At 38.7% G+C, this 144179-nt stretch overlaps 1 protein-coding gene across 1 annotated transcript; it reads right to left on the bottom strand.

Moving 5' to 3' along the window:
• Positions 1-68716: 68716 nt before the first annotated feature.
• Positions 68717-129351, bottom strand: CCDC186 (coiled-coil domain containing 186). Its single transcript, XM_043985547.1, is given in 21 exon segments — positions 68717-72617; positions 73512-73731; positions 75508-75718; positions 82163-82243; positions 88639-88711; positions 88713-88829; positions 89568-89662; positions 89665-89716; positions 89718-89756; positions 89758-89825; positions 90011-90140; positions 90979-91080; positions 91261-91359; positions 92292-92396; positions 94855-94974; positions 96660-96872; positions 98548-98676; positions 100072-100119; positions 100121-100199; positions 106285-106950; positions 129144-129351. Coding segments are annotated over 20 exon segments (2697 nt in total). The 5' UTR covers positions 106917-106950; positions 129144-129351; the 3' UTR covers positions 68717-72533.
• Between the last annotated feature and the right edge of the window lie 14828 nt (positions 129352-144179).

Here is a 144179-nt window from a genome sequence, read left to right as displayed (position 1 = left end):
GAAAGCTGGCAACTGCTGGTGCAGCTGGTGGCAAAGTGAAGGTTTATGTCCCTGTTATGCTCCCCCACCATTAAAAAAAAAAAAAAGATTAGCTCTGCAAATTACTGCAAGTGCAAAAAAGACTTTTCTTCCCCCAGTTAAACATTTGAAGGTCTTACAAATTACATCAGTTTCTAATTTGTAGGTACAGGATACATATTGTACAACAGCCAGAGGTCACCTGGGGTAGATTTACATGTGCATTACATGTGTTCGAGCAAACCCTATGCACACATGTTCACTGGTTTCCCCTTCCCCTCAGGGAAGTAAGTAGTGCACAGTGTGTGTCACTACAGTCAGTATACATATGTATAGTCATGTGTTGTGTAACATCTGTGGGTTAACTACTAAGGTTGCATACAGTCAGCCTTGGCTACATTCTGTTATCCTTGTGCTGCTGCCCAAACGCAGCATTGCTGTTTTGAATCAGCAAATGCCTTCAGGGTAGTTCAGTGAAATTCTCATGACAATCCATTGATCAAGCCCTTAAATCAACAGTGCCTGGTGATGGATGGATTTATACCTATCTTTGTATACCAAAAGGTAATTCATGACAATCATCACTGTTGAAAAGCAATTTTTGACTCATATGTGGACCCATATTCAACTTTGCTTACATCTCAGTAACTTGCGCTCTCTGTAGCTTATGGTTGCTGTCTTCCAGAAGTTTTTCTATAAACATAAGAAGAATCTGGGTAATTCTCACTTCTCTCTTGGGTTATTCAGACTGCCTAGATCTACCTCCTGCATGTAATCTTCTAATATACATTTGAGCATAAATAGAAAATACTTAATATACATTACATGACAGACAGAAGCAAAACTCGCCCCCGAGTCCAGTTGGCAAGAGAATTGTGCCAGTTTCCCTAGGCTGATCAAAGGGTTTAATTCCTACCTATACCTTAAAAACTCATGACATCCAGAGGGGAGGTCCCCAAAGCACGAGTAGAATTGAGAGCATCTGTGAATGCTTTCTTCCTCTTAGGGTTATGGATATGTATTTGTTATGGAACCATAGGCTTGGGCTACAGCCAGATGAGATCATGGTAGAGCAACTCCTACACTCTACCCAGAAAAACCAGATTGTCCCAGCTCCCACCTTCTGCTTGGCCCAAGGATTCTTTGTCACTTGAGCTGTTCACTTTACCCAGCTGCTTCCAGATGGATTCCATGGAATCCATTCTAAATAGATTCACTGTCATCACTACACATCACTGACTTTCTTACCAGTGATCCCTATACGTTAGGCCCATGGCATTATGGAAAAATAAACCCTTTCCTATCAATCCATGCCTGCTACAGTCAATTGTGTATCCATGAAGATGTGGTCTGCTATTGTCATTGTTAATTGTTAGTGGACACTTCCTCTTCCTTTGTAATATCTTTATAATAATTAAGATTACAGTAATACCAATGTAGATCATTCTTCCAAGTATTTTAGAGAGGAGAGGGGAGGGATATGAGTCAGTTGTTGTTGTTGTTGCTTGCCCTTTGTTCTTGAAGAGGACCATGACATCAGGGTGATGTCATGACTTGCAGTGAATTGGATTTAAGTGAGGGAGGGCTGTCCAAAGTCGCCAACCTCACTCTGTCCTCCAGAACTGTCTGGGTCCAGTGGCAAGATATATATCAGGATGACTAGAGATGGCCCTGTATGTTTTAAGGCAGTTGGGGTCAAATGACTTGCCCAGGGTCACACAGCTATTATGTAAGTTCACATTTCAACCCAGGTCCTCCCAACTTCAGGGCCAGTGCTTATCCACTGTGTCACCTAGCTGCCCCAATGGGTTGGTAAATATCCTCTCAGTCCTCTTTTGGAGGTAAATGGTAGTATTGTCCTTGAATTTTTACAGTTACTCAGTATCTTTACCTCTTTCAGATATCTTGAAAAAGAGTCCCTTGGTGCTTTCAAAACTGTGTCACTGCCTTCAGCAAGGATTTCTCCTGTGTGTATTTTGTCTGACTCATCTGCTCTTCCAATCATTATCTCCTAGCGTGCTATTTCCATCTCCTCATACCGTAAAGGGCTAATGTGCTGGAGTCTAAGGAAGATACCTCATCCATCATTTAAACCACCTGTGGCTCCTCTGAGATTTTTCCCTTTCCTTTGGATACTCCATTTTACAGTGTCCAGGTGACCAAAGCTTTAAAGACATTTTTTTAAAGTGGTGATTCCAACTTTTAGGAGATGTTCTTGATAATGAAAGATTAAGTTGGTGGTTTTTGTGGGCAAAAGAAAGACATTAAACTTGCTCGGTTGTACTTCACAGGATGTTATAAGAGTTTCTTAACCATCAAGTTCAGAACCATAACATTTTAAAACTGCTATGGATGCTAATCAACTCAGATAATTCTTTTTATTTAACTGGGCTATTTCTCTTCAAATTAATTCACTTTGAAGATGAAAAGCACATTTTCCTCCTCTAGAATTTAATTATTCTATCCCTCACCCCACAGAGGTCATTAAAAGAGGAAAAAATAAATATTCATGCTCTTCCCTTTTACAGTTTCAATTTTCTTATGTAAGTACTCTCCTCCGTTTTGTATCTTTCCTCTTTACTGTTAGTAATTATCCTGCATTGAGTAATCGTCTTTTTTTCCACCCTCTAAAAATAAGCATAGTGGTGGTCTGGAGGGAAAGGTTCATTAACCTTATTTGTCTTGTGGTTTCATTATTTCATAGCCCAGTAATATTTTTCTTAAGGTCTCATGCTGGTGTATGGAAGTTGATATAACAGTGCATGACAACTTTTTGGAGTCTTGGGGTCTGCGATGTAAATATCTAAGTTTGTTTTCAAAAGGTTTTCATAATCCATTGTATAAATATACATATTTACATAATTTCCAAAACAAAAGCTTTGAAACCACAGACTTTCTAGCTTTTTTCTCTATTACTAACGAGTCATCTGTAAATATAGGCCCTGCAAGCTGAATTCATACACCACACCCTGACAATTCCAGATTTTGTGAGCTCCTACTAGAGCCAGAAGACCTACCCAATCCTTCTTCAAGTAAGAATCTTAGGCATGTCATCCCTCTGCAAGGAGGAGGGCTATAATTTTGATAAACTTGGCCTCCATGTGATCACACCAGAGGGAAATGAAGGGCGGGTTAACTCATTTGCCTATCTAAACCCTAACTTGTTCTTTGAGGAAGTATTCCACATTCTCTTCCCTCACAGGCTTTTCATTTTTCCCCAGAGTTCTGACCAGATCCATGGTATTTCAATGGAAGTCAATGAGGATGACCCGTTCAACCCTTTGAAGAAAGGAGTGCCTTCAGTGTTTCCCTTTGTTGAATTCATTTCAGGGTGGGCTTGAAGGAGAAGCTCTGGGAGCAGCTGTTCAAAGTCAAGCATTTAGAGATCCTTATACAGAACCCCTAGCTTATTAAAGGACTTCATAGACTCACAGATTTTAGACTTGGAAGATACTTTGGAGGTTAGCTAGTTCAATATACATTGCCCAAAATGATTTCTACTACAACATACTCAACAAGAAACCATCCAGCTTCTACTTGAAGAGCTCCCTTAAGGAGAGCTCACCACCTCCCAAGACAATCTGTTATTCTTTGTTGTGTCATTGTCAGTCATATCTGACTCTCCATGACCCTGTTTGAGGTTCTCATGGCAGATACTGGAGTGGTCTGCCATTTCCTTCTTCAGCTCATTTTACAGATGAGGAAACTGAGGCAAACAGGGTTAGGCGACTTGCTCAGAGTCACACAGATAGTAAGTTTCTGAGGCCAGGTTTGAACTCAGTTCTTCCTGTCTCCAGAACCTGAGTTCTATCTACTGCACCACATAGCTGCCCTTGTTCTTCCTTGGGACATCTCTAACCCTTAAGAAGTTCTTCCTCTGCAAATTTCATCTTTTTTTTTTTTCTGGTTCTACATTTTAAGACCAAGAAGACTGAGTCCAGTCCTTCTTCCTAATGTCAGTTCTCCAAATAACTGAACATAGCTCCCTGACATTCACCTTGAGTCTTCTATCCGGGCCAAACATTCTGGTTCCTTCCATTAATCCTCACACAGCATAGACTGAAGGCCCCTTCTCTGGATCCTCTCCAGTTTGTCAAGGTCCTTCTTAACAACCTAGTGCCCTGAGGTGAATACAACACTCCAGGTGGGATCTACCCAGAGTGTGCTAAGATTTTCCCAGCCTTATCCCTGGAAGTCATCCTCCTCTTAATGCAGCCCAAGATCTGAGGAGCTTTGGAGGCAGCTACAAGGTGCAGTGAATAGAGCACTGGGCCTGCTCACTCAGGAAGACCTGAGCTCAAATCTGGTCTCAGACACTGAAGCACTGATCCAGAGGCAGTTACTTGTCCTTGTCTGCCTCAGTTTCTGCAGCTATAAAATGCAGATAATAATAATAGCACCAACCTCCCAGGGTTGTTATAAAGTCCAAACAAGGTAATATCTGTAAAGCACCTGGGATGTAGTAGGTGCTTAATGGATGCTTGTTTCCTTCCATGGCTGCTAAAAAATCCTGAGATCTTTTGCAGGTAACTTGCTGCCTAATTACACCTCTTCTGTCTTGTATTTGTGAAATTAATTTTAAAAATCAAAGTGTAGGGGCAGCTAGGTGGCACAGTGGATAGAGCACCAGCCATGGAGTCAAGAGGACCTGAGTTCAAATCTGGCCTCAGACACTTGACACTTACTAGCTGTGTGACCCTGGGCAAGTCACTTAACCCCAATTGCCTCACCTGAAAACCAAATAAATAAATAAATAAATAAAAGTGTAACATATTTCTTTTCATTAAATTAAATCACATTTTATTGGATCCATTCCAATGTTGTAGTCTATTTGGATACCTTTTGCATCCTGCTGTTGTCCAGTATATTAGCTATTCTTCCCAAATTCATGTAATCTGCAAATTTGACAAGTGTGTCATTTATGCTTTTATCTGTGTCATTGATAGAAAATGATAAAGGGCACATGGCCAAGCAAAGATCCCTAGGGCACTCCACTGGAGACCTTCCAAGTTTACAGTGACTCATTAAATGACTCTCCTTTAAGTTCAGCCATTCAATGTTAATCCTTTTAATTATGCCATCACCTATCTAGTCCAAACCTTTTCCACAAGAAAAACATGAAATACTTTGTCAAAGACTTTGCAAAAGTCTAGGTAAACTTTATCTTCAGGATTCCCTTGATCTAACAGTTAGTAACCCTTTCAAAAAAGGAAGTAAGGTTAGTCTGGCCAGAGCTGCCTTTTAAATATCACTACTTCCTGTTTAAACTTGCTCTTTAATAATCCATTTTAGAATTTTGCCAGGGATCAAAGTCAAGCTCACTGGCCTATAGTTTGCAAACAGCATTCTCCTCTGTTTGGGGACATTGTTGCTTCTCCAGTCCTGTGATACCACTTCTATTCTCCATATACTTTCTGCTGTCACTAAAGTATATGTGACTGTCACTTAGCAGTCACATCCACTAATGGATACTATCCCAGAGAAGGTCATTTTTTTCTACAGTTTTTCTTGTGACAAAACTTTGTAAAAGGATTATAATGGAATGACCAAAAATGGGGAGACCTTCGTGCTCATCCCTGTCCCACCTAGAAGAACACTGATCTCTCATCTCTGTGGATGGGGGGGCAGCGTCACTAATTTTGACTTACAGTGTACCCTCAACTTCTGAGGTAGAAAGTATTATTGCTAAGTATCCGCAGGCTGAGGCAGTGAAGAAGGACCAACTCCAATTTCCACCAGAGCAAAGGATACTTCAAAAAGAACATGGCCCCACCAAATAATGGCTGTGATGATGGAGCCTTTGTATTTCAGTTAACTTCAAGCACTCGGCCCTGGCTCAGTCATTCACGGCACACAGCAGACATGCCTAAGCTTTATCATCAGATCTATTAGTAGTTGGGTTACTCTGTATGGGCCTTGCATCCCAGGCTCCCACCCCATGTGAAAACTGGAGGACGGTCTCTTACCTTCTTTCTTTTTCAAACACCTACTGCTTTTTCTCCCTGGACATGATGCATCTTCCATACTCCTATTGGCTTTTCATGCTTAAATGTTTTCCTTGGTTTCTGGGATTGCTTTTTTGAAAAGAAAAAAATTAAGTATTCAGTAACATAACGCATCAATCTGGATCAAATGATTTTAACTCATTCAGGACATTTGTTGAGTTGTTTCAGTCATGTCTGACTCTTCATGACTCTATTTGGGGTTTTCTTGGTAAACATATGAAGTGGCTTGCCATTTTCTTCTCCAGCTCATTTTATAGATGAGGAACTGAGGCAAACAAGGTCAATTGACTTGCCCAGGGTCACACAGCTGGTAGGTATCTGAGGCCTGGTTAGAACTCAGGTCCTCCTCACTCCAGGCCCAGCCCTCTATCCACTGTACCACCTAGCTGCCCACCAGGGTACAGAGATCCTTTTAAATTATTTCCTTATTTAGCTTGAGTATGAAATCCCTGTTAGCCATTTTGCTTCTACCACTTCCAGTACAAAATTTGTTCTCCTTGCCAAAGAAAACAGAAGGATAATAAGAGCTACCTCAGGAGCTCTGCCTTCCCTCAGTTGTCACTTCTCCATCACTGTCCCGTTCACTCCAAACAGCAGACACGGCCTCATCTTTTCCCCAGTATAGCTTTTGTTAGCCTTAGTTCTTTTCATGAGCCTTAATTCTCTTCACTCTGGTCACTGGACTATGTCTTGCTTTTGTATTCTTCCTCTATTACTTGATCTTGCTCCCATCTTCTTCATGTATCTCTTTTTTCTTAAAAGGCTAACTTGGTTGATGAGTTCTCTCTTCATCCACACTGGTTTCTTCATAGAGCTCCCGTTTTCTCTCCTTTGATGAAGCCATATTCACATGGATGGAAGCACTCTTTTAACCCCTGCAAGCTTCAACTCCCCCTTCAGCTCCTCATCCTCTACAATTCTAGTCCATGTTCTTCCATAAATCCCTCAAGGAGGTCAAAAAGCTGGAGGCCTTCCTCCAGTTCTTTAAACATTTTATGGAAAACTGGATACCACTTGGGTTACATACCTATTATTGTTCACTCTCACTTTATAATCTACCCACTTCTTTTTCTTTTTTTCCCCATACGTGTCATTGATGACATTTTAAAATGCTACTTACTTCTCACATATCATCATTGGCAATTCACTGCTCTTTATTTATATCTACCATGTATCTTTCCAATATTTTTTTTGGTGCATATAGTTTATGGTTAATTTAGACATTTTCTGAATTACAGATAGTGCCGAATATACTGTTCTCCTTTATAGTCACCTCACTATAACTTCATGGTTTCTATTTATATCTTTCATCAACTCTTTGGTTAGTGTACTCATTCTACTGAAATATTTTTTCAGTTACTTTCAATGGTCCCTTGGGAGGAATAATTCTGGATTTAGTCATAAGGCCTCCCATTGTATTCTATTCACAGCATGTTAATATCAATAATCCAGACTCCCTGCATGAGATGAGTTCTCTCAGGGTTTGGTGTTCTAACATAGTTGTCTATGTTGTATGATTTCATCCAAATATAGACTTAACACAAATCAACTTAAGGATATCTATAATCGCAAATGTGGGAGTGATAGCTGTGGCAGCAGCTTCTGATCAGAAATACTTTGGAGTTGTTCCTCCCCGCATAATGAAGTATCAGATTACCATAACTGCCCAGGTAGCACCTGTTAAATAGAAAAGATTATAAAACTCAGAAACAGAGAGCCAACCTAAATTAGTCGATACAGTGCTGGATTTCAACTTGGGAAAGTCGGTATTCCAATCCCAGATACTTCCCAGCTGTGTGACCCTGGACAAACAAATCACTTCACTTCTCTTTGCCTCAGTTTCCTTGTCTGTCAAAAGAGGGTAATAGTTGTAGATGTATCAAGGGGTCAAATGAGATCATGTGTGCAAAACATTTTGCAAACAGCACTGTACAAATGCCAGCTGTTCTTTCTTGTGAGAACCATCTTATTGGTATGCATCGTAATCACGATTGCCATCGCCATCATCAAACATTTAGGGAACATGTACTGTTTGCAGATCACTTTGTTCCATGCTGATGATACAAAACCATGATCCTTGTACTCAAGAAACTAAGGTTTATCTGGGGAGGCAGAACAGAGAAAAGAAGAACAATCAATAAAAGGATAAGTGCCAGATGAGCAGAACAGACAGAGGGTTGGGAGTCATAAAAGGGGATATAGAGTTATAGAAGAGTAATAGAAGGAGAGATCCTTCCTCATGAACTGGAGCAGTCTCAGAAGGCTTCACACAAGAGATAGGAGTTGACCAGTTCTCACATCCCAGGAATCATGGATATCTCAAGTTACACTTGCCTGAAGCGGGGAAGAGGAAGAGATGGAAGCAAAATGAAATTCTTCTGATTCTAAGGTCTGTTCATTCCAGCACACCAAAATGCTTTGGTCACAGGTTGGTCAACAAGTATTCAACTTAGTGTCTACGTGATATCAGGCCACTGTGCTAAGGCCTCAGATACAAAGAAAGGCAAAACCACAGTTTTTGTCCCCAAAGAACTCATGTTCTAATGGAGCAGGAGGGAACGAGCAATTTATATAGCACCTATAATGCACTAGGCAGTGGGCTAAATGTTTTTTTACAAATATTCAGTCATTCAGTCCTCATGACAAACCCTGGGAGGTAGGTGCTATTATTATTATTATATTATTCCCATTTTTACAATCAAGGAAATGAAGCAAACAACAAAACAGGGTTAAGTGACTTGCCCAGGATCACTGAGCCGGTAACTGTCTGGGACCAAACTCAGATCTTCCTGATTCCAGGACCAACTCTTTCCGCTGTACTACCTAGCTGCCAGTAGAGACTTTCTAATGGAGAATCAGGGAGCAGGCAACTATGTACATATAAGGGATATACAGTGTAAATGGAAGTAGTCTCAGAGGGAATGCCCCTAGCAGCTGGGGGGAGGTGGAGAGAGAAGGGGGGAAAGGTCTCTTGCAGAAGTAGTATTTAAGTTCTAAGTTCTAAAGGCAGCCTAGGAAGCTGGGGGAAAGGGGGGGAAGGGGAGGAGAGGAAGGAGAATGAGGCTGATGACTAAAATCTGCTCTGAGTGGGAAATGACTAAATGATTAAATGTCAAAATGAATAAGACATTAAGTGCTGTAGGGGTTTCAAACACGGCAATGGTAGATGCAATTGAAGTGATAGAAGGCATGTTGAACCACACAATGATTTCATGTATTAAGTTGAGGCTTTGATTTCAGACAAGGAAATGAAAAGGAATTGGAATGATTCTCCCTATTCTCCCCACCCCAATTTAGACCTAGCCTCCCTAATCCTGTTTTATCTATACACTGCTGCTGGTAGGGAAAGAGATTAAGGAGGAAACAATGAAGGAGGGAGGGGGAAAAGGCAGGCATGACACTTGGAATAGTTTATGCTCTTATCAGAAGGGAAGAATTGAAGCCACCAAATTAAGCCAATTTGATTTAGGTGATGCAGTGATTAGAGAAGTGGGCCTGAAATCAAGCAAGACTCCAGTTCAAAGCCAGCCCCAGACTAGCGGCATGACCCTGTATGAGGCAATCAGTTTTCCTCATCTGTAAAGTAGGGGCGCACCTATTTCCCCGGGGTTCTTGTGAAGATTAAATGCAATAATATTTGTCAAGCTTTTAGCACAGTGCCTGGCACATAGTAGGTATTTATAAATGTTTGTTTTCTTCCTTCCTCTACCCTGCTACCCCTATATTACATCCACATTGCATCCATTTGGATTATCTGGAATTCATCCATTCTGTAAACAGTCCCTGCTCAGAATCATGAAGAAGAAGAGTTTTTGTTGAAGTGTGTTGCCAGCTAACTCCAAGGCAGGTCATTCAATAGCACAAGCCATCAGATTTAAATCACTGATATACCACTGAATGGTTCTCTGACTTAGATTTTCCACTTCATTTAAGTACCCATATCCCTGAGGTCAGGGCTGCTCTCCCGTCTGTCCCACACAGATGGTCCGTCATAGCTTTCATTCACCTCCAATTTGTGGCCAGTTGAAAGCCAGTGAACTAGAGAGAAAAGACTTTACTTCCCATTACTAGCCCCAGGCATAGAGGAAACCAGGATTTTATTTTAAGAGACAGAACAAATTTGCCATTGCTCTAATTGAAACTACACCATACGATGCAGGGCCTACAGCAAACGGACAAGAATTGGGGGTCACTGTTCCTGACTGCTTTATGTATTTGGTCTTATTCATTCTTGCTGATTGTAGATGAGATTTCTCTGTCGAACTTGAGAATAATAATAATTATTATAATTACGTATAAAATGTATAAAATGTCTTTCATACCTTTTAGTGTCCTTTGGATGATGGACACTTTGTAGGACACAATAACACAGTAACACTGTATTAAAGGAGCTTATTATTATCTGAAGTATTCTCTTCACAGGATGAGAAAAGAGGAAAAGGTCTATTTTACCAGCCTGGGTGGTAGCTATGGGGTGCCTTGTGCAAGCAAACCAGTGACACATTTTTTGAATTACTGTATAAAACACAAAATTCATCTCAGTTAAAAGCACAGTTATTCTGAAGATCTGACATACTTCCATAAAGCTTTTGGGAGATATAATATTGAGATTTTTGAGATCCCAGGATAATTTTTTTTAGAGCTAGAAAAGACCTAAGAGATCATCTAGTTCAGAAGTGGCAAATACACTGCCCAACAGTCCTGAATCCAGATTAAAATTTTATTGGGAAATATTTAATAAAATAAATAAAAATAAAATAGAACACAGATAATGTTAATATGTGGTTTTCTTTAAGTCAATAGGTGGTCAGTAGGGATCCTCATACATGGTCTAGTGCCCTCCCCACCTTTTCTATTTGAGTTTGACATCATCGATCTAGTATAATCCCTGAATTTGACAGATGAGGAAACTGAGGCTCAGAAAGTATAAGGCCTGGGGCAGCTAGAGGGCGCAGTGGATAAAGCACCAGCCCTAGAGTCAGGAGGACCTGAGTTCAAATCTGGCCTCAGACACTTAACACTTACTAGCTGTGTGACCCTGGGCAAGTCACTTAACCCCCAATTTGCCCAGCAAAAAAAAAAAAAAAAAAAGAAAGTATAAGGCAGTTTGACTCTTAATCCAGTCCCTTGCAAACCATTTCACATATGCATTTAAGAAAAAAAATTAATCTGACCTATGATTTCTTCATTGTAAGAAGCTACCAGCAAGAAACTTTTTCTTTTTAGCAATGTAGATCAGTACCTTCCCTGAAACTTAGAGTTTAAGAGAGTTTGCCTGGGTCTCTGAGAGGTTAAGGGACTTGCCCCAGGATCACTCAGTCAGGCATATTTAAGTGGCAGGTCTTAAACTCTGTCCTTCTGCTTCCTCTTCCAATCTATCATGAAGCATTCTATTATCAAATTAATCTTCATAAAACACTACTTCATCACTTCCCTATTCAAAAATATTCAATGCTCCTCTATTGCCTACTCATTATGCCAGAAAATGATTTCTTCACCTCTGTGAAATCTTCTCTAATTACAACCTAAACTAATTTTCCCTTCTTTATCTCCTTTTGCAGCTGTCATATAGACCATGCAATTAGAATAAAATTTGTATGTTATATAGTATATTAATAATATTTCATTTGTATATATACATGTATGTGTGTATGTATGCATGTGTGTATATGTATATATATGTGTGTGTGTATGTATATATATTAAACAATTCTATCTCTGATTACCTGGAATGCACAGAAAGCACCCTAATTATTTGTAGTGTTTATTCATTTATTTATGTGCAATTTGTGGTGTCACTAAAAAATAGTCCCTATTTATTCATTCTAAGATCTATAAGGCTCCACTTGTGACACATTTCTTCTACTCTAGACATACCCCTACTTCTGTTTAACACCCATTTTCCAGAATTTTCTTTGTCTAGAATTTTCCATGCTAGAAACTTTCTATACCCCTGCTTCCAGAGTGGGGCGCCCCTCTCAGGCCAATTCCAGGATCTCCCTCCCTGTGACATCAGAGATGGCTATCGAATCCACTGAGCTTCAGCAAGACTTCCTGTTCCCTAGATAACACATAGCTGTCATTTGCCCCAGTAGGTAGGCTGCAGCTGTCTGTCCTTGAGTGTGTACTATATCTAATAATTATGGTGCTGCCCAACTGTGTGGTATTGGCTCACAGTCTTAATTTTAAGAATATTATTAAGTGTTGTTGTTATATCGTTAGTGTTTTCTTAGTCCTCAAATGACCCTTGTCTTCACTTAGTTTTACATCTTGTAAATGTAAACCCTCCCGCACCCCAGAAGAATTCCCTGGTGTGGAGGAGAACTAGGACCCATCCATTCCCACTTTAGTGAGGAAGAATGAATTAAGAGAGCTGGCAGGGGCAGCTAGGTGGCGTAGTGGATAGAGCGGCAGGCCCTGGATTCAGGAGGACCTGAGGTCAAATTGGGCCTCAGACACTTGAATTGACACTCACTAGCTGTGTGACCCCTGGGCAAGTCACTTAACCCTCCAATTGCCTCACCAAAAAAAAAGGAAAAAAAAGAAAAAAAGAATAATAGGGTGACAAGAGAGCTGGCAAATCTGGAACAACGAAGCTGAGCAGGCAACCTCTCCACAGGACTATAGACAGCTGAATCCTCTCCTCCTGAGACATAAAGACCATCACACCAAGGTCTCTGACTGTATCTTTTCTTTTTTGCTGCCTTTGCTTGTTCCCCACACTTCAGCATCTTTCTTTTTTTTTTTTTTTTTTTTTTTTTTTTTGGTGAGGCAATTGGGATTAAGTGACTTGCACCAGGGTCACACAGCTAGTACGTGTCAAGTGTCTGAGGCTGGATTTGAACTCAGGTCCTCCTGAATCCCAGGGCCAGTGCTCTATCCACTGCGCCCCTAGCTGCCCCAGCATGTTTCTTTTAATGTAATAAACATTTTATTCATAGTTTTAGGTGCTCCAATTTTTATCCCTCCTTCCCTCTCTCCCCTCCCCCTTCCCTGAGGCGGCAAGCAATCAGATATGGGTTATACATGTATGATTATGTAAAACATGGACCATATTTGTCATTTTGTACAAGAAAACTTGATTAAAAGGAAAAACCCAAAAGTTTTAAAAATAGCATGCATTAGTCTGCTTTCCATCAATATCAGTTCTTTCTTTGGAGGTGGATAGTATGTTTCATCAATAGTTCTTTGGGATTGTCTTGGATCATTGCATTGTTGATGAATACATTCCTCAGCATCTTAAGCCACAAGTCTCTCCATTTATATAACTTACAATCCCTTGGACAGTGACTGAAGTGAAATCTCCTACATCTCAAAACTATTGCAATGTCTTTTTGGTGGGGCAATGAGGGTTAAGTGACTTGCACAGGGTCACTAGCTAGTACACCAAGTGTCTGAGGCCATATTTGAACTCAGGTCCTCCTGAATCCAGGGCCAGTGCTCTATCTATTGAACCACCTTACTGCCCCCACCTTATATGTCTAAGTCCTAGCCTAGTACCTGTTCTTTTCAATATATAATGATCATTTATCTGCCAAATCCAATAGAGTTTTCACTAGTTTCATCCTTGATTTCTCTGCAAACTTTTGGCACCGTCAACCACTCTTATCTCCCTGATAATCTTTCCTTTCGGGTTTTGTGACATGATTGGATCCAAAATTTAGATGACATTTCACTATCAAACTTGAGAATAAGAATTATTATTAAAATATAATAATGTGTTAAAATGTTCAGATGCTTCCTCCTATTATCTGACTTCTCAGTCTTCTTTTCTAGATCATCATATCATACCCACCAGCTGAGAGTATATAGCAAAGCTCTGTCCTGGGTTCTCTTCTCCTCTCTCTCTATAATCTCTTTCTAAGAGATCATATCTAAGCAGATGACCCCCAGATCTATATATCCCAACCCTAACCTCTTTCCTGAGCAGCAGTTCCACATCTCCCACCTCTTTAGTGGACTTTGAAACTAGGTACTCAAAATGTCTAAAACAGAACTGTCATCCTTCCCCCCAATCCTTCACATCTCTTCCAAACTTCTATTTCTATTGAAGGTACCAGCATCATTCCAGGCACTCTAAGGCTCACTAAGCATGTGGTCAGCATGCACTTCTCCATCTAATACCTCGAGCCAGTCAATAGCCAAGTTCTGTTGATTCTCCTTCCATAAACATCTCTCACATCCATCTCTTCCTTTCTATTCATACAGCCATCTATCTGGTTAAGGCCCTTACCTCCTACTACCTGGAGGATTGCAACAGCCTCCTAAATGGTCTCTGTGCCTCCAGTTTCTCAGTTTCTCCCCTCTCATCATCTAACACAATTACTTAGAGTAATTTTCTTTTCTTTTTTTTTTTTTTTAGTGAGGCAATTGGGGTTAAGTGACTTGCCCAGGGTCACACAGCTAGTAAGTGTTTAAGTGTCTGAGCCGGATTTTGAACTCCAGGGCCGGTGCTCTATCCACTGCGCCACCTAGCTGCCCCTTAGAGTAATTTTTCTTAAAGCCTGATTTTCTCAAAACCATGTTGCTTCCCTATTCAGTAAATTCCAATGGCTCCCTCTTACCTCTAGGATCAAATTACAAATGTTTTCTGTTTTGGGATTAAAGCTCTTAATATTTGCTTCCAATCTGCCTTTCCAGCTATATTATATAAATACTATCATTGTCTGACCCAAGTAAACCATCTTTCTGATTCTTGCTCATTTATGATCCAATCTTTGTTCCTGCATTAGCTATCCCCCAATGCTCACAAAAAACTTAGTTTCCTCATTGCTGATTCTTAGAATTGCTAGTTTCCTTCAAAGCTCAGCTTGAATACTACCTTCTATCTGTTTCTCCCAGGTGCTAATGCCTCCTTAACCCTTCCCCTTCCAAAAATGGTCCCTGTAATTTCATATACCCATACCTATACCTATACTAATACTGTTACCGATACCTATACCTATACCAATACTTTATACCTATATCTATATGCTATATCTATATCTATATCTATATCTATATCTATATCTATGCTTATACCCAATACCAATACCGATATCTCTATATTGATATCAATATATCGATATATCTGTTGATATAAGTATATAGAGATATATCAATATATAGATATGTAGAGGTTAGGAGTATTTTTTTGCCTTTGTATTGTAACGATTGGAATGACGCCACCTGCTGGAGACTTACTGTAGCAAAACTCCACCATGAGGATGAAGGCCTCTGAGGGCAAGCCATGCGGTCAAGGTCCTTGGCGTCAAGAAGTGACGTTTGCTCATGGGTACTGTCTATCAAGGCTACCAGCAATCAACTTGAGGAACCTCCCATTTCTGGGAGGGGGACACGAAGTAGGAAGCAGACGCTGGTGGAGGGGTTCTCTCTCTTTGGTTCCTGACCTCACCATGGTGGGTCAGATGATGGGGTCTCTTAGAAATAGTTAGATTTTACCCTTCTCTCTGATCCTAATGCTTCTTTAATAAATACTTAAACACTTAAATACTCTTGCTAAAGCTTATAATTTATTGGTGACCAGTCATTAGAATTTTAGATAGTATAGCTATGAATTTTAGCCCTTACAGTATCATCAACACCTAGCATGGTGCCTAACATGTAGTAGTGTCACTTAAATGCTGGTTCACTGATGGCTCTATCCTAGCTTTGACTGATGACTTCTTGACTGGTCTATTGTAATAGATTCCTAATTGACTTCCCTTTTTATGCTCTTCTCTTCTCCAATCCACCTTGTGTACAGTGTCTGGTACATAGCAGGCACTTGCTTATTTGAATTTAATGTTATTTTTCTAACCTAGTTCTACCAGAATTTAATTGACCTTTCTTCATAGTTGCCAAAAAAGAATGTTTCTAAGACCTAGATCTGACTATGTCCCTCTACTGCTAAAAAGTTTCAATGATTCCCTATTGCCCCTAGGATAAAATTCATACTTCTCTATCTCTATTTAAATTCTTCCACAATCTAGTCCAACCTGCCTCCCCGGACATTTTCTATTACTCACTCTTCACAAACTCTTCACTGCCAGTAAAACTGGATTTAACTAACTATCCTTGACTCCAATGTTCTGCCCTCCATCTTCATGGAATTTACATAGGTTATTCCCCTTTACCTGAAATACTCTCCCTCCTCATCACTGTCTCTCAGAATCTCCTGTGTCTTCATTTAACCTCTATACAGTAACCCTCTTTTTTCATCCACTACAATAGCGATAAGAATAGCATCTACTTCATAGACTTATTGTGAGGATCAAATTGTCAGGATAAGTAAAGCGCTTCCCAAACCATAAAGTGCTAGCAGTTGTCATTATTATGTCGTCACTCTCTCTGTCCTCAAATGATCTTGTATCTACTTATTTTTGCTCTGCTTACATATTATTTTACTCGTTGGATTTTCCCCTCTCATCCCCATGTTACCCCCAAACCTCCAAGAATGCAAGGTCCTCTAGGTCATGGACTGTTTCTACTTTCATCTTTGTATTCCTAACAGCATCTCTTTCTTTTCTTTTTTAAATAGTATTTTTTCCAATTCTATGTAAAGACAATTTTAACATTCTTTTTTAAATAAATTTTGAGTTCCAATTTGATATAGGTTATATAAGCAATTTGATATAGGTTATTATATGTGTAATATGCAAAACACATTTCCATATTAGTCATGTTGTGAAGGAAGAAATAGACCAAAAGGAAAAAAAACACATGAAAAAATGAAGTGAAAATAGTATGCTTCAATCTGTATGCAGATTCCATCAGTTCTTTCTCTGGATGTGGAGAGCATTTTCCATCCTTTGGAATTGTCTTGATGATTGTATTGTTGAGAATAGCTAAATCATTCATAGTTGATCACTGCACAATGTTGTTCTTACTGTGTACAATGCCTAATAGAATCTCTTGCACATAGTAGGTACTTCATATATATATAATATAATTTTTCAATAAACTATTCATAAATGTTTGATTCATTTCAACTTAATATATTCAGTAAAATTGGATTGTTAACTACCAAAATCGTCATTTAAAAATACATATGGGGCAGTTAGATGGCACGGTCGATAAAAGCACCGGCCCTGGAATCAGGAGGACCTGAGGTTCAAATTTGGTCTCCGATACTTTGACACTTGCTAGTTGTGTGACCCTGGGCAAGTCACTTGACCTCAATTTGCCCCGCAAAAAAAAAAAAAAAAAACAAAAAAAACCATATGAAATTACTACATAGATAGCATCATATCCCTTTGGTTTTTCTCTTGTCATGTAACATAAGGAATAAAGCACTATATAAAATAAAACATCATGAGGTTAGGAACTTGATATGACCAAGTTTTGCAAAATTAATAAAAAGTTTCCTGCCCCCAAGTGGTAGTACCTCTTGGTTATGCCAGCTGGGAGTGGCATTGCCCGCCCACAAAGAGAACAAAACCCATCTGAGACTCAATGAGATCTTAGTAAAGCCTTTCCATTGGCAAGATGCCTGACAGGGGAGTGAATATTGAAAGGTTTTTAGAAGTACAAGTACACAGTCAACCACTTCAGATAGAGAATTTCTTCCACTGTGATCAAAGCTACAAAGGGGGAAATGACCTTTCTTTGAGGTTAAGTTATAGTTGTGCATCCCAGTGCATTTTTAAAAAACAAATAAACAACTTAAGTGGAGCGCTCATTTTGGAGAGACCTGGGGACTGAAATGCAGCCAAGCTGTTCTCTCAAAGGAAAGATAAGCAGAGTATAGCGTTCATTAAACAAAGTCATAAAGGACACTAGTAAATAAAGAGCTTATTTTTCTCCCAATTTTCCATTGATGTTAATAAATTCTCTACTGACATTCTAATCTGATGCTTCATCGTGGCATGGGGGTTGACCCTAGGTTCGCTGAGACTGGAGCAATGGAGGGACAGTCATGGGTAGGTCCAATGAAGCTGGAAAATTTTCAAATACAGGCTGGAGACAAGCTTTCTGTATCTATTTTCCAGGGACTGACATTTTGAAGAGTCTCACCAAAATGATGAATTCTGTTATGGTTATGACAACTCAGATGCCAAGTAATAAGATGTGGAAAAGATTATGATCTGTCTCAGTGGAGAAAGTACTCACATCAATGAAATCATGTTTTCTGAAATTAAACTTGAGATATCTAACTGCTAGCAAATTGGAAGAATTATGAGTTGTGCCTAAATACAAAGCAATACAAATAGAAAACTTGTTTATTACAATTTCAGCTTTCCATAGATTTTTTTCTTCCTAGAAACTCAGACCCATATATGTATGTATTTATGTACATGTGTGTATGTATGTATGTTTATATGTACATGTATGTATGTATTCAGGCATATTTTTGATCCTTTCCCCCAGGAGGAGTAAGTGGCCCTCTCACCCCCCCCCAAAGGACCTATATTTTGTATTTCTTTACAGAAAGAGCTTTGGTGGTCATTTAAATTCTTCCCCTCTCCCCAAGATTTAATTTTTTTTAACACTCTAACAATATTTAACTTTTTTCTCCCGTTACACATAAAAACTATTTTTAATTTTTGTTGAGTTTTTAAAAGATAATCTTTTAAAGTCTTTATGGGCTCAGAGATTCCATAGTAATAATAATTATTATTATCATTATTATAAATGACATTTACATAATACTTTATGATTTATAAAACACTTTCCTTGCAACAACCATGTGAGATCTGCATATACACACCTTTGTATTTGCCATCAAAGAATAAGTAGACCCCTTTGGCTGGAATGAAGTATTTTGTATATGAGAAGGGTGGGAGATAAGGTTAAAGAGGCAGGTAGGGGGTCAGGCTGTAGAAGGCTTTGAACATTAGACTAGAACAGGCAGTCTTAGCCTGTATTGTGTCATTGACTCCTTAGAATGTTTTTAAATGCCTAAAACGAAACACATAATACATAGGATTATAAGGGAAACCAATTGTATTGACATAGTTATCCAAATTTTAAAAAAATAATAAATTCGCAGAGCCCAGGTTAAGAACCCATGGACTAGAAAGAGTTTGGACTTGACCCTCTAAGTGGCAGGGCACCATTAAAGATTTTTCTACATGGAAGTGAAATTTGCCAAGTAGTATCTCAGGATGATTTATCTGCTAGCATATCGTGGTCTTGATCTCTACAGGTATATCAACAACAGAAGGCATTGGTGTTTAATGGGTAATAATAATAATAATAGCATTAATATCGAAGTGTACCTGACATTTATTACCTCATTTTGTCCTCACAACAACCCTATGTGATATTATGACCATTTTATTGTTGAGATGGTTAAATGATTTTCCCAGCAGCACATAACTAGTAAATCTGAGGCACTATTTAAACCCAGGTCTTCCTGACCTCGTCCAGCATGCTGTCATCTAAACCAGGGCTTCTTAAACTTTTTCCACTAGTGACCCCTTTTCCCCCTGAGCAATTTTTACACAACCCCAGGTATATAGGTATTTAAAATAAGCATACATAACCTTTTGCTATCGCCAGATGTTTCACCACCCCCCATATTCACTTATGAGACCCCATATGGAGTCACTACCCACAGTTTAAGAATCTTTGGTAAACCATGATGCCTCTCAGGTGCTCAATATTTGTCAACCTTGAATGAAGAGGATCAACAGAGACTCCTGCATGGTTACACCTATAACCAGAGCCTGGAGTGGAATAGCTGCCTGATCACAGGCAGAAAGGACACCCAGTGGGCAGGCGTGGGGAAGCCCAAATCCCTATCTCCCCCAGGCTACCTTTCCAGAGGATTAGACCCAGAGCACGTCACACTCCCAGAAGAGGGAGAGCATCAGAAACTTATAGCTTCTGCCACTAAATTGTCTCATTACCATCAGAGTCTTACTTGCCTCTGTGTATGGGGCTAATTTCAATATACCAGCAATATTAGTATTCCTGTCGCTTCCTTAAATGCCATGGACAAATGCAGCTTTGGGCATGGGCAGAGATTGTTACAGACACTTTCCTTCCTGGGCTAACATAATCGGGTACATGATGGATAGGAGGAGGCAGAAAATGGAAATAGGAAAATGAGTTAGGGTTTACTGCAATGTTGTCCAGGAATATATGATAAAAGTTTGGGCTAGGATGGTGGGGAGTGTTAAGGAAGAAAAAGATGAGAGATCTTATGATGGGAAAATGGACAGAACTTGTTGAATAACAGGATGTATTAGGAGAGAAAAAAGGAAGAAGTCATGGATGCTTTGGGCTGAGATGATGGGAGGTTGCTTATATTTATACATAGGAGCGTGTTTCACAAAAAGATGTCTACAACTTAGGCCATGCTATCCTCTCTGTCATAAAAATGTAGTGCACTTTTCTGAATTACACAGCTGTTCATGGGAGCACCTGGGGGAAGGAATGGATTAGAAAAGGAGTGTTGTTCAATGATTGAATCAGACTGATCATGATATCTGTGCCTTGGCATCATGAGAGTCAGCCACCCCAGGTAGAGTTAAGTACTCCGAGCATTGACTTCCATTCCTTAGCCTCCTGAGTCTTTGGGTGATGATTTAATTAAGATATTGATTTCTCTTCTTTCCTGGAAATGGAACAGCAACTAACTACTTTAAGTGGAGGCTAAATAACAGCTTTTGTGAAACTCTTGGTCTCTGCAAGTGAAAGATGCTCCTATTTGTAATATGCAGATTTTTACTTTGAGAGTCCAACACTGCCAGTTAGTGCCCTTGGCAGCTGTGAAACATTGAGCTGTGCCAGTTGGGGGTCCACACTAAATTCAACAATTATGGTGAGGCTTTTGGGGGGATGGGGCACCAGATTGCCTAAAGAGGAAAAAAACCAGTCCAGGCTAGAAACAGAATTGGTCAAAGCCCGCACACCCATGAGGAGCCCCTGAACTTCCAGCCTGGATGAGACCTACTCTTTTTTTTTTTTTAAGTCAGAAACACAACCAACCACCTTTATGATGTTCTCTTAACTAAAATCTGATTGTCAGTTCAGCTATTGTGAATAAATTATAGTCTGCCAAACCAAGTAACAAAAATACTTCCCTTCCTATTGTCCCCCCTCGGCCAGCCCCTACACAAAAGGAATTAAAGCCACATTTTCACAGCTGCCAAGGGCACTAACTGGCATTAGGGGGAAAGAGAGTTTCTGAAATGACCCTTGTGAGAAACCCCATTTAAAAATTTCTGGGACTCAGTGTTGGAGAAGTATCAAAGGTCTTTATATTTGCTATAGAATGGGCCAGCTCCCTAATGGAAATGGCAGCGAGCATCGGACTCCGGAGCCCTTTTATCTCAACCTGGCTGGCCCCTCCCTTCTTCCTCAATTACAATCTGCTCCACAAGACACTGGCGCTAAATGCTAGCCAATCAGAATGCAGTATAGTCAAAGGGGCAGCCCTTTAAACTCCTCCCTTCTTCCTCAGAGGTGAGGCAGGAACAGCTCTCTAAACTCCTCCCCCATGGGACCAGCCTTGTGTCTTTCTCATCCTGATTGCTGGGGAGGGGCGGCGGAGGAAAGGAGCCATTAGTAGCACCCTTCTCCCAGCTGAAATTCACCTCCCAGACATTAATTGTTCCCCAGACAACTTCAACCAGCTTTTGAGGGAGGCCCAAATTTTCCCACAACTGTACAGAGCTTATAGATGGTCGTGATACCTTTTTATTTGATATGCATGGAATTAAGCTGTTGGAATCAAATAGCTCCTCTCTTTTTGCTTCGAAGTGCTCTCCATTTTCAATTTGAAATTGGGTGACTGCCTCCTCACAGGAACTTGAAACAGATAAAGAGGAATATAGATGTAAAGCCATTCCACCCTTCCTTTCCCTCCCTCTCCTTCTTAATTCTTTATTTGTCCTCTACAAATTCAACCCAAAAGTCAGAATTGAACCACCATCGTTTTGAGCCTGGAACCCATAGACTGTGTCAGAAAACTAAGTGTGAGAAGGCAAGTGAAGAGGTTATGAACAGACCATTTACCAGATCTAGCCATAATAATGAGATGTCTAGGGGAGTCCGTATGGTAATAACAACAATGACAATAATAATTACTAATATTCATATTGCAGTTTGAGATTTACAACATATGCTAAATATATTATCTCACTTAAGCCTCATAATAACTCTTTGAAGTAGGGATTATTGGAATACTAATTCCCATACTAAGGAAGATAAGGAAACTGAGGATTCAGATAAAGGAAAGTGACCCTTATCAAGGGTCACTCAGCTAGTAAATGTCTGAAGCAGGATTTGAATGCAAGTCTTGCTAATTCCAAATCCACCACTTTAGCAACTGTGTTCTCTGGCTTCCTAAACTGGTATAATAGAAAGAACATTAACTCTGGAATCACAGAACCTAGACCCAAATCCCCCTTCTGACACCTGTGTGACCTTGGATAAGTCACTTAACCGCTTTATGCCTCAGTTTCCTCATTCATAAAGTGTGTGTATGTTGGGGGGGGGGGTGGATGGACCCTGAAGTCCTTTCCAGCTTTGGCTGTGATCTTAAGTGTCAGGATTGGAAGTGTGTTAAAAGAGCCTACTTATACAACTTGATCTTCTCAGCATCTGCGTTGGAGCCTGATTCCCATCCCCAGAGTCATTCATTTGAGCTGAGGCATGATTTCTCCAGAAGGCCCCAGTTAAAATAAAAACATAGCAGGGGTAAAACAGGAGCCCATTAGCTCCCACTTACATATTGACATATTAGCAAGGGTTTATCAGATTAGCAAACCATTACCTAGTACAGAACAAAGCCTTGAGGGAATGAGATGTAGATTAAATAAATTTTGTCTGGTAGGAAGGGAAGGAGAAGGTCTGGAGAGTTCTGGGTGGTGAAGACAGACTCAAATGGAGTCTTAAGGAGAGGTCTCCAGGTAGCCAAGGCTCTGGGCTGAGCTGGGGGAAGGAAAGAAGAAAGGGAGCTACACAAAAGATAGAACTTCAGGAGTTGATCATCCTATCTTGGAAATAGATGAGACGTGTTTACAGGTAACCACATGAATACTAAGAGTTCACATTTATATAGCGTTCCATGGTTTACAGAACATTTTGATCGCAACAGTCCATCAAGATAGGTAGCACAGATATTCTTATTCCTGTTTTACAGATGAGAAAACTAAGGCAAACAAGTTAAGAGACTTGCCCAGGGTCACACAGCCAGTAAGTATCTGACACTGGATTTGAACTCTGGTCTCAGATTTCTGACCCAGAACTCTATACACTGAACTACCGAGCTGAATTCTTGACATGGGCCAAGACACTAAAATCTTGGAAAAGGAGTAAAACACTTTATTTGGAGCATTGAGGTAAGTTAAGGGGATCAGTGTAAGCTAAAGAGATAGATTGGAGGGGCTCTGAATTCTAGGCATGGGAACAGAACCGTACCTCCAATTTGGCACCTGGCGCCCCTGTCTGGGGAAGGGAGCATGTCTAATATGTACTTGCTTAATGATTCATAGTTATCCCAAGGTGACCATGAATGATCCAGGAAGACTGGAACCTTTGACCACGGGAAGCTATTTAGGAACTGGGAGACCAGGCTGTTTGAGCTAGGGAGAGATTAGGATGTGAGTCAAGCATGAACTTATTGGGCAGGAGGGAGGGGGACCTGGAAGTACATAGATAACAAGGATCTGGACAAACTACTGTGAACTTTAAAGAAGACAGAGTTGCTGAGTAATGGTGGCAGGAAGTAGGGTCTGAAGGTGGTGAGCAAGGACCAGGCTAACTCCCTCTCATGTCCCTGTCAGGCCCAGAAAGTGACAAAAGGAGCAGCCAGCCTTGGACAGGGCAGCAAGGGATGCAGCAGCGTCAGGAGAAAGCCAGGTTTCAGTAGCCTCAGAAAAAAGATGGAATGTGAAATAAAAAGATCCAGGATAAAGGAACATAGAGGAAGGTTCCACAGGGACATGATGGGGGGAAGGGGGAGTAGGGGATGATGGGAACTCTGAAGTCCTTGGGCTGAATTTACTTTTGGAGTCTGGCTGTGGGGGGCAGGAGGAAGGGGGTGATGGATGGCAGCCAGTTACACCTTTGAATCCCCTCCCTGCCCCCAATCCTGGGTATCCCATGCTATTCTAGCTCTTCCAATGTGTTTGACCTAGTACCCAATGCTTAGCATAGTGCCTCACACATAGTAGGTGTTTAATATTTATTGACTGACATTCAGTAGGCAAAGGTGAGCTATTGATGAGTTTTGAGTGACAGAGTTTACTGGTAGCCGTGCACAGAACGGATTGGAAAGGGGACAGCTTTGGAGTCTGGGAGATTCACAAAGTAGGTCCACAGATGATATAGAGCAGTACTTGAGGGTTGTGGTTGCTTCAGCCCAGAAGGCCAGGCTAATTCTTGTGATGCCTCATCCCTGGGTGGGACCTCTAGGAGGATGGGATTGGCAATAACTTTCACTGTGCAATGATTATCTGGGAGCCAGTTCCCACTTCTCAGAAAGTTGTCCAGGGGACAAATGTCTTAATGTTGTCTGGATTAGTCTGACTGTACTTAACAATATAGTTTGATCCTGGATATGATATATATTCTTTATCTTTCAAAAGAAAATAAGGGCTTCTTCCATTCTCTGCTCAGTTAGACAAAAACATTAATTAATGGACTTTCAGCAAATACCACATTAACTCATCTCATTCCAAATACATGTGGTCAGGTTTCCCAGGTGGACCAACCCCACTGGCCTGCGAGGACAGCAAATCCAAAGGTATACTGGAACTCTGCCGCTGTTAAGCAACAAGAAACTAAGTTTTTCTTTCCATAACAACCACTACATAAAACAGTCTTACATTACCTCTAAGTCACAGGAACCTAAAAACCCACTAGTAAGTGCTCGAAGGGTTGGGAGTTAATTATAACAGACTCTGCTAGCTTCAGCTTGTGGTTTTCCTCTTATTGTGAAATGTCAAGAACAGAGGAGGTAAAATTAGTATTGTGTTGCTACCAAAGCATTTGACCCAGTATCTAAGGTTGGATTTAGATCATGCCCTGCACTCCCAATATGGTTTGGGGGAATGTGACAGTATCAAGCCACAACTTGGAGCAGAGGATTGTCAAAATTAAAGAATGATCTTCCTTGTCCAAAGGAAAAACTTGGGGCAGCTAGGTGGCACAGTGGATAGAGCACTGGCCCTGGATTCAGGAGGACCTGAGTTCAAATCTGGCCTCAGACCCATGACACTTACTAGCTGTATGACCCTGGGCAAGTCACTTAACCCCAATTGCCTCACCAAAAAAAACAAAAACAAAAACAAAACAAAGGAAAAAGTTAACTTTGCTGAGATCCATCCTACTTGTAAATTTGCCTCATTTGTTGTCTTCAGGAGACTGAGTTTTTCATTATTGTTCTCTTCCCCAGTTATCTATCACATGCTGGTTTCTGTCTCATTTCACTGTAATGTTAAGCAGTCCTATTTCCTCAGATACTACACCTTTAATTCACAAAGTTCATTTAATCAGTGAATATTATTAAGTGCTACTGTGTGCACATGAAATTCCAAGAGGGTGAGGGATGAGAGATGTAAAAGCTAAGTCCTACAGTGGTATCCACAAAATAGTAAAAGACAAGAGGAAGGCCTCTAGTCTCTATGGAAATTTTACAGAAATACATGAACCAAAATTACACAGGCTGAAAAGGTACAGAAGGATTTTGATTGGCTTCAGTGAAAGGTGTCCTTCCATTGATGAGGTCAGGGATCTATAGGATACACTGGAGCATGACTGAGGCCCCAATAGGGAACCAGTGAAGGGTTTTGAAGAGTGATATAACATGATCAAGTCTGCATAGAAGTTATTCTGGTGGTGAATGTGAAGGATGGATTGGAAACAGGTGAGACTAGAGACGGGAAACTTTTTAGGAAGCTACTAGGTAAGAAGTAATAAGGACTGGATGAGGAAGGAAGGGACGGAGGGAGGGAGGGAGGAAGAAGGAAGGAAGGAAGGGAGGAAGGGAGGAAGGAAGGGAGGGAGGAAAGGAGGAAAAAGGGAAGGAGGAAGGAAGCATTTATTAAACATCTACTATGTTCCAAGAGCTGTGCTAAGCTCTTTACAATTATTACATCGTTATTGATCCTCACAACAACCCTGGGAAGTTAGATACTATTGTTATCCCCATTTTAAAATGAGAAAACTGAGGCAGACAGAGGTGAAATGTCTGACTCAGGATCTTATAGCTAGTCAGTGCCTGAAGCAAGATATATAAACTCAGGTCTTCCTGACTCTAGGTCCTACACTCTATCTACTGTATCACCTAGCTGTCTCTAAAGCAGTGCCAGTGAATGGATGGATGGATGAAGCATTTATTAGTACTAAGTGCTAGGAATACAAATAGAAAAATAGGTCAGTGGAAATGGAAAGCACAAAATGGATGATGAAGATATCAGGATGACAATTAAATAGGAAATGGTAATCAGATTGGCTGTGGGAAGCTGAAAAGTAAGGGAAGAGGAGTCTAAGATGATGTCGAAGTCTGTGCCACTGATGGAAGAAGTGACTCCAAACTGAGGACCAGGAGAGAAGGCATTTTCAGAAGCTCTGGCACCACTCTGTTTCCCATATATCCTCTATTCTAAAATATTTACAAAGGCAGAGGCGATGGAGCAGGGATGTTTGTCATACGATTATAGTAGCATATCTGGATTTTAGTAGGAAAACCTCTGCTGTATCTAGCCTTAGATGCTCTAAAGAGACAGTAGAAAGGTACAGAATGGCATTAATTAGCTCTCCATTAATTTAGTGCTGTCATCTTTATCTAGGCTTTGGAATTGTTGGCATTGAAGGCTTTCAGCGCTGTGTCCTATACAGTGAAAGAGTGGTCAGAGGTGTGTGTATGTGTCTGTGAGTGAGTGGGTGAATATGTATTTTCTTGAATAACTTGCCCTAGTTTTACTCAGAGGCTCAGGGTTTATCTCAAACAAGCAGAACACCACCTAGAAGGAACTGCCTTAGACTATACCTCGTATCTCTCTACACAAACGTCCCCCAGCAGTGTTAGCGGTTCTTACTCTAAAAGTAATTTTCAAATTCAATCCAATCAGAGGCCAGTTTGAGGCACTTGTCCTCCTTGGTTAAAGTTCGGCTCCAAGCAGCCCTGGGGTCTCCCTTACACCTTAGAGCCCCAAGGTGAATTTCTAGTTCTAGACTTCTGGACACTGACCTTCCAAAGGAATGGAGAGGGAACAAAGCAGCTATTTATAGAACTCTCCTTTAGCCTCCCAGTAACACAGACTTGAACTATAATCTCTTCCATTTCCTATCTCATAGTCATTCACAGTCCCCTCCCCTCCCCTCCCCTTCCCCTGTAAGGTTCCAAGTAAGGCTCGCACAGAAATTTCCTACTAAACTGGCCAGACCTCATTGCATTTTGCAGTCAGTCAATAAACAACAGGTCAGGAACCATTTGTAAAATCCCTTTAGGGTCTAGTCACCAAGAAGACCTCATACATAGCAACACTTTGGCAAATCCATCACTCAGCCATACACTTGGCCTCTAAACTCAGAGATGAGATTTGTTACTCAAAAACCCCAGTGTTGGCACAAGGCCCACACAACACAGCTTCATAAACACATAATATAAGCAGCCTCACTGCATCCAATTTGTAACTCCTCTACCAAGTAAAACAGAGGGGGGAAAGAGATACCAGGACTGACTTAAGGGCTCATGGATCTGGGACTAAGCCATTTTCATACTATTTCTATAGCCTTTAAATCTTCCACCAAAAAAAAAAAATCACCTCAACCCCATCCTTTTAATCAGAGAAGTGTCTGGATGTGATATCAATTGGGACCAATATCAGCAACAAAGTTCTAAGTGACTAACAGTATTGAAAGTACTTTCAAAGTCATGTACCCAGAAAAAGGAGGTGCATGATAGAGCACTGGCCCTGAAGTTGGGAGGACCTAAGTTCAAATCTCACCTCAGACACTAGCTGTGTGAGTGACCGTGGGCAAGTCACAACCTCAGTTGCTTCAAACATCCAGGGCCATCTCCAATCGTCCTGATATATATCTTTCCACTGGACTCAGATGACTCTGGAGGAGTCCTCTCTCACTTTATTTATTTATTTATTTTTTAGTGAGACAATTGGGGTTAAGTGACTTGCCCAGGGTCACACAACTAGTAAGTGTTAAGTGTCTGAGGCTGGATTTGAACTCAGGTACTCCTGACTCCAGGGCAGGAACTCCTGACTCCAGGGCAGGAACTCTATCCACTGCGCCACCTTGCTGCCCCGCTCTCTCACTGTAACCCAATTCACTGCAAGTCAAGATTTGACCCCGATGTCCTGGACCTCTTCGAGAAATCAAGAACAAACAAGAGAACCCAGAAAAAGAAGGACAATCCTTCCCCTCTCTTCTGCCCTGCATATTCGCTATTTGTGTGCACTCTCTGAGTAAACAGACCATGACACTAATTCTGAGAAAAACCAGCTTTCTCTAGGTAGACCTAAGTCATTCAAAAAGGTTGTGTGACCCTGGAAGTCCCTGGGCATAAACCAGAGTAACTTCCTGGAGCTGTACAAAGTATGTTAATACAAGCCAACCTTACTTCTGCTTTTGTTCCTGCTGCCCCCTCCCTCTTTCCTTCCCTGTCTCTCATACCTACTTGTAGCCCATGGGAGGTCTGAACTTGTCTCATCTGCTTTGTCTTCTGAAAAGGAAGTAAAACTTGGGTGTGAGCATTATTTTGCATTAGGGCAACATTTCCCCCCCTTCTTCTTGTTCTTGGGTGTACTTAAAGGGGAGGGCAATTTCATGGTGTCTGAATTGGGTCATAACTCTTTAGGAAAGGGGGGAGGGAGTGGTAGAAAAACAAATTCTAACCTAAAAGTAAAATAAAATTGAATAAAACAAAATAACAGATGAAAAATTATGCTCAAAAGAAAAAAACTCTTTAGGAAGTTCACATGTGGAGAAAAGGTGTCCTATATTCATTAAGATGCATATAAGCAAATTAGATGGATATTTCTACTCTGGATTAAATACCCCATGTGTCAAAATAGAAACCTATCTGTCATTTAGTGAACAGTTAGGTGGCACAGGGGATAGAGCATTAGGTCAGGAGTCAGAAGGACCTAGGTTCAAATCCAACCTTAGACATGCTATGTGACCTCGCGCAACTCATTTAACCCTGTTTGTTTCAGTTTCCTCATCTGACAAAAGAACTGGAGAAGGAAATGGCAAACCACTCCAGTATCTCTGCCAAGAAAACCCCAAATAGGGTCATGAAGAGTCAGAAACAACAAAATCTGTCATTTAATGCTTTGCTCAATGGCTAAGTGACACTGCTAAGTTTCCCAAGTAACTGATATCATGGGACTACCTGATATAGTGCCTAGTACATACTCAGTACTCAATAACTCCTCATTGAACGAATAATATTTTACCAGTAATTAGCAAAAGCTACAACATAATGTGGAAGTGGTAATTAATACCAGCACCAAGATAATCCCATTATAGTTCTGAGAGCATGTACTTTGTCTAAAGAGCTTCTTTAGCTAATGATTAACTTCACACTCCCCATTTGGCAGATTATAAACACTGGAATATATTTAGAAGTAAAATTACTGCTCACTCACTTAAGAAAGATCCCACCTTCTGTTGATTCATGACCATCTTTTTCACTTTCAAGTAGTAAGACCAGACAGGTTAATGATTCAATGGATAGACAGCTGGCCTCAGAACCAAGAAGTCTTTTTTTTTTTTTTTAGTGAGGCAATTGGGGTTAAATGACTTGCCCAGGGTCACACAGCTAGTAAGTGTCAAGTGTGTGAGGCCGCATTTGAACTCAGGTCCTCCTGAATCCAGGGCCAGTGCTCTATCCACTAGCTGCCCCCAAAACCAAGAAGTCTTGAATTTATCTCCTGCCCCATCCATACTGGCTGTGTGACCCAAGGCAAGTCATTTAACTTTTCATTGTTCTGAGCAACTCTCTAGGGCTATAACTTGTAGAGAAGATGCTGATTTATATTGGTAGAAAGAGTTTCCTCACCTGGAAATTCCCCACAACAATGAAATGACAGGCCTTGTCCCTGTTCCCTATTACTTAAAACTACCAATGACGCCCAACAGATCAAAATTCTATATTGGACTTCCATGTTTCCTTCATAGTTGGGGACTGAGGTCCATGGATTTAAAATTCTTTCTGAAGACACTGATAAATTGGATTTATGGGGCAGTCATTTAGCCCTTGGCCCCCTATTGCCTGCTTTAAGTAAATAAATAAATGCATGTGGGTCTTCTTTTACCTAAGCATTCTAAAAGTTCTGAACTGCCTGAGGAGAAAGCATCAAAGAAGAAAAATAGACCAAAATGAATGAAATTTTGTATAATAGCAAGCTTGTAATTTTCTGGGCCTCTCCCATATAGCCCCATATAAAGAGAATGTTGTCACTGATATGCAGTGTAGCACAACAGATTCCTTAATAGGAGAGGCTGGATTTGTCAATTGCCATAAAAAGAAAGTCTGCTAATTTCCAGATGTGCACAAATATGATTCTTAAAGCTCTAGAAATGTACCTTGCTACAAAAACAATATACCATCCCATGCTAAATAAAAATGTCCCAGGAATGGAAAAGTTCAGACTATAAAGAAAAGGAATCATCAAGAATGGCCGAGACAGAATGAGCAATGGTTTCCCTCTCTAGCTGGAAATCCGTCGAGGAGGCAGATTTTCTCGAGGACCTGAATTAAGGAAGCCTTGTTTTGCCACAGAATCATTAGAAAGGGGAACCGTACCTGGTGGTCAAAGGAAGCAAATGAGTCAGGAAGAGAGAAGCAGGTGCCACACAATGGGAGGAAGAGTAAGGTGTGGAAGTCAGGAATCTGGGTGAAGGCTGTGGAGCCCGAGAGGAATTTGAAAAAGAAGCAATGTGAGTTTTATACGAAAGAAGACAGACAAGGCAGCTGTGCCTTTGAGAGCATTGAGATATGAGCCAAGTAAGACTCTGGGCAGCTTTCAGAATGAGGTTATCTAACTATCTCCATCTCTGTCTCCCAGTGATTCTGTGGCGCCTATCAAAGCAGGACCTGGCAGAGACACTCAGACAAAAAAAACACACCACACAAACCCTGAAATTCAGGGGGTGGGTCCTTCCCAAGGACCTTTCCTTCCATCAGCTGCCTCTCACTCTCACCTCCACGGCCTGCCTCTCTTAGAGAGAAAGCAGGAATTGGATGCTGTTTCCTGGGACACACAATAATATCCCATAGTCATGAAAGCAAATAATGCCAAAATTACTCAGCATCAGGGTGGTAGGATCGGAGTGTTTCTTTAAAGAAGCAAGTTATTTGTTTTGGTTAATTTTTAAAAGTCTAGAACAGGTGAAAGATTGTCTCCCACCTCTTAAGTTTCCCTTTCTCTTTGGCTTCAAAGATTTATCAATGTTGGAAATTACCAGTTTCGAGGCAGAGCAAGGCTGACATCACAGTTATTGTTTACACAATGTCTAGGTGTCTAGGTAATGCTTTACAAACATTACTGAACAATGTCCTCGTCCTCTGTACTGGAAAAAACAGAGAATCACCCCTATGTCATAGTTAGAAATTGCCTGGGGCAGTGATGACCAAAGACAATTAGTTAACAGCAGTTCAGTAACAAAGGCAACCAGGTGGAACGGATAGAATGAAGTTACAGCAGGGTAGAATGGATGGAATGTTGGTGTGTTTGAATCTTGCCTCACTAGCTGTGTGACCCTGTGCAAGTCACTTAACAGCCCTGAGCCAAAATTTCCTCACCTGTAAAATGGGGGAAATAATAGCACTGCCCCAGGGGTATGCTAAAAGCCAGATTTAATCCAAATTGATTGCTAAATTTTTGGTCTAATCATGTATACTTTAGACATCTGCAATCACTGCAAATCAAAGCTTGATTTATTGTTTTATTGATTGTCTAGACTTAAGAAAGTGTTAATAATTCAGATTAAACTTAAAAGTATGTGTGCATATATTTTCCCATTCCTTACCCCTGCCCCTACCAGCCTGATTGTTAAATATTTACCCAGTACACCCCTTTACCTACTTCATACGCTTGTTTTAGGAGCAAAAAGATAACATCTGTAAAGTGTTTTGCAAACCGTAAAGCATTATATAAATGCTAGGTGTTCCTATTATTAACCGAGCTAAGAGAAGGGCCCACTGCAGGGAAATACTTCCTTCCTCAGCTACAACCTCCAGGCCACGTTGCCACAGTCATTTAGATAATGTGTCCTTTCAGATGATAGGACCTCCCATCATATCTTCTTAGGTTAATCCCCATCCAGAGGCATGTGAGCTGCTATCATCTCATTTGGCTTTCTTCCAATATTAAATTAGCATCTGCAATCTGGGAATGGAAGGGAGAAGAGCATTTGATTCGTAAGGCAAGGGGCTGAGTTATCTTTGCTTCCAGGCCTGTAATTAATAAAAATGAATTTTCTAGGAAATATGACAAATATTCTGTCAACTGTAGCAGCTTATATTAATAGCAACATGATAACTTGGTGTAGTAGAAAGACCACTGGATGAGGAGTCCAAAGGCCTGGGTTTAGACCCAGTTGTACCATTAACCAATTTTGAAACCTTACACAAATCTGTTCCCTTTTCTATCCCTTAATTTCCTCATGTGTAAGATAAGGGGGGTTGAACTAGACCAGAGCTTCTAAACCCATTTGTGTCATCAGCCCCTTTGGCATTCTGGTGAAGCCTACAGTCCCTTTATCAGAAAGAAATGGGTTTAAATGCACAAAATAAAATATATAGGATTACAAAGAAAACCGATTATATTGTTATCAAAATATTTTTTAAAAGCAAGTTCACAGGGTCAGCTAGATGGCGCAGTGGATAGAGCACCGGCCCTGGATTTAGGAGGACCTGAGTTCAAATCTGGCCTCAGACACTTAACATTTACTAGCTGTGTGGTCCTGGACAAGTCACTTAACCCCAATTGCCTCACCAAAAAAAAGAAAAAAAGCAAGTTCACAGACCCCAGGTTAAGGAACCCCTGAACCAGGTGATCTCTAAGATCCCTTTCTATGATTCCATATTTTCAAATTTGAAAACAGAATTATGAGGAGGTTTGAGTCATCTGGCAGGTATGTCAAGTGACATCTTCCTTGAGCTGAGCATGGAGAAAATTTCCTTTAGGCACATGATGTTGCATTATCTGTAGAAGCATGTTTCCCTATCTCCTGGCAGAGAAGAGAAGTATGTCTTCCACCTCAAAGAAGTCCTTCTTCCAAAGACAACAAGAATGAGGACAAGGACGAGGATGATAATGACAACAACAATGACAATGATGATGCACTCGTCTGGTCATTCAAGTCATGTCAAAGAGAAAAACCAAAAGTACAAAAAAGGGAACATCTGTCTCCTCAGCAAGATGGATACTGGTAGCCATCAAAAGAGAACTGGATTAGAGTGAAGGGATCTACATTTGGATCCCAGCCCTGCTCATTCAATTCCACAAGCAAACAGACACTGTTCTAGGACCTGGGGGTACAAAGAAAAGAAATTAAATAGTCCCTGTCTTCAAGGAGATCACTTTTGACTGGAGGGAACAACATGTGCTGTTTGCAAAATACATACAAAGAAAATTCTAAGTAATTGGGTAGGGTGCAAGAAGCATTAACAACTGAGAGTTCAAATATGTCTTTATATAGGAGGGGACCCTGGAGCTGAGTCTTGAAGAGAGAGAAGGATTCTAGGAGGCAGAAGTGAGGAAGGAGGACTTTATAAGGCTGGGGAAGAACCTGTGCAAAGGCATGGGGACAAGTAGATTTATACTTTTTCTATCCAATTTTTTTTCCCGGGGCAATGAGGGTTAAGTGACTTGCCCAAGGTCACACAGCTAGTAAGTGTCAAGTGTCTGAGGTCGCATTTGAACTCAGGTCCTCCTGAATCCAGGGCTGGTGCTTTATCCACTGCACCACCTAGCTGCCCCCCAAAGTAGATTTATACTTAAGTGACCCTGAGTCCATTTAATTAAACATACATTGGTTAAGCACCTACTGTGTGTAAAGTACCATGCTAGGCTCTAGTGATATAAAGACAAGATGAAAAATATTCCCCATGCTCAAGAAACTTACATTCTTTTGGCTCAGGAAGATGTAAGCAATGCCCAGGATGAAGCCTGAAGAAAGATAATTAACATGTGCAAATGAGTCATAAATTCATGACATATTAATTAAGATCTTTAGCTCTATGACCCTGGGCAAGTCACTTAACCTTCATTGCCCTGGGGGGAAAAAGATCTTAAGCAAATTACAGACTCTCTGGACCTTCATATCTAAAGCCTTTAGGGTTAAATTCCAAAACGAACTCATTTTGTGGTGGAGTAGATAGATAGATCTACATAGATCGATAGAGATAAAATATAGATATATAAACATATGATGAAGAGAGATGTCACAGAGGATTGAGTACTGAGATGAGTCAGAAAGACTCATCTTCCCAAGTTCAAATCTGGCCCTAGACGCTTACTATCTATGTGACCCTGGGCAAATCACTTCATTCTGTTTGCCTCAGTTTCCTCATCTGTAAAATAAGCTGGAAAAAGAAATGGCAAACCACTGCAGTATCTTTGCCAAGAAAACCCCAAATGGGGTCACAAGAGTTGGACACAACTGAAATGACTGAAAAACTGATGCACACATATATTTATATATGTAGATGTAGATACAGAAGCAGATACAGGAATTTTGCTGCCTTGTATTAAGCCAGACAGAAAAATTTGAAAATAATGTGTAAAACAATTCACTCTTCTAATTTTTTTGGGGGGAATATAGTCTTTTTTTAAAAAATGCTATACGTGTGTGTATATATATATGTATGTATGTACATATGTGTATATATATCTATATAGATATATATACACACACACACAATTATATAAAAATATCCTATGTATTTTTTAAGCACTTGAAGAAAGAAAAGAAAACTTTTTTTGGGTCTGCTCCTCCCTTTTGTGGTTAGGGTGGGAAACTGAACTAACCCAATAAAGGCGGAAAAACAATTATCAGTGGTTTTTGACTCATCTGCTATAAGGAAGGACAATATACAAAAGACCTGGAAAGAATGTTGATTCTCCTGTTAATTTGTACTTATTTTTCAGCCCTAGGAGACTTGAAGATAAAATTCAAAGGTTGGAATGCTTTTGATTTTCTGTGTTTATGGGCTTGCCTGACAGTAACAGCAGAACAGTACCCTTGTAGATTCTGTGAAGATAGAAGGAGTATGCCCCGCTGTTCAGTATAGCTGAGCCTTCTCCTGCTATTCACATTAAGTGCTTTTCCTCCCCACCAGCTAAAAGGACAAGTAGTAACAGCTGAAACTACAAGGAGAGAATTTTTTTATTTTTATTTTTTTAGGTTACTGAGGCTGAAAAAAACATGGGGGAGAATGGAAGGAGAGGCATAAATATTAAAAAAAGTTTTATGGTCTGAATAACATTTTAGTATAGTTTAATAACATCACTGTGCCATCTAGTGGCAAATAAATCCTCGAATATTTTTAGTATGATTTTGGAGACCAGTAGAACGTTAGACCCATATGGAAATGACCTTAGAGACCATCATTCCAGCCCCCAATCTCTTCCAATTCCCCATATTTAACAGGTGAGGAAATTAAGGCCTAAAGAGATATGTCTAGGATCCCACAGCAAGTTAGTGTCAGGAAATATACATCAAGAGGGCTGGTCTTCAAGTTTTGTTTGGATTCTACTTCTTAGTTACTAGAGGAAGAAGAGAAATACATCGCAAACATTTTCCAGTGACCACAGGTGGAAGTTCAGTTACTTATAGAATCATTCTCCCATAGCCCCCAAACCCACTGAAGAGAGAATTCTCCATTTCCAGGGTCTATAGGGAAAGAAGGCTTGATATGAATAGAATTCTATTAAGTATCTTTTGATATGGAATATTTGGTATCATCTTCAAGACTTAAAGTCCTAAAAATTCCTTACTTTAATTCTTCAATACTTCCAAGATCTTTTATTTTTAGTGTATATACTTCCTCCATCAAAGTAGATACCATCCCATCCATACCTTAGTACAGGGGTTACCAAAGGTTTTGGTCTTAGGATCCCTTTTTACAATTAAAAATTCTTGAAGAGTGCCCCCCCAAAGAACTTTTATGTGGACTATATCTATTGATATTTGACATATTAGAAACTAAAGCTGATATATAATTTTTTTAAATTATTAATATTTAAACATAACAAACCCATTACATATTAAAATAAATAACATATTTTGGGGGAATAACTATATTTTTAATTAGAAGAGTGAATTGTTTTACACATTATTTTCAAATCTATTTTATGTCTGGCTTAATAAAAGATAGCAAGATTCTCATACCTTGCTTCTGCATTCAATCTGTTGTGATAAGAAGATGTTTTGGTCGAAATAGATAGCAACAATCTGGCCTCAGATATATAGTTGGAAAAGGGAAGAGTATTTTAATAGTCAAATTATGTCTTGGTATTATTATGAAAATGGTTTTGAGTTCCTGAACCCCCTGAAAATATCTAAGGGATGCTCAGGATTCCACAAATCACATTCTGAGAATCACTTAATAGATAGTTTTATGAGTTGATATGGCTGAAAAACTCATCAGTAGGTGGTCAATATGGTGATATACACAGCAAGAAACATAACTAAAAAAAAAAAAAAAGAAACATAACTAGATCATTCCTTGGACAACAGACATACAGTCTCTTCATCCAGCCTGTACTAGAAATCCTTTCGGTTGGTTAGCATATGATGGAGTCAAACTCACACAAAATTATCGAGCTTAGAGTTGTAAGGGGCCCAGGTGGCCATTTAGCTCAACCCATACAAGAAAGAAATCCTCAGGGGGGCACAGTGGATAGAAAATTGGCCCTGGATTCAGAAGGACATGAGTTCAAATCCAGCCTCAGACACTAGAAATGTACTTAACTGTGTGACCCTGGGCAAGTCACTTAACCCTCATTGCCCTGTTTTTAAAAAAAAAAATCCAGGGGGCAGCTAGGTGGCAGAGTAGATAATGCACCGGTCCTGGATTCAGGAGGTCCTGAGTTCAAATCTGACATCAGACACTTGACACTTACTAGCTGTGTGACCCTGGGCAAGTCACTTAACCCCAATTGCCTCAACACACATGCAAAAAAAATCCTCATTATAACATCCCTGACAAGTCTCCAGTATCTGCTTGAAGACTTCCAAGAAGAGGGAAGCCACGTCCTCTCAAGGCAGCCCATTCCATTTTTGGATGGTTCTAATGTTTCGATATTTCCCCCCCGACATCAAAACTAAATTTATTAGTCTCTTTGCAGTTTCCACCCATTATTCCTGGTTCTTCACTCTTGACTCAAACAGAAGAAGTCAATCCCTTTTCTTTTACAATGACTCTTCAAATGTTTGAACACAGCAAATCAAGGAAGTCCCCAGAAAAACACTGGCTCCTTCCCCAACTTCATCTCCTACTGCCTTTCCTTCTAGAGACACTAAGCTAAAATGTGCAGATTTGTTACCCAAACATTTCCTAGAAAATGAATTTTGCCTGAAGCACAGATAGGCCTTGTTGTTGTTTGTAATTGGACTAGGGCATTGGGAGGTGATGTCATGACTTGCAGTGAATTGGATTTAAGGGAGGCAGGACTATGCAAGGTCACCAAGATCCATCTGAGTCCAGAGATGGTCCTGGATGTCTGAGACAAATCAGGGTTAAGTGCCTAGAGTTAACTGGAGATAGAATATAAAGTTAGGCAGAGAGCCCAAACCCTACCTAAATGTTAAGAATTTTCTTAACTGAAGGCACAGTTATATTGTGACTAAATATTTATATACACACACACACACACACACACACACACACACACACACACATATATATATATATATATATATATATATATATATATATACATACACACACACAATATGTGTGTGTGTGTGTGTGTGTGTGTGTGTGTGTGTGTGTGTGTGTAAGATAAACTCCCTAAAACTGAAGAGGAAGGAATTATGTCAAACTTAGGGGCCAATATACTGCCTCCTAGGCTTTATAACAGTTATTGTAAGAGAGTGTTACATAAATAGTGGCTGAATGACTCTGGGAGTCAGCCTCTCAGTGCTAGAGGAAACTCTTTAAGATTTTAAGTATTATGAACAAAATTATAAGCATATTATAAGCAAACATTCCCACCTGCATTGGTTGAGGGAGTTTTGTCTCCTCAGTTTCCTAATACCAGTTAAATCATAGTTATAATCCCTATCCTATGTCATCTTATTTGAACCTCAAAAGAACCCCATGAGGTAGGTGCTATTACTCTCTCCCATTTTACAGATAAGGATAGAAGTTGGGTCACACAGCTAGTGAGTGTCTGAAATAAAATCTGACCGAGTTGTCCTGACTCCAAGTCTACAACTGCTTTTAAACAGGGCTAGTCTGGCATGACCTATTCTTCCTGAAGCCACTGTTGGCTCTTTTAAACCACCACTCCCTTTCCCCCTATTCATTAGCCATCCTTTTGGTGATTTGTTCTAGAATTTTTCCCAGAAATCAAATTCAGGCTTCCTGGCCTAAGTTAATACATAGGATTCCTCCATTTTTAAAAAAATGAGGACATTTGCTCTTCTCTAATTTTGTGGCACCTCTCCTGTTTCCCAAGATATTCTGCATATTGTTGACAATCCCATCAGCCAGTTTTTTCAATATGTGAGGATGCCATTTATTTGGTCTATGAGACTTTGAATTCATGGAGGGCAATTAAAGGGTCTCTTACTAAGTCTTTAATAATCTCTGCCAAGGAGAATGATTTTTTGCACCAGAAATGATGAAACAAAAATGGCTAACAAAATCCCATTAGCCATTTTTGTTTCATCATTTCTCATTCTCCTTGGCAGAGAAAACAAAAATAAGATTTCAGATTTCTTTTTCTAGGCTGTCAGTTCCTTCCCACTGTCCTCCCATCCATCCCAAGGAGAGATTCCTTCCCTTCTCTAATCCGCATTTTTCTCCTAATAGAGCCAAAAATAAACAAATACATGAACCCAAACTTTTTGTTGTTGTCCTCAACTTTCCTCATAAACTTTCCCTCATCCTGAACTTTAGCACTCCCGAAATTATTTTTATAACACTTTGTCACACTCTTAAATGCATCCTATGTTACCTGGCTTAACTTCTACCTTTTATATCTGTAGCTTTTATATTATCAAATGAGTTAATAATATATGTAAGATGTTTTACAACCCTTTAGGTATTATATTAACTATTATCATTACCTTGCTGTTAAAAAAAATATAAATTGATGAGTTTGGTATGTCTCTATATTGTTCTCTTTAGCCAACTCCTAACTATCTTCCTCATTGGAATTGTTTCTCTTGGTGATTTCAGAATTTCATTCTTGAGTTTTTCATACTTTCTAGGTTGACTTTCCCTGTAGAACTTTAGTTCCTGGGATTCTTCATCTGTCTTTCCATGAAGAAAATGGCTGGATGTTCTGAGGAGGAAGGAATTGCTTGTCCTACAAAGAATGATATAGAAGAGCCATAGAAGTTATTAGGTGAAAGATTACCCATTAAGGGTCAGAGAAACAATTGAAAAGCAGTGGTGGTTAATGGTTCCCTGCTCAGGGACACACCTATTTGTTGACTAGTTAACAATAATAGGGAGGCCTGTTCTCTTTCTAGGTCATATATCCAAGACATAATGGAAAATCTCACAAAATTTATTGTGAAATCTGCTTGGAAAAATCATAAATGTGTATATGATTATTCCTGGCTTTCCTCTCCTTCCTTACAACAAATTCTAGGGTAGAATTATCATTTCCCCTTAAGGGTACTATAATTTCCACCCCAGCAACCAGTTCTTCCCTGTTAATGAGAATCAGATGCAGAGCATAATTTCCCCTTGTTGTTACCTCTACTTTCTGGAGGATGAAATTATAATTAAGGTGAGTCAAGAAGTTTTTAACTGCTGTGACTTGGTAGAAAGCATCAGTAGATGTATGGCTAACCAAAATCTTCCATCATTACTATATCATGCCTATAGATCAGGTATGTGTTCTCTTCCCCAAACTCCTAATCTATTTCCCTTTTCAATCCCAATGGTTATTAGTGTGCTTGGGTGACAAAATGATTTGTTTTCTCCCTCCATTAACCTTTACCCAAATGTTATCCATCATATTCTTCCCTACTTTTTGGATTTCTGAATTTCATCACATAAATGTGCTTTCTTAATAGGTCATACCACCCTACCACCATTTTGATCTCTACTGGTTCTTCTGAATAAGGTATACCCACCATCCAGAAACATTCCAGTGTGAGAATTAGAATGATACCCCCTGGTGGGAGGAACATTGTGAGCTCTGGCCTGAAAAGAAACCATATGACTTTAGCATCCAGAAGTTACTGCCTGTTAGTTGTGTCAATCAAGGTTACCAGCCAATTAACTTAGAGCTGTGTGTGTGGATAGCCCTGTTTCCTGTTTCATAAGGGATTCTGGGAGAAGCCCCTGAGGAGGGGTCTTTTGGGTTTCTGACCTCAGCTTGGTGGGTCAGATGCTGGGGTCTATTAGATTGTTAGAGGAAGTTTGCCTTTTACCTCTCTCTCTCTCTCTCTCTCTCTCTCTCTCTCTCTCTCTCTCTCTCCTCACCAACTTCTGATGCACTTTAATAAATACTTAAAAGTCTAAACTCTTGCTAAAGCTTCTAATTTAAGGCAACCACTCATTAGATTTTAGACATCATAGCTAGAATTTTTTTTAATTAATAAAGTATTTTATTTTTTTCCATTACATGTAAAGATAGTTCTCAACTTTTGTTTATACAAGCTTTACAATTTTAGATTTTTCTCCCTCCCTCCCCTCCCTCCCCCCTCCCCTAGACAGCAGGTAATCTGATATAAGTTATATAGTTATATATATATATATATATATATATATACATAATAACATTAATCCAATTTCTGCATTAGTCATGTTATAAGAGAAAAAAATCAGAGCAATGATGAAAAACCTCAGAATAGAAAAAAACACAACAGCATCAAAAACAAAAGAAATAGTATGGTTCATTCAGCATCTATACTCTGCAGTTCTTTTTTTTTTCCTGGATTTGGAGATCCTCTTCCATCACGAGTTCCCTGGAACTCTTCTGTGCCATTGCATTGGTGAGAAGAATATAGTGCATCAGAGTAGATCAACACTCAATGTTGATGTTACTGTGTACAATGTTCTTCTAGTTCTGCTCATCTCACTCATCATCAGCCCACGCAAGACCCTCCAGGTTTCTCTGAACTCCTCCTGCTCATCGTTTCTTATATTCATATACCACAACTTGTCCAGCCATTCCCCAATTGATGGGCACCCCCTCAACTTCCAATTCCTTGCCACCACATAAAGAGCAGCTATAAATATTTTTGTACATGTGGGTCCCTTTCCCCCTTCCATGATCTCTTTGGGAAAAAGACCCAAAAGTGGTATTGCTGGGTCAAAGGGTATGCACAGCATAGCTAGAATTTTAGGCCCTTACACCAGTCATATGTTTCATACCATCAGGTCTCAGGGATAGCCTTGTGGGAAATTTGACTCCTTGTGTTAGGATCTCCAATTGCTCTTGCTTCCTGTCAAGATTTTTTTTTTGGGTGAGGCAGTTGGGGTTAAGTGACTTGCCCAGGGTCACACAGCTAGTAAGTGTCAAGTGTATGAGGCTAGATTTGAACTCAGGTCCTCCTGAATCCAGGGCTGATGTTTTATCCACTGTGCCACCTAGCTGCCCCCTCCTGTCTAGATTTTGAGCGTTTATTTATAAACATTTCAATTTTTACTGCTGAGCCCTTTCTTGGATTTTGCCCCCTGTAAACCTCTGTGTGTCTAAATCATTATTTGTGTATCTTCCTTATAGGGATTCTTTATGACATCTAGCTTGGTGAATATACATAGGTAATCTTTACCCTTCCCCATTCTTTTTAACTTAAAACCTCTTAAATTAAAATTTTAAGATACCTAAAAAATACATTATTGCTAGCCTATGTCATATATACTTCATACCAGTCAGAAATCTGTCATCCCTACATTTTAAACCATGGTTGAGAAATCTGACTCCCATTTTCAGACACTACCTTCTTAACCAGATGTTTAAATCCCAATTTGGGGGCAGCTAGGTGGCGTAGTGGATAAAGCACTGCCCCTGGGATTCAGGAGGACCTGAGTTCAAATCCAGACTCAGACACTTGACACTTACTAGCTCTGTGACCTTGGGCAAGTCACTTAACCCTCATTGCCCAGAAAAAAAAAATCCCAAATCAAATTTTCTCTCCTATAAGCCTTAACTATAGTGGACAACAGTGAAGGAAAATCCAACCCATATTCCCATAGCTCTTCAGTTTCTTGCCTGAGACTTTATAAGCATTGGCAACACTTTTTAGGTTGTTTTTTACAGTAACATTTGTGCCCAAATGAATAACCAGAAACGAGTAGTAAGTTATCCATATCAGTAAGTTTTATGAAATTTTCTATTATGTCTTGGATATATGACTTCGAAAGGTGACAGGCTTCCTTGTTATTGTTAACATGTCAGCAAACGTGTACCCCTGTGAGCAGAGAATCATTAGCCACCCTCACTCTGAGATTCTTTCTCTGATCCTTAATTGGTGATCTTTCAGCTACTAGCCTCTGCGGCTCTTCAGCTTTCATTCTTGGGAGGACAAGTAGCTGCTTCCTTCTCAGAACATCCAGCTCCCTCTTCTTCCTGGAGAGCCTCAAATCTGTTTTATGGTAAGTTGGTTTTTTTTTCCTAGTTCTAAATGTACAGCTATCCTTTTCCTTCCTCCTCTGTATGTCCTCTTCTACTCTCCAAGCTGCTGACGAGTGTCAGATCTTCCCTCCTCCACCTCAAATTTCATCCCCCCCCACCCCCCCATTGAAGCCTTGCTTCTATTTTCTTTAGCTCTTGTTCCTAACAGCCTGAGGTTTTGAACAGGCTCCTCGGGGATTTTCTCCAAGAACCACCACACAGATGAGACATCAGAAAAGGACTTTAATGGAGGAAAAAGTATTTTTTAGATAATGAAATTGTTGCTGTGGGTTTACAAAAAAAAGCCCAAGAATAGAGGTTTTCTCAATGTGCCTTAACCCAAACTTGTTCTTGTCCACCAGAGGGATAGAAACAGCACTTTTGATAATGAAGTATAGGGGCTAGCAATGTGTAACAGGAAGAGAGCCATACTGAGAGTCAAGAAACTTAGAACTCCAGTACCAGCAAATCCCATGACCTCGGACACGTGACTTCCCCTCAGTTTCCTCATTTACATACAGCACTCTGGAGCCCTTCCCTACTTTATAGTTTGGTTCCCCCCAGAGAAGCCTAGGCTCAAGGGACCCTGTGAGTCTCCATCCATTAAAACCATAGCTTATGCCTGCCCCCTCCCCCATATGTTTACCTTTAATCATCAACCAGAAGGCACAATTAGTTCAAAGCAAACACATTCAGTAAAATGACATAAAAAAAATAGCAATAAAGCATCCTCACCATCACCCTGCCCCCTGGCCCAACTCTGAGGCCTATACTGTTCCACAAATCCAGTCCTTGTTAGTGAGGGAGAACATGCATGTACAAGTACACTCACCAGAGCACGTGGCAAAGCAAGTCAGCCCACCCATACTACAGTCACTGATGTCTTCAGAAGACGCCGGTGGCCCATTCACACCAGATCTGCTGCCCACTGGCCTCTTCCAAAGCACCCGGCCTTTGGGGGACACTATTCTGTCAGATGTTCTTCTGTTACACACATGTCCTTTGCCATAATCCTTTGGTTTTCTTCAGTTTGTAGGGCCCCACTAGCCATTCAGCTATAGAACCTCCATCTTCTGGCTTCCATAGAAGTCTGTGGCTATAATTCTAGCTCTTCTTCATGAGAAGAGTAGCTTCTGTGATGCTTTTAAAAAATTTTATTTTATTTTATTTTTTATTTTTTGCAGGGCAATGAGGGTTAAGTGACTTGCCCAGGATCACACAGCTAGTAAGTGTCAAGTGTCTGAGGCTGGATTTGAACCCATGTACTCCTGAATCCAGGGCCGGTGCTTTATCTGTGATGCTTTTTAAATTCAAAACTAGAAGTGTTGTTTTTTTTAAAAAGCTCTTTTAGAAAAGCAGTTGCCCTTGTGCTAGCCAGGGAATCATCAAAAACCCACCCCAGAACCAAGAACCCTCTCCCCTATTTGTCTTTTTTTTTTTTTTAACAGAATAGGCTACCTTTTTCTTTCCAGACTCTTAGCTAAAAAGTGTTTCTTGTCCCAGGAGAGGATTTGGTGTTCCCTGGACCAAGTTCATTAAGACACAGAATAGACAAGTTTATATCCTCAGGCTTAATCTTTTTTCTTCGGATTAAACTTCCTTACTCAAGCCCCAAGTCAACAAATGACACTTCTAATAAGTAGAAGCTTCCACGTCGTGCATTTATTAATCAGTCATCTCTTCACACTACTGAAAATGCATAGCCTTCAAATGAGATTCAAGACTGGCCAGCCTTGAAGTCAGGAAACCCTGCCATTGACACATAGCAACTGGGTGACGACGGCAAATCACGGAACCTCCCAGTTTACCTAAGCAATTATCTAAGTGGTTGTTCAATTGCGTTTCACTTTGTGATCCCATTTGGGGTTTTCTTGGCAAAGATATTGGAGTGCTTTGCCATTTCCTTCTCCAGCTCATTTTACAGATGAGGAAATGGAGGCAAACAGGGTGAGGTGACTTGCCCAGGGTCACACAGCTAGTGTCTGAGGCCAGATTTGAACTGAGGAAGATGAGTCTTCCTGACTATAGGCCCATTTATCTACTGCGCCACCTAGCTGCAGTTAACAACGAGTTGATGGGCATCAGAGAAGTGGGTTTTTGTAGCAGGTGTTCCCAACCATCAATAAAACTACCGTCCAAGTGAAAAGGAAACAAAATTGAAGACCAATGGGAGCTTTGCCATATGTCCTTTCAGCGCACCTCTATTTAGGATTTCTGAACTCTCCATGTGACCAGTAGCTTGACTATTTTTTTTTAATGGGTCATCTTCCCCTAGTGAGAGCCTGAGCTCCTTGAGAAGAGAATTCATTTTTTCCCTATTTATTTCCCCATCACTTAACTGTCCTTGGCAATAGCAAAAGCTTAACAAATGCTTTTTTATTCATTTATTCATTCTTCTGGGGGTGATCTTGATGTAGTCTTGGATGAACTAGATATTTGTTCAGGGTCTCTTTCATTGTGCATGTCAAACTTATGTATCCTTAGGAGAACAACAACACCAAAACATTTATGTAGAACTAAAGGCTTACAAAGGGCTTTCCTTCTGTGAGGCATCAAGTTGGGTTATTATTATCCCCATTTTTCAGATAAGAAAACTGAGGCTCAGGGATGTTGTCCAAGGAGGTACAATTAATTATTAACATAGCAGAGCAAGATCAGACACCCAATTCTTCTGCCTCCAAACCGAATACTCCTTTAAAGGCCATGAGTTGGAATAGTATAAGAAAGGCTATGTACTCTCTTTTCCCCTTTTTGAAATTAGTTTTTGAATGCTAAGGAACTGCCAGTCAGCTTCATTGTGTTCTAACAAAACACTGTGTACCGCACTTCATTCTCCTCTCCATGCTCCTTGTCAATACCTATGGCTCTTATTGTTCTCCAAGTACTTATTTCAGTTACTGGCAAGTGACTAATCCATAGAGAATGTGTGGTTGGAAGGTCTTTTTTTTAAAAATAATAAACATTTTTATTTAAAGTTTTGAGTTCCAAATTCTATCCCTCTTTCTCTTCCTCCCTTCTCCCTTTCTGAGGCGGTAATCAATCAGATACAGGTTATCTGTGTACAATTATGTAAGACATTAGGTTGGAAGGTCTTGCAGAAGCCCAGGCTTCTTCCTTTGCTTTAAGAGACCTGAATTTGCATCTGGGATAAAGGTGAGTCAGGAACTGGGAAACATGGCCGGGGGAATGAAAGTTCCGAGGCATTTAAAGGCCACGGAAGCCTCTGGACACCGACTGCTCGGCATATTATGAAGCAGCTGAAAGCATGGGTGGGGGGGAAGGGGACACCCAGGAAGGTACCATGAAATAGACTATTGCTTATTCCCCACTGTTTGCTGAAACAGCAGGCCTTTGTGATACCGGGGATGCTTCTATTCAAATGTGCCAGCCTGGGGGCAGCTAGGTGGCCCAGTGGACAAAGCACCGGCCCTGGATTCAGGAAGACCTGAGTTCAAATCCGACCTCAGACACTTGACACTTACTAGCTATGTGACCTTGGGCAAGTCACTTAACCCCCCCCCAAAAAAAACAAAAACAAAAACAAAAAAGCAAATGTGCCAGCCTATTAAGAGTCCTGAGCCTGGAATCAGGAAGACTCAATCTCCCTGAGTTCAAATCTGGTCTCAGACATTTACTAGCTGTGTGACCTTGGAAAAGTCATTTAACCCTTTTTGCCTCAGTTTCCTCTTCTATTAAATGAGCCGGAGAAGGAAATGGCAAACCACATCAGTATCTCTGACAAGAAATCCCAAATGGGGTCATGAAGAGGCAGACACGAATGAAACAACACCATGCCTTAGTTGTGTTTAGTTCCCTTTGAGCACTACAATCCGTCAACAATATTTCAAGATGATAACAAAATAGCCGTGTGATAGGATGGAAACTTGGAGTGAGAAGCTGTGAGTGTGAGTTTCAGTTTTGCTACTTAGACATGTATGACATTGGACAAATCAGTTCATTCATTCCTAGCCTCAGTTGCCTCATCTGTAAAATGAGAATTCAAAATTAAATTCAAATTCAAAAGGTATATGTTAGGCAGGTACTATGTGAGAAGCAAGAAGCAACGTGGTAGAGATGAGAGAGAGAGGCCCCATATTCTTGGAATAAGAAAGATCTAGGTAAATTCTGCCTCTGGCACATGGTACTGAAGGTAAATACTTCATTGGAGGCTTGTAAGCTAGGATTTTATTAAACGTGTATCCACAGAGTTCCTCTAACTATGGGTAGCCTTCCCTGGTGGGGGACTCAATATGTGAATTTTTGGGGGGTGTATGAATGGGCTTGCCCTGAGAATTAGGGGTCCTCCCCGGCACCACTTAGAAATGAGGTTTGACTAGATGACCCAGAATCTGATACATAATGATTGTCATTTAACCCTAGGAAACTCTCTCCAAAGTTGTGTTACAAAGGAGTTGTCAAGATTGGTGGGAGGGTGTTCTGTACTTGGAGTTCCCACACAGTATAAGTGGAAAGAACACAGTGCCTAGCACATAGTGGGCACTTAATGTTTATTGACAGGCTGAAAGAACACTGGGGTTGGAGTCAGAGAACTTACATTTAAATCCCATCTCCGATACTTCCTTCTAGTGTGACCTTGAGCAAGGTACTGAACTTTCCTGAGTCTGTTTCCTTATCTGTAAAGTTAGGCCAGATGGCTACTGAAGTCCCTTCCAACTGGGGATGTATGCTCCTAGATCCATCACCCTATGCTTCCTTTAGCTTTGCACACAGTAGGCATTTAACATGAAGGTGTGTGATTGGAAACACAGCTCAATAGTAAACCAAAATGAATTAGTGATTTCATTAATGTGGTCAGTCCTTTCAACAAGACAGACCATACACAATTCATTTATGCCTTCTCCCACTGTGCCATGATTATGTAATCCCACTCCTTCTCCTCCAGGTGGGGGATGGGGGTGGAGTGTATCTACTATGACAGGAGTCTTCCCCTAAATCAGAGGTTCTTAACTTTTTTGTGTGTCATGGACCCCTTGGGCAGTCTGATGAAGTCTGTGGATTCCTCAGAAGAATGTTTTTTAATGCATAAAATAAAATACATAAGATTTTAAAGGAGACAAATTATATTAAAATTGTTATGAAAATTATTTTGAAAAGTTCATTGCAGCCCAGATTAAGAGGACTTGCTGTAGCCTGCTTGCCAATACATGATATTAAAGAAGCATATAAGGGACAGCTAGGTGGCACAGTGGCTAAAGCGTGGGCCCTGGATTCAGGAGGATCTGAGTTCAAATTCAGTATCAGACACTTGACACTTAATAGCTGTGTGACCTTGGGCAAGTCACTTAACCCTCATTGCCCTGAAAAACAAAACAAAAACAAAAAACAAGTAAAAGAAGCATACAGGCTAGCCATCAATTTTCTTGCATTCATGCTGTCATTAGCCCACCTCCCATGATCACATTCTTCACTCTGCTTCTCCAGGGCATTTTTCTGTTGATTTTGTTATAGATTAATCATGCTAATCATCCCACTACTCAATATCCCTTTGGTTGAGCCACAATTCTTTCTTCTTCTTCTTCTTCTTCTTCTTCTTCTTCTTCTTCTTCTTCTTCTTCTTCTTCTTCTTCTTCTTCTTCTTCTTCTGCAGGGCAATGAGGGTTAAGTGACTTGCCCAGGGTCACACAGCTAGGTAAGTGTCAAGCGTCTGAGGCTGGATTTGAACTCAGGTCCTCCTGAATCCAAGGCCAGTGCTTTATCCACTGCGCCACCTAGCTGTACCCACAATTTTACTTCTTAAGAGACTATGCTGTTCCATGACTTGTGCCCAATAAAGCATCACTGGGAGAATTTTAATATTAAAAAGATGGGATGTTATATTAGGGAGAAGCTTTGGGTAATTAAAAGGAGCATTCAGTTTCCCAAATACCATCCAGCCCATTCTTTTCCTCATGTTCAATACCAGGACCAGTTCACAGTCTAGCTGTATGTTCAAGATAAAATGTAAAATAATAGTGATGACGAAGATAATGATGGTGGTGGTGGTAAAGACATTTATATATAAAACGTCTGAAGGTTTGCAAAGCACTTTATACACTTTGTCTCATTTGGTCCTGATAACAAACCAACAAGGTGGTGTCCCAGTCCATTTGCAGTAGTTTGGGGTCATGGATGACTTTCATAAAAGTCAGACTGGCCAGTGAGGAACGAAGCAATAGTCTTCTATCATGTCCATATTTTAACATACCATGAAAGATTTAAGACTTAAGTAGATGGTTCACAGAGGATGAGGCAGAAAGCAAGGGTTAGAACATGACCAAGGAAGTTGATAGTCCTTGGGTGTAATGATGGCCCTGAGGAAAAGCTACTCAGCCTTAATGAACCTGGCTTTACCAGTCATTCCTCCCAATGGTTGTGGGGAAAGTCCATCCCCTTCCCTCTACCTCAAGGATGATCTCTGACCCTGCCCTCCCCCACAACTAGCCCATACCTCAAAAATTGCCCATCCCTCACAGGGCAGCTCAGTCACCAGGGCTGCCCACACACTGGAACAACCTAAAGGCAACCTCTTTTCTGGGGCACCCTGAAGGTGAGGGGAAAGGGGTGGGGTCTTACGCAGGAAGGTCTGATTGATTTTTCACCTCTGATGTCACAGGCATAGAGATGCCATGGATTGTCCAACAGAGATCTCTAGGAGCAAAGACAATGAAGTCCCTAGCATGGGAGTTTCTAGCAGCTAGGGATTACAGAAAGTAGGCAAGGGAAAAGGAAGGGGTCTGTCTAGAGCAGAAGCATCCTATTGCAAGTGATCTGATGGATCTCAGAGACACTCCCCACCTCCCAAAACAGAGGTTTGTTTGGACTACCACAGTAGTACATAGGTATTATTAGGGTCCCACAGCTAATAATCCTGATCCCAAGCCCAGTAGTCTGTTCACTTGACCATCTTGCTGCTTGTCACATAGCTTGTATCAATGGTAGGATTTGAACTCTGGTCTCTGCTGACTCCCAATCCAGCACTCTCTTCACTATGGCATGCTACCTCCCACAGCAGATAGCTACATAATCTCTATATCTATCTAGTCTGTCTGTATATCTGTCTGTCTGTCTTTCTGTCTGTCATAGGATCATATCTGCAGAGACATGATAACTGAAATCATGGGAGCCAAGGAGATCACCAAATGAGAGTATAGACAGAAGAGTAGGGGACTGACCCTTGGGGGATATCCGTAATAATAATATTTGCCCTACCTCAGAGGGTTGTTATATGCAAAATGATTTTGCAAATTGTCAAGTGCTCTATAAATATGAGCTACCATTATCAGGCTCAGATGTATGACTTCATTAGTATGGGCAATCCCTCTACTCATACAGATCACATGTCCAAGTCAACAATTACACAAGCTGTTCTAACTAAAGAAATTAATCAGGGATTAATTAATCACCTTTACCTGGTGATAAGCCTTTATGAACTTAGTTCACTGCCAGGCCCAGAGTCAAAGTCATTCTTGCTTGGCAAAACCTATCAGAACTTGGACTTCATTGGCATATTCAAGATAACTCAAGGCCACCTCCCTCCATGCCAAAATGAGGTAAGACAGGAAGATTTTAGGGGAGCTCCATTGCAATAGCCACAACTCATGACTATTTATTTAGTAATTTGTAATTACAAAGTACTTTTTATATTATTGAATTATTACTTACTCAATAGTGTCAAACTCAAATAGAAAGGACCACTAAATCATACATAAGGATCCCTGGAGCTACACACTGACCTAGAAAACCACAAATTAACATTATCTATGTTCTTTTGCATTTTTATTTACTTTGTTGAATATTTCCTAATTATATTTCTATTTGGTTCTTCAGAACCCTGAGAATTAGGAAGGCCAAGTATTACAGACCCCATTTTACAAATAAGAAAACCAAGACTCAGAGAAGATAAATATGGAGGAGAGCCAGGACTCAATCCAAAGTTTCTTTACTCTCCCTTCAGCAGTTCTCCTTCCATGACAGTATGCTGCCTTTAAATCAACCTTTATTTGTAGAGCGCTGGACTTTTGCATTATTCTTACATTATCATCTCATCTGATCCTTACAAATTGTACATGGTTAAGATGTTGACTTGGCCAAGAGGTCTATCACTTAATGTGCAGACTTCTTGGAGACTAGAAGCAGGGACATCTTGTATGTAAAGGACTTATCTAAAGATCAGGATTTTATCAATAGCCTCTTATCTTCCGACCTTAAAGGGGTGTTACAAACTTATGGTGCTTTCATGTTAATGTCAGGCCTTTGGTAGTTGGGTCACAAAAACGGTGAAATTTCTGGAAAACAGTACTGCCTTGCAAATCATGTACCCAGTCACACAATTTGGGGGTCGGAGTCTTACCTCTCCTAATTGAGAAGATCGCTACTGTGAGTTTGCTACAAGGGTGTCAAGTGATGAGAATCTAGACTAGAATCTAGACTAGTCAGTTAATAAACATTTATTAAGCACCTACTATGTGCCAGGCCCTGTGCTAAATGTTGGGGATACAAAGAAAGGCCAAAGATAGTGCTTGCCCTCCAGGTGCTTACCAACCCAGGAATACAGAGAAAGGCATAAATCCAAGAGATGTGTTATCACAAAGAATTGATAGGCCTCCTTCACAGAATTTCTGATGTGATGGAATGAGCAATGGCCTAGAAGGGATCGCAGAAACTAAGTAATTCCACCTCTTCAGGTAATAATGAAGAATCTGAAACCCAGAGGGTCAAGCAACTTGCCCAAAGTCACATATTCAGGGATAGAGCTCAAATCAGAACTCGTCTTTTGCTTTTCTTTGCTCTACTCTAACATACCTAATGATGGATGAGACTTTAGAAGTCATCGATCCATGCAGGGATCCTCTCTCCAACACTTAAAAGGCGATCATTTGAAAAGTAATTCGCAGAACTGGAAACAAAAGTATATGCCTACTGATAGAGTTAATAGCTAAATAAACTGCAGTGTGTGCATGTGATGGAATATTACCTGGCTATACAAAACAAACATGAAGAATACAGAGAAGCTGGGGAAGGAAGACATATGAGATGATGCAAAGTGAAGAATCAGGAAAACAAAACATACATTGAATGTAAATGGATAGAACATAAACAGAAAAGGAAATAGAATGTTGTGTAATTACAAGGACCAAGTACAGCACCAACAAAAGAGAGATGATAATGCACCTCTAGCCTTTTTTTTTTTTTTGGCAGAGTATGGGTGTAGAACACAGAGTATTCTGTCAGATTTGGTTGATGTACCATTTAGTTTTGCTGAACTGCTTCCCCCCTTTCCTTTTTTTTTTTGATCTTTGTATAAAGAATGGTTCTCTAGGAGGTAGGTAAGAAAGGAGGGGTATGTTGGGAAATGAAGGTCATGTAAAAACAAAAGATACCAATTTATTTTTTAAAAAGAAAAGTAATTCACAGGGTTTATGATGAAGTGGTACTTGGTTTGGTAAAATACCTTGCAATTTCTAAGGACATAAAGTAACTTTTTAAAAGACATATAATGTGACATCTTTCTTTTTCATGTTAGGTTGAAATAAATATCTTTTATTAAATTTCTATATCCTTTAAAGTTCTAATTTATTAGAACTTTATGCAAACTAGCATGTTGCACTTTGTCTCAACATAAATCTTTCTTTGTACCAGAAATAAGCCCTCTTCAATGATGTCAACTGCTTCATTTTAACATCAAAATGAATGTTTGACTGTTCTCCCTTAAGAAAAGAACTCCCACACGAACTTCAATGTTCACACACAGGTAGAGATTTTATAAGCTTCCATTACCTTGAATTTCAAGGTTATGGTCTTGGAGCAGCTATAAAATTTAGCTACAGGGGACATTAATCTCTAACCTATTCTCTAGCTATTCTAGGGTACAGGGAGAATTCAACATTAGGACTTTTTAAAACAACTAAAGTTATATCTCTTCTGTCCCATGGCACAAGAGTTTTGTTGTATTTTGATTCTAGACCTCTTCAAAGAGTTTAAAAGATCCGGCCAAATGCCTCAGTTGTTCTCTGGTCTCCTGCCTCTCACTTAAAAGGAAATTGGTTTAACAAAGGCAGTTATGGTCAATTTAATTATCAAGGAAAATTAACCATAGAAAGCCCCCATACTTTATCAAGTATTTGTGGATTATACTAGAAGTCCAGAATTGTGGGAGATTAAAAAAAAAAGTTAAAAAATGGTCTTAGCCCTCAAGGATTTAACAATAGCAATAACTACTGGTGGCACAATGGATAGAGAACTGAACTGGGCTTGGAGTCAGTAGGACCTGAGTTCAAATTTGACCCTCAGACATTTACTATCTATGCAATTCTCAGCAACTCACTTAACCTCTGTTTGACTCAGTTTCCTCAACTGTAAAATGGGGATAATAACAATGTCTATCTTGCAGAATTCTTTGTGACGATCAAATAAGATAATATTTGTAAAAGTGCTTTATGTCTGGCACATAGTGCTATGTAAATACTTACTCTATCTTCCCATCTACCCATTTTATTTCCATCAAATCTCAACAACAACTGTTCTATAATTGGGAAAGGCCCTATAAATAGTAAGAAGAAGGTAGATTTGAGTCTCCTCTTTCTGTCTTTTCCTTTTTCCAGTCTCTCCAAAGAGAATTTATTGAAAGAACTGATGGTATTTAGCTTACGGCAGAGAAGACCATCTTCGAGTATTTATTTACAGGGCTGTCATATGGAGATCAGACTAGTTTTGGTCTGCCCAGTCCCATAAGCCAGAATTGAGAGCACTGGGCAGAAACTGCAGAGAAAGATTTAGGGTTGATGTAAGGAAAAGCCAAAGTGATGAATGGGCTGCCTTGGAAAGTGGTGAGTTCCCCCTCACCAGAGGTCTTTAAGCAAAGACTCACGACCACTTGTCTGAGGGTTTCTTATTCAGGTATGGATGTACCAGAAAGCTCAACTGGGGTCTACCTGACTCTTACCATTCCATGTTTCATGAAGATCCTCTGGGGCTAAGACCATGTAGATTTTCACGCTTTATTGCTCAAGCTCACCTCAAGTCAAATTATTACTTGCCTCTTTTGTACTGAGTATAGCCAAATGCACTCAGCCACTTTCCTTTTTAAATACTAACACTACCCACCTCACCACCCCACTCCCATGACTATGATGCATTTCTCTCTCTCCCTCTCTCTCTCTCTCTCTCTCTCTCTCTCTCTCTGTTAAGTGACTTGCCCAGGGTCGCACAGCTAGTAAGTGTTGTGTCTGAGGCCTAATTTGAACTCAGATCCTCCTGAATCCAGGGCCAGTGCTCTATCCACTGTGCCACTTAGCTGCCCCATGAATTTCTGATAAGATAGAAGTCGATAACAATAAAATTAATAATAATTTCTAAACTAGAATCCAGTGACTGCACCTTCATTAAAGTGTTTCAATTACTTACTAAATCATGAAATCGTTTTCTTTGAATGTTTTCCCATCATGAGCCTGCTTACCAAAGGAATTTCTATTAACACCCATCAAGAATCTTTTTTGGCTCTTTGTTAAGCCCTTTTTTACCTTGAGATCATTCTCAGCCTCCATCTCAGCTTTCATTTTCTTGAAAGTCAATATAGTACAAATTTACCTCTGTTCCTTTGGTACTTCTTTCACACCCATTTAGGTCTATCAACCAGCTACTTCCTCTTGCTACTAGTGGTTCTATTGTGGGATTATAGCCCCCAACAAACTCTCTCTATGGCACATCCCAAATCTGGACTTCTCACTCAGGTCCATGACTTTAATTCAAATTAAGCAAATAGCAAGGAGCCTCACTCAGACTTTTCCCTGCTCAAAGAAAGAGTTCTCTAAGAAGTCATGATTTTATAAAGGCAGTAACTCAGACAAAATAAAAACGGGCAGGCATTGAGGCAGGATTGTAGATTTAAAGCTACAGAAGATCTGAGTTGAGTCCAACCCACTCTTTGTACACATGAGGAAATTAAGGCACTTAAAGAAATTAGAGAGTTGAAATGCTATCTCCTAAATCTCTCAGGAAAATAGCAGCCCTGGAATTCAAATCTGCATCCTTCAACTTCAAAGGCAGTACTATTTTTTACTCCATCATGCTGCTTCCCATAATTGTTAGGTTTGTGGCAAAGAAGTATGTCACATTTCTCTTATGCTTTGTATCAAAGTTGTTAATGAAATAGGAATTGCATTCAAGCACCAAAGAGCAGATTTTGTGACAAAAGAAATTGCAGAGAAATGCAAAGTTGGAAGAGACCTCAATGACCATCTATCTGTATTATCTAATCTACATTCCATTGGGTTAGATGACCTCTAAAATGTTGTGTTCTGAGCTTACAAATAGGTGCCTTTCCAAAATTTCTTTGGTAATTTGTTTACATTTCAGGACACATTTTCCCATAGAAAAACAATACCATAGAGCACCGGCCCTGGAGTCAGGAGGACCTGAATTCAAATATGGCCTCAGACACGTGACACTTACTAGCTGTGTGACCCTGGGCAAGTCACTTAACCCCAATTGCCTCACTAAACAAAACAAAACAAAAAAACAATACCATAAAAAATAGGTTTCAGAATGGCTTGGGAAAAGTCTGTTTAACCCATAAATGATGGTTCTAATAGTTATGCAAAAGCTAATTGAGTATAACCTTCTATTGGAAAATGCATTTCACTAATGCATACCAGGAAGACATCTCCTCCTATTGAAGCCCCCAGAACACTCACCACTCTACCAAACCAGTCCTGTTAATAAAGAAGTTCTGGCAATGGACACTTCCCTGAAGGAGAAGGAGAATAAGAAAGCCAAGTGGTTTCTGGGATTACTGGTTGCAGCCGGGGCTCTGATGAAGAGTCATTTGAATTCAATTCAACAAGCATTAAGTCCCCACCATGTGCCAGGCACAGTGCTAGGCAATGAGAACAGAACAGACAGAAATGAGGGAACCCTTGCTCCAAGGAACTTCCATTCCACTGAAGAAGAAAAACCACATACATAAATAAGTTTTTTTTTTCAAAAAGTAAATGGTCGGGGGAGGGGTTTCAGGAAGGGCCCTGTACAGGGAATAAGCAAGTTTTAAGGCAGAGATGGGGGAGTTAATGCATTGGAGGGAAGAGATGGATTTTTGAACACCAGGAACGAGCAAGCCAGTTTGGTTGGAATGTAGGGTGCATAAAAAAATAATGTAAGGGGGCAGTGGGGTGGCAAAGTGGATAAAGCACTGGCCCTGGATTCAGGAGGACCTGAGTTCAAATCTTGCCTCAGATACTTGACACTTACTAGCTATGTGACCCTGGGCAAGTCACTTAACCCTCATTACCCTGCCAAAAAAAAAAAAAGTAAGATCTGTCTGGAAAGCCAGGTTGGAGCTAGACTGTAAAGGGTTTGAGGTGCCAGAGGCATTTTTGTTTTACTCCTATAGGTAACCGGGAGCCAGTCAAGCTTCTTGAACACAAAAATGAAATGGTCAGATCTATCCTTTAAGGACATCATTTTGGTAGCTATGTGGGAAATGGATCAGAGAGAGGAAAGACTATAGGTAAGGAGACCAATTAGGATGAGAAATGATGAGGAACTGAAGTCCAATGAAACTAGAGAGTAGATGAAAGATATGTTGTGTAGGTAGGCACAACAGGCCTCCACCACAGTGAATATGGGAGCAAGTGAAGATGGTGAGTTTGAAGCTGTAAACCTGGGTAACTAGAAGGATGATGGTGTCCTTGACAGCAAATAGAGAAGTTATTATGAGAAGAGGGTGAGGAGGATGAGCTTTGTTTAAGACATGATGAATTTGAATACCTTTGGGATATCTGAGTGGAGATGTTAGCAGGCAATTAATGACGTGGGACGAGAGTTCACAAGATAAATGAGGGTTTATATTTGTAGATCTAGGAGTTATCAGCGTAGGGAAGATAATTAAACCCAAGAGAGCTGAAGAAGCCACCAGGAGAGATTATATATTTAGAAGGGAAATTTTGTCATCTTTTTCGATTGATATTGTATTCAGGCTAATCAGGAATGTGTGTTAGCTGACAGGGCTAGTCAGTACGGAACATTTTGCCAAAGACAAACTCCACTCTTGATCCACATAGAGTTAATTGAAAATTAATCAATTTCCCCTTTAAGAAACTTAAAAAAAATTGTTTTTATGTATGCTCCAATATTCACGAGGACTCTTTTGACATCTGTGGCCACCACAGTGGAAGAACTGCCCCTCTGAAATTTAAAAACAAATTTCCAGCCTTAACTTAAAAAAAAAAATAGGATTACATACAGGCAGCCTGGTAAAAACAAAACCAAAACCAAAAAAAGCACATTTTTCTTTGAATATTGTTTCAAAATCTCTCATAAGTATCTAGTAAATATATATGCCTGGTGTTCACTCTTAATATAAAAACAAAAGCTCTTATTGCTAATTTAGGAAATAGCAAATCATATCTCCCTGGAGACCGATGAAGTCTGGCCAACTTGTTCCCAGAAAGACTCTATAAAATGCTTTGTTCCCAATAAAGTGTTTTTTTCAAATACAGTATTAATTCTAGTTTAGAGCAAAGGAATAATTATGATTCAATTTTTATGGAATCACAAACATTAAGTGCCTACTATGTGCAGGACACTGTTCTAGGGAATGATAAAAAGACAAAAATTGAAACAGACCTTGCTCTTGTGCAGCTTACCTTCTGTGAAGAAAGGGAATATGTACACATATAATTAAACAATTTGAGGAATGAGGAAAAAAAGCACATTGTTATTTAGGAGGTGGCACTTGAGTGCAGACAAAATAAGATTCTGAAAAGTGAATGTTTGGGAACTGGGGAAAAGGATGCATAGAGCACCTTCCCATGCAGAGAGCCAGAGGATAGAATGTTGTGTGCAAGTAATAGCTGCGAATCCAGTTTAAATGTAGTGCAGACTGTGAAGAGGAGCTGGACAGGGAAGTTGGAACCAGATTATAAAGGTCCTCGGATGCTAGGTTAAGGAGTTCAAATTTTATACTAAAGAAAAAGCCGAGCCACTACACATGGTTTTTTGTTTTTGTTTTTGGTGAGGCAATTGGGGTTAAGTGACTTGCCCAGGGTCACAGAGCTAGTGTCAAGTGTCTGAGGCTGGATTTGAACTCAGGTCCTCCTGAATCCAAGGCTGGTGCTCTATCCACTGCGCCACCTAGCTGCCCCAACTACATGTGTTTTTGCTTGTTGCTGTCTTGTTTTGTTGAGAAGGGGGTGACATGGTCAGACCTATGCCTTAGGAAGATTATTTTGGTAGTTGTATGGACAGCTAGTAAGGGAATAGACTGGAGGCAAAGGAAATGGGCTGGGGTGGGGATATTAACATACCCTTGGCAAAAGCAACAAGGAGTCCCAAACTACAGTGGTGGCTGTATGAGAGAAGCGGAGGTGGATATAAGAGATGTGGAGGTAGAATTAGCAGGAGTTGGCAAGTAACTCGATGGGGACAGGGATGGTACTGACAGAGAGAAGTCAAGGATAGTCAATAATAGCTAATAAACATTCAGTACCTGCTGTATACCAGGAACTGTGTGCTAAGTACTAGGGATACACTCCCTGTCCTCAAGGAGCTTACAATTCAGCGGGGGAGACAATATACAAACAAGTATGTACAAACACGCTCCATACAGGAAAAATAGGAAATAACTAAGGAAGGCACTAAGATTTAGAGGGGAAGCCTTGGCTTCCTGCAGAAGATGGGATTTTAGCTGGGGAAGCCATTGAATGGAGTTGAGGAGGGAGAACATTCTAGGTATGGGGAAACATAGAAAACACCTAGAGCCCAGAGATCGATCGTGTGCTTTGTTTGTGGAACAGCAAAGAGGATTCTGTATTTGATCCTGGAAGCAATAGGTAGCCACTGGACCTGGTTGAGTAGAGAAGTAACATGGTTAGATCTGGGCTTTAGAAAAATCACTTTGATGGTTGAACAGAGGATGGATTGGAGGAGGGAGATTGGAGGCCAAAAGACCCACCAGGTGTCTATTGAAATAATCTGGGTGTGATGTGATGAAGGCCTACAACAAAGTGGTGGTGACAATGTGAAAGGAGAGAAGGGGGTGTATTTGAGAGATGTTGCAAAAGTGAAATGGAGGGCTGCTAGGTGGCACAGTGGATAAAGCACTGGCCTTGAATTCAGGAGAACCTGAGCTTGACTAGCTGTGTGACCCTGGGAAAGTCACTTAACCTTCATTGCCCAGCCCCCCCCCCAAAAAAAAAAGTGAAATCTATAGGTGTTGGGAACAGGTTGGATACATGCAAAGTAAGAGAGAGTGAAGGGTTGAGAATGACCTCTTGGTTGCTGATGGAATCACTAAGTGACATACTATTGAGGAATAAGAAGCTCTAGGATAGAGCCCCATGGACACCTATGGTCAGAAGGTATGATCCAGCAAAGGAAAGGGAGGAGCAGTCAGAAAGGGAGGTGGAGAACCAGGAGAGAGTGGTGTGTGCCCCAAAAACCTAAAGAGAAGACAATATTAAGGAAGAGAGGGTGATCGACAGTGTCAAAGGCTGCAGAGAGGTCTAGGAGAATGAGAATTAAGAAATGACAACCAGGGGCAGCTAGGTGGCACAGTGGATAGAGCACCGGCCCTGGAGTCAGGAGTACCTGAGTTCAAATCTGACCTCAGACACTTAACACTTACTAGCTGTGTGACCCTGGGCAAGTCACTTAACCCCAATTGCCTCACTTCAAAAAAAAATTATAAAAAGAAATGACAACCAAAGAATGAGTGATAACTTTGGAGAAACCAGTTTGGGTGGAATGATGAGGTCAGAAGCTAGATTATAAAGGGTTAAGAAGAGAGTGAGAGGAGAGAAAGTAGAGGCACCTATTGTAGGTAGATGACCCATTTAAGGAGTTTAACCACAAAGGGCAGAAGAGGTACGGGTTGATAGATATTGGGGATACATTACCTGAGGACTTTTTTGAGGATAAGAGGAAGACAGGTATATTTCTAGGCAATAGAGAAAAAGCCAGTAGACAAGGAGATTGAAAATAAGTGATAGAGTGGGGACAACAGAAGTCTTCTTTTGGAGAAGACAGGATGGAATGGGATCACTTGAGTGGGAATTGGGGTTGCCCTTGGTAAGGAACAAGACCACCTCATAGTGTGAGACAGGGGTGAAGGAGAGAGTTGCAGAAGACATCTGATTGATAGAGATGAGGGAGAGGGGAAAAGACAAAGCTTATAGGAAGCGGTCTCAATTTTTCTGTATAATATGAGGCAAAGTTCTCAGCTGAAAGGGGGTGGGGAAGACATAGGAGATTTGAGGAGGGATGAAAAGGTGGGGGGGGGGCAGCTAGGTGGCACAGTGGATAGAGCACCAACCCTGGATTCAGGAGGACCTGAATTCAAATCCAGCCTCAGACACTTGACACTAGCTCTGTGACCCTGGGCAAGTCACTTAACCCCAATTGCCTCACCAAAAAAAAAAAAAAGTTTGGAAGAATTGCTGTGGGGAGTGGGATAGTGGGTTGATGGGGAGGAGATTCCTCTTCACACACAGTATATGTAGTACTCTACCTCTTATCTGTGGCCTGGATGTTCCTCATGCCTGGAGTACATTTGCCATGCTCACCTCTGCCTCTTACCACCCCTGGTTTCCTTCACAACTCATATTAAGTACCACCTTCTACATGGAGCCTTTTTTGATACCCTAAGCTAACGCCCCCCCCCCACCCAATCTTGTTTTTATTGTGCATATATCTACATATGTGCATCTGTCGTACTAGACTGTAAGCTCAAGGACAGGGACTCTCATTTTTTTTTCCCCCAGTTACATGTAGAGATAGTTTGCAACATTTATTTTTATATGATTTCTAGTTTGTTTTTGTATCCCCAGCAACTATGACAACTTCTGGTATAGTAGACACTTAATAAATGCTTGTTGACTGAAATAATTCATCACTGGAGGGGAAGGGACCACATATTTAAGTGCCTACTCTGTGATAGGCACTCTGCTAAGTGCATTAGATATCTCATTTGAGCCTCACAAGAACTCTGAGAAGTAGATGTTATAATAATCTCCATTTTTCAGTTCAGGAAACTCAGATAGAGGTTAAATGATTTACCTAAGTCATTTATCTGAGTTCAGATGAATAGAAGTGGAATGACTTCCTGTTTGTTTTTCCTATGCAACATTCCTTTTCAGTGAAAACTTCTTGGGGGCCGGAGCCAAGATGGCGGAGGAAAGCCATTAAGCTCAAAGGGCTCCTGATACAATAACCCCCAAAATAGCAATAAAAGAACCCTTGGGGCAGAAAAACACACAAAAATACGGGCTGAGAGTTTTCTCCACTATAGATAGATTTCGGGGGGCCGTGCTGGGTCACGAATAAAGCCTAACCCCACAATCAGGCAGACACACCAGACCACGCCAGAGGCAGAGGTGAGCAAGGCAAATGCACTCCAGGCATGAGGAACATCCAGGCCACAGATAAGAGGTAGAGTACTACATATACTGTGTGTGAAGAGGAATCCCCTCCCCATCAACCCACTATCCCACTCTCCACAGCAATGGAAAAGGAAATGAGAGCGATGCAGGAGAGTCATGAGAAAAAAGTCAACACTTTGAAAAGCCAAATGGAAAAGGAGATTAAAAAACTGTCTGATGAAAATAACTGCCTAAGAATTAGGATTGAACAAATGGAAGCTAGTGACTTTATGAGAAACCAAGACACAGTAAAGCAAATCCAATTGAATGAAAAAATAGAGGGTAATGTGAAATATCTTCTTGGAAAAACAGCTGACCTAGAAAATAAATCTAGGAGAGATCATTTGAAAATCACTGGACTACCTGAAAACCATGACCAAACAAAAGCTTAGAGACCATCCTCCAAGAGATTGTGAGGGAAAATTGCCCTGATATTCTAGAAGCAGAAGCTAAAATAGAAATGGAAAGAATCCACTGATCACCTCCTGAAAGAGCTCCCAAAAGGAAAACCTCCAGGAATATTATAGTCAAATTCCAGAACTCCCAGGTCAAGGAGAAAATACTGCAAGCAGCTAGAAAAAAGGAATTCAAATACTGTGGAGCTCCAATAAGGATAAAGCAAGATCTAGCAGCTTCTACATTAAAGGACCAAAAGGCATGGAATATGATATTCCAGAGGGCAAAGGAACTGGGACTTCAGCCAAAAATCACGTACCCAGCAAAACTGGGTATAATTTTTCAGAGGCAAAAATAGGATTTCAATGAGAAAGAGGTCTTTCAAGCATTTGTGATGAAAAGACCTGAACTGAATAGAAAATTTGACTTTCAAATACAAGATCCTGGAGAAGCATAAAAAGGTAAACAGGAAAAAGACTTCATGAGGGATATTAAAAGATCAAACTGTTTACATTCCTACATGGGAAGATAATACTTTGAAATCATAAGAACTATCTTAATAAGAAATTCAGGGGCTGCTGGGTGGTGCAGTGGATGGAGCACCGGCCCTGGACTCAGGAGAACCTGAGTTCAGGTGTGACCTCAGACACTTGACAATTAATAGCTGTGTGACCCTGGGCAAGTCGCTTGGCCCCGGTTGCCTCACCAAAAAAACCAAAACAAAACAAAAATTCTTCACAAGAAATTCACAGAAGACAGGGCTGAACTGCATATGAAGGGATGATATCTGTAAAGCATTTATGTTTTGTTCTTTGTAGGGCAGACGGGGAGGGGTGTCTTATGTCTGGGGCTGGATTTGAGCTTGGGGGGGCCTCCTGGGTCCAGGGCTTGTGCTTTGTCCACTGTGCCACCTAGCTAATCCATGATGACATCATTAAAATAGGGCTGAGGTGTAGGAGGAATAAACTGGGGGGAGGGGAAGGGGAGAGATGGTTTGGGGAGAGGTATTTCACATGGAAAAAACAAGAAGAAAGCTTATGGAGGAGAGTAGAAGAGAGGAAAGGAGTTGGGGAGTGAGTGAACCTTAATATCATCAGAATTGGCTCAAAGAAGGACTAACATACATACTCAAGTAGGTATAGAAATATACTTTTGCCCGGGGGGTGGGGGGGAGGGAGAAAAGGGCTGGGGGAGAAGGGAAGGAGGGAAGGACAGATTGGGGGAGAGAGCAGTAAAAAGCAAAACACTTTCAAGGAAGATGAAGATGTTCTTCATTACTGCACCAGTATGACATATGGAATTGCTTGATCTCATAGAGAGGGTTGAGGAGGGAGGGAGGAAGAAAAATTTAGAACACAGAATTAGCTCAGGGACCCTGATCTCATTGGAGTGGGCTCATGGAGGGAATAGCTTTCATAACCAATTGGGAGGAGCAATCTATTTAACCCTGCAGGAAAATAGGAGGGGAAGTGGACAAGGAAGGAAGGGTGAAAAAAGGGAGTGCAGATCGAGGGAGAGGATAGTCAGAAGTAAGGCACCTCTGAGGAGGAATAGGTAAAAAGAAGATAGAGTAAATGTCATGCGAAGGGAGTGGGATGGAGGGAAATAGTTATGATGATTGATTATAATGGCAAAATGTATGGTACCTACTTTGCTGGGCTTTTAGCAAGAGAATTCTCTGTCAAGCTTAAGGTACTATATGCAGGTTATGATGAACAGGATACTATCAGAAAAACTTGGAAAGACCTATATGAATTGAAGCAGAGTGAAATGTACTGTATACAAAATAACAGCAATAGTGGGGGATGATCTGCTGGGAAGCATGTGGTTATTTTCAGCAAGGCAATAATCCAATATAACCCTGAAAGACTTAGAAAGATTGCAGCCCATCTGCAGAGAAAGAACTGATAGTATCTGAAAACAGATGGAAACACATTTAAAAAAATTTTTTTTTCATTTCCTCTTTGACAATTCCTTAATCTGAAGTTTTGGGTTTTTTGACTGTTTTCTCTCACAACTAGCTAATATGGAAATTTTTCCATGACTACTCATGTATAACTTATTTTGAATTAACTGAGTTCTTGTGGGTGGGGGACGGGAATGGAGCAGGGAAGAGAAGTTGGAACACAAAGTTTTTAAAAAATTGATGTTAAAATTTTGTTTTTACATATATTTTGGAAAATAAAATTCTATTCAGAATAAAAAAAAAGGAAGTGTTAAAAAAAAAAACTTTTTTTTTTTGTGAGGCAATTGGGGTTAAGTGACTTGCCCAGGGTCACACAGCTAGTAAGTGTGTAAAGTGTCTGAGGCCAGATTTGAACTCAGGTCCTCCTGAATCCAGGGCAGTGCTCTATCCATTGCACCACCTAGCTGCCCCTCAATGAAAACTTCTTGATGTCCATGTGTCAATGAAGTGAAACTCAGGCAGACAGAGGTTAAATGACTTGCCTAAGGTTTCACAACTAGTGTCTCAGATTGTGATTTGAACTCAGATGTTCCAGACTCCAAGTCCAGCCAGCACCACCTAATTGCCTCAAGTTTTAATATGAGATCATGCAGTGTATAAAGACAGGAGAAAAAAGGGTCCATGACAGTGTTGAGGATCATCTGTTCCTACAGAGCAACCTGACATAGGAAAAAGAAGACTGGACTCAAGTCACATGACTGGTTCAGATTCTCACTCTACCATGGACTAGCTATGACCCCCATAGCAAGCATCTGCTCTCTCAGAGCCATTTTACTTATCTTTAGGGTATGAATATGAATATTGACATTTGTACGGAGTACTTTACAGATCACTGTGAGGAAAGGGTGAAAATAGGTGTAAAAGTATAAACCACAGGGGAACATATTCAATTCTCATTTATACATCTGGAATGATTTTATTAGGATGTAACCAGGATTATAAGCAGTTCTTTGCATGGCCTTTCCATTCAAAGATGTGAGTCACCATGTCTACTGTAACACTGATATGAATTACTTAATAGAATTTAATGACACTATGAAAGCTTGGCATCCTATTTGTTGTCATAATCATTACCTTTAGATTTTATTGCTGAGTTCAAACGAATAGAAGTGGAATGACTTCCTGTGTTTGTTTTTCCTATGCAACATTCCTTTTCAATGAAAACTTCTTGATATCCATGTATCAATGAAGTAAAGAAGATAGGCATTTATTAAGTGCCTTCTATGAGCACGATGCTGGAAGATACAAAGAAAACCAAAAACCAAAAATAGTCTTTGCCCTTGAGGAGTTTTCATTCGAATGGGAAACACCATTTTCACAGATGAGTAGTAATTGAGTAGAAAGCACTAATGACACTGGTGGTTGGGTAGTCACGAATGACTTCCTAGTAGGATGTGAACCCTGAAATAAGCTAAGGATTCTGTGAGGTGGAGGTGAGAAAGGGCAGCATCTCAGATGTGGAAGGCAGCTTTACAAAGGTCCAATGGTGGAACGTGTGTGTATGAAAAATAATGAGAAATAAATTTGGGCAAATGATCTGGAGAAAGACTCCAAAGGATGTTAAATGTCAAGCTGAGGAGGGCAAATGATCTCCAAGGTATCTTCCAGTTTGTTATCTAGAGATAGTAGGGAGCCAAGTAAAGATTCTTGAATATGGGAGGGATACGATCATATCTGTACTTATTTTGAGAGCTGTGTGGAGATTGGAGAAGGAAAACTGGAAGCACTGTTCAATTATGAAGCTACTGTTAGGCAAGAGTGATGAGGGTCTGAAATGGAGTGGCATCTGTGTGAGGGGAGAGAAGAGGATAGAAACCAGTTATATCCCTGAGACAGGACAAAAAAAGAAAGCACAGAGGACTGGAAAATTGGTCACGCATCTGATCCAGTCAAGACTCATAAAAAAGGATTAGAAAGGAAGGAAAGAAAACAAAGAGAGAACCCTGTCATGAGAGCAAGGGAGAAAGTGTCCAGGAGGAGGAAAGGGAGGTCAACAATGTCAAAGAAAGAAAAATCAAGAAAGATGAAAACTGAGAAAAAGGTCATCCTATTTAACAATTAAATCATTGGTAACCTTGGTGAGGGCAATTTCAGTGAGAGGTGGGTTCAGAAGCCAGACTACAAGAGGATGAGGAGTAAGAAGTGAGGAATTGAAGACAGAGGGCATAGAGGGCTTTTTTCTAGCAGTCTAACTGCTAGAAAGGGAGGAAAGCCGTGACAATAGCGTGAGAGGATAGCCAGGTCAAATGAAGGGTTTTTTAAAAGATAGGGAGATCTGGGAATCTTTGTAGACAGCAGGGAAGGAGACAGTACATAAAAGGCTGAGGATGACAGAGAGGAAATGATCAAAGAAGCAAGAGGATGGGACCAAAAGTACAAATAGAGAGGGGTTGGCCTTATCAAGAAAAGTTACCTCTTCATCAGATACTAGGGCAAAAGAAGAAAGAATAGAGGATGTTAAAGGGTTTTGAGGTGTAAAATAGGGGACAAAAGGGAGTTCATGATGGATGGCCTCTATTTACTTCGTAAGGTAGAGGGGGTATGCTGCTGAGAAAGAGCGAGAGGTGCAGTTTGGGGATCTTAAGGAGAGAAAAATCTGAAAGTCACTGTGGGTACTGTAACGGGTGAGGGCAGCATAGCTGTGTGGCTTGAGCTATTGCATTGAGCCACACTTGAAAAGGAAATGAAGCAAACAAGCTATCTTATTAATCTTACCTATTTCTTGAACATGGTTGTTTAGGAAAGGATTCTCCTTCTATAATAAACACACTGATTTAAGAGTACTCTGTAGGGGATAACATACATGCTTCAATTGGGTATAGAAATCTATCCTAAGCTTGCAGGAAAGTGGGAGGGAAAAGATAAGAAAAGGGGGTGGGGGGAGTGCAATAGAAGGGAGGGAAAATTAGAGGAGGGGCAGTCAGAAGCAAAACACTTTTGAGGAGTGACAGGGTGAAAGTAGAGAGAGAATAGAATAAAGGGAGGGGGGATAGAATAGAGGGAAACAGTTATCAATACCATGAAAAAAATTTTGAAGCAAATTTCTCTGATAAAGGTCTCATTTCTCAAGTGTATAGAGAATTGAGTCAATGTTATAAAAATATGCACCATTTCCCCATTGATAAATGATCAAAAGATATGAACAGTTTATAGTCATATGAAAGAATGCTCTAACTCACTACTGATTGAAAAAATGCAAACTGAAACAATTCTTAAGTACTACCTTATACCTATTAGATTGGCTAATAGGACAGAAAAGGAAAATGACAAATGTTGGAGGGAATGTGGGAAAAATGAAACATTAATGCATTGTTGGTAGAGTTGTGAACTGATTCAACCATTCCGTAGAGCAATTTGGAACTATGCCCAAAAGGGCTATAAAACCATGCATACTCTTTGATTTACCAATACCACTACTAGGAGTGTATCCAGAAAGATTTTTTTTAAAAAAGGAAAAGGACCTATATATACAAAAATATTGATAGCAACTCTTCTTTTCTGGTGGCAAAAAATTGGGAACTGAGGAAATGCTCATTAACCAGGGAATGGCTGGACAAATTGTGGTATGTGATTATGATGGAATACTATTGTGCTATAAGAAATGATGAGCAGAATGCACTCAGAAAAACCTGGACTTATGCGAGCTTTTGCAGTGAAATATACCATATACAAAGTAACAGTAATATTGTGGGATGATCAGCTGTAAAAGACTTAGCTATTCTCAGAAATGCAATGATCCAAGACAACTGAAGGACTTATGATGACAAATGTTATCCATCCCCAAAGAAGGAACTGATGGTGTCTGATAAAAAACTTTGGTTTTCTCGCGGGTTTATTTTGGGGGGGGGGAGGAGGTCTATGTTTTCTTTCACAACATGAAAATAGAAATGTTTTGCATCACTTTGAGCTACATCAAATTACTTGACTTCTGGGGGTGGGGAGGGAGGTTGGAATAGAATTTGGAACTCAGAGTGTTTAAAATGAATATCAAAAGTTGTTTTTACATGTAATTGGGGAAAAATAAATACCAAACAAACAAGGAAAAGATTACTCTATTTTAGACTGTTAAAAAGTAGTTGGAGGGGCAGCTAGGTGGCGTAGTGGATAGAGCACCGGCCCTGGAATCAGGAGTACCTGAGTTCAAATCCGGCCTCAGACACTTAACACTTACTAGCTGTGTGACCTTGGGCAAGTCACTTAACCCCAATTGCCTCACTAAAAAAAAAAAAAAAGTAGTTGGAAAGCAAAACTTTGTGTAAAATATCTATTACATATACCAACTAGGGAGAAATATTCCACATAATATTTTCTTACTATCAAGTATATTAGTTCCTTTTACTTAGAGCTAGATAAATTTACAAAAATAATTCTTCATTAATTATATATCATTAGCTCCAAAAAGAAATATGCATGTTTACAACAGTTCTAAAAAGCCTTTTGGAAATCAGCTACTGACACTTTTATTAATTTTGAAGTAGAGCTTGGCAGTATAGAACTGTATTTATTGATTGCTCATTGATACTGGCAAGTATATCAAGTGAACAGAAAAGGGCACCAGACTAGGAGCCCTTGAAGAGACCAATTCTGACCTTGGGCAAGTTATTTAGCTTCTCTTAGTATGTTTTCTCATCTGTAAATAAAGGGATTGGAATATCTAGATGGTCTCTGTGGCTCCTATTGGTTGTTTCAAAACAGGCATTTCTAAGTAAGGGAGGGAGAATATTTCAAGCCTGGTTAAAAAAAAATCATTTTTAGGAAGTGTGAGTTGGCCTTGAAGATAGATTCTAAAGAGCCATCAAATAGGAGTGTGTGTAAAGGAGTCGAAATACCATTAAATTACAGGATGGTAGCAGATGTTTTCTTTTTAATAGTACAATATATACAGTGTGAACTTATGATGACTTCTTGAAAAACTTCATTTATACAGAAACATATCTACAAAATTAACATTTTAATGAAATCAAAGAGACTATGCACATATTCAGAAATATAAACAAATTTCACCAGTGAAGACAATGGACACACAGAAATTTTTTAAAAACTTTCCATTCTGGAATAAAAAATACATCTTTACTGTACAGCTATAACCATCATTTAATTATTTTGTTCGAAAATCTTCATATTTGGAAAATTTTTCAATTAATTACCTCTTTTGAAATTCTAGTTAATAGTGCCACCAACTGGCAACAAAGTTTTTAAAAGATCAGTGTCAAAAGAGTTTTGTTCTTAAAGTTACTGATGAAAAAAAAACCAAAACCTCTAATACGCACAGAGACAATATGCAAGAACAGTAAATCACAGTGAATGAAAAGATGACCTATAAAAGATTTTCACCAGGGTGCTATGAAGTATTTAAAATATTAACACAGTCTAAAGGTTTTGTTTTGTTAAATCTAGCTTTACATTTACATGTAAAACTTTGTACTAAGGAAGAATTTAAACATACTGTAAAAGGAAAAAAATATTTTTGCTTAAGAAACTGACATGATATCTCAACATAATTAGATGCACTTGTCAGCAACACCAGTTGGCATTAGTAATCTAAAAACATTACTAGAAAGCTAATGCCATATGTTTCAAGTTTTTTAAAGGAAAAAATAAGTAAGTATTAAATTCTGGGTAATGCTGAAAAATTTGTAGAACCACAGCAATCTATTTTGATAACACCAAGCATTCCTCAAAAAAAAAAAAAGAGAGAGAGAGAGAGAGAGAGAGAGAGAGAATAATTTCCCCAAAGCATCACTGGGCCAGCCAACTATACACATGGACTAACATTTCCCTAACATGTTACAAAGGGCCATGTTATTTATAACAGTGTCCTTTAGAACTGAATTTCTGAAAATATAAGACTAAATTAGTATCTTTGGTTATTCTTTATCAATCCCTTGGCTTGATCAGCTTGACAAAATTGAGTTGTACAGCAATTACCCTTAAAATAACTTCTAAAAATAGAACATCCTGAAGCTGTTTGCATGAACTGTATTCATTAGTCAATGAAACACCCATGGTTTAAAAAAAAATCACCAGATATTTAAATAATTATATTTGTGCATATGTGTCCCTATAAACAAACCTATGTATATAAATACACACACCAAAAAAAATCCCAAACTGCACAAGATTATCTAATTAGGAAATAGAAACTTATTCCTCATATTTGTGCAGTACAGAAAACAGGACACATGAAAAAGACATTGCTTAATTAGAAGTCATTCAAAAACTAACCCATTCTTTTACCCTGATGCTAAAATCTTCCATTTTTAAATTCTCAAAACTTAACTGGCTGAATGATTAAGAACTGAATTACTATGGGAAAATTGTTGTTAATAATTTAATACTTTGTGCTCACTTTTAAAGACATGATGACTTGTACATATGTACACTATTCCCTACTACCCAAAGAACCTAAAATACTGACACCTAGCTGAAGATACCAATGTACTGGGTCTTTAATGAATATTATTTTTTTTTAAAAGCATACATATTATTTTTCCAGATCTCTGGACTGTCTTTTCCTCCTGGAGTCTATAAAAATCCTACTGCACTTGTTTACACAGGGAATAAGGTATAAATCCACTGTGTTCTATACAGCCAGATATCTAGCTGGAGTATCTGGATGTTTTGTTTGTCCTGGTTTTGCTCAGTCCTGAACCCAGATATATATAAGGCTGTAGTGTATATCATTTTAAAAAAGAAAAAGTAAAATATTTTCTTCAAAGGATTTCTACTTGCACTTATATTAGAAATAAGAATATGGTCAACATATACTTTCTAATGGCTTTCTTCCAAAAACAAACTTCCTAGTAAAGATTTCTCCAAATGGGACATATACAGACATAAATACGGGAATAACTCATTTCTATCTCTGATAAATGTAGAAATTTAAAACTTATCTACATAATACATAATGGACATATAATTTTATGGCCTCCTGAATATTGATTCTTATGGAGAAAAACTAAAACTGTATTCTCATAAATATATCTATATGACAAGCCAAGCATGGTTTGGTTGCACAGGAGTAAAAATCTGGCTACATTAAGTAGTCATTAGGAGTGTCAGTGGTCTAAAAGAATGAAAAAAAAATATATGATTGCACTTACCCTATATGTTATTCATTTTTTACTTTGATAAATTACACATATGAAAAATAAGACACATTATGGTATACCAATACTAATTCTCAGCTAATGTAAAATAAACAATCTTCATTGAATTTAATTTTATGAATTTATGAATGGGAGTTGGGTATGATTTAGTACATGAACTAAATGTACAGAAAATATAAACCACACCATAGAGATTTAACATTTAAATAGTACCCCTATTTAGCACATTTATTTTTGCAACATTATCAAACTAATACTCGAATTTTAAAACAAATTAGAGGGATGTGACTATAATGGACCCAACTTTTAGAGTTCAATTTCCTTAATATAAAAAAATTTCCAGTGGCAATAAATATAACCAGACCCTATAGGGATCCATTTCCCTTTTTAAAAAACTAAAATTAAAAACTAATCATTTTGACAGTTACAAGCACTGAACATTAGCCAAGGTATTGTATTACAACAATGATCTAAATGTAATGAAATATATGTACACAAATGCACACATAAAAATTCTAAGAGATGAGGGCAAATTTAAGTAGCATCTTGACAAGTGAAAATATTAAACAAACACTGAACATTAAACGCCTATTACGTGCAGAGCACTGTGCTAGGCACTGGGAAAAGTACAGAGATAAATAAAAAATGGTCCCTGCCCTAATGGAATTTATATAAGAATTACTATTGATACTGCTCATAAAAATTAAGTGCACATTTTAAATAAATATAGTAAAATCTCTCATTAGGTATATGCATTTGGCTCTAAAAATCCTTTGGTTACACATAGGTGATTTGTGAGTTTTAAATAAAAATATAATAATTTTTGAGAAGTGATGCTATAATCTACATTACAAACTGGATTTAGCAATGCAAAGGAATAGTATTCAAATAAAACAGTCTTGACAAAACATATCAATGCTATTTTTTCCCTTGGAATTTGAACCTAAACACTATTACATTTTTTTCTTATATTAGTGATGCATATGTATGTATATCAGAGCTTCTAAAAAAGTCTACTGTTCTAATGACTCATTCAATTTTAAAATTTGGATTTAAGTCAATGAAAAAATTTCTCAAGATACACTATGGGAAATCAGTTTTATGGAAATTAATTCTAAGAAACCATTTAGCTATCAATCAGAAGAAATGTGTGGAAATGAGAAGCATTTAAATACAAGGAACCATGCATGTGTGCTATAAAGAAGGTATCTAATTGTGGGAAAAGCTTAAGGACCAAACTAGACACAGAAGAATCAATGTCTGAACTTTTTTCTTGAGATATTACATACATTATCACTAGCTAACTTTTCCATTCCACTTAAAATATTAATTTTAAAATCAAGTCACAGAACCAAATACATATCCTACTATACATAGCTAAACGTAATGAAAATTTCAAAGTTAATGTGTTATAGTTATTTGTGTTCAGCTTATTTTAGAGTAAGAAAGTGCATATTAATGAATGGTTTTTAATGCCTGTCTTTTCATGCATATTTTTAAAAGGCTGAATCACCTTTCATATATAAGGCATGTTAATGGGAAGAGAGATGGAAAAATAGTGTTTGAAAGCCCTTGTAGTATTCGTCAGCATCTGATATGACTATTAGCAAATTAAATAATCTTTTTTTTTCAATTCATCATTAATAGGATGTTATTTTTCCACAGTGCAAACAATCAAAATCTTGAAGTTTACGCTACTTACAGTACACGCAATTCATTCAAATGGTCAGAGAATAGCAAGGATGGGTCATATCAAAAGTTCAGTTATGACTTAAATTTGTATCGAACAGGTAAAACACACTTTCACTGACTGACACACAGATCATAAGAAAAACTTCAAAACGCCACCGAGGTCTGTAGCACCTTCTCTGTCTGCAGCTTTTGTCTCTTTACTATGCAAGAGTTTTCTGTTATGTTTGCTTCGTCCTCTGTTCTACTTCATGCTGGTGTTTAATAAGACGTTCTATTTCTGTTCCTAGTGTTTGTAGATTTTCCTTTTATTTTTAGTTTATAAAATGGGAAGAAAAAAAAACAAGAAATATTAACTCACACAAATAAAGGATTCACTTTGAAATTTTCTCCCTACTAAGCATGTTTATTTCCCTCTAAACCCTAAGCTTAGTTTTGTTAAAAGAACCAGAGAAATATTTTGTGCTTAGTAAAGGCCTCTCAGTTATAAACAAATCCATGGCAATCTGACTGAGGGATGTTGTGGTAATTGATAATGCCCAAGAGATTATTTAATGGCTTTAAAAAATTCATTAAAGAATGTTAAAGTTCTAGAAGATGATCTGCTGCAGTAGTTAAATAATAGCAACAATAATTCAAAACAAAATTTGCAGTATATAATATTTTGCTTATAGTCATTAACATTTACTTTAGCAATTAATCATAATTGCAGACCAAACTGAGATAAAAATTTGCCCACAACGCATTAAATAATAAAAGTTCCAAATAAGGTAAAAAATTTCAGCTATAATCCATTTTATAGTAACTAAACTGATTACCTCTCCTCTAAATCATCCTGTAGTGTTATTTTTCACTTTGCTTGAAAATAAAATAGGTTTTAAAGCATGAGGGAAGGGGCAGCTAGGTGGTATGGATAAAACACCAGCCCTGGATTCAGGAGGACCTGAGTTCAAATTTGGGCTCAGACACTTGACACTTACTAGCTGGGTGACCCTGGGCAAGTCACTTAACCCCCATTGCCCCAAAAAGAAAAGAAAAAAAGAAAGCATGAGGGAGAAAAATAAACCTTAAAATGAATTTCCACCCTCTGGTATAAACAGCTGGGTTATATTACAGAAGTAATCTACTATTAGGTAAGTTTTTGGGGTAACACATTTCATAAGATTTATTGGATGAAAATTTATGAAAAATGTCAATACCTTCAAAGTAATATTTTTAAGTAATGTATCCTCCAAAACAGCCTGTAATTTTCGGTTGATCTCCAAGGAGAGTTCTAATGTCAGTCCACTGTCAGCAGGATGGGAAGTATACAAGGATGCCATGATGCCTCCTCGTCTACTTAAATGGACCTTGTTAAAATCAGATGCCTCTGATGACAGCGTGCCTGCTTCTTCTCGTAAGATATAACTCTGAATTATTCTAAGAAAAAAAAAAAACGATTATAGATGCATCCTTGATGGCTTAAAAATGTCTGGATTTGTAGTCAATATTCATATAGCACTTTAAGGTTTGCCAAGCATGTTATATAGGTTATTTCATTTACTCTTCACAACAATCCTGGGAAGTAGATACTATTATTATCCCCACTTTTACAGATGAGGAAACTGAGGCTGAGAGGTTAAGTGACTTGCCCAGGGTCCCACAGCTAGTTAAGTATATAAGCCAGGATTCAAACCCAAGTCTTCCCATGTCTAAGACCAGTACTCTGCACTGTATTACTGTCAAAAATGAAACTCTTTTAAAGGTTTAACTGAAATTAGAGGCTTACACATTTATTTCCTTTCACACATTCTATAATCCAGCCAAACTGGTTTGCTTGATGTTCTTCACATATGACATACCATACTATCTCCCAGGTCTTTGCCCAGTCACTTTCTATGCTTGAAATACCCTCTTTCCTGATCTTGGCCTCTTAGAATCCCTAATTTAATTGAAAGTTCAGTTCAAATGCAGCCTCCTATAAGAGGCCTTTCCTTATCCTCCTGTTAAGGGCTAAAATTCTAGCTAAACTGTCTAAAATATCTAATGAGTGGTCGCCAATAAATTATAAGCTTTAGCAAGAGTTAGACTTTTAAGTATTTATTAAGGAGAATAAGAATTTGGTAAAGAGAGAGAAAGGCCTACATTCATCTATCTATTAAAGGGAGAGCACATTTCTAGCCCCACTCTCCACCAGCGTCCTCAGGAAAGAGAGCAAGACCGAGCGCCAGTCTCTTCCTTCCTCCTCCTACTAGCCCCCGTCACTTCCTGACGCCAAAGAAAAGACTCCTGGTCTTGCCCTCAAAGACCTTCATTTCATGGGCGGAACTCTTCTACAGTAAGTCTCCAGCAGGTGGCATCATTCCAATCGTTACACTCCTCAGCTGTTAATGCCTCTCCCCAAATTACTTAGCATTTTTTTTTTAAACAACTGAAGAGATCTTCCCAAGAGAATGTAAGTTCTTTGGGGGCAGAGATTGTTACATTTTTTTCCTTTAAATACCTGGAGCAGAGTGTAGAGTTTTATATATGTATGTTTCCTCATCTGCAGAACTGGGAAAATATGCTGTTTCAAAACATTGTTGTAGGAAAGAATGAGATTTATGCAAGACAATTTTGTAATTATATCATATATAAAGGAAAACTATTATTTTTGTCTGATATAATTTTTACTGTGACAATGCATTTGGCCAACTTAGAATACAAATAAGAATATAAACACTTCAATTTCCTTCAACCATTATTTGTCCAAAATGATTTAATAATTCCTGTTCCCCAGTCAGCTGAATATCTTCATTTATATAGAAATTATTAGTATAAACATTGTATAATGCTAGCCCTAAAGAGAATGACAAATCAAGGTTCTAATTTTCCTGACCTTTACATCTAGAACTATATTTTACTATATTCCTTTCAGAAAGAGTCGGGTGTCATGTTTGTGAAAGAAAATTATGTTACTCCAGTTCTGACTTAGAATGAAAAAAATCTACATTCACTTATCTAGCTATATTACAGGAATAAGTGAATTTGTTCTAGAAATTGTTCATAAATCTAAAATTAATATTATTAACATTTTTAAATGCAGAACTAGGGCCCAAGAATTGTTTGAGCACAGAGCTGTTGATGATTACTTAATTTTATCAAATTTCACTTACAAAATGTCACCTTTGCCCTATTAGTTGACACTTTTAAAGAATAAAAAACCATCATACTTACTTGGTTTTTTTCCTAATTTCTTCTACCAATTGCTTTATATGATCCTCCATAAATTCAATCTTCTCATTTTTCCGGGCATGAGCTTTCTGCAGCCTTACTATCCTCTCAATCAGCATAGTCTTGTCCACTTCTGGAAAGTTATCCACAGCCACAGAGGAGCCAGTATTTTCTGGTGATCGATCTTCTGTACTGCTTCGAGCATTGAGGGACCCTGAGTCGAAATTGGATTCAGAAATGGGTCTAGTTTAGCATCATCTTTTACTCCATTATTTCTTTTCTCCATTCCATTTATATAGTCATTTAATATGCCTAAACCTTGCTAGAAGAGTTCTAATTGATAATGACTAATCATGGTTGAATGATCAGTCCCTTAGTTCAAGGATCAAAAACTTTCTAGGCCTACAAAATGGAATATGGAAACAATTACAAACTTGGTGGAGGGAAGCAACTTCCAAGTTATATAAAAAATGAACCACTTTCTAATAATATGAATTTAATTCAACAAACATTTACCAAACATCTACTGTGTGCAACTGTGCTAAGCGTAGAGTATCAAAATATAAAACTAATACCTAGCAGAATCAAGAAGTGCCCCCTGCAGGATATGGAATCTAAGTTGTACTCAAAATTCTATGAGGCAGAAGTGAAGAGTCTGTGCATTCTAGACATGAGAGACAAATTGTACTAAGGCACAGAGGAAAGAGATACAACGTCAAGTAGAAAGAACAGCTAGAGCAACATGGCAGAGTAGAGAAATCACCTGTGCCCTCCCAAATTCCCTTCCAAATAACTTTAAAAGAACACCTAAATGGAATTCTGGAGCGAAAACCAACAAAAGATCAGGATGAAGCAATTTCCCAGCTTAAGACGATTTAGGAGGTAGGTCAGGAGGAAAGGTCTGTCTCACTTGGTTGGTGGTTAGGGCACAATGCAGAACAGGACCTGACTTGGAGGCAGCTGCATCAGTGGCAGGAGCAGCTTCTGGAGCTTTCACCGCAGACAGTAAAGAGGTCAGAAAGAGATTATATGGGACCCTTTGCTGGCACTGGGTGCAGAACCCTGTTGCATTACCCATACATAGCTCTGGGTTGGGATCCCACAGAGAGAAGGAGCACAAGAGCCCTGGTCAGTTGCAAGGTGGTGGAGAGCACTTGAGGTGGTTCAATAGGGAAAAGGGTCACTGGTCTTAGAAAACAGTAGCACTTGCAGCTACCAAAGTACACGGCCGAAGTCACAATTCCAGGGTGAAAAGAAGTGACAGCACTTGCACATCCTGAGAACCTAACCCTAACAAGTTACTATGGTGACAGGGAAGATCAAGACATAAGCTGGGAAAACAACACGTCAAAGCAGCTCCAAGCAAAGCCTCATAAAAACATATGAATTCAACACAAGCAAATTCCTGAAAGAGCTTAAAAGGAATTTTAAAAATCAAATAATAACGGTACAAGAAAAACTGGGAAAAGAAATGAGATCGATGCAAGAAAATTATGAAAAGAGAGTCAACAGCTTAGTAAAAGGGGCACAAAAATACACTGAAGAACTTCAAAAAAAGCAGAATAGGTACAACTGCAGGGTTGGTTAAATAATAGGAAAACTATCAGCATAAATGACTATATCAATAATAAAAACATCAAAAATCATCTAATTATCTCAAAAAATGCAAAAAAGGCTTTTGTCAAACCACAACATGCATTTCTATTTAAAAAAAAAAAACAAAACAAACCAGCAAGGGGGCAGCTAGGTGGTACACTGGATAAAGCACCAGCCCTAGATTCAGGAGGACCTGAGTTCAAATTCGACCTCAGATACTTGACACTTACTAGCAGTGTGACCTTGGGCAAGTCACTTAACTCTCATTGCTCCCCCCCCCAAAACCAAACCAAACCAAAACCCAGCAAGCAGAAGAATAAATGGAGCTTTCCTTAAAATAACTAGTATCGATCTAAAACTATCATCTGTAAAAGCAAGGATGCCCATTATCACCACTATCATTCAATACTATACTAGAAATGTTAGTTATAACAATTAAAAAAAAATAGAAGGAATTAGAATAGGCAACAAGGAAACAAAACCATCTCTCTTTGCAGATGATATGATGGCATACTTAGAGAATCCTAGAGAATCAACTAAAAAAACTAGTTGAAATAATTAACAACTTCAACTTCAGTAAAGATATAAATCCATATAAATCACTGGCATTTCTATATATTGCCAACAAATTCCAGCAGGAAAGAGAAATTCCATTTAAAATAACTGCAGACAATATAAAATACTTGGGAATCTAGATGCCAAGACAAACCTAGGAAGTATATGAACACAATTACAAAACTTTTCACACAAATAATCAGATTTAAACATGGGTAGGCCCAACCAATATTATAAAAACAATAATTCTACCTAAATTAATGCACATATTCAATACCATACATAGAGATAGAAAAAAAGAACATAATTCATCTGGAAGGACAAAAGGTAAAGAATCTCAAGGGAATCAATGAAAAAATGTAAGGGAATGGGGCGCCTAGCAGTATTAGATCTCAAATTGTGTTACAAAGTGGTAAACATCAAAATAATCTGGTACTAGCTAAGAAAAAGAGTGGTAGATCAATTCAATAGATTAAGTACATAACAAAGAGTAATAAATGACCATAATAATCTAGCGTTTGATAAATGCAAAGATCCAAGCTTTTGGGACAAGAACTCACTATATGAAGAAAGCTGTTGGGAAAACTGAAACGCAATTTGGCAGAAACTAGGTATAGAACAACAATCATGCTGTATAACAAGATAAGGCTAAAATGGACACATGGTTTAGACATAAACAAATTAGGGGTACAGATCTATGGGTAAGATAAGAATTTATGACCAAACGAGAGGGAGCCAGTATTGTATATAAAAATGGGTAATTCTGACTAAATTAAAAAGGCTTTGTACAAACAAAACCAATGCTGCCAAGATTAGAAGGAAATTGTAAGAAAAATGGGAAAAAAATTTTTACAGCAAGTTTCTCTGATAAAAGCACCTTTTCTCAAATATATAGAGAACTGAGTCTAATTTATAAGAATGAGTCATTCCCAAATTGATAAATAAATCAAAGCTAGCTATAGTCTTATGAAAAAATGCTCTAAATCAAATGCAAATTAAAACAACTCTGGGGTACCACCTCACATCTATCAGATTAGCAAATATGACAGAAAAGGAAAAGAGCAAATGCTGGAGGGGATGTGGAAAAATAGGTATACTAATGTACGGTTGGTGGAGTTGTGAATTCAATTAACCATTTGAGAACAATTTGCATACCCTTTGACCCAGAAATACCACGAATAGAACCGTACCCCAAAGAGATCAAAGGAAAAGGATTTACAATGTACAAAAATATTTATAACATTTCTTTTTGTGGTGGCAAAGAATTGGAAAGTGAGGGGATATCCATCAATTGTGGAATGGCTAAACAAAATGTGTTATATAATTGCAACAGAATAATATTGTGCTAAAAGAAACGATCAGCAGGATGCTTTCAGAAAAACTTGGGAGGACTTATATAAACTGTTGCAGAGTAAAGTGAGTAGAACCAGGAAAACACTGTATACAGTATATCAACTGTGAATGGCTTAACTATTCTCAGCAATATAATGATCCAAGACAATTCTGAAGGACTTATGATAAAAAATGCTATCCATCTCCAAAAAGAGAACCTCTGAATGAAGACTGAAACATACTTTTAAAATTTTATTTTTGTTGTTTTGGGGTTTTTTGGGCAACATGGCTATTATGCAAACATGTTTTTTGCATGACTGCACATGTATAATCTATATCAAATTGTTTGCCTTCTCAAGGAGGGTGTAGGGAAGGAGAGATGGAGAGAATTTGGAACTCAAAATATTTTTAAAATGTTAAATGTTTTACATGTAATTGAGGGAGGGAGGGAGGGGAGAGAGAGAGAGAGAGAGAGAGAGAGAGAGAGAGAGAGAGAGAGAGAGAGAGAGAGAGAGAGAGAAACCCAGCAAGAGGTCAATTTGCCACTCATGGACAGAAGTGCTGGACCTGAAGTCAGGAAGATCTGAGTTCTAACCAAGCCCCAGACACTTATTAGCTGTATGACCCTGGGCAAATCACTTATCCTGTTTGCCTAAGTTTCTAGAACAGAAACTTACACCTACATCCAGAGTTCTTACGAGGTGAGAAAAATGGAAACGTCTGTAAGTGCTATATAAATGCTAGCAAACTGAACAGAGTACATCAAAGAGTTATAATATAAAATGAGACTAAAATGCAGTTGGGAGGCATAGTGGGGAAGACTAAATGCTAAGTTGAGGAGTCTGTATTTTTCCTTGAATAAGCTCAGATGGTGCAGTGGATAGAGTGTCTGGCTTGGAGTCAGGAAGACTCATTTTCCCGAATTCAAATCTGGCCTCAGACTTTTACTACCTATGTGACCTTGGGCAAATCATTTATCCCCATTTGCCTCAATTTCCTCATCTGTAAAATGAGCTGGAGAAGGAAATGACAAACCACTCTAATATCTTTGCCAAGAAATCATCAAATGGGGCCACAAAAAGTCAGACATGACTGAAATGACTCAAAAACAACCACCTTAGACCTACCTTTCAGGAATTTCAACTAAGTAGTTTCATGTGGAATACTTTGGAAAGAGATTGGAAACAGATAAACTAAAAAGAATGCTATTTTAATAGTCCAGGTGAGAAAGGATGAAAAGCCTGAACTAGGGTGGTGGCTGTGAGCAGAGAGATGGAATGAATGCAAGACAAGTAGTGGAGGTAGAACAGACAAGATTTGGCAACTGATTAGATATGGCAGGTAAGGGAGAGGGAAGAGCCAAGGGTGACTCTAAGATTCTGAAACTGAGTAACTGGAATGGTAGTTATGCCACCAATAGAAATGGGGAAGTTGTACAAGGAATGATTTTAGGAGAAAATTAGTTGTAATTTGAACATTTGAGTTTCAGAGGCCTACAGAAAGATCTCAAGGCTGCAATTGGTAATATAAGACTAGAACTTGGAATAAAGATTATGACTCTATATGATTTAGAGATTCGGGTACATAGAGCTAATTAAACCGGTGTAAGCTGATGAGATCTAAAGGAAGAGTAGAGAGAGGGAAGAGAAAAGTGCCCCTCTTGGGGGACTGCCATATTTAGTGGACAAGGGGGAGAAGACAGGAAAGAAGAATAAGAAAATGCAATCAGAAACAAAAGACAGCAGTGTCACAAAAACCAAGGAAAGAGATAGGGTTCAGGAGAAGGTACCAAAATCTGCAAAAAATGAATGAAATATCCTCAGTTTGTGTTATGCCTAAATACTTGGGGATACAGTCTAACAGTAGTGGCCAGGGAGGGCTATTTTGGACAGTGACGAGTTATAGGGCAAGTGAATGACACATTCTTTTCAGGATAAATGAGATTATACTTCTCATGGCTAGGGTGGGGGGAGGTATAAATAGCACAACAAGAAAAAAGGATGAGGCAGGAAATCTCTAAGCAAGCTTAAAACTCAGAGTAATGAGAACTCAAGAAACACTGCGAACAGACACTGCATGCTATATTGAAGCCCTGTACTAAAGCTGGCCAGAGGAGGAGGAAATTTAGGTAGTCAAGTGAAATATGGTCCTGAAAGGTCAGACTGGATGATGATGGTGTCTAATTTGTGCTGCAATGACAAACAGGACCTGGCCACATGTTCAATGTGAAGATGAAATTGAAAGATTTCTCTAAACCCCATGCCAGCGACTTTAGGGAGATAAAGAGGTCGTCATTTACAGACAATTAAGTTGTTGTTGTTCAATCGTTTTTAAGTTGTGTCCAATTCTTCATGACCCCATTTGGGATTTTCTTGGTGAAGATACTGCTTCTTCAGCTCATTTTATAGATGAGGAACTGAGGCAAACAGGGTCAAATGACTTGCCCAGAGACACACAGCTAGTGTCTGAGGCCAGATTTGAAATTGAAAATGAGTCTTCACCAACTTCCAGGCTTGGGCAATGCTAAGTGACGCTACAGTGCCACCTAGCTGCCCAGAGACAATAAGTTGTTAGCAATGGAGGAAAATTAGGAAGTTATGTAAACAACAACAATAAACACCTCTGGATCCAGTTTTAGTCATGTTTGTACTGAAGTGATTACAAACTAAAAACCTAGGACTAAGCCCGGAGGAAGAAGGATGGAAGGAACTGGACATAAACATATTACCATAAAATGATAAAAAAGAAAGTACCTATGGGGAATAAAAGAAGGAAGAAGATAAAGACAAATTTGTTCCTTTATATCCAACATTTAGAAAATTGTCCTGAAAATTAAGCTACAGAAAATGATCCATTATCTATATATGAGTGAGTGCTAAGTCAAAGAGGTACTATTTGCAGTAATATTTTATCTTCCTCTTTTAGAAGGTGAACTTTAAAGGCCTACTGAACAGGCTTTGATTGAGAGAAGAAAAGAGTTCCTCTATATTAACATCTGTAATTCAGATAGATCAAAGAACATTTAGCAAAATGCTTTTATGAACATAATTTTAAGTTGTACTAATGACAAAGATTCATTTCAAAATGGACCAACAAAAGCCCAAATTTTCCAATTTAATGCGTTGTTTCTCTTTATAATCAAGAAATGATGATTACGATTAAAAAAAAAAATTACCTGATGAACTAGAGCGACTTCCCATACTACTGACTTCTTTATCATAGCTACCATTCTCAATTTGGTCTAATTTTCTTCGTGCTACAGGGAGAAAGAAGAACAATATCTGTAATAAATTTCAGTATTGCAACTATTGAGTCTTATCTCAGATTTGAGCTATTTACACAACAACTGTTAAATCACATTCAACCAAGAATCCTAGTACCAACAAACAGAAAATTATTTATTTTGGATAATTAAGATAAGAGTAACTAATGCTAACCATTTACTTATAAATGAAAATACATCCCTAAAATGTATTATACAGAATAATCACATAACAGATAAATTGATACTATGTTTATATACTGAACAAATAATTTAGTATTTAAGATGGGAAATTCATTACATTGATGGGAATTCCTTTTCAAAATTCCCTTCAAACATTTTCAGTATTTCAATACATTCATATTTCATTGGTATGAGTACTCCTTTCTCCTTAAATAAATCCATTCATATTTATAAGCCATTTATACTTTCTCATCCTATGCAATTATTTACTATATCTTTGCAGAAATCACCCATAAAGGGCCTATCCTACATGCCAGAGGCCATGGAGTAGTACAAAAGCTCTGTGAAGGCAGAGACTGTTTTTCATTTTGTTTTGGTAACCCCAGTACCTAGATGAGTGCATTACAGTTTAAAAAATGCATATTGGACCGGAAAGCGCCCCCTTTGGGTCTTAAACTTCTGTTAATACCAGTACAACACCTGGGTTGTCCACGTGTTATCCCTTGCTCTTAATGATGGGCTATCCCACTCCCCTTTTTTCTTAATTCATATCTTTAATGTCAATTGTTTGTGCCACTTATTGCATATGCCAGTTACTATAATATGATGCTGCCCACTTAGACATAACTTATACCTTTCTCTTCCATTCTGCACAGCACCTATTTAAAACCTTCATTTTTCTCAAGCCCCTTCACACATTACTCCCATTTCACCTCCTTCCACTCTGCTTAGTTATCAGACCTCGTTTGTTTATACTTTATTGGGAAAATAGGGGCTATTTGCAGTGTGGTCCTGTTTCTTTCAAAACCTCAGAACATTACTATTGCTCATGCTCTCCTTTATTCCTGTCTGATTTAAAAAAAAAAAAAATGGCCCTTCTTGCCAAAGATCTTTTTTTATACCCATGATTTTGGGGCAGCTAGGTGGCGCAATGGATAGAGCACCAGTCCTGGAGTAAGGAGGACCTGAGTTCAAATCCGGCCTCAGACACTTAACACTTACTAGCTGTGTGACCCTGGGCAAGTCACTTAACCCCAATTGCCTCACCCCCCCACCCCCCCCACCCCCGCCAAAAAAAAATATATATAGGGAGAGAGAATATACCCATAATTTTATAACTTGTGACAGGTTGCCCCAATAATCATCTTTTCTCTCTAACCTTCAATTTCTCCTTATCTACTGCTTACACCCTCAATCCTCAAGAAAACTTTCATTTGATCTTACCATCCTCTCAAAACTAGAGTACAAAGTAGAGAATTATAGCTGAAACAAGAAGACATGGGTTTGCTCTAGGCAACTCTCTTAAGCCTATAACCAATAAACTATTATCTATTCTCGCTCCTCCCTTTCATATCCAAATTCTTAGAAAAAGCTGTGCAGACACTAGGACTCCACTTCTCTATTCGTTTACTTCTTAGTCCTTTGCAAATACAATGTCTTAATTCCCAAATACAAAGGCTTTTTGTTAATCCTCTACAAAAGTTATGTTGATTACCCTCTACCTTACACTCTCTCCTCTGGGATTTCACAACATTACTAACTGATTTTTTTTTTTGGCAGGGCAATGGTGGTTAAGTGACTTGCCCAGGGTCACACAGCCAGTAAGTGTCTGAGGCCGGATTTGAACTCAGGAACTCCTGAATCCAGGGCCGGTGCTTTATCCACTGAGCCACCTAGCCGCCCCCACTGATTTTTATCCTACCTATATAGTGGCATCTCAGTTTCCTTTGTTGGATCATCGTCCAAGTTGCATCCCTCAGCATCCACTAAATTCAATGGCAGATCCCAATGCTCTGTCCTGGTTATTCTTTTCTTCCTTCTCTGCATCCTCACTCTCAGCAGTATTTCAATAGCTCCCCAGAATTCAATTATCTTTAAGTACATCCAACAGCAGTCTTTCTCTAGACCTATATTGTTAAATGCCTCTACTGAACATGCTCCACAAGACTGTACCATATGACCCTCAAGCCAAGTTAAAAAACAAAAATTGTTTCAATCCGAACCCATCCCCTCTTCCTAATTTCCCTATTTATGCTATGGCTCTGTACCAAACTGCCATCTTTCTAGTTATCCAGGTTTCAAACTACCTTGGAGTTATTCTTGACTCCTCACTCTCTCTTACAAACTATTCCCCTTCACACAATTTACATTCCATCCAAACTGGATGCTTGCATATCTATTGTGTGCACAATTTTGCACAGGTTATCCCCCATACCTGGACCATACTCCTTTTATAATCTTAAACTTCTTTCAAAGCTCAACTCAAGTCACCGCCTATCCCTCTCTGCTTTGGGAGGGATCCTTTCCTGTTACCTAACAAGGGTAAGTCCTCCAAACCTTTTCAAACTACTTGTATACATTTCATGTTTACTTATAAGTGCATAGTCATTTCCCCTGATGGAATTTGAGTTCTCTGAGGGCAGGACCATTTCATTTTTTGTCTATGTGCCACAATGACTAGAGCACAGTGCACATGGCACACCATTGTTCACTTAATACATTCTTGCTGATCAACTGATTGATTTCTGTTGCATTTTGGGTCTCCTGTGATGTCCATTCTACTGAGACTGTGATATAAATATTGGCTACCAATTATTTTTGTTGCAGGGAACAGCTCGGGATCATTAAACGTACAATGTGATTTCCAAAATATGATCTAACCCATTCTTTCATATTATTGTCCATCTGCTGTTCCTGTCCAAAATGTAAGTACTGGTGGACTGACTCAATACGTTGTTTATCTAAGCACACATAATAATCTGAATAATAGGCATTCTTCATTATAATTGGTTCTTCTCATGTAATTTTGTTTAGGCCAATTTCTCTGGAATGCCCATGAATGGATTTCACTGAGGTGTCTCTGTAGTGTTTGACACAATCAACATAACTTTAGGAGAGTGCCTGGCACTTGTTGCTTAGTTGTCTGTGTCATGTCTGACTGTGACTTCATTTGGGGTTTTCTTGGCAAAGATTCTGGAGTGGTTGGCCATTTCCTTCTCCAGCTCATTTTACAGTTGATGAAACTGAGGCAAATGGGGTTAAGTGATTTGCTCAGAGGTCACACAGCTAATAAGTGTCTGAGGCCAGATCTCAATCAGGAAGATGAGTTTTCCTGGTGTTCTGTGCCACTATGGCACCACCTAGCTGCCCTACCTAGGCACCTAATAACATTTTATTGATTGATTATGCCTTGCCTAAAGATAATAACAAGAGGACAAATGAACAGTTATCATGGTGGTTATACTTATCAAGGAAATTTTGTAGTATCTCCACATGTACATGCAAAAGCAACTTACTAGAGGAAAGCTTTTGGGCCTCTCTATTTTCAAAAACTGTTTTGTAATCAGCAGACCATTTTCACAAAAAATTTCTAGAGAAGATGAAGACCAAAGGTCAAAAAGTTCCTGACTGTCTGCTCAGCTCGTTTTGTTAAGTTCATTCTTTCATCTTGTCTAGTCTTTTTCCCCTCTTTCTAAAATACTTTGAAAATACGAAAACTATGTCACCACCAGAACCTATTTCCTCTTTCATATTTGGAAGGTCCAGTGTTTCTTCTCAATCTGTGTGTGCCATTTTACCTTCCTTATATAGCATGTAGGTACCGGGATAGCTGGAATTCAAGTTTGGTGTTCCCATTATCAATCATGGGATTATATATATAACTGCAGAAATGGTGGTGTATCTGTTCCATTTTACAAGTTTGTTTGTTTTGCTTCCTCCAGTTTTATCTATAAATGTTGTCTGGATGATATTGCCTAGTTGGGCTCTGTAGAGCTCATTTTGCCCCTTCCTCTATTTTTCAATGTTTCACAAGGTGACTGACACTATTAATAATCTTCCATTATCCTCTTTATGTGTTTTTAAATGAACTTTAATGTTAAACTGATGGTTTCCTTGTCTATCACATCTCTCTGTCAGGAAGAGATCTTTGTTCTTCCCTAAGAGCTTTTGGGCTCTTGGCTTCTTCACTGTGATGATTTTCTTATCAATTAAGATCAATAAGAAGATAATTAGAATATATTTCTCATTTGTTTTTAGAGTCAACAGCTTATTTTAATGGGTTACATTAGAGTGGGAAAAGGGAGCCCACAGCAGTAAGATGGTTTCCCAATTTCCCTTTTGTATCTGAAAACTGCCACGATATATGCATCTCTAATATTTCATCAGTTTTCCTTACTTTGCAGGAGTTAGGGAAGTGATGGTGGGAAAGGTAAAATATTATCAGTTACCTGTACTTCCAGGGCTATGCTTCAGGATCTCTGAGCACTGAAAGCACTGTTATTTGTTATGCGGTTTGAAGGAGGAAAGGGAGAAAGGAAAGACTGATTCATTCCCACAGCTACCCTTGGAATTGTTCTTATAGGGACAAACTGAGAAACTTTCTCAGAGCCCAGAAGACTGCACATGTGTTTCATGGGGGTAGGGAGGAGAGAAGAAGAGAGAAAAGCTATGTATCAAACAAAGAACAAAGGTATCAGTGTTTGTTCTTGGCCTGTATTTCTGATTTAATTCTTAATTCTCCTGAGCCATCTTTGGAACCTAAAATAGATTATAGTTACAATAAAAAGTGAATATCATTCAGGGCTCTTCCAGGCTTTCCTCAACATCCTCCCCTATGAGCCCATTCACAGTTTAGTCACAAGAAAACCTGTCACATTCTTCTAAGGATTTCTCTATTTCTTAATCATTTGCAATGGATGCTAGTACATAAGCCAAAAACTATCTTCATCAAGGCTTTCTCTGTATCTTCTTGAGGATCACAAAACAGATAATCAATGTTCTCATGAGATTAAGTTTCTTGTTGTGCTTGGATACTCTCTTCTACTTAACTAGAACTTCTCTATGTTCTTTTGGTTTCATTTATGTGTTGTATGGTTCATTTCCACAAGGATCCTATACTTGAAGTAACAACATTTAATATTTGTAAGAGCCTAAACTCTAAAATTCAGCACCTTCTACCTACTTTTCCACTCACTGTGCCACAGAAAACAGTAGAAGAGGGAACATATCATTAAGACCCCTTTGTCTAGTCCCTCATTCCCAAGGTCACAGAATCATGATCAATCTGGCCAACCTAGTTGATGAACCTTTCATATTTCATGAGTCCTGAGAATAGAGACAATTTGTTACCAGGACTGCACTGAGAGCCTTTTCAACTTGATGGAATTGTCCACAGAATGTACTGGCATGGTCTTGAAGAATGTAGGGTCATGTAAACTAAAATGAAGCAATGACCTGGTAGGTTTTTGAATGTTTTTTTTTGCTAGCAAATAATTCTAACTGGTTACAAATTTCATCTTGTTTTAGATAGTATGAACTTGGTGATAAAATATATCTTTCGCTTGGGACCAGTCTAGCTAAAATCAGAGAAATTCATCACTTGAACGCTGGCCACCAGATGATATAGCAAATTTTTTGGCCATAGCAGTCTCAGTATTTTATACTTGATTCAGAGAAGAATTATTATTTCCCCCTACCCACTGTAGAAGAACCCACACCCCAAAACATAGTCCTCAAAGTACTAAAAAATATTCAATACAAATAGAGGCAACAGTATACTATATTGGAAAGAGTAAGACAGAGCTGAGATGCAGCATTTTTAAATTCTGACTCTCTTAACTAGTAACATGGCTCTAAGCAGTTCCGTATTATACAAAATGAGGTTAGACTAGACAATTGTGAAGGTCCTTCCCAGCTCCTAAAATGCTGGGCTTCTATTAATAAATGCTTTGTGGGACATAACCCATATAGGAATAATCCTGGAACTGGGAGAGAAATGGCTATCAAATCAATTTGATAACAGCAAATGAAAAAACAAACTCCAAATAAGAGAATATAACTTTTTGTAGAGTGGCAGCATGATATAGTACATAGAGTTGAAGTTGGGAGTTAAGAATAGCCTGGGTTTAGGTCTTACCTTTGACACATACTGAATTTGTTTGGTACTCTGGGTGTGTAACTTCACAGTGACCCAGGCAACTCTCTTTAGAATTCCAAGTAGCAAAAAAGGATGCTATTATGTGATAGAAGTGGTTCTTCACAAGCCACTCCCTAAATTAATGAAAGCAAGAGTCTAGCCCTTGCTATCTCCTAAACAGTTTTATAATAGAAAGTTTTAGAACCTTCCATAAAAAGAGTTGATTTTCATAAAACCTTCATATAATAAATCAATACACACAAAAAAATTGACATGGAAGAAGCTCAACCTTGCTGAAGTTGTTTGGTGAGATCCTTGAGATTTGAAGCATGTTTACGTCTTTGGGTAACTAGTTCCTCTTTTCAGTTCTTCTACTTGAGTATTTAATGCTTTTAATTCTATTTGTCTAGAAGTCAGTTCAGCTTGCAAAGCTTGGCTTTCATTCTTTCGAAGTTCTTCTTCTTTTAATAACCTACTTTCCTGAATATAAAGCAAGGGTTAAAATGAAAATGATCACTTAACATATCTCTATTACTAGTGGTGTTAATGGGTTTTTCACCGTTTTAAAACAAAAAACTACTTGAGAATTGAAGCTTTTTCTTCTACCATTTTTCATTCTTTACCATGTCTAATATAATGGTATGCACAAGTAACTTCAAAGAGTTTGGAGGTTTTAATTATTTTAAAAGAAACAACTCATAAAACAGTTTCAAGTGCTATGAAATATCAGATTTTAAATAACATAAATCATATAATAAATCTTGACAGGACTAAGATATCTTAATTTTCTTTTCTATAAAAAAAATGGTACATTCCCTCCAAACCAGTGTGGTTTTGAAAGAAGTCAAGAGTAGGGAGCAACGGGGGACACTAGGTGGTGCAGTGGATAAAGCACTGGCCCTGGATTCAGGAGGACCTGAGTTCAAATCTGACCTCAGACACTTGACACTTACTAGCTGTGTGACCTTGGGCAAGCCACTTAACTGCAATTGCCTCACGCACCCCCCCCCCAAAAGAAGTCAAGAATAATAAATAAATGGATAAACTGATAAATAAAGAGGTAGTGTGAATATACTTTTAGATCACATAATAGCTCAAAATGAATGGCAAGTGTATAATCTCACTGGATCTTAAAACAGAATCTTAATGCTAACTTATCAACCCCTTTTCTGTTCTCTATTATCTTGATTTTAAAATTAACTTTATATTTATACTTACCAAATCAGTATTAGTCTGTCTCATGTGTTCACAATGGCTCTGTAACTGACTTTCACTACAGGAGAGTTTATCAAAATTGTGACTGTAAAGAATTACATTTCAGATTGAAGTTGGGCATTCTTACTAGTTAATTTTTCTGTAAATAACAAACAGCTCAGATTCTCTTTTTCTACTGCCTTCAATGTCTTTTTTGCAGGTCATTTATCAAAGAATTCAGACTCCCTACTTCTTCGGATACGTTTTCAATTTCTTGTTTACCTCTAAAAAAAAAAAAGGATAGCACCATTAATGAAAAAAAGTACAAAAACTGCTAAAAGTCACTGTTGGTATTATAATGCTCTTTCACACATAATTCATTTCTATTCAGTAATTAATTTTTAAATATTTCCTCCAAAGGGAAAATAAATCTAATAACAAGTATAAATGAAAGTTTCTAATAATACCTTTGATGCTGTGTCCTGTAACTGCTCTACAATTTTTAACTTTATCCAATAAATTTTGAATTTCAGCTTTTTGGCGATTAATAATCTCTTTATATTTGGATAATTCATCTTCTGTTCTTACCGTTCATTTCTAGACACTTCACTGCCAAAATAAGCTATATAGATAATATTCCTTTGTTTCTTATAAAATAGTCATGTGTAGTGACTATATATAATATTCTAGAAATACTCTTATGGCACTGTGGTATAGCTGTGAAAAAGGAAAACAAGAGGAGGAGAGATCAGGATTCTAGTTCCATTTCTATCACAATTACTAACTATATGGTTTTTTAGACAAATCACTTAATCCCTAATTGTTTCCTCATCTCTAAAACAAGCCCTATTCAAAGTGCTATATAGATCCAAAACATAATATTTTGAAAGGGTAGATTAATTTTGAAAAGCATAATAGCATTAACAATGTAGTTCACAAATAAATGGAATGTACAGAGAGGAAAGGTGAAATTATTTTTTAAAAGGCGGTATACAGATAATATATACTGGATTTGCTGGATTGTTAGAAATTAAAATGGCATTAACATACCCAGAGCAATTATAGGAAAGGGTCTTTCTAGTCTTAATGGTAATTTTTTTTCCTACAACTGTTAAGGGCTCAGCTACCTTGCCAGTTGACTGGCTGTCTAGGCTTTCCAGGTCCAATGCCAAAAACCAAATCATTAATATTATATATTGTCTTAAATGGGTTTGAAATGGATAATATTCGAAAACACACTAAAGGTAAAACACTCGAAAAAAGCACAGAACCAGATTGTATTTCATTATTCAAGAAACTTCTATTCTGCCATATAATTATGTCTCCCCAATTTCTAACCCCTCTTCCAACCCTACTCCTTAAACAATCAAACAAACAAACAAGATTCAGGGTCAAAATTTAAAGTGTTACTTTATTCTCTCTTTGGCCCAATGACAACTAATGCAATTACCTTTGTTCTTAGTGTTCGTAGCTCATCCATACCCTCCTTAAATGTCCTCTTCAAATCTTCTAGTTCTTTTATTTTGGCATGATGCATCTTGTAAAATTTTAAAAAGGAGATCACAATATAATGTTATCAATCATGAATCAACGAACTTGCCCCCAAACACTTTGCCTGCTCTTTGTAGTGGGCAGGAACCATACTTGCAAAGGAAGCTGTCCTGACTTTCTGCTTTTGTTATTTGGTAGAAGGTATGTACAGAACATAAGTATTCACCTCTAGCTGATCAGATTTTTCCTGCATTTGTTTTTCTAGTTCTCCTTTTGTGACTTTGAGCTTTGCATCTAGCTCATTTGATTTAATTTCTTCTGACTCCTGGTGGAAGAGAATGAAAAGAAAAAAACAATAATTTAATTTTTTGGTTTCACACTTTCCAAAGTATAAAAAACATTGCCATTATATTTTGTTATCTATTAAATCCTTTAACCAATGGTCTACTTTAATATAGGTAAAAATACACTGTAAAATTTAACTAACATAGAGGCTATTCTACAAGATAGCAGTAAGTGGAATTTTTATAGAATTTCAAGTTTATATACACGTTACAGACATCTCACTGGATCTTTGTAACAACTCTGTGAATTAGGTGTTATCATTCCTATTTTACTGATAAGTAAACTAAGTCTGAAAGAGGTTAAAGTGACTTGCCTAGTGTCAACAGAGCTACATAAGAGGTTAGAAGATTGAAAACCCCAGATCTCTGCTTCCAAGTCCAATGCTCTTGCCACTCTACCATGCTGCTCATACCATTACATGGTAATATTTCAGATCAGCACTGAAACATTTGTATGAAATTTTTAGATTTATTAAAAAAAACTTTTTAAAGAATTTTGTACATCCTTCACTATGAGTTTTTCCTCTAATATCTGGTAGTGTTCATAGCTAAAGTTTTCTTTTTCTAAGAATCTTCTGAAGTGTGACTTCATATCCTAAGTACAGTAATATAAAGAACAGCCTATTTTATTGCAAAGTGCCTGCAGAAATACATTCAATATGCAAAATATAAGCACAGAAAGCTTTAAAACAAAAAAGAGAATACTGTTAATTTCCTTTATTTGGCTAGTTAAAAAGTAATGCTTGTGGCATCTAGGTGGTGCACTGGATTTAGCACCAGCCCTGGATTCAGGAGGACCTGTGTTAAAAGCTGGCCTCAGACACTTGACACTTACTAGCTGTATGACCCTGGTCAAGTCACAACCCTCACTGCCCCACAAAAACAAAAAAACAAAACAAAAAGTAATGCTTACTTGATATGCTTTGATCATTTCTTGACAATTTTTCCGTATTTGATCTGCCTCTTCTTTGGCCTGAGTTAATTTTATTGTTGTTTCTTTTAGTTTATCTTTGGTTTCCTGAAATGGAAAAAGGCAAAAAAAACCCCAAAACAACAAAAACAAAAACAAAAAAATGCTAATAAAGTGAACTGAAAAGCACTCAATGAGAAGTTAGTAGACATATTTTAGCCCAGCCAGGTTCTGCCATATCTTCTATTAACTTTGTGACCCTAGGAAAGTCAATTGACCTGCCTGGGTATCTATCTTCTTGTCTGGGGGGGAGGGTGTTTTTTTTGGTGGATCAGATAATCTTTAAACCCCATCCACTTCCAATATTATATTATTCTAATGTTTAATTTCACCAAATCTTAATTAAAATAAGATGAATATATACTCAAAAGTTAATTTGTGAATTATACCATTCATTTAAGAGCTATGTCCTTAATTTTAAGCTTTTGAAATGTGATGGCTAAGTGTAATCTAAAATAAAATAATAAAGTTCATAAATGAAACACTGTATTTTTACTTCAAAATGCACACCGAAAACCACTTTTTAATCATAAAATTGTTGCCAAGATTTAAGTGGTCAAAGTTCAATAACCATTCTCCTGATTCATAAAGATCTAGTCAGAAAATGGATATGTTATGTACCAAATGCATTTGCAGTCAAAATATCCATTTGAAATTTTGCATAAAATACTAAGAAACTGAACCTATTAATCCAACTGCTTTAAACAGTTTTCTTTTCACTGACCAACATTACTGATGTTTATCAGGTTCTGACATCTGATTGTAAGTTAGAATCATAGTGTCTTTGATAATTTTATAATAAATCTGAAGATTTATTGAAGTCATTTTTAAAACTTGTCTTTAATATTAAAGAGAAAACATTTAAAGTTTAAGGTTAATTTTTTTTTATTCGCAATCATGTTGAATGGAATGTAGTATCTGGATAATTTAATATGAAAAAAAAAAAATCTCCAAATAAATAGCTTCCCTTAAACACACATAGCTAATTATTATAGTATGTTCGATATGCCATTACATCAAGTTTTCAACATTATCACCCATTACAGTGGTACCTCAACACTCACTGAATTCAGTATCAGACACATTTCAACGAGAAAAAGATGATTCAGCACTTGATGCTTGCTTAGGACTTGCTAAAACGTGCATGAGTCAAGACACCACCCTGCATCCCATCTCTCCAGATGAAACAAAGACTGACGAGTTAGTCTCACAGCTCACATTCAGTGCAAACCCCCACATTTCACCATGTGTTTTCTTATGCTTTTTTTTAAATTTCAAACTTATCTTTTTTTGTTGTTGTTCTTATAAGTCATCATGACTATATAAGGGACTATATAGAGAGTGAGGGCTTTATTCCCCAAGAAGTTTTCAATTGTGACGAGACTCGTTTATTTTAGAAGAAAATGCCTAACAAAACCTACATCACTCAGGGCACAAGCTGATGAAGGACAGGCTAACTCTGTTGTTGTGTGGGAATTTAAAACATAAGCCTTTACTAGTCTATCACAATGAAAACCCCTGAGTTTTCAAGAGAAAAAAATGCAACAAAAAGCAAGCGTAACATAAGAGTGGCAACAGCAATGCCTGTAACCAGGTAATTCTTCATGAAGTGTTGGCCCCAGCGTACAAAAATATTTGCATGAAAAAGAACTGCCTCTGAGGACTCTGTTAATAAAGGACATTGCTCCTGCTCACTCTCCAGGCTTGAAGGCTGTCTGGCTAGAGGAGTTTAATTTTATAACTATAAAGTTCTTGACTCCTAACACAACTCTTCTGCTCCAGCCCATGGACCAGCAGGTCATCTCAAACTCTAAAATACTGTATACTAACACCTTCTTCCAGAGGTGCTTTGAGGTGACCTTGGATACTGAATAGACACTGAGAAAGTTCTGGAAGGACTATTTCAATATCCTCTACTGTGTCACTCTGACAGGTAAGGCCTGGCATGCAGTCTCTTACAAAACCATGAACTCTGCCTGGAGGAAACTGTGGCCAGAAACTGTAATTCTGAGGTACTTTGAAGGCTTTGAAGCTGAACCTAGCCCAAGAGTGGAGGACACTGTGTCTCTAGGCAAGTCCATGAGCCTCGAGGTCAGTGACAAAAAATTGAAGAACTAGTGCAGGAGGACAGAGAAGAGCTCAGCACTGAGGAGCTGCAGGAACTTCAAAGGGAGTAGCAACAGATAATGGCTGAGGAACTTTCTTCAGGTGAGGAGGAGGGAAGGAAGGAAGCCCCTATTGCCCTGCAAAAGAAATATGTCCTAAATGGGCTGACTTGGAAAATTTTAAATTTTATTTCATCTACTTATTATTTTTTATTTACATGTCTAGTTTTAAGGTTTTCAATTTACATTACTCCTTATGGGAGAAATTCGTTTGGTACTCATCATTTTCGTCACTCATAGTGTCTTCTGGAACTAATCAACGATGAGTACTGAGGTACCACTGTACTTTATTTGAGGGCAAAACATATTAGGCTACTATTCCACCATATTATTATACTAACCTTGTGTGAATCCATTTCCGTTTTTAATTTGTTTTGTGCCCACTTTACTTTGATGACGTGAGAGTTGATATCTTCCTTTAATTTCTCAATTTCTCTGCCCATTCTAGTGGCATCACTTTCCTAAATATAATGCTATTAATTCATGTTTTCATTTTTCTATTTAAGGCAATCAATTACTATATTTTACATACATATAAAGATTAACCATAGGAAGGTTCCTAGAGTAACTACTCTGAGTTAGTTATCCTAAGTCAGGTTTTCCTCCTCTTTGGGGTGTCATGGATCCTTTAGGCAGTCTAGTAAAGCCTGTGGAATCCTTCTTGAAATACGTTTTTAAATGCATAAAATATAAATGACCAACTATATTATGATATAGTTTTAATTTTTTTTTTAAAGTTCATGGACCTTACATCAAGAATCCCTGCTCTAACTTGTGAGTAAATAGCAAGGTAAAGTTGAAATCTTCCAATGAACTTTAATGAATTTAGTGGTCAAAATGAAATCAGGAGGGAAAAAAAACCAATGATACTATTTAAGCCCATTGTTTATAATGAAAAGTTATTAAAATGAAACAATGAAATAAGTGAGATGATAACTCTTAGTTGAGAAATCCTCAGATTCTACCATATATTCTTTTACTAATTCTTTTAAAAATACAAATTCCTTTAGCTGTTTCATAAAGCTTAATCATTTTTGTTGCCTAATCCGGACTCTAATATCTCCTAAAAATTCAGTCTAAATTTTCTTTATATATTAAAATAAAATTCTACTTCCACTTTGACATCCCATAAAGAAGTTGCCCCTGGGTTCTAGAAAGCTGTAAGTGGACTGTTATGTCTACATAGTTTTTAAAAAGCTGAAGAATGGGTTTTAAGTATGGACTCACTCCATGAACAAGTTTTGTCACGTAACGGGCAGGATACCTAAGTTTAAAAAGGATGATGACTAGAAGTTGACCACAAAGAGACAAATGTTTTTTGGCAACAACAATTCATAAAACTACCTGCAAAAATAATGTTGAGAGTACAATCTCAGTTTTCTTTAAGTATGGAGAATTATAAAAACAACTTAAAGATCAACCCACAAGAGGGCAGCAAAATTTCTAATTAGAAAAATAGGGTGACATTTAAATTTAATCTACCATTTGTGTTGAAGAATGTGCATATCACATCTTTCTATATTTTTCCAATGATAAAACATTAAAATGAAGAAAAAGAGAAAAAAACCATTAAAATGATATATGAAATATCATAATAATTACTGCCTGGATAGGAACAATCTTCTTGTTAGTCCTGGCTATGAAAGTGCATTGGTATAAAATGAGGCCCATACTTTGGCATATCAGTAATGAAATCCTTTTCTAAGGCATCCAAGAATTAACAAAATGCTGAATATGTCTAAAATGAGCTATAGTGAGACTGTAGTCTAATTATATTTCAAATTTTTAAAGTAAGTCACATATTAATATTATTTATATTCCTACAAGCAATCAAATTGGAAACTTTACCTTGGAATACAAATGAAAATTCACAACATTAGTATTTATAGGGTGAAAAAAGTCTCTAAGGAAGAAACAGTTACTCCCTGGTTAAAATTTATCAGTATTTCATACTTTCATATCAAATTACTATGGGCAAGATTAGAATGCTAGCTTAGAAAAGATACAAATTTGGGGGAAAGGCTGATAGAAAAACACATCAAGTTTTTTTAAAACTGCTTGTTAAGCTTTGATTATATGACTAATAATTACATAAGGGCAGAAAATAGCAAAGTTCTTATCTAATGTACAAAAAACCCCACTCTACCTTTGTTTCATAGAGCTGGTGTAGTCTTCCTTTTTCTTGAGAAAGCTGTTTAACTTTGTTAACATGTTTTTCAATTTCTTTATTTGCATCTCTGAGTTTTCTCTCAAGTCCCTCCTTTTCTTTTCTAAGATCTAAAGATTCCTTTTCACCTCTGACGTACTTCATCACCATTGTTTCTTTTTCTTGGCGGGCCTCTTCACATTTCTTGTTTGCCTTTATTTTAATATTATTTTGAATTAAAAAGTAGTTTCACATTAGACATTTTCATTTATCTTTTATTTACTAACATAGGTATAAAAACACAGCTAAATATTCTGAATTATACCAAAGTTTTTACCTTACCATAAATCCTAAAAACTCTAACACTATATAGCTACCTATTTTACCATTACACTGCCAAAATAATGTTAAATTTTTTGGTATGCCATTATTCCCAACATTCCTGATATGAAGATATTTATACAGCAAGTGACTTAAATGGCCTTTTCAACAGAAAATATTGATATTATGTTTTCTGCCTTTGCCATTCCCAGTACCTTTACCTGAATAGCTTTGCAATTTGTTATTCTTTAAATTTTTATTAATATCTTTTGTTTTTATATTCCCTTCATTTCCAAATTAATCCTTCCCTCCTCCCAAACCCAGAGAACCATTTCCTGTAAGAGATTTAAAAAGAGAAAAAAATAGCAGTTTAGGAGAAGTAGCATTATCAGCCAACTTTGAGAATATATGCAATGGTCCATACTCCTTGTCCCCTACCCTCCACAAAGGAGAGGGCAGGCACGTTTTTTCATTTTTCTTTAGTTCAGCAATCTATTTATAGAAGTACTTGTATGCTTGAAATGCAGCTTCTAACACTTACTGCCTGTATGACTGAACAATTCCCTAGGACCTGAATCAGGGTCCTGGGAGGAAGGAAGGATTAATTTGGAAATGATGGGAATCCCTTTACAAGCTATGTGGAGGACAGAATGGAATCAGGAGAAAATAAACATAAGAACGCCAGTTGTAAGGCTGTTGCAACAAGCCACAAAATAAGTCGATATATGAAAAAAAGTGGTGCTGTTGAAGAAGAGGTTGAATATGAGGTAGAAGGTAGAAGTGGCAAAATCTGGTAACTAATCGGAGATATATTTAGGAAGGAAGAGGGAGCAGTCAGGGATAACACTACATTTAGGAACCTGAGACTGAAAAAATGATGGTATCTTTGATGGAAATAGTAATAAGTTTGATAGGCAGGTCTGCTGTATTTTGAACATGTGGAATTTGAGATAAGCATAATAAAGTTATTCTTTAGGTTTCTATTCGCTTACACTATCACCAAAAAGTGTGTAGTTTTATCTATGGTATGCCTCAAATCCAATGGTAAATAAAAACACCAAATTTTCAAAAATGAAGTATTAGGTTACTATCATCTTTTTTGTTTGTTTGGGTTTGTTTTTGTTTTTGTTTTTTGGTGGGGCAATGAGGGTTAAGTGACTTGACCAAGGTCACACAGCTAGTAAGTGTCAAGTGACAGGCCAGATTTGAACTCAGGTCCTCCTGACTCCAGGGCCAGTGCTCTATTCAATTTTTAAAGATATATTTCCAAAATGGAGCAGAATCAAAATAATATAAACAACTCTAGAACTAATATGCCAGATTAAGCTTCTCTTTAGAACAGTGTTCATCTGCATAAAGGAAACAGCATCCTCTAGGCTGGCTTCAAAAAAGAGTAATAAGTTTGACTGCACAAAACAAGTATTTAGTTAAATGTATCAATGATTTCTTTTAAAAAATTATTTTTCTTATGCACTACTGATACTCTCGTTCTAAAAGGGTTAATTTATGTAATAAGAAACATACTCACCAGGATATCAGATTTATATCAATAATGAAATAGAATTACCTGCTCCATTCGAAAAGCCATCTCTTTATGTAATTGCTGAATTGCATTTTTGGCTGCAGTATCTTGCGTTACAAGTTTTTCTTTGGAAATAATAATGTCTTTATTGAGTTCCTCTATTCTTGTTTCTAACTGTAAAGCAAATATTTCCACATTATTCTTGCATAAAGTTTTTTATAACTATCATATAGTTAAGCAAATGAATATGAAATGACATTGTACAGGAGGAACCAACTTAAATAGTCTAGATGTAAAAAATAAAATTAAAGCAATGTATGTAATGTTATTAGTTTGACCTTTCTGAATTTCAGTTTCTTCTATAAAATGGGGATATTGTAACTCATAGGGTATCATGAGACTCAAATGAGAATGTATTTAAAGCACTCTCTAAACCTCAAAGTATTATATAAATATCAGTCACCTTATGCAGTAAATGTTTAAAACCGTACTAATACTAAGAAATGTACAAATGTTTAAAAAAAGCTAACAAAAACTGCTACATCAGCTTTCTAGTTATAAGCATGATTTTCCAGAAGCTGACAAAAATAAGGTTACTTTAGTTTTTTCTTACAGGAAGTGGTTAAATTACCAGTGAATTCATTATAAAGGAACAGTCTGTTTCTTTCCCACTAGGCCAATGCAAAATTCCTAATCATTAACAGTGAGCTAACAAGAGAAATAAAAATTCAGCCTGTACATTAAAGTCTAGTTCTCATGGAACAAAATTAAAGTACAAGGAACACGCATCCCAGTAAATAAAAATCTAGTTAACTCCCACTTATATAAAAGTAGACTAACTACACCAGATTAGCAAAAATTAGTAGTTTTTCTTATCTATTCATATTTCCTTTTAAGATGCCAGGTTAGGAGGTTAAATAAAATAGAAAAGGAAAGATTTTGCTTAAGCTTCAAATATTTCATGTACTTCTGCCCTCTACCAAGACGGGGACAGGAAACAAGCATGGCAAGAACAATTTTGCCCAGTGTTGAGTAGCAAATAACAGGCAGCATAGGGAATAGTTGAACCAACACAGAAAAAAGTTCAGAAAGTCAACTACTCAATTCTGAGGTAGAGCTTCATCATTTCATTAGAAATATTACTTTTAAAAAATCCACCATGAAGTGTCAATTAGTGCATCATATTTTGTTATCACTACAAAAATACATTCCAAAATAGAAATGTCTAAATCAGTGCTTTTGGATCATTACCGTGCCTCAATGAGCAATGAGATTAGCAGGAGTTGATAACCAAATGACCTCTTATGCCCTTGTGTTTCTACAGCATCTAGCTAAGTATAGGTGGACCTCATTTGAGCAAAATGGGGAAAAACTCTGAATACAAATTCAGTTTTATTGTAAAGAAAAATGGGTGAGGGGGGAGCATGAGACTTGTTGATTCACTAAAAGGATTACTTCACATTACAAACTCCCCTCTGCATATTCAACATAAAAATCTTCTTACTATATATTGCATAAACTGAGGTATGCCTATAGCCTATGGCTTTAAGGCTATTTGTTGCCCTTTACCTGTTTAATTATGTTTATATGTTGTCTCTCTGTTTCTGTTCGTTTTTTTTAGTTCTTCTCTTAGGTTGTCTTTTTCTGAACAAATTTCTAAAATAAGTTCCTGATGCTTCTTGTTTTCTTTAATTAACCTAAACATAAAAAGGACAGAATAGAGAAAATATAAACCAAAAAGATAAAAAATTGCTGCAACGTACACATTTAAGGGGGGGGTGTAAATCTCTACATTATGATTACAGCAAAATTTCTATCTTTCAATCATGCTAATAACTATGCCCCATACCTCATTTGCAAAATGTGCTATGGCCATCATTATTTAACATTAATTAACATAAGCTTTGCAGAATGAATTTTATAAAAAGCAAATCAGGCAGGCTTGTTTAGTAGAGAGCTGAGTTGTTAATAATACTGTTATGATATAACCATACAAAAGAAACCATATCCCCATGAGTAAGCATCTAAACATTACTGGGAATGTTAATTGCATTCTTCATTTTCTTTCTGTGTTTTTGCTTAAAAATATGTATTGCTGAATAATATTCTATTATAGCTATATGACTATAATGTGAAAATGGTGAATATTGACATACAGACATGTCCATGTGCGATCCCTAGAGAGAGGAAAAACAAAAGTCAATATGGGTTTGTTTTCACAGAATACAAGCTCCTTAAGATCAGGATTCTTTTGTTTTTGTCTTTGTATCTATCCCCAGTGCCAAGGACAGAACCTTGTAATATAGAAGAAAAGTGGATCTATCATATTTGGTAACCTGAATCTTAAATTAAATAATTCTGCTGAAAAGCTCCTAATTGTAAGACTTTTAGAAGTTAAGTTCCAAATATCAATGACACGTGATCAGAACCACAGAATAAGTCAAGACCATTAACAGTTTACTTACTTATTTACTTAAAAACACACACACACACACAATTTGGAAGAGAAAAAAGCGGTTTGGATTTGGTTGTGTTTGTTTTTTTGTTTTTGTTTTTGTTTTTCAGAACAGTGCTTGAAGCTACTGTGGGGACCAATTTTTAATTGGGGAGTGTTAGCTAAGCGGCTTGCCGCAATATTGGGGCAAGGAAGGAGCCCAGCAGCCTCCCTCAAAACAGAACAGGATTTATTTTAACAAGAACTTAAAAAAAAAACACAACACAAACAGGATCAGTAGGATCAAGGGAAAGGAAATAAAATGGGGAAAGGGAAAATATACAACCTGAAAAAATACCACCAACCAGGAATCAGCTGAGAATACACAGCCCTGCTCCTGTCACCTTTCAGCTTCCAGCTAGAATGCCAGACAAAAAAAACCTCCCTTCTCCCAGCACCCCCACACAGTCCCCAGCCAATTGGATGGCCGCTCTGACAGTCACATGACTGCCCTCACTAGGTTTCCAATCATTATAATTTTGCCAGGCCCATGTAGGCGTTGGCGAGTGGTGATGATGTGAGGTGCCAGCGCCATGGAGATGGCTACGACCAGTGGGTGGAGTACCATGTGGTTTTCGGAGCCCCAGGCCAGTGCATACCAAGGCATAAAAACCTCAAATAACAATTAATTCTTTACACTACAAAATTTATCTGAATGATTAAGGACCTGATTTATACCAGAAAATATTGATGCAAAATAACCCTGGCTTAATTTAAGACAATTTTTAGGGGACTGAGATTTCTTAATGTTATTCATAATGAACACAATCAAATTTTATATACATCTTATATTACTTAAATATTTTTCATTTAGATTTAAGAAAATTGATGTCAATTCGATCAATGAAAGAAAACTAGCAATAAATTAGAGATTTTTCAATTTTAAGTTAACAGTAGAAAAATGTTATTAATGAAAAAACTTAAATAATAGTAAAAAGTCATCAGGAATTTTGAATTAAATGACAGCTAATATAGTTAAACCATTTTAGAGGTGATGAACAAATAACTAAACAATTTATCTTGGAAGAAATTTATCTGGAAATATCCTGCAGACAAAATTAAACAAATCTGAAAAAGTAAATCAGTTCCCTGGAAACAGTCTGGAGGATAATTTTCTTTTCTACTTAATTTTAATTTTTAGATTGAGGAAATTATTCCTAACTAGTTTATATTAAACAAACCTTATTACAAAATAAAAACATTAGTCTAAACATTTATTGGATACCTGTTATACGCACAGTCCTATGCTTGGGTGCTCTGTGGACTATAAAAGAGGCCAGAACCTGGCCTCAAAGAAACTTAAAATGTGAATAACAAATACAAATACAAACAGTGTAAGATGGTTTGCTATAAACCTCAAGTATAGCAGATGATGAATACGACTAAAAACCTTAGGAGAATTCAGATGAAGTGTTCACTTCCTGATAGTATTATCAAGGAAAGTTTCATAAAGCAGGTGACATCTTAACAGTCATTAAAAATGAACGGGGTGGGGGGACAGCAGCTAGGTGGCACAGTGGATAGAGCACCGGCCCTGGAGTCAGGAGTACCTGAGTTCAAATCTGGCCTCAGATACATAACACTTACTAGCTGTGTGACCCTGGGCAAGTCACTTAACCCCAGTTGCCTCACTAAAAAAAAACAAAAACAAACAAACAAATGAATTGGGTGGGGGGTGGGGGGGTGGAGCTAGGTGGCACAGTGGATAAAGCATCAGCCTTGGACTCAGGAGGACCTGAGTTTAAATTCAGCCTTAGACACTTGACACTTACTAGCTGTGTGACCCTGGGCAAATCACTTAACCCTCACTGCCCCACCCCCACCCCCCCAAAAATTGGGGGGCCCCCCCCGCACAAAATCTATATCTTAGATTTTGTTGTAGTATTCTAACTTTTCCTGGAATCAAAGGTCCATCTGTGTAAAGACAGATTTTCTTCATATGCTTCAACCAAAACAACATTCACAACAGATTAATGCAGAGTTATAAGAATTCAGCTATCTTCTACTAAACCAGACATTAAAGAAATTTGGAAAAATATGTAAAACAATGCCACTCTTCTCACTAAATTGTTTTGAGAAAATTCTTTTTCATTACAATGTTACTTTTGTTAACATGCAATGGATTTATTATTGCTATTCTTAAATTAATAAATATTGTAAAAAAGAACAGTTTTAATGTTTAATGATAAATATCTAGAAATATAATCCATATAAATAAAAGCTCCTTGGGATCCTCCATCATTTTTCTTTTCTTTTTTTTTTTTTGGGTGAGGCAGTTGGGTTAAGTGACTTGCCCAGAGTCACACAGCTAGTAAGTGTCAAGTGTCTGAGGTCGGATTTGAACTCAGGTCCTCCTGAATCCAAGGCTGGTGCTTAATCCACTGTGTCACCTAGCTGCTGTGATTCTCCATAATTTTTAAGTGTAAAGGGGTCCGGAAACTAAGAAATACTACTGTATTTTAAGTAGTGTTCCGTCAAGGAAATATTTTGTTTCTTGAGGAACAAAAGGGGGGAACGAGGTAAAAAGTTTTAACAGTCGGTTAGATAATGGAGAGACGCCAGTTTTGGGGTTTTTTTAGGACCACCCTTTTGGGGAGGAGACCAACAGCATTGCCTGCTGAGCACTCGACTTCTGACTTCCTGGGTGCGAGCTTAAAAGGCAAGGAGAGAATGGAAATGGGAGCTTTTTCCTGCTCCGCTGGTCTCCTGGCTGCGCTGCACAGACAGATGCGGACTGGAGTTTGACTCGGCCCGGCTCTCCGTTAACAGCACGCGCTTGACTCGGTCTCTCTCCCCAAAAGTGGCCTTGGGTTTTGGTGAGTTTTATACAGAATATAGACTAAGCCTAGACTTAAGACGATTTGTATTGTATTTCTACTTTCCTATCCTTCTAATCAACATCACCTTGTGACTACCGTACAATAAAGGCTCTATCTAGAAAACCAGAAGCTTCTTCCATTTACTAGTCTGGGAGATCAATTAAGGGAAAGGTTAAGTAGGGGAGATTTATGATCTAATATCCAATTTTAATCTCACAGTAGGAACATATATATATAAACGCAAAGGCATTTAATAATTGATTTGGATATTCCCTCCAACAATGCAGATTACAACCTATTCATGCCTGCTTCCATCTTTCATAAATTTGCCACAGGGGGTTCACCCAACACGGGGAGCCCTTACTTTCTGCTGACATCATAAGGACACTGATTGATCACTTGGGCTGTTATCCTTCTACCTTACCAAATGACAAGCACATCCTTTCTTTCTATCATCCATTTCCCTAATGACATTTTTTTACTCCTGTGTTTCTCATTAGTTACACACTGTAGCTTGCTCACATTGATATCATGGATCTCTCCAATGCCCTCAGTGTGATATTCATTTTCAGTTCTTCAAGACTCTCAAGTTCCATGTCTCACAGCCATACAATATCAGTAGAATGTTGGTATTAAAAAGATGGACCTTCGTTTCCAGGAAAAGTTATAAGAGAATACTACAATAAAACCCAAGATATAAGTAAGTTAATCTTGTAAGGACATACAGGATTAATTAGAGGAAGAAATGACAGGAAACAGATCAGTTGGGAAGATATTCCAATTTGGCCTATGATAAACTTAATAATCTCTCTTTCCCCTGTTACTACGCTATGGATCCCTACCTGGTACTCCCTCTTTTCCCTTGAAGTACCTTTTATATTTATTTTTACAAGCTGTTCCTTTCAATGTCCTGCACCCTACTCCAATTCACTTTCTCAAAGTATACACTATATGCTTTCTGTTCCAGAAACTGATGTTTTCTTCCTGTTTAACTTCAGTCATTTTTCTACAAGAATATTAAAGCTCCTGAGTTACTTCTATGTTACAATATTTCAGGTATATGTATGTCATTTCATTGGTGTGGATATCTACCAAGACAGATCATAATTTATTTTGTCTGCCAACTGCTATGGTCAAAAAGTGATGAGCCTCTCCAAAATTAGCTAGATGAGTTCTTGGATGACAGACATACAACTAAACACCTTTGAGGCTTGGTTGGTTTTGCCAAAACTTGTACTCTATTGTCTTGGTCTTTAAGAACGCAGCATTATCTCTATACCATAATAAGACATGGAGTAGGCTTTTAGTAGAGGTAACTCTACTCTCAAGTATAAGGGAAAACAAATTACTTCCCTAACTAATGAACTTGCACATAATTAAAATAGCATTGGGGGCAGCTAGGTGGCTCAGTGGATAAAGCACTGGCCCTGGATTCAGGAGGACCTGAGCTCAAATCCAGCCTCAGATGCTTGACACTTACTAGCTGTGTGACCCCGGGCAAGTCACTTAATCCCCATTGCCCCACAAAAAAAAAAAAAAAAATAGCATTGTCCTCTGGATTGCTGTTTTTTTTTTTTTTTTTTAAGATTTCAGATCAAGGAGTTGCATTTCTTGGATTAGATCTCAGTTAAATGAAAAAGCTAAAGAAATTCATTTTCTTGGTGTTGTTTCTAGAGATAACTAAATATGTGACATTTTTCTAAGAAAAGTTTTCATAGGGGGCAGCAAGATGGGGCAATGAATAAAGCATGGGCCCTGGATTCAGGAGGACCTGAATTCAAATCCAGCCTCAGACACTTGACACTTGCTAGCTGTGTGACCCTGGGCAAGTCACTTTAACCCTCACTGCCCCACAAAAAAAAAAAAAAAAAAGAACAGAAAAGTTTTGATAAAGTTATCTTATAAAAATTCAAGATATCTGATGAATTTGTATGACTCATGTGGGAAAATGTGCCCCCCCAAAAAAAAAGTTGAAAATCCTAATGTCCACAAATGGAGGCAGGCTCCTACCAGTCTAATAAAGGGCTGCCACCCCTCTCTTTCCCCAGGGGACCAAATCACATGATGGATACCCAAGGCTAGTGATATGGGGGAGGAGTTTAGAGGGCTGTCTCTGTGTTGCCTCCCCCACTGGCTACACTGCATTCTGACTGGCTAGTTTTTGGTGCCAAGGCAATGGATTGTAACTGGGGAAGAAGGGAGGGGCCAGCCATGTTAAAGGATAAAAGGGTTCAGGGGCCAAAATTTCGCCGCCATTTCCATTAGAGAGCTGGCCCATTCTTACGAGAACATAAATGAAAACCTTTGATACTTCTCCAATACAGAGTCCCAGAAATTTTTTAATGGGGTTTCTCACAACTCAGCACTATATTATCTACTCACCAGGTCTTCAATGCTAAAGTATTATTTTGACATTTAAAATTTCTTTCTCCGATAACTTGGCCAATGGATTTTTAAGTCAATACTTACTTCTTTATAGTATGCTCCTGTTGCAGATATTTATCTTGTACACATTTTTCAAACATAACTAAAGCACGTTCACCCTTTTTCATTCCATTGGGTACTCTATGTTCATTTGAAAGTTCTGCAGATAAGAGTTCCGATTCTATTTCTTCCAACAAATCTTCCTGTGCTGAAACATTTTGTATTCTTGAAATAAGTTTCTTGGTGCAGTCTGTATCATATGGACTTTCTGAATAAGTCTTTTCATTGGATATTTCTGTAAGCTTAGGTGACCCTAATTCTTGTAATATTTCTGTTAGTGTTTGTTCTGTTCCATTTGTTTTTGATACTTGCTCTGCAAAATCTCCACCAGGAAAATGAGTTATTCTCTGAGATTTTTCCTCATATGTGTCTGCTTTGTTGCAAGAATTCCCAACTCTACTATGATCTAGTGAGGAATCCTTTTTTGTTTCAATTTGATCACCTTCAGGAAGCATAAGTGAAGTCATCTCTTTTTTTGATGGAAGCAGTTTAGAATCTTTGTCTAAGCTGCTCTCTTCATCTCCAGGTAAACAGCTTGTGGAGCCTTTTGTTGCAGATGAAATAGAAGGTATATTCTCTGCCTCTGACAAGCTAACTGGCACCAATTCACTCTGCATTTCTTATGATCTTCTGATTTTCCTTGTTATAAATCTAAAAAGGAATAAAACCAAAAATATCACATACTAGCTCATGAATGAAGTATTTATTAACAGCTTACTGTGTACAAAGTGTTATGCTAAGTGTTGGGGATACAAATAGAAAAGTCAGACAGGCCCTGCTCGTGAGGAGCTCACATTTTAATGCAGGAGAAAACATACATAGCAAGTTTCGGCAGCAGGTCAGATAGAAGGTCCTCTGGTCCATATGGTGCAAAGCAGATGGGAATGCCTCTACTTTAATGTCATTTATATCATGTGACATAAGAGATACACATATTATGAAGTATACTACATGTGCCCCTTCCCCCTAAACCCATGTGTGAAGTGAAAGAGGACATAAGCCAAATATCTTCCCAAAAGGGTGACTATCCCACAAGGGCTACTGCAAGAATGACCTTTTGCTGCCTTCCACCTGGGCTGTTGGGGATCACAGGATCATAGAAGGAAAGCTAAAAGAACCTTCAGAATCCATTAGGTCTAAACCCATTTCGCATATAAGGAATTTGAGGCCCAGAGAGGTTAAATCACCTGACCAAGGTTATAAAGGCAGTGAGTGTCAAAACAGGATCTGAATCCTGGTTCTCTAACTCCAGAGTTAGTGTACTTCCCACTGAACCTTTCCCAACCAGGGCAGTGACACTGACAGCAATTCAGACAATAAGAACCCATCTGTTAATTTTAGTATTTCCTACCATGTTTATTCTTAATCCCCGAGACTCTAGAGACAAAGTTGACAGCTAGGAGGTAGAGCTAGAGAAATGATGATTACTTCCTTTAATTCTAAGGAAACAGACCATCTTAAGAGCTTGAAAGAAAAGAATGGAAGAATAATGTTTAAGATAGAAAGATTAAAAGGGTATGAGGGAGAAAAAGTGTATGAGGACGGGGGTATGGGTATTAAAAGGGTATGAATCAGGAGAAGACTTATTATTATTAACTCTGAGGGCCTTCTTTTACAGTGTATTTTTTTGACTAAACACTGATTTCATCTATGTGAGGAATCCCAAGTATGGCGACATCGCCCAAGCATGCAGTCTTTAAGGGTTGCTGGGAGCACCAACAGGTTAAGAGATGTGCATGCCATAGTCATACAGCATGTTATATGTGTCTGAAGCAAGACATGAAAGTTCATCTTCTTTACTCCAAGGCCAGCTCTTATCTACTACACCAGTTTGTTTCTCATTGTATCACTCCCCAACTCACCATTGCAGCCAAAGCAGTACTTAGTCAGGGAAAAATATACATAACACATCACAGAGAAATAAGGACAACCAAGTCCTGGTATTAACTATATCCTACTCTACTGTGAGTGAGATTTTCCCCATCCTTTAGTTATAAGAGATTTACCAAAGTTATAAGTGATTTGATTAAGATAATAATCAATATTAACTGAAAAATTGTAATTTATTATATTTAGATATTATTTTATTACAATTATATAAGGTCAAAAGGTTGTCTCTCTTCTGTCTAACTTTCCAATGTCAAGCATTAAGCAATATCACAAGATTCAGTAGTCAGCAATGCTATATTTTAGTAACCATGAGTGACATACTTTACTCTAGGAGTTCACGAAGCTCACCAGTGGCCTGACAATGACCCACCCTATTGTCATCATAATGCTGACATTTATGGTCACTTAGGTAGTTCCTCATATTTCCTAAGAATATGTTTTAATTTTAGAACAGAACTAATCAAGATGAATACTATATTGTATAAGTGTAACTTTTGGAAGGGTATATAAACCCATGGATTTTGTAACTCTGGGTCTTTCAGGTACAACACCTGGATGACCGGCTTTATTGGGAGACTAGAACTCTCAATAAACCTATTGGCTTTGTTGGGGGACTAACCCTCTCTCAATAAACCCATGTGCTTCAGCCTGGAAACTTTGTTGTTTTGTTCTCCTGTCGGACTTAGAAATTTTCCCAACACTACTGTAGTAATAGTGACAGAGAAGTGTTTCAGGACAGAGCCAGCTCAGAAGGGATAAAAGGCAGGAGAATATGCTTTTCAGATTGGCAGGGGATCTGGGAAGTTCCATGATGATTTGAACAAACATTCTCAACTGTAATAAATATAGGTACAAATAAAATGTGGGTGATCCTAATTCTAGGAACCATGCCTCTTTCAGGGTAGAAACTCCTTTTGCAGACCTACTCCAGAGTAAAAGGATAAGAAAAATCAACATTTAAAAAATACTTGATGAGCATATAAGTAGTAGAGCGAGCACTCATCTATTCAATCAGCTTTTATTGAGTACCCACTATCAGCAGAGCACTGTAAGAAAGCAGGGTAAGGGATATACACAAAGAAATAGACTTAGTTTTCTCTTCAGAGAGTGTAGTCTATTGGGATAAAGCATATAACATATCTACAATTGCAAAGTGAAACATGTTTCTATAAGCTGTGCATTGATTTCTCAATGAAATCCTCTAACCATAGTTAAATTAAATTTGGGTGTCACAGATCATTGACTCTTAGGAATATTAAGAGACTTTAATAGATAATCTAATGTTCATCCCCCCTCATTTTATATATTAGAACAGTAAGAATTGTTTTTCAGATTTCATGAAAAAGTCAACTACTCAGTTATCCCAGCAAAACAAATGAAACACACTGAGCTCTAGAAACTTCACTTTGTTCAGTCCAATGCAAACTGAAATCATTAAGTTCAGAGTAGATGTGTGATCAGTCATAAGGTTAATCAAGAAAGATACTCTGGAATCCGTAGATTTGGTGGGGGCTTAAGTCTTCTAAAACTAATCAGCCAAGAAAAAGAAAATTAATTCCAGGTAAGCAAACTAACATGACATGGATAGGTTTGTATATTTATAATATTGCTAGAATTTTTTAAAAATAGTAATAATTTAACTGAATTTTTTAGCATGGCAATGATATAATAAAAACAGAAAGAAAACTTGTCTAGCACTTGTACAGCAGAGAGGTTCTGAAATGTTCAGAGCTTGATGCAACAAACACAATGTCATCCACAAAAAAGAGAGTCCATCCTCAACTTGAACTCTACTGCCTCTTCCACAACAGTAGCAAGCACCTTTATATAGTAAGCATACCTCTCAATGTTTTATGTCTCTTGTGATTATCAAAAGGTATAACAAGAGGGAGCAGCCAGGTGGCACAGTGGATAGAGCACCGGGCCTAGAGTCAGGAGGACCTGAGTTCAAATCTGACCTCAGACACAACACTTACTAGCTGTGTGACCCTGGGTAAGTCACTTAACCCTCATTGCCCTACCCCCCCCCCCAAAAAAAGATTAAAAGGTATAACAAGGTTCTCTCTCCTCCTAAGTTTCAAGTAATCTTGTATAGTTGTGACACATGTATGGAAAATACCTTATTAGGAAAGAGTATTTATGGTGGTATTTTGCTCTCGCAAATAACTTCTGTATGAAAATATTATAATTGATAACTATATCCTTTCTTCCATCCATATTTCATTTTTCATTTATCCATAGCTAGCACCTTTTAGGCATTTAATCAATGCTTATTGAAATAAATTACAAGGAAAATATCCAACCATTCTGGAGAGCTATTTGGAACTATGCCCAAAGGGCTATAGAACTGTACATACCCTTTTATCCTGCAATACCACTGCTAGGTTTATGTCCCAAAGACATCCCCTCAAAAGAGAAAAAGACCTCTTTGTACAAAAGTATTTAGAGCAGCTTTTTTGGTGATGGCTAAGAACTGGAAATCAAAGGAATGCCCATCCATTGGGGAATGGCTAAACAAGCTGTGGTATATGATGGTGATGGAATATTATTGTACTATAAGAAATGGCAAACAGCATGATTTTAGAAAGGCCTGGAAAGACTTGTATGAGCTCATGTGTATAGTGAAGTGAGCAGAACCAAGAGAACCTTGTGCACAGAGACAGCAGTACTGTTTGATGAAGAACTGTGAAGGACAACTATTCTCAGCAATACAATGATCCAAGACAATCCCAGAGGACTGATGATGAAACATACTGTCCACCTCCAAGGAAAGAACTGATATTGACTGAACAGACTGAAGTGTGCTATTCTTCACTTTAATTTTTCCTTTTATTCAAGTTTTCTTGTACAAAATGACCAATGTGGTAATGTTTTACATAACTGCATATGTATAACCCACATCTGATTGCTTAACACCTCAGGGAGTGGGGAGGGGAAGGAGGGATAAAAGTTGGAACTCAAAACTATAAATAAAAAGTTTATCATCAAAAAAAAAAAAAAGATTGCAAGGCACTGCACTAGGTACTAGGGATAGAGACATGGACTAAACCAGTGATTTTATTGAAAAAGTATACTCCCAGATCAGGAAACTTAGAATGGAGCCTTTTCTGTAATTTCTAGTTTTAAAGCTTGCCTGAGACATTAAGTGACTCCCTAGGGTCACACAGCCAGTGTGTTAGAGCTGGAACTTGAACCCAGGTCTTCTTAGCTCCGAGGCCAGCTAAGTCTCTCTATCTGCTACACCTTTCAGGTGCTGAGGATACAAAGACAAAAATAAAATAGTCCTTGCCTCAAGGAGCTTACATTCTATTAGGCAGAATACAACCTGCTCATAAATACAAGTAAAACTGAGGAGGGAGAGAGAACAAACAGCTGGAGAGGTACACTAAGTAGAGCCTGAAGACTAGGATTCTAAAAACTGAAAAAGAGCAAAAAGATGGAGCACCCTGTGGGAACACACAAATGTTGAAGATGGAATACAAAGTTCAGGAAAAAGCTTTCCAGTATGGCAAGAACAACATTTGTTGATAGTAATAAAGAAATAATTTGGTCAAAAGGTATGTAGGAGGCACACTAGTATCACAGGCTTCACTAAAATGACTTAAGAGCAAAACATTCAATCCAACTCAACAAAGATGAAAAGTAACAGTCTCTTACTTTCAAGGGACTTACCAACAAATAAAATGTAAAGACAATTAAGATGCAAGGGGGAGCACCGGCACTGGAGTCAGGAGTACCTGAGTTCAATCCGGCCTCAGACACTTAACACTTACTAGCTGTGTGACCCTGGGCAAGTCACTTAACCCCAATTGCCTCACTAAAAAAAAAAAAAAAAGATGCAAGGGGAATTCTTAAAAGTAATGCAATGGAGAAATTCAGATATTTGTTAAGGAATTTTCAGGAGAAAAAGGTCACTTTCAGCTGTGGAAAAAGATCTGATTTGTTTGTTTTTTCAGGCTGAGAAGATCGGGCTAGAAGTCTATGAAGGTGGTGGTACCCAACTGAAGCCTTGAAGGAAAAGCAGGATTTCAACAGGCAGAGATATGGAGCGGAGCATCTCAAGCATGGTAAATAGCCTTCAGAAATGTTTGGAGGTGGGAAGAATATAGGAATAAGCTGGGAAGTGACAAAAATTACAGTTTAGCTGGTACTCAAAGTATGTACAAAGGAACAGCTGGAAATACCAAAATGGTACACTGAAGCTAGACTGAGGAGAGCCTTAAATGCTACTAGGCTAAGGAATTTCAATCTTATCCTACAGGTTATGGGGAAAAGAAAACTGAAGAAAACTTCCCTTCTGAATAGGGAAGTGACATGTATTGTTTAATTTATGAAGTGAAAGTTTAGATGGCTACAAAAAATAAAACAAATCCTTAGGGCAGCTAGGTGGTGCAGTGGATAGAACACTGGCCCTGGAGTCAGGAGTACCTGAGTTCAAATCTGGCCTCAGACACTTAACACTAGCTGTGTGACCCTGGGCAAGTCACTTAACCCCAACTGCCTCACTTAAAAAGAAAATTAAAAACAAAACAAAACCAAAAAAACCACATCCTTAAATACAGACTTTAGGGTTGCAAGAGAACTCAGTGATAATATAGTTCATACATATTGATAACTCCCTCAAACATCCTAAATTCCCAGTTCCTAAACCCTATTCTTTGCCCATGACTTACCTACTCCTCTACCCTGCCTCTGCTATACACAGAGATAGTCATACCCTTGATCTTGTCATCACTATGTTTCCACTTGAATGTTCATGAACTCTGAAATTCCTTTATCTGATCATGGTCTATGATTATTTCACCTTTCCCTCTGCCATATTATAGCCCTGACCCTGTTCTTATACTCACTGTGACTGCCAGTCCCTTTCCCCTCAGTTCTCTCTCAGGCCATCATCCCTGAACTGGCTATACTCTTACCCTCTTCACCTTGACCCCATGGTGAACCGAGTCATTTCTACTCTATCCTCTACCCTCAAGTCCCTTGCCCCCTTACCCTTCACTGATCTTTCCCCATGTGTTGCAGAAAGAGACTGGAAGGAAATCACAAAACCAAGCTGACTGTGTCCTCTCCACATTTATGTTACATAATCTCGACTGGGCCCCTTACTGAGGCGACGTAATCTTCTTAGCCTCTCTTCTGTTCACTATCCCACATACCAAAGTGGTTTTTCCAGTCCTCTTCATCTCTCCTCAAACTTTCTATTGCTCCTCCCCCCCCCCCCCCGGAAAAAAATGGAAGTCTTTTGCTCAGAACTCCCTTTTGTTCCTTCCTTCTCATCTCACATCATCACTCAGATTCCTTCCCCACAATCTCCTCCTCCGCCTGTCTCACATGAAGGTGGCCCTTCTCCTTGCCAAGGTTACATGCAAACATACGCTATACATAAGTGGTTACATTCCATCCCATCTTTTTCAGCCCAATGACCCCCTTCCCTTTTCATCCCCACTTTCTCAATAATCTTTCTCAAGTTAGCAGCTATTTCTTTATTTCTATGTATAAGGGTCTTTTCTCACTCCTCATACTTTTCAAATTCTCTACAACCTTTGATTACCCTTTTCTCCCTGTTACCCTCCTCCCTCTAGGATTTTGTAGCATTGCTCCCTCCTGGTTCTTCTCTACATCATCTAGAAGAATCCTCAAAGGCTCTGTCCAGTTCCCTTTCTCCTCTCCCTTTATACTATGCCACTTGGTGATCTCATCAGGTCCTATGAATTGAGTTATCCTCTCTAATCAGATGATCCTCAATCTATTTATCCAGCTCTGTCTTCAGTTTCACATTTCCAGTTGCCTCTTAGATATCTTGGACATTCCTTAGACATCTTAAGCTCAACATGTCCAAAGCAAAACTCATTATCTTTTCCCCAAAACCCTTCTGTCTTCCTATCTTCCATAGTACTATTGAGAGCATCACCATCCTCTTGAGTCTCCCAGATTTGCAATCCAAGTGTCATCCTCAACAATTCACTGTCACCCTGTATCCACCAATGTGTTGCCAAGTCCTATGTATTCTGCCTCCTCAACTTCTCATGAACATCCCCATCTTCCTCCCTCACCCCACACTGTGACCTCCGTGGTACAGGTTCCTCATTACTTCACACCTGGAATATTGTAGTAGCCTTCAAGTCTTTCCTCACTCTGGTCCCTCCTCCACTCAGCTGTCAAAGTGGTTTTCATAAAGTTCAAGTTTGACCCCCTTTGCAGTAAACTCCCTGTGGCTCCCTATTATCTCCAGGATCAAATCTAAAATCTCTGTTTGGCTTATAAAGCCCTATGTGACCTGGCCCCTCTTCTTATATTACATTCCCCTTCCAGGGACTCAACAATACTTTGACAGGTCTTCCTTTGGTTTCTGACATGTAATACTCCATCTCCCTATTATATGCATTTTCAATGATTGTCTTCCCTTCCCCAGAATACTCTTTCTCTATATCTGCCCCCTGGTTTCCCTGGCTTTCCTAACTTCTAGTTTCTGCTAACATCTTGCCTTCTGCAAGAAGCCTTTCTAGTCCCCCTTAATGCAGTGCCTTCCTTCCAAAATTATTTTCACTTTACCCTGTATATATCTTGTTTGCATTTAGAGCTTTTGATTCTGCCCCTGAAGCCTAACGGAACAAATCAAGGGTATGCATAGCAGAGGCAGGGTAGAGGAGTAGGTAAATCATGGGCAAAGAATTGGGTTTAGGAACTGGGAAGTTAGGATGTTTGAGGGAGTTATCAGTATGTATGTATGCTGAAGCCCCCTAGAATGAGGCCAAGAGTTGGGAAGGAGAGAATGACTGTGAGACAGGCACTGAACTCATTGAGGAAGGAAGGAGAGTATACTGGAGGTGGGTAGATAATAGCTAAAAGAATTTTGTTTGGGTGAAATATGAACTGAATTAATCTCAAAGAGAAGTTACTGATTAATGGAAGTAGGAGAGCCTGGAAGTAGCAATGGAGAGCAAAGAGTATTCCAACTCTCCTCCAACAGCTAATGAGTTTGGGGTGGGTGGAGAGGTTAGCATGAAAAGTGTACACAGTGCTGAAAAGGGGGTCCAGGGAATCTGTGTCATCAGGAGGAAGTCTCTGGGTGCCAGATGGAAAGGCAAAGGGAAAGATTTATGATGAAAGCAAGTTTATTATTTATGGAGCAAACATTCCAGAGACCACAGTACAAGAGGTGGGTGAAACTTGAGTGGGATGTTGGTAGATTTGGGTTGATTGATGGGGACAGAAGCATGCAGTGGGGGATGGGAAATGGAGTTTGTACAATGATAGCTTAGGTGCAAAATCACTGGTATGGGGAAGATATGATGAGGTAAGAGTTGAGGAATGAATTCAGGTAGATTATCATCATCCCTAGGGGGCCAGGCCAATAGTTGAGAGCCAGCATTTAGGCTGGGTCTTTTTAGGCTATGGAGGTTCAAGGTAGGGATTCACCAATCACTGAGTCAGCCTCAAGGTAACATAGTCTTAGGGAACCAGACAGCAGGTATGTAGATGAAAGGCAAGGGTGGGTGAGAAAAGGGGCAGTGGGCAAGGCAAATACTGTGGGGTTGTAGTCGGCCAGGGTGCAGGCTACTCTTTGAATCTGGCCAGTCAACCAATTCTCTAGCTACCTAAGTATACTATTCACAGTCTCCTCTCTTTTCTGTAAAGACATCATGAGACTTTAATCAGTCAACAAGCACTTAACAAGCATTTACTATGTGCCAAGCACTGTGCTAAAAGTTGAGGATACTAAGAAAGGCAAAAACATAGTTACTGCCCTCAAGAAGTTCACATTCAGTGAAGGAGACAACATGCAAATAACATGTCCATAAAAGATATATACAGTGTAAAGAAAAGGTAATCTCAGAAGGAAGGCACTTGGGGAGCACTAGGAGGGAGGAGATGAATGAGAAAGGGGGAAGGCCTGACAAAGGCCTCCTATAGAATGTGGGATTTGAGCTGAATTCTGCTAAAGTGAACTAGAGCAACACATTCCTCCAATTTACCAGTTTAGTGACTGTAAAAAAAAAAAAGTTTTCATGGCGTAACCTATTATTGATAAAGCCATGATGGTTCCTTATAATCATTACTTCTTTTCCTAGGGATGAGGTTGATGAGTTCATATACAATAGATAGAATTAGTCACTTTCAGGTATCTTCAATTTAAAAATATAATTTGTAGTACATTACTAAGGAGATTAGGACAAAAGGAAGTTTTATATAGTTTGGTTTAGTCATGACACTTTGAGATGCCACTGGGAGATTCAATTCCCATTAACTGTATGTGTGTTTTGGGGGTTTTGTTTTGTTTTTTGGTGGGGCAATGAGGGTTAAGTGACTTGCCCAGGGTCACACAGCTAGTAAGTGTCATGTTTCTGAGGCTGGATTTGAACTCAGGTTCTCCCGAATCCAGGACTGGTGCTTTATCCACTATGCCACCTAACTGCCCCCAATTCCCATTATCTGTAGCAGAAAACTTCCCTGAACCAGTGAAGAAGTCTAATTGGATGCAATATTTGACTGGTGTTTTGTACAGTATTTTTCTATATATCTGTGTGGCTGTATCAGACATGCCTTATAGTCAAGGCAATAGATGAATGTCTAAAAAGTATGAAATAATTACACTTGAAATATACTAGGAAGAGCTCCATCACTATCTGTATGACCTTGAGTAAAGTCACTTTATCTTTCTGGCTTTAATTTCCTCCTCTGTAAAAGGAGGGGGTGAAATTAGATTTCTAAGGCTGCTTACAGATCTAAAAGGCTCACTAGGTGCTGCAGTAGATGTAGCACCAGCCCTGGAGTCAGAAGGACCTGAATTCAAATTCTGTCTCAGACACATTCTAGCTGTATGATCCTGGGCAAGTCACTTAATCCCATTTCCCACAGTTCCTTATTTGTAAAATGATCTGGAGAAGGAAATGGCAACTCACTCCAGTATCTTTGCCAAGAAAACCCCAAATGGGGTCACAGATCACTCAACACAGATCTAACCAACATTCTAAGTCTGAACTTAGAATACTTAAAGAAATTCTTCAGTGAATCTTTTTGTAATCCATCCACGAACAAAAACTGAGTAAGAATGACCCACATATCCTAGAATAATGTCAGTACCTCCCAACGACATTTTATAGGTACATGTCATATAATTTATCTTCCATGATATCATTGTGGAATACAGAATGGATGTTCAACATCCCTAATTTTCTTTAAACAACTCATTATTTTACTTCCCATTCATGAATTTATTGTAACTCTAAGTTCTCCTGTTATTATTTAGCAGATTTTGAATGAAATAGCAGATTTGGATGAAATTTTGGGATCCCGATTTAGTCTCTTAATATATCAGCTATCCTTCCCAGCTTTATGCAACCATCTAAAACTGGTAAAAATGCCATCTACTCCATCCAAGTCATTGATTAAAAAGTATAGGAACGGGGCAGCTAGATGGCGCAGTGGATAGAGCACCGGTGTTGGATTCAGGAGTACCTGAGTTCAAAGCTGCCCTCAGACACTTAACACTTACTAGCTGTGTGACCCTGGGCAAGTCACTTAACCCCAATTGCCCCACAAAAAAAAAACCCCAAAAACAAAAAGTATAGGAACAAGGGGTAGCTAGATGGCTCAGGAGGGAAGGCCTAAGTTCAAATTTGGCCTCAGACACTAGCTGTATGACCCTGGGCAAATCACTTAACCTGTTTGCCTTAATCTACTGGAAAAAGAAATGACAAACCACTCTAGTATCTTTGCCAAGAAGATCCAATGGACAGTATTGGGACATGGAGATCATGAAGAGTTGGACACAACTAAATGACTGAACAAAAATAGGAACAAGGACAGATTTCTGGAGACATCTATTAGATCCATTTACTCTCCTCTTTGGGCCCTGTTATTCAGGCAAATCTGAATCTACCTATCTTATCCATAAGCCCATGAGGGTTCTCTGTCAAGTGCCTAATAGAAATCCAGGCATATTATATCCACTGTATATTCCTTTTATCTAGCTAATAATACTATCAAAAAAGAAACTGAGGTTAATCTGGAATGTAAACTAATAATATGTCATCTTTTCTGTCTTCCTGACTCCACTATGGGTATTAGCTAAAGGTCAGTCTTCAGTTATCTTTTTATGATCTCTCTATTAGAAAACAGACACTTCTGCAGCTTCAGTGATCACTTTTATGCATGTAATTCACAAATCTCTTTAAAACCTTAATTTCTCTCCTAAATTCCTTCCATCCATGTATCTCCCCCTTTAATTATAGACCTGCTGTCAATCATAGTATCATAGAGTCAGAACTGAAAGGGAACTCCAGAAGAAGCCCCTGTTTTGCATCTGTAAAGGAAACTGAGGCCCAAGGAAGTTAAGTGACTTGTTCAATGTTACACCGATACTGTCAAAGGTAGAATTTGAACACAGAGCCTCTGACTTCCAGGGCATTACTATTACTGCTACAAACAGCATCTCTTATATATTAATAATCAATAGGCTATGGGGGCAGCTAGGTGGCACAGTGAATAAAGCACTGGCCCTAGATTCAGGAGGACCTGAGTTCAAATCTGGCCTCAGACACTTGACACTTACTAGCTGTGTGACCCTGGGCAAGTCACTTAACCCTCATTGCCTTCCCCCGCCCCCAAAATCAGTAGTCTACTTGCTGCAGAAGTCTCTTTATCCTTTCCTTCAAAACTGAAATAATCCCAAATACCATACTTCTTGAAAATGTCCAGTTCTTAATTGATTCACTTAGTCCCCAGGGAAAAGTACTTTTTATATACTGATTCCATTTAAGGTGTCCAGGACTTGGTTTTGTTCCTTGAACCCCTTTCAAAATAATAACAAGAACAATAAAATGTGTTGTGAATCCCCAGGCTAATTTAATATATTATTCATAATATTATTATTTTTTTTTGCTTTTTAATGGAGCAATGGGGGTTAAGTGACTTGCTCACTGTCACACAGCTGGTAAACGTCAAGTGTCTGAGGCTGCACTTGAACTCGGGTCCTTCTGAATCCAGGGCCAGTGCTTTATCCACTGTGCCACCTAGCTGTCCCTATTCATAATATTCTTTGCAATTATTTACCACTTAAGGAGTCACTAAAGAATTTTTAGTTCAAACCCCCTGAATCATCAAGGGGTTCATGAACTACTAAATGGAAAACTCCATGTCTCTATACACTCACTCCCAACTTCCCATTCTCTTTCAATTTGCCTTCCATTCCCCAGGGTTAAGTGACTTGTCCAGGGTCACACAGCTAGCAATTGTCAAGTGTCTGAGGCTGGATTTGAACTCAGGTACTCCTGAATCCAGGGCCAGCGCTTTAACCACTGCACCACCTAGCTGCCCCAATTTGCCTTCCATTTTAAGGTCACCAGTGGCCCTTGTAATCACCAAATCTCAGTTTTTTCTCAGTTTATTTCTTCCTGGACCTCTCTCAAGGTATTTCACAATGCTGACCAACCCCAGACATGCTTTTCTCTCCAGATTATTCACGATTCAAATGAGAATGTATGTAAAATGCTTTGCAAACATATAGAGATAGATAAATGTTGTTACGGCAACACACTCTTGGTTCTTTTGCCTTGGTGGGTTCTTCTTTCTATTCCCTTATGAAAGGGCCACTTCCAAATGGTCAGGAATCTAATCCCTAGCTTCTTAAACTGGGGATCTCGACCCCATATGGGGTCCCATGACTAAATGTGGGTATTGTGAAAAATCTGGCAACAGTAAAAGGTTATGTATACCTCTTTTATATAGTTATGTACCCGGGGCCATGTAAAAATTTCTCAGGTGAAAAGGGCTCTGGAGTAGAAAAAATTTAAGCCCTGATCAATCTACTCCTTAAAATTTCAATGACAACCTGTAATCACCCCTAGGCAAATAATTTCCAATCTCCAAATCTACTTCCAATCTCTTTTCAGTGTTGCTAAACAGATATGCCCAAAAAGTAATTTATCCCAAACCAAACTCATTATTTCTCCCCTAAAACCTCCCTTCTAATTTTCTTATTTATATTCCCTATATGATTTAAACCACAGTGCGACTCTTCCCCTTCATTCAATATTCAATGGGTTCCCCAAGTCCTAATTCCAGCCTTCATCACCTCACCTGAACTACTGGAATAGCCCCCTAGTCAGGAAAATAGCATTTCTGTCTCTCCCTTCTTTAATAGCCAGTTGTCAACACTGATTTTCCCAAAATGCAGTTGACCAAGCTGCCCCTCCTACTCAATAACATTCACTGTACCCCACTTCTTCTAGGACCAAATATAAATTCAGGTTTGGCACTTAAAGCTTTTTATAATTTGACTCCAGCAAACCTCTAGTTTCAGTTGCTCCACACCCCAGTCATTCTCTCCCTAGGATTTCCTAACAGAACATTATCTTCCATCTCTATGCCTCTATACGAGTTGTTCCTCATACCTTTACTTCTTCCTCTAGAAATCCATGATTTCCTTCAAGATTCCACTCAAGAGCCATTCTCTTGGCTTACCCTCCATCCCCAAGATTACCTTGCATAAGTTTTGTGTTGTGTCTATCTACAGACCTATCTGTGAGCATTCTGTTTCACACCTTCAGAAGGCAAGCTCCTTGAGAGCAACAACTACCTCACTTCCAATTTGGATCCCAGCACCTAACATAACAGGGAAGTGCTAATCAATGCTTGATTGATTCTACTTCCACAAATCTCACATCCTTCCCTTTCTTTCTATTACCACTACCATCACCCTACTTCTGACCCTACCAATCTCTTCGGAGGAACATCCCCCTCCACCTTTCCTAATCCTTTTCACTCTTTTCCATTCTGATTTATCCTATATGTTACTGTCAGATTAATCTTTCTAATGTATAGATCTCATAACATCACTCCATTGTTCAAAGGCTTTCTATTACTTACTGAGTAAAGTTCAAACACCTTGACCTGGAATTCAATGCTCTCTACAATCTGGCTCCAGTCTACCTTTCTATTCTTTTCATATTACTCCTTGGCACATAATACCACACTGCAGTCACTGTTCCACAAACATCATGCACTTTTTTATGTCTATGCTTTTACTAGACTTTCCCTTTGCCCAGAATGTGCATATTGAAATTGTATCTAGCTTAAATGCTATCTACCTGCTCCATGAAGTTTTTCCTAATCTTCCTCTCCCATCAGTTAGTTTCTCTCTCCTTAAACTCTTCTAGTACTATATCTCTTTCAAGTAATTACCATATTCTATTTGTACTATATAATTATTATGTACTCCTTATCTTCCCTACAAGATTCTAAACTTAAGCGGAAGAACCCAATATTATAATGCCCTTAATGTACCCTCAATGTAGAGTTTTGCGCAGAGTAGATATTCAACAAATGTTTGAATTATTATTATTATTGGAATTGCCTTGAATTATAATTAGGGGGGAAAGGCAAAAATTAAAGGCGTAAAATGAAAGGAGCATGTTGTACTTATAATCCTTAGGAAGGAAAAGAAAGGAGGTAGGGAAGAGATATTGGGGTCAAACAGCTCCCCATCTTAGCTACAGAATGGTCTGGCAATCGTCCTAAGTGAGTTGGAATGGGAAGGGGGGTTAGATAAAAACATGCAACTTAGGCTCAGCACATTTTTAGGTCATTTATTCAGAATCTGGGCAGTGTCTATAAACCCCCAAAGTAGTGATACATATACAAAGGTCTGAAAAATGAGATAAAAACAACCTAACTTGCCTGACTTTAGGTAATTTTTATATGTAGGAAAAATGTTATAGAATATTTAACACCTTGAACATACAATCTCATAATTCCATTATTTTCCATTTCAGAATGTTTTATGACACAGTACTACAGGACCAATTCACACTTCAAAATTATTTCAATGGAGTGGGAAGTGGTTTCGCTCTTACTGGAGCTCATCAGCTGTAGGTAACTGGTCAGTGAAGTTTATCTGTTTATTCAAATTATCTTAAAACATTCCTCACACCCCTAAAAAATCAATCACTTTCCCCCATTCCCAGTAATTTCACAGCAATTTCACTTAAGACCTAAATAGATCTCACTTCTAACAAACTGTTTTCTATAAAAGAGTCAAATAAATGAAAGAAAAAAATTCTTTAATAAGGTGGGTTTTTTTTTTCTGTCTGGTAGCTGAACTAATGAAATTACAAACAAAAAATAATGCACACTGTAATCTGGAAATTGATAATGTTGAACATTATCAGAAGAAATATGAAACCCCCATTACAGGAACCACAAATATATTTCCAATGGAAACCCCCAAATGATCTGGTATTATAAATTGTATCATTATTCCTTTAGTTAAACTAATCCTATACTGTTGGTCAAAACACTAAAATGTTATCCATATTCTATGTAGGATAACATTTAGAAAATTATAGTATTTTATTCATAAGCAGTCTGATTCACCTTTTTCAGAAACTATACTATAAATAAGTGCTTGTGCAAAGTCAACATAAAATTTGTCTTTTGCAAGAAAAACCCACTTCCCTTAAACCATTCTCCAAATGGAGGCCACTGCCTCTAGCCATCCTCAAAGGATAAGGCAGAAAGTTGATAATTCTTGCTCTTTACCACCAATCTCCAAATGTTTCCCCTTTTAAAAACCCAGAGGATTCTCCCCCAACTCGGTCACCATCTTCTACCATACTCTACTGTTTGCATCAACCTTGTTGACACTCTTCTACTACCATGTCTTTACTTTATTATAGTTGTGGACTTCATCTCTACTCCAGTTTACTCAAATGCAAGCGGCCACACCACATCAAAGAGGTACCCTACCTCTGATATAGGAAATACTGGAAATTGCCCACTCTGAGCAAATCTTTACATTCTTCCACATCTTCCACTGTCTCACTTTTGTAGAATTTGCTCATCAACCTCAATGTGACCTCCAGTCTCCTTTGACCTCTATTTTCTCAGTCCATTAGCTTGTTTCTGGTGTCATTCTGCATATACTCTTGCTAATATCCCATAATTTCTCACTACTTTATACCTATAGCTAGCTCAGCAATTCCTTTTTTTTGGGGGGGGGGGCGGGGCAATGGGGGTTAAGTGACTTGCCCGGAGTCACACAGCTAGTAAGTGTCAAGTGTCTGAGGTCAGATTTGAACTCAGGTCCTCCTGAATCCAGGGCTGGTGCTTTATCCACTATACCACCTAGTTGCCCTAGCTCCATCATTCTTGATCCCAGATAAATCTGTCTTTCCTGTTCCCAAGCCAGAGAAAAAGCAACTCTCAAATTGTCTCTATTTGATGCTTGCTGCTAAAAAGCACTTAGAGCCCAATGAGAATAATCATTTTTGTAAATCTTTAGTTATGTGTCTCTACATTCCCAAGGGTGGCTGTTTCTTCCTCAAGCAAGTCCCTTCACTTTCTACAAGTAACCACCTAATTAATAAGGCAGACCACTAAACACTAAGTTCCTTTAAGTTCTCTCCTTTCCCCTTCAAAATAAAATGTTTTTGAAGAAAAACTTGAAGTCAAGTAATACAAATGAAGGATTGTGAGGTATTCTAACAGCTTGCAATCTAGTAGCAGGGGGATAAGGCATACAAAAATGTCCTCATTCTTTCTCTCATTTCTATTTTTCCTCCCACTCTTCTAAATCATTAATTCATAGATTAATCTCACTTCCACACTTTGTATTTTCCATACTTTCTTCTCCAATAGCTCCTTCTTTTGGCTACAAAATGTACTCAGGTATCCTATACTTCAAAAACAAATCAATATAACTTGCTATCCTAACTTACAAATATCCCTTTCCATTAATAGACAAACTCCTCAAAAATATAGTCTACTCTCATTGTCCCTACATAACACATGGCTCATTTACCCTTAATACTCTTGAAATCTGCTTCTGCCCTCACTACTCTACTGAAATTTTGTTAAGGTCATCAAATTCAAATAGTTCAAACAGCAAATACGACAGCTTTTTTTTTTTTAAAAACTCTCATGTTCTATGACTACTATTGACAGCATTTTACTACTGGTAAGGTATTCCTTCTTGTTATTCTCTGTTTCCTTGACTTCTGCAGTTTATCATTCTCCTCATTTTCTTCTTAACTCTATGAAGCTTTTCCCTCCTCCTTTCTTGTTTTGGCTTTTGGGGGGTTTTTTTGGGTCCCTTTACTTCATAAACATTGGTAATCCAAAGGTCCTCCTTGTATTTTCAATTTTTTTCTTAAGTCAAACTTATGATTTCATAGGTGTAAGGAGATCCTAGTAAAGAATTATTGTAAACAATGCAGATCAGTGATTGTTCTAAAACAGTCTTAGAAAGTCATTCGGGTAAAGCAAAGGGGGCAGGTTATGTCAAAGGTAGCATTTGAACCCAGGTTTTCCTGAGGACAACTTTCTATTCATCACACTATTCTGCCTCTCAAAGTTAAAGTTAACATTTCTCAAAATCAATTCATTTTGCTCCCAATCCTGCTCCTCTTCCCAAACTCCCTATTTTTATTAATAGGGCAGTCATTCTTCGAGTTTGGCTTCAAATCTCCCTTAGTGCTTCCCTAACCTCTAACTTCATAATCCAATTGAGTGCTTAACTGAGATGATTTTGTTATTGTTCAGTTGTTTCAATCATGTTCAACTCTATATCCTCATTTGGGCTTTTCTTGGCAAAGATCCTTGTGTGGTTTGCCATTTCCTTCTCCAGCTCATTTTACAACTGAGGAAACTGAGGCAAACAGGGTTAAGTGACTTGTCCAGTTTCAATCAGCTTGTAAATAACATGTCTGGAGCTAAATTTGAAGGTGTCTTCCTGACTCCAGGCCAGGGCTCCCCTCAATCCACTTCACTCCCTAGATGTCTGGCAGGTGCCTCTTTATTTCAGTTATTCTTTATGCTCACTGCCACCACACCAATTCTGGTCCTAATTGACTTCTTTCCTGGACTGTTAGAATTGATCTATCTACTCTCTCTTTTCAATCTACTGCACACCTGACTGCCAGACTAATCATCCTGAAGCATTTTGTTGAGTCATTTTGTGTCCAACTCTTCATAATCCCATTTGGGGTTTTCTTAGCATAGACACTGTAGTATGTCATTTCCTTCTCCAGCTCATTTTACAGATGAGCAACAGAGACAAACAGGGTTAAGTGACTTTCTCAGGGTCACACAGTTAGTGTCTTAGGCCAAATTTGAACTCATGAAGAGAAGTCTTCTTGCTTTTGGGCCTGTCACTCTATCCACCATGGTACTTAGTACACTCCTGAAGTATCTCTTGATTATGTGATGACATTATACCTTACTTAAAAACCAGTTACCCAAAACTTATGATAATTCATGATTTTCATAAGATTTTTTTTTTTTGATGAGGCAATTGGGGTTAAGTGACTTGCCCAGGGTCACACAGCTAGTAAGTGTCAAGGGTCTGAGGCCGCATTTGAACTCAGGTCCTTCTGAATCCAGGGCTGGTGCTCTATCCACTGTGCCACCTAGCTGCCCCTTTCATAAGATTTTTAGATCTGGTCTAGGACTCCTTAACCAGGGATCCATTCTCCCCCTGCCCATCCCCCCCTCCCCCAAAAAGGGTCTGTGGATAGATTTTAGGGAGGGTCTTCCAACTTGGATGGGGGGAGGGGAGAATCTTTATTTTCATTCACCTCTAACTGAAATTTGGCATTTCTTTCAATTATGTAAAATTAGACAACAAAAAAGACCTACTATTTTATTGTATATTTTTCAACTCAGGTTCCAGAATTACAATCACAATATTTAATTCAGCAGGTGTCCCAAAGCAAAAGAAAAACAACAACAACAAATTCTGGCTTGTGCCTCAATCTCAGAATTAACAAAAAGTTTCTCAGGTGGTCAGCATGACTGCCTTACACTGAAGCTTTTTAGTTGATGTTTAAATTTTGCTGAAATCTTCATACTATATACATAGAAACTCAAAATTGGAACACGAGTGAGTAGGGAAACGTCTAAATAGGTAGATATTTAATAGCAACTAAGCGCTGGACAGTATGCTAAGCATTTTGTGAAAGACTCATTTTTATAAGGGGAGAATAAGTGGTTATCAATCCATAATATAACCAATTAAATTGCAGGAATGTTTTTTCAGTTTGTGGATTATTCAGAAACCACTCCCTCCACCCACAGCAGGTGATAAATTTTGTGGGAAAGGTCAATTTATTGCTAGAGAGTCCATCTCAGGATCAAGAAGACATGAGTTCAAGTTCTTCTGTCAGGATCCTAAAGTAAGTCATTTAACTTTTCTGGCTGCCAAACAACTCTCTAAAACAGGGGTATTGGGTTGTTTGTTTGTTTTTACTGTCACAGGAAAATTTGTTAAAGCTTATGGGCCCTTTATCAAATGCCAGATATCTAAGATGATAGGCTATTTGGAATTTGCATCCCTGAGAAAGTACAGTTTAGGTTCTAAACAGGTAAGGAAAAAAAAACACCTATACCCCCCCCTTCCTTAAACAGAAGGTACACCTTATCTGCTGCTGCTCAAGTGTACTGTTTTGCCTTCAGAAGGCTTAAAGGAGAGATAGTTTGTCCAAACTGATCTAGGGAGACTAACCAATTCTATAGTTTTTCATGTATTCTTTTCATTCTCCTAATAATAATAAGAGGGTAAGTTCCTCAGGAACAGGGACTACATTACTACAATATAACTAACATGACAAATAATAGACTCTTACTATATGCATTTATGCATCACTCTCCCGAAATGTGGATAATAAAGTAAAATAATATAGCAAAAGTAGTAAGCCTACTAACAGGTTTATTTGGAATTCAGGAATCATGCTGTAGTTTATTATTTTATTTTTTAAACTTTATGCTATAAACATGTAAATTAGGGTTAGGGTTAGGGTCTATGGAACCTGACACAAAGATCAGGGTAAATCCTGTCACCTGACACTACTCCCCCCCCAAAAAAAAAATGAAAAAGGAGGGGAAGAGAGGAAAACTGCATCAAGCTAAGAATGTTCTCTGTAATAAACTGACCTTAGATCAATTAGAAGATATTTGTACATTAGTAGGACTTCTCAGGAAAACAGGTGTTTTTGAACATTCACAAAATTGCTTTATCATACCCTAGAATCACTTAAAAAGTGCTTTAGTACAGTAGTATATTGCACTTCATGTTGTAAGTAAGAACTCTAGCTGTTTATCTAATTTGGTATTCTAAAATATTTTCATAGCACTCGTTTTAAAACAGTGATTACATTCTATCTTATGTTATAGTTATTTGTTTATGCTTTTCTACCCTACCAAACTGAAAACCTGAGGGAGATCATGTTTTATTCATCTTTATATGTCTCTCACACTTTCTTGCAAGAGTAGGTACCCAATAAGTGTTACATGAGTGCTCAACTGTAAGCAAATATTCAATAGATTCTGACAAGTCAAAGACCGCAGAAGTACTTTTAAAAGGATAAAAAGGTTTCTAAACCACACTAGTGCATTCTCCTCATGATTCATTAACAACAAAAAAATCAGAAATGCTAAATGGGATTGTGGCCTACTGACTGTATAATAAAAAAACATACTTAAAGTTTTCCCAAGGTCCAATTGTAGTTATTATTAGAGATGGTATTTTAAAAAATTATGTTGTCAAGAGAAAATGTTAACATGGACTTCCACTCGGTTTTCACTCTCCCGTAGGCCTCCCACATCCTTTAATTCAAATTAATCCACGTGACTATGCCCAGAAAAACAAACCACGACAAACTGCTATTTCTAATGTTAATGTTTTACAATCACTATTCATCTTTCCGCAAGAACAAAGAAAGTCATGAAAAGTAGCTCAAAAAGTAGCCTATACACGTTACACACTACAGGCAGACTGCTGCACCATGCAAATCTCACAGTTTCCCCAAAGAAAAACCAAACTGAATATATTCAACAAGACATATGCGGGTACCCTGCACCACACACGACATACCTGAGCGCTTAGCACTCACTAGACAGCAGAATCTCATAAAACCAAATGCTTTCCTACTGAATAATGAATGACTTCCTGAATGGCTACCAAAACAGCACTTACTGAAAACAGGCTCACTTGCTTTCCGGATACCTTCTGTGAGAAGTCCACCCAATCTGAATTTGGGGGAAGGGGGGAATGGGCTGAAGTGGCATTTACGCGCTAACAAAACTAGTACTCCAATCAATCAACAGGACATAAAACAACTATGCCAAATGCTTTCTTATCTCATCGATGCAGAAGAACAGGCCGGGAATGGGACTGCAAGCGCCAGCTTTCTTTCTACCACTTACTTACTCAAGTATTCCAGGTCCCCTTTTTCTAGACGGTCCTACCTCAGTTTCTCGATCCGCCTCCCTTCTTCCAACAGTCACGAGCTCATGAAATCTCTCGGTCGCCCTCAGCTTCTGAAAAGCGGCAGGGACAGGGAGGCTCTGCCCGCATCCCCTTTGTCCCCACTTGGAAGGAAGTGGCTCCTTAACTACCCGACGCCGCCACAACAAAAAGGCGTGAGAAGTCGGAACGACAACACAACACAACACGAAGGATACAGTTTAAGGCGGGCAGCCCGGCAGGAGGCAGCAGGCGACGGGCCGGAATCACGACCCATGCCCCCGGCACAGCTCCGGGCTTCGCCTCGCCAGCCCCGAAGCTCAGAGTTTGTATCCGATTCGCTCTTACCTCCCCCTTCCCCTATGGCAATCGGTGCCGGGGAAGAGAAGGGGCGAGGAGCGCGGGGATACGGGGCTCACAACTTTACCGACACCCTCTTCCCTTCCCCCTCCATTCCACCCGGAGAATCCAGACCAAGCGCTCGCTCCGCCTTCAGGGCCTCAGAACGTCCCCGTCGCCCCCACTCCGGGCTGGGCCCAGGGCGTGGGGAATGGGGCGCAGGGTCCCGGCCTCCTCCCCCCCCCCCCCGCCCGCTCCCCTCCTCCGAGGGAGCCTCCACGACCCAAGGATTCTTCTTCCCAGCTCGAGCTCGACTCCCCTCAGGGAACTCCCCTCCTACTTTCGCCCAGCCTGCTACAGAGACTCTTACCGGGCAGTGAGGCAATCGGCTAAGTTGTCAGCCTCTCCATAGCGAGGTCTGGAAAACCGAGAGAGGGGGGGGACAGTCCAGGCCGGAACGGGGAAGGAGGCGCGCTGAGGAAGGCCAAGAATGTTATTCTTCACCGGCCGCAGGTTTCCCCAAACCCCAGCGGAGCTGACACATCAACAAAGATGGCGGCGACGCCGGACGCCGCGGAACCGGCCACTAGATCCATCTGGGAGGGAGGGGCGGGGACTGCTGGAGCAGCCAATCAGCGTGGCGCTGGCGACGTGACGAAAGGGCGCACCTTGAGCCACAGTGCAACCTGTCTGCAGTGGGCAGGGCTTGGGCAAGGCTCCTCCCCTCTCCGCTTCAGTCACCTGGTTTGCGGGATTACGAGTTTATCCTAGTTTTTGCTTGCTATTTATCTGGGAGTTTGGGTTACCTGAGGCAATTACACCTTCCTCTTCTCCCCCACCCTCCTTTAGCCTGAAACCTAAGCAAATCACCTTTGGATTTTATCCCCTCCCCTCCCAGATATAATAATCCTTATCTTAGTCCTGGGACGTAAAGAAATAAAAAAGAATTGCGAATCAAAGGCCCTCCCTCTCGTACCTCAAGGGGTGGAGTTTTATCTATCAGCCTATTTACTAAGGCTCCAAGTAGAGTGTCTAAATTCGATGCTCTTGGATGTGTGGCAGCTCTGCGAACTGGGACCAAGACGTAATGGCAATTTAAAATCACCTTTTAGTTGGAGGGGTTGTTACTGTATGACATAAATTGCATCTCAGAATATAAGCGAAGGTTTAATTTAGAGGAGTATCAATCCAAGAATTTTAAACGGGCTAAAAAGAAAAAATGCAAACTGTTTTCATAAATTGGTAGCAATAGTTCTCGAAATATAAAAACGAAGTCCGTAGCGATGTGCTTTATTTACCTCGTATATCTAAAAGTAATAATGATAATACAAACCTTGGTTCGTTGGTTTTTAAGTTTCTTGGTAGAAGAAAATGTGAAAGCAACGATCATGCGCACTGGGGCAAAATACAGGGATTTGCTTTGTCTCAGAAAACAAGCAGATAAATAATTTGGGAAATAGGGGAAAGCATCGTTTGCAATGCACTCCGTTGGAATCCCACCAGAAAGTTACCAGCTGTGTGACTTTGGTAGAAATTAATCCCATTCCCCCAGCCTCAACTTCTTCATCTGTAAAATTCTACCTGAAACACTTTAGCTAGATTGTTATCTTGTTGAAACACGAATGGGGTATAACAGAAGGGTTATTGGACTCCAAGAGAAAGTAGCTGTTCGAATTCGGCTCTGCTACTTAGTACATTTGTGACCATGGGTAAGGAAGGGGTTACTGAGCGGTTCAAACGAAATATCGAATAGTTTGTAAAAAGCTAATTTTAAGAAAAAACTAGTTGGAAAACAAACTTTTTTAAAAGAGTATTTCGATTTTAAGAACACTTTTGACACATAAGGACGTAGAACAAGTGTATTTTTTCGTGAAGATATGTTCAAATCAAACGATCTAGTAGCCCTCCTTCCCTCACTTTAAAGGTAAGTGAGGCGAAATGTGCCAAGGCTCCACAGCTCTGCTCCTCGCGGATTTGCCACGTGCTGCTGCCTAACATCCAAGTGTGCGCGTGCTCCACCCCAACATCTTCGCCAGCACGTGCCCTCTGGGCTGCGCAGGCGCGGCCAGTCTAGAGGGGGTGGGGGTGTCGTGTCGAGTAGAGGTGGTGATTCGTATCCGTTTGAAGCTCCCACAGGGCTTAGAGAGGAGTCGTTGGGGGACCAGGAGGCCCGGGGAGCATTGCCAGCCGCTCTTAAACCTTCCAGGTAAGGGAAGCTGATGAGGAAGGCCAGACGTTGCGGGGCCGGGCAAGGGAGAAGAAAGTCGGTGAGCAAGCCCGAGCCCCAGGCTCTAGGCAGGGGAGCAGGGCCTGGCCCCGAGGGGAGGAGGGGAAGGGACCTGGAAGCTGGGGTGACAGGACAGCCCCAGAGGAGGCCGACGTCGGAGAGGCTGGGGAAGGAAATGGGGAGCTAGCTGTTGGAAAGGAGGCCTTGATGCCCCTTGTAAAAGACTGTTTGGGGGCAGGTAGGTGGCGCAGTGGATAGAGCTCCGGCCCTGGAGTCAGGAGGACCTGAGTTCAAATCCGACCTCAGACACTTGGCACTTATTAGCAGTGTGACCCTGGGCAAGTCACTTAACCCCAATTGCCTCCCCCCCCCAAAAAAAAAAGACTGTTTGGGCCCCTTGGCAACCAGGGAGGCCCTGCCTGGAGAACGGGTTGCTGGGGATCCCTCTAAATGGGCCCCTTGATGCACACACCTCTACTTCCTTCCCATTTGCTCCTTTCCTCTATCCCCTACTTATTCCATAAAGAGAAATGACATGTTTATTAAGTTTGAACAAAAAGAAGTCACAAAACTCAGTGCTATACTTTAATCCCAGAATAAAAACGAGAGCAACAATTCAGCCCTCACTTTAGAAGACTCCTAACTGTACTTTAGCACCATTGTAAATACAATTTGCTTGGGGGAGGGAGTTCCCGTGTGGGGCATCTATTGGGGTAGGCACACCAGAGCAGGCCTGGGATTTACTTTTGTCATAAAAGCTATTATTTGTATGCGTAGTTAAGAGATTATCTTCTACTGGAGTTTGTAGTTCACGTTTTTTTTGCCTTTCCCCCCTAAAATATCAGGATCGTTAATATCCCCATAATATTTTAAGGGGAAGGGTGGGGCTCTTTGTTAATGATACTGTTTGTACAGAAAATCAAAAGTAAGACATGTGATGCATTGGGGAAGGGGTGGGAGAAACTTAATTAGCAGTGAGGAGAGTTGGCTCCTGTTCCCATTTAGCTCTCCACTATCTATTTGGCCCTCAGTTATTTATAAAATGAGATTGGATAAGATCAAATTTGGGTGGTTTTGAGCTACTAATTCTATCGTTCTAAACACCTTAAGCCCCTTGTTAGCTAGGCATTCTTCTTGAAAGACTGCAAAAGGAGTTACTAGATTAGAAGTTAAAGGAGGTGTTTGAATTCTGCTTATACTGGTGTGACCTTGGATGTCACCTTCTCTGGGCCTTGGTTCCTAATCTGTACAAATGAAGGAGCTAAATTAGATGAACCCTAAAGTACCATACAACTTTAAATCTATGATCCTAAGTAAAGCTACTTAATAGGACATATGGAAGCGGTTCCCTAATTTGGGGAGGGAAGAGGGGAAAACAGAGATATAACAAATTTTTGGTACCTTGGGAAAGCTGTAAAAAATGGGCCTTCGAATTAGCTTCCTAATTGATAACTGAAAATAATACAAGATGAGGTCAATTTACCAAGAAGCAAGATCCTAGAACAGTGTACTCTGGGAGAGAGCCTAGAAGACCATACAACCTTGTAATGAAAAGTTTGGGAACTCTATAGAGTATTTCCTAGGCCTCAGGCTGGGGGACAGTGCTGATAGAGAGCAGGGCTTAGGAGAAGTTTATTTGGGTTTCTGATACCAGGTACATGTGGAGGAGACAATGTTTTTGTTTTTTTATTTAAAAAATTTGTATTGTTTTGTTTGTTTTACATTACCTAGATTTTGCAGTATATCCCTACTACTGAAGTCCCCAGAGAACTCTCTCACACAAAAAAAGGGAACAAACACTTAAGCAAAAGCGGCCAAAACATTAATTAAGTCCCACATTTAAAGTGCATTAAATACTGTTCTCTATCTGTAATCACCCACTGGGATGTAGGGTGTGTTCAGGGGAAACTAGCACCTCTGGTGAGAGGGCTGCACTGGGGATCACTGGGAACAGACCTCCCTTGCCTGCATCAGAGAAAGCATTGCTGTATGAGAGCAGAATTGCAGTAGCTCAAAAGAACCATGCAAATTTAGAGACATCTGAATTCTAAATGTTCATGTTGACTATTTGTGCCCAACCCATGGTAGAGCCTCCTGAGCTCCTATTGGTTTGATCAGCCAGTTGGGTACATAATGATGTCATTCTGGTTCTGTTTGAGAATCAAGGACAACTGAGTCCCCCACTTCTTCAAAGAAGGGAGATGAATTCTCATATCTCTCCTTTGGGACCAAACAGTTAATTATAATATCACAGCATTTGGTTTTGATTTGTTATTGTTCTTTCCCTTTACATTGTTATTGTATATTTTTAAATTTTGTTTATTTTTATTTAGTTTTGTTTTGCTTATTTCATTTGTTTTATTCCATTTAGTTCATCTCAGTCTACAAGCATTTATTTAGTGTCTATTACATGCCAGGCACTGTGCTAAAAAGAAACTTAGAAGTCTTCCCATGCTTCTCTATAATCATAAATGGACTTCTGCTTAGTTCAATCAATAAGCCTACTATGTGCCAGGTACTGGAGATATAAAGACAGAAATTAAACAATCTTCACCTTCAAGGAGCTTATGTTCTTTTCAGGGAGATAACTTGTACAAAAATATAGACAGAATATTTTCAAAATAGATACAAGATAATTTGAGGGGAGGGTACATTAGGAATTGGGGATCAGGAAAGGTTTCAGGTAGAAAGTTTATCCTTATAAAGGATAAAGATATATAATATCTTTTTTGTACATAGTTGCTGGCATGTTGTCTCCCATACATCAAACAGTGAGCTAGCTCTTTGAGGTCAGAGCCTTTATAGCTCTATTTCCTCCTATAACTCATTCAACTTCTTCAGAAATTTAGATGTCATACCATTTGGTGCATATATGTTAAGTATTGATATGACTTCATTGTCTATGGTACCTTTCAGCAAGATATATTTTCCTTCTTTATCCCTTTTAACTAGATCTACTTTTGTTTTTGCTTTGCCTGAAATCATAATTGCTACCCCTGCTCTCTTTGCTTCAGCTGAAGCATGATAGATTTTGTTCCAGCCTCTTACATGTACCCTGTGTGTATCTCTCTGCTTTAAATGTGTTTCTTCTAAACAACATATTGTAGGATTTTGGTTTTAATCCCTTCTGCTATCCACTTCCATTTAATGGGTGAGTTCACCCCATTTACATTTATAGTTATGATGACTAACTTTTTCTCTTTATGCTATTTTTCACCTGTTTATCCCCCCCATTGTGACCCATCCCACCCTCTCCCTTTTCACAGGTGTTTTATGATCCCTGCCTTCCCTAATAGCCCCTCCCTTGTATCAGTCCCTCCTCCCCTTTCTATTATCACCATCCCTTTTTAAACTTCCTTATAGTGTAAGATTTCTATATGCAATTGAGTGTGTTTGTTATTCCCTCCTTGAGCCAACTTTGATGAGAGTGAGGTTTAATCTTTGCCCATGCCCCCCATCTTCCCCTCCATTATGACAGTTCTTTGGGGGGGGGGGACAATTCACCCCATTCAATTTCTCCCCTCCTTCCATGCAATATTTTTTTTGCCCCTTTATTTTGTTTTCTGGGGTGTTGTTCCATCAATTTCACCTTATGACCACACCCTCTGTCTACATATACTTCTAATTATTCTTATAGTAAAGTTGTTAAAACTTATAAATATCCCTTTATATCTCTAGAGCTTAGCACAGTGTGTGTAGCACATGGTAGGTTCTTAATACTTGCTGATAAGCTGAGCTGAATCTTGAAGGAAACAAGGAATTCTTCGAGGTAGAGGGGAGAAACAAGTGCACTCTACAATTAGGGGACAGCCAATTCAACAAGCATAAACTTGGGAGATGGTGTCCTGTGTGAAGAATTGTAAGAAGGCTGGTTTGGCCAAACTGTTGAGTCCAAGAAATGCTGTCAGCTTTCACCGCTATAAAAAATGTTGTTATAAATAAGTTGATGTATATGGGACTTGTTTTTTTTAATCACTGACCTCTTGGGCACAGTAGTATTGCTGAATTAAAGGGCATGGACATTGTATTTTGTAATATAATACCAAATTGCTTTCCAGACTGGTTGGACCAATTCACAGCTCTATTAGTGTACCTGTATCTCCACAACCCTGACTGTTGAATCAATGAGCATTCATTTAGTTAAGTTACTCTGTTCCTGGCACTGTGCTAAGTGCTTGGAAAGGAAAGGCAAGGCAAGGCAAGGCAAAAACACCCCATGCACTCTCAAGGAACTCACATCCTAATGGGGGAGACAGTATGCAAACAACTATGAACAAACAAGATATATTTAGACTAAACTGGGAAGCAGTAACATGGAGGGGGACAAGGAAAAGCTTCTTGCAGAAAGTGGAATTTTAGTGAAGACTTGAAGGAAGCCAGGGAAGCTAAGAGATAGAGATGAGGAGGGAACATATACCAGGCATGGGAGATAGCCAGTAAAAGATGCATGGAGTTAGTAGAGATGGAATATTATGTGCAAGAAACAGCAAGGCAGAAAAGGAAGGAAGGGGCCAGATTCTGTAGGGCTTTAAAAGACAAGATCTTATGTTTGATCCTGGAGGTAACAGGGATCTACTAGAATTTATTGAAAGGGGGAATGACTTGGTCAGACAAGTTTTAGGAAGACGACTGATAGCTGGGTGGAGAGAGATTTGAAGAAGGGGACACCAACCAAAATGTCATAGGGATCCAGATATCCAGTAATAAGAACCTGAACCAGAGCATTGGCACTGTGAAAAGAATGCATGGGAGATGTTGAGAAAGTAGAATCCACAAATGTCGTGGGTAAGAAACAGTGAGAAGTGGATGATGACGTGCACATAGCTAGGAGACTGGGGGTTCCTTCAGTGGTAATAAAGGAGTTGGGAAGAAGAAAGGATTTCAGGAGAAAGATGAGTTCAGCTCATGTTTTACTGTGTCTAAATGCCAGCCAGTTTGAGATACCTGCTAGTTGGAGTTAGAAAACTGGAGGTCAGAAGAGAAGAGGTTAGAGCTAAATAAATAGATCGCAGACTCATCTACATATCTCCCATAGTCCACCATTGCTGATTAGATCAAGCAAAATAGTATAGAAGGAAAAGAAAAGAGGGCCCAGGACAGGGCCTCAGGGGATACCATGGGTTATGGGGGACATCCAGAGTTATTGGGCACAACCTGGATGAAGATGAGACTAAGAAGGAACAGTCAGATAAGAGGAAAACTGAGAACCAGAAAAGAATATTGTCTTGAAAACCTGCAGAGAAGAGAGTATAAAGACAAGAGTGTAAAATGCTACAGAGAGGTCAGAAAGGATGAATGAAGTTTGAGAAAAACCTGTTAGATTTGGCCGTAAAAAGATCATCGGTAATTTTGGAGATCACAGTTTGAATTGAAGAATGAAGTCTGAAGCCAGACTGCAAAGTTAAGAAGAGTGAGAAGAAAGGAAGTGTAGGCTCTGATTGTAGATATCTTTCTTAAGGAGTTTAGCTACAAAAGGGAGGAGAGATATAGGAAGATAGCTATCAGGGAGGGACAGATCAAGTGAGAGGTTTTTGAGGTTGGAGAGAGACAGTTGTGTAGGAGCAAGGAAGCCACCAGTAGAAAGATTGAAGATTATTGAGAAAGGGGATGAAAAAAGGAGCCAGTGAACTGAAAAAGATGGGATGAAATGTAACCACTTATGTATGTAAAGGGGGTTAACCTTAGCAAGGAGAAGGGCTATCTTCATGTGAGACAGGTGAAGGAGGAGATTGTGGAAAGGAATCTGAGTGATGATGTGAGATGAGAAGGAAGGAACAAAAGGGAGTTCTCAGCAAAAGACTCCAGTTTTTTTTTGTGGGGTGGGGGGGTAGGAGCAATGGCAATTTTGAAGAGGGATGAAAAGGATTGGAAAAGCCACTATAGTATGTGGGATTGCTGTTAAGTTATTCAGTTTTATCCAATTCTTCATGCCACCATTTGGGGTTTTCTGGCAAAGATACTGGAGTGATTCATCATTTCCTTCTCTGGTAGATTAAGGCAAACAGGTTAAGTGGCTTGGCCAGGGTCATGCTGCTAATGAGTATCTAAGGCTGTATTTTAACTCAGCTCAGTGTTCTTCTGTACACTGATCCTTTTAGTTGCACTGAATCGATTAGAGAGGTGTAAGAAGATTACTTTGCCTCAGTGAGGGGCTCACTTGAAATTGCATAACATGAATGTGTGGTAGACCCAGTCAGCTTGGTTTTGTGATTCCTGCCCAGCCTCTTTCAGCAACACATGAATAGGAGTGAAGATAACAGATGGTGGTGGGATCCAAGGCTGGGGAAAGATCAGTGAAGGGTAAGGGGGCAAGGGACTTGAGTGTAGAAGATAGAGTAGAATTGACTTGGTTCACCATGGGGTCAAGGTGAAGAGGCTATATAGCCAGTGCAGGGATGATGGCCTGAGAGAGAACTGAGGGGAAAGGGACTGGCAGTCACAGTGAGTATAAGAACAGGGTCAGGGCTATAATATGGCAGAGGGAAAGGTGAAATAATCATAAACCATGATCAGATAAAGGAATTTCAGAGTTCATGAACATTCAAGTGGAAACAATAGTGATGACAAGATCAAGGGTATGACTATCTCTGTGTATAGCAGAGGTAGGGTTTAGGAACTGGGAAGTTAGGATATTTGAGGGAGTTATCAATATTTATGTGTGCTGAAATCCCCTTGAATGAAGCCAGGAGTTGGGGAGGAGAGAATGATTGTGAGATAGGCACGGAACTTATGTCCTGCAGGTCCCTAGAAACCATTAACAGCATCTTGATTGGGTAATTAGTATAGATGAACCTCAGTCAATAAACATTTATAAGGTAGCTACCAAGCAGACCCTGTGCTATGTGCTAGAGATACAAAGAAAGACCAAAAAAAGTTCCTGTACTGAAGAAGCTTTCCGTCTATTGGGAGAGACATCATGCAAATGTGTGTGTATGCATACAGAAAGAAGCTACATACCGGATAAACTGGAAATAATAGAGGGATGATACTAGAATCAAGGGGGCTTAAAAGGAAGTGAGATTACTTACTGATGGACGCAGAGAGAGAGCTTGGAAGTGCCCGTAGCAAGCAGAAAGTATTCAGACTCCCTGACCTCATCCCCAAGCAGGGTTGGGTCATAAGTGAAAATGTAGCCAATTCTGGAAGGGGTGGCTAGGCACATTGTGTCATCAGAATGGGGCCAGGTCTCAGTGAGTGCAAGAAGATGAAAGGAGTGAGAAAGGAAAAGGTTTACGATAAAAGCAACTTTTTTACTCAGGCATTCCAGAGAACACTGTGAAAAGGGTTAGATAGACCTGAAGGGGGTACATTGGTGATGAGGGGGATGGGAAAAGAGAATGGGGTTTATACAGTGATACTCAGGTTTCAGTCATTAGGATGACATGATATAAAGGGTGTGGGGAGGAATGAGTTCTGTTGCCTTATCTTCATGGAAAGAGGAGTGGAGCATGCTGAAGGGTGAGCCTGTTGGAAAAACCAGTCAGGCTGGGCCTTGTTGGAATGTGGAGGTTTCAGACAGAGACTCTCATTGAATAGAGTTAGGGTGGCATAGAAGGTAGTGAGGTGAACAGTGGGTGATTAGGGCTGTCAGCATCACCAGGTTATGAAGGAAAGTTTGAAGTAGGAACAGTTTGTAAATTCCTCAGATGACTCAGTTGATTTTCTTCATGGAGTTTGTTGATTGTAAAAAGATGAGTTTTCTCCCAAATTCATTTCATTTGTGACTGTAACCATGTTTATGTGACTGCTTGTCAATTTTCTAGATGTGAGATGAAATCTTGAGTTGTTTTGATTTGTTTTTCTCTTTCTGGTAATTTGGAACAATCCTTTGTATGTTTTTTGTTTAATAATTTGTTATTCTCTTAATTGAGAGGATCAGCTTACCTGAAAAACAGGCATTTAAAGAAAGAACTGTGTTTGAACATCTGCTGAATGAACTTGTAGCATTATTTCTGTGATCTTGAAAAAAATGTCTTAATGCAATAAAACATGTCTTTATTTTACAGAGTTTTGGAAGATTTCAGACTTCTTTGGTCCCTTGGTGTTCTACAAGGGAGAAAAATCCTTCCCCTGGCAGTATCACTGTCCTTTATTTTATTACAGCTATTCTCATTATTTTTCAGCAGCAACTGTTTGAAGTGGCAAGCCTGTGAAGTACATTTTTAATTCCCTTCTATTCAACAAGAACTTATTAAGGACCTACTATGTGCCAGACACTGTGCTAGAAAGTAGGGAGAGGACAAAAAAGAGCACTCCCTTTTCTCAAGGACCTCAAATTCTTCTGGGGGCAGGGGTGGGAACATGGGCACAGATTAGTAAAAGCAAAATATATCCCAAGTGAGGGTTTTTGAGTTGTTGGGGTTTTTTTGGTGGGGGAGAGGGCAGAGTGGTACAAGAGGTAGCACTTGAGCTTGAGCCTTTAATGGAACTAGGAAATTCAAGAAGCCTCTAAGGTTCCAGGGATAAGAGGTATGGTGAAGCTGGTTGGCACAGGGGATAATGTACTGGCCATAAAGTCAGGAAAACTGAAATCAAATCTGGCCTCAGGCACTTAGCTAGGGTTACCCTTCCAGGGTGTTGTGAGGATGAAAGGAGATAATATTTGGAAAGTACTTTGCAAGCATTAATTACTGTTATTGCCTATGCAGAGTCATTGGGGCAGGAGATGAAATGTCTTGTGTGGAAACAGAAAGTAGGCACGTTTAGCTGGAATATAGAGCAGTTCATTTTTTGGTACTGAATTCTCTACTTGGAAAGCAGATAGCTTAATGAATGGGCCTGGGGATCTGAGAGATCTGGCTGAGTTCAAGTCCAGTCTCTGAAACACAGTGATGATGTGATCCTAAGCAAAACACATTAACCTCTTAGTGCCTCACGAAGCTCTTGAAGAACTCTTAAGTGACACAACAGTTGTGTTGGTATTGGGAGTTCCTGTAAACCAGTGAAATCATAGGTATGGAACCCCCCCCCCCAAAAAAAAGGTCACTATTTAAAACTGCCTGGTATAACCAGTTAGATTTTTTTGCCCTCTTTTCCTTTTGATAGCTTTGTGGAACTTTAAGGTAGGCTCTTAGCATAATAAAACAAACAAAACAGCAGAGGGATAAACAGAGGAATAAGGCATTGTTGGTACTGTCATGTTAAGTTTAATATAGTCTTTTAAAAATCTGTATGTGGGGCAGCTAGGTGGTGCAGTGGATAAAGCACTGGCCCTGGATTCAGGAGGACCTGAGTTCAAATCTGGTCTCTGACACTTAACACTTACTAGCTGTGTGACCCTGGGCAAGTTACTTAACCCCCATTGCCCTGCAAAAAGAAAAAACCCCACAAAAAAAAATCTGTATGTAATAGGTTTTTTTGGTTTTGTATGTGAAAATGTGTCAGGGTCAAAATAATGAAAGTTTACTGCCCCTCCCCCCAGTCAATATTAAAGAAAACTTTTCTTTTTTTAATGCTGAATATTAAACTTTTAATAAAATGTCAATGCAATTTATTTAATAGCTATTTACAATTAAAATCATTGCATAAGCTCTCAACAGTTTTTTAGTTTTCTGTTCTCATCTATATTCTCTGTCCTTTAATTTGTTTTGTTTTTTAAGAACCATTTTGAATAGAAATCTTCAAAAATTATAAAAGAAATTTATTTTGTGCACTCTATATGTTTTAGCAATACAATTATTTAAAAATAAAGTGTCCACTTTTAATCCAGTGAATTTAACAAATGTTTTTAATAAGTCCTCTCCATTGATTACCAATAGAGCTAATATCTCTAGCAGTCTTACCCTACCAAAGCAATACATGGAAGTAATTTATTAGTAGCAAGATGATGCAGTATATTGTCACCATTCTTTTTTGGTAGTGTGTTTCTGAGTCCAGAGTAAAACTACTACACAGCAATAAATTATATTGAAATAAATATGGCACATCATGGCATAAATATCTTTGTTATTTTTATAACATTATTTTGTACTACCCACCAACTTGTGCCCTTCTTGACCAAATTGGAAGAAAAACAAAAAAAGCTCTCACTACCTTAGTTGCATAGTGCAAGTTAAAATAAATTCCCACCTTGGCCATGTCCAAGGTATGTCTTTCTCTCTTTTAAATTAATCACTTTTCTGTCACAAGGTTAGTGGCATGTTTGATTATCCTTCTTTTGGGATCATGCTTTATCAATTTGTGGATTCAAATTCTAAAGTTTTCCAGTTAATTTCTCTATAATGTTATTATATAAATCATTCTCCTAGTTATATCTCATTTTATTTTCCATAAGTTCATAATGGTTTTCCTAGTTTCCTCCTAATCTGTTCACTTCATCAGTTCTTGTGGCACAGGTAATATTCGATTACATTCACATAGCACAGTTTATTTAGCCACTCTCCATTAGGAGGGTACCCTTTTACTTTCCAATTTTGGGCTACCAGGGAAATTGCTGTTAAAAATATTTTAGTATATGTAGGGCCCTTTCCTTTTTCGTTACTTTCTCTGGGCCATAGACCTCATTCATAGTGAGGCTAGGTCAAGGGTTATATATAGAGTTTGTTACTTTGGGACATAGTTCCAAATTGCTTTCTAGAATGCCTCCATCAATTCATAGCTCCCTCAGGAGTATACTACTAGTCTTCCTATTTTTCCAGTCCCCTCAGCATTAATTATTTTCCTCTTTTGTCATCTTTTGTAGTCAATGAGTTATGAAGTAAAACCTTAAAGTTGCATAAGTTTGCATTACTCTGATTATTAGTAATTTAGATAATTTTTTCAAATTCTTTCATTTTCAAAGTCATGGTTAATGTATATGCATTCTACTTCTGCCTTTTTCACCCATTCTGTATTATTTCCTACAGTTCATAGTTCCTACAGTTCATAGTTTCCTACAGTTCATACTTACAAGTCTTAATTGCAATACAGTATTCTATTTATAAATTTTGTATGGATAGAGATTTTTATTTTTGATTATGCTTTCAGGGTAAAATCCCAACTGTGGAGTTATTTGAGAGAGTTATTCGATTAAAAATATTTAGTGTGTTTGCTGTCCAAAAAGATTCTATAAGGTGGTTGTTCTACCAGTGCTGGAGAAGCATACATCTTGCTACACAATCTTATTGGCATTGAGTTGTTACTTTGATGCATTTGATAAGTGGTGGTGTTTTATGATTGTTTATTTGCATCTCTTTGATTATTAGTGAGGTTGAACATTTTCTCCAAATAATGGTTATAACATTAATATTTGGCATTTACTTAGTTGGACAGCTAGTATATCTAGACCATTGATGGGATTTTTTTTCTTTTTTTCACATCATCACATAGTTTTTATACAAACTCTGCATTATGTTTTAGAATTTAGGTATGTAAGAATCCCTTTCAGCTTTTTTCTCATCAGTGTATTTCTTGATATTCTTGCTTATTTTCCCACATGAATTTCATTATGACTTTGTCTTATCCTATAAAGTCTCTTCAGTTTTTTTTTAATTGGAATATAGTTTTTCTTGTATTCAACTAACCTTTTTTGCTTTGGGAAAAGCCTGCTTAATTAAAAGTCCATATTTTCACTTGTAAATTTATAAGAGAGAAATATAAATTTTTCATTATGTTGCCTTTATCTGATTTTTAAAATTAACACCATATTTGCCTCATTCCCCTTTCTCTATATTCATGAACTGAATAATCTATGTAACAGGAATTATTTATTCTTGGAAAGTTTGAAACCATTCTATTATACTTCTGCCTGACCTTGTTTTATTTTCTTAATTTTGGTGGGGAGTGGAGTAATTCTTTGATTACTTCTCTTATTCCTTCTTCTGTAATTATTACAATTTTCTACTAATAGTGTTCATTTGCTATTGTGCTAACTTGGGAACCTCAGCACAGTGTCTGGTACATAATAATAAGCACTTAATAAAGGATTTTCATTGTAGTTAATAATTTTTCTTTAAGCTGTCACATTTGCTAGAATATATTCATATATAGTATTCCCTAATAATATTCTTGTTTTCTTTTATCTCCAGTTCATTTATTATTTTATTGATTTGTATTTTCTCCCTTTTTGTATTAAATTTGACAATGTTTTATTAATTTTGTTGATTTTGTCCAAAAAGTAGTTTATTTCTGCTCTTATTTTTATCATCTCTTGTTTTACTTGGATTATTACTTTGTTCCTTATTTAGAGCTTTATGTTGTAAACTTAATTTATTTTCCCCTTTTTTCTTGTTAATGTAGGCATTTAGCAATATAAATTTCCTTTTGAAAAGCTTTAGCTGTCCCCTATAGGTTTTGAGATATGGTATTGTTATTGTTTTTTAAATCTTAATTGTTTTTCTGATTTTTTTCCTTTAACAGAAACGCTGATTGTTTTTAGTTGTCATGTAGTTGTATACCTTTTGCTTATATCTTAAATTCTAATTTCTGGGTCTTTTCATTTATATAGAGCTTCTCTATGAATTAGTATGTGATTTTGTGTGGGGGGGACAATTGGGGTTAAGTGACTTGCCCAGGGTCACACAGCTAGTAAGTGTCAAGTGTCTGAGGTTCAGATTTGAACTCAGGTCCTTCTGAAACCAGGGCTGGTGCTCTATCCACTGCGCCACCTAGCTGCCCCATGTGATTTATTTTTGCAAGTTTTCATGTGTACTTAAAAATATGTATCTCCCATTTTGTCCATATATGTTTGTGTGTGTGTATGTATATATATGTATATATACATATATATGTATATATACACACATATGTGTGTGTATATATGTATATATATATATGTATTCATTCCAGCTTATTAAGTAAGCAGTTCAGATCTGATTTACTGTTAATCATTTTATTTCACATTTTAATAGTAAAGTCCCAGGGGGCAGCTAGGTGGCACAGTGGATAGAGCACTGGCCTTGGATTCAGGAGGACCTGAATTTAAATCCGGCCTCTTACACTTGACACTTACTAGCTCTGTGACCCTGGGCAAGTCACTTAACCCTCATTGCCCCGCAAAAAAAGAAAGAAAGAAAATTAGTAAAGCCCCCTGCTATGTTATACTGATGTCTATTTCTTCTTATTACAACCTTTTACAAACTAAATGGAACTATTGAATTGTTTGCTTACATATAAATTGAGAACTATTACCATGTTATTATTTCCTTTTCCTATTATGTAATGCCATTGTTTGTCTCTACATATTTTGAATTCTACTTCCAT

Source organism: Dromiciops gliroides, chromosome 2, assembly GCF_019393635.1.
Source record: "Dromiciops gliroides isolate mDroGli1 chromosome 2, mDroGli1.pri, whole genome shotgun sequence".
NCBI lineage: Eukaryota > Metazoa > Chordata > Mammalia > Microbiotheria > Microbiotheriidae > Dromiciops > Dromiciops gliroides.
The sequence above is the reverse complement of the archived record's forward strand: the minus strand, read 5'-3'. Positions and strand labels throughout refer to the sequence as shown.